General features: G+C 49.6%; 6 protein-coding genes across 11 annotated transcripts; 4 read left to right on the forward strand and 2 right to left on the reverse strand.

The window, feature by feature from the left end:
* Positions 1-21,900: 21,900 nt before the first annotated feature.
* On the forward strand, positions 21,901-43,813 carry LOC122391651 (troponin T, skeletal muscle-like). 4 transcript variants are annotated; one of them, XM_043385773.1, is made up of 13 exons: positions 21,937-22,342; positions 22,986-23,329; positions 28,343-28,477; positions 28,812-29,032; positions 32,851-33,033; positions 33,276-33,380; positions 35,073-35,267; positions 35,723-35,956; positions 36,138-36,303; positions 36,671-36,850; positions 37,037-37,170; positions 38,024-38,145; positions 41,569-43,813. In XM_043385773.1, the coding sequence occupies exons 1-13, from the start codon at positions 22,260-22,262 to the stop codon at positions 41,588-41,590; spliced, it is 2,124 nt and encodes a 707-aa protein (XP_043241708.1). In that variant the 5' UTR covers positions 21,937-22,259; the 3' UTR covers positions 41,591-43,813. The 4 variants fall into 4 exon arrangements, with proteins under 4 accessions (XP_043241706.1, XP_043241707.1, XP_043241708.1 ...); XM_043385771.1 differs by lacking the exon at positions 41,569-43,813 and having other exon boundaries at positions 21,901-22,342; positions 38,024-39,183; XM_043385772.1 differs by lacking the exon at positions 41,569-43,813 and having other exon boundaries at positions 21,935-22,342; positions 28,812-29,023; positions 38,024-39,183.
* A 9,256-nt stretch (positions 43,814-53,069) lies between these two features.
* Positions 53,070-76,551, forward strand: LOC122391647 (synaptic vesicular amine transporter-like). The gene is made up of 12 exons (XM_043385765.1): positions 53,070-53,188; positions 59,858-60,004; positions 60,274-60,498; positions 60,848-61,022; positions 66,175-66,233; positions 72,192-72,275; positions 72,748-72,930; positions 73,214-73,315; positions 73,704-73,930; positions 74,258-74,441; positions 74,986-75,122; positions 75,703-76,551. Exons 2-12 carry the CDS (start codon positions 59,887-59,889, stop codon positions 75,760-75,762), a joined length of 1,554 nt encoding a protein of 517 aa, XP_043241700.1. The 5' UTR covers positions 53,070-53,188; positions 59,858-59,886; the 3' UTR covers positions 75,763-76,551.
* Positions 76,552-76,733: 182 nt separating this feature from the next.
* Positions 76,734-86,832, reverse strand: LOC122391649 (dCTP pyrophosphatase 1-like). The gene is made up of 4 exons (XM_043385767.1): positions 86,790-86,832; positions 81,259-81,376; positions 78,628-78,738; positions 76,734-77,750 (listed from the first exon to the last, which is right to left on the reverse strand). Exons 2-4 carry the CDS (start codon positions 81,366-81,368, stop codon positions 77,480-77,482), a joined length of 492 nt encoding a protein of 163 aa, XP_043241702.1. The 5' UTR covers positions 81,369-81,376; positions 86,790-86,832; the 3' UTR covers positions 76,734-77,479.
* Positions 85,240-95,409, reverse strand: LOC122391648 (probable E3 ubiquitin-protein ligase DTX2). Its single transcript, XM_043385766.1, has 9 exons — positions 95,254-95,409; positions 92,402-92,647; positions 91,955-92,103; positions 90,898-91,081; positions 89,895-90,293; positions 89,117-89,310; positions 88,472-88,611; positions 87,972-88,080; positions 85,240-87,060 (listed from the first exon to the last, which is right to left on the reverse strand). Exons 2-9 carry the CDS (start codon positions 92,607-92,609, stop codon positions 86,854-86,856), a joined length of 1,590 nt encoding a protein of 529 aa, XP_043241701.1. The 5' UTR covers positions 92,610-92,647; positions 95,254-95,409; the 3' UTR covers positions 85,240-86,853.
* A 541-nt stretch (positions 95,410-95,950) lies between these two features.
* LOC122391650 lies at positions 95,951-100,567 on the forward strand. Of its 2 annotated transcripts, XM_043385768.1 has the most exons (8): positions 95,955-96,043; positions 96,426-96,864; positions 97,705-97,778; positions 98,032-98,221; positions 98,742-98,872; positions 99,134-99,352; positions 99,783-99,903; positions 100,109-100,567. In XM_043385768.1, exons 1-8 carry the CDS (start codon positions 96,008-96,010, stop codon positions 100,228-100,230), a joined length of 1,332 nt encoding a protein of 443 aa, XP_043241703.1. In that variant the 5' UTR covers positions 95,955-96,007; the 3' UTR covers positions 100,231-100,567. The 2 variants fall into 2 exon arrangements, with proteins under 2 accessions (XP_043241704.1, XP_043241703.1); XM_043385769.1 differs by lacking the exon at positions 99,783-99,903 and having other exon boundaries at positions 95,951-96,043.
* A 4,251-nt stretch (positions 100,568-104,818) lies between these two features.
* Positions 104,819-137,938, forward strand: LOC122391646 (tubulointerstitial nephritis antigen-like). 2 transcript variants are annotated; one of them, XM_043385764.1, is made up of 10 exons: positions 104,819-104,931; positions 107,399-107,518; positions 107,702-107,863; positions 108,123-108,281; positions 108,572-108,635; positions 108,829-109,030; positions 109,315-109,616; positions 124,674-124,858; positions 125,227-125,375; positions 136,643-137,938. In XM_043385764.1, exons 3-10 carry the CDS (start codon positions 107,713-107,715, stop codon positions 137,621-137,623), a joined length of 2,193 nt encoding a protein of 730 aa, XP_043241699.1. In that variant the 5' UTR covers positions 104,819-104,931; positions 107,399-107,518; positions 107,702-107,712; the 3' UTR covers positions 137,624-137,938. The 2 variants fall into 2 exon arrangements, with proteins under 2 accessions (XP_043241699.1, XP_043241698.1); XM_043385763.1 differs by having other exon boundaries at positions 104,848-104,931; positions 107,399-107,430.
* The last annotated feature ends 4,039 nt before the right edge of the window (positions 137,939-141,977 follow it).

Raw genomic sequence — 141,977 nt, forward strand, 5'->3', positions numbered from 1 at the left:
TTCATTTTCATTAGGTAGGTCAATTTGCCTCATTTGACGTTGCAGTTCATATTCAAACAATGTGGAAATAAATAAGTTGCTCAACTGGCAATTCAGTGAAAAGCTGAGGAAAAAAACTAGAGGCGACTTTTTATCGTTCGTCTCACCGGGCAATCTGTCCCAGTCGTCAGGCCAGTCTCCGGTCCGCCGCCTTCCCCGTGACTGTTCCGTCGCTCTGGCCGTCGTCCAACAGAGGCGCCTGAATCAATCCGCCGCGGTCACTGCAGGTGCTGCAGCGGCGGTGCGGGGGCACAGGGGCACCTGTGACAGAGGGAACGGAGCTCGCACCAGGTGGCTGTTAGCGTTCGATACTAGTCCAGATACTAGTCTTACGATAATTAATAATAACAAGAAAATAGTTCGCATGACAGGGACATTTAAAACCTAAAAAAATGCACGCATGTTGTTGACAGTTATCTAATATATAGTTTTTATCATGCATCTACTTTGTTGACGAATGACGGCGGTAGGTCTCATTGTCCGTAAAAGTAACAAAGCTGAAAGAAAACTGAAAGCGGCAATTCCAGTGCCAAACAAATTGCGCTGCACTGTGCATAACGATCGTGATGAAATGGCTGTGACTCATCCTGAGGAGGCAATCCAATAAAAGTCACGAAAAGTCACGAAGCCACAAGAAGTCAACACCCTTCCTCGTGCTACTCGAAGCTTCAGGTCTCTGGTTCCACGATAGGGGGCCTTTTTAGTGGTTTTGGAACACCTACATCCCGCAAAGTTTCCAAATGATGCTTATAATGTAACCAGGCCCTCGGCTGTTGGTTCACTTGCATTACTTAACCGAAACTGTAAACACCCTATGAAATGAAATGACGGTGATCAGTTGTTACCCGGTGCTCCATTTCCTCGGAATTATTCGGACGAGGCTCGTCGCCGCCCGTCACAGGGTCCGTCGCCGGCCAAGTGCGCGTCACTTCCTGTAGCGTCTGTCACGTCATGTGACGTCCGTGACGCGAGCTCAGGCAGCTGGCGCGGCTGACGCGACCCGTCGGCCGCGGCGCCGCGGTGTCACGGCGCTGACTGGCGGCGTCCCACTCGGCGGCCGCAGTCCAGCGGACCACAGCGCCGTGGCTGCAGCCGCTATCCGCAGCGCATCTGTCCTCTCCAGCCCACCTGACCGTCCGACAGCCGGACTCGGGAGGGTGCACTCGCTCACCGGCCGCAGCCGCGGCCGCGGGCCGCCCACACGCTGCAACACTGCCCTGGCGGTCATGCGGGGCCGCGACGGCTCGGTCCGGTACTTCCCGAGTATGGCCCGAGAAGCCAGCATATGCAGTCTCGGCAAGTCCGCATATGTTGGCTCTGACACTCTGAGAGGCCGGCCACCTTGGCTCCGGGGTGATCACGGCTCGATATACCAATCGCCTGAACAGGAACTATGGCACGGCCTGCATTGCTCAAGCGCCCCGCTTTCATGGTTGACTGCTTATGATGAAATGAATGACGCTACTCATGCAACTCTCTTAAAGGAAAAGGGCCACCTTCGTGAAATATGAAGATATCGTTGTTTTTCATTTTGACATTATTATTTTTCATTTTCTTTTTAAAACTGGTGCCAGAAGTGCACAATTCGCGAAAAAGTATTTAAAACTATTTAACATATTGGTACTATGTTGATACTCTCTACGGCACCTACTGTATGATGGCATAGCGATGACGTCACACTCAAGCCAATCAGCGTTCAGAAGACAGACTCGTCGGATTGTGTCAGATAAGCTGATTGGTTAGAGCTGAGCTGGTTGGAGCTGATTGGTAAAAAACCAAAGCCTCGCCGCGGGTGGCTGTATTGTCGGATAAGAACGCATTCCTGGGATAAGGACGCATTCCTGGCGTATTTTCTTTTAAAATTGCCGATAACTACGAATGGAGGCCGAAATCGGCCGTAAGGAGGTAGACAATTAGGTTTTCGGACACGGGCTACAAGATGGCTATCTCAGTTTCAATCCCCATGTTAAAGGTGGCCCTTTTCCTTTAACCCTCGCATGCGTAGGGGGCGGGGTCGGATGGACCCCCCAATGGTTTTTCGCGAATAACTCGCGTAAAAGCGGCCGATCGCGACGAAACTTTCAGTACCCAGTCGCATTGATCAATTTTACACCTACCCTGAAAATTTCATGACCCTAACCCCAATGACCTTTGACCTGTGACCTCTTTTCCGAGACCATGTTTGGCCGGAATCGCGATTCCGCGTATGTCGGCTCGCATTAGCCGCGCGTTTGCAAGCTTTTCGTGGTTTCAAACGTTCAAACATGTGAGTTGATGTTGCTTCTATGCATTAGGGTGGGTGTCAAGGTCACCTGAAGGTCAGGTCAGGTCATTGACCTTTGGTGACCTCGGGTGACCTCAGTTCACTTTTTCGAGCTGTATAGTCGGTCAAATATGTATCTTTCCCGGCCGCCAAGTGGCGCTACGGTCTGGATTCGATAGTTGGCTGAGCCCACACCCCAGCTGCCCTGGCGGCTCTGGCGGCCCTGTGACGTCACGCGCGGGGGGCGGAGCTACACAGCGGCCGGCTGGAGAGTGACCGCAGACCAGCACTGGACGGCCTCGCCGCCGGGTGCTCCGGCGGGTCTGGCCGGGAGAGGCGAGCAAGCGGATGCGTTAGGAATCTAACGAATGTGAGGGCAGCGCGATGGTCTAATGATGGCTGTGCTTTCATGCGCCGTGTAATAATACGATCGAATGCTTGGTGATATGATGATTAGCGCAAGAGAAATATTTAATCGAATTATGACCGGTTATTTTTTGATAAAGCAAAAACTTTTTTCATTTTTTTTTGGCATTAACGGGAAAGCGTTTAGCCATATCTACTGAAAATCTTAACCTGCGCCGGGCCGGGGGGGGGGGGGGCGATTTGCGCCCCCCCCCCCAGGTTTTTCGCAGATAGCCGAAAAACGGCGGCGTGCAGCGCCACCAAATTTTGCATACCTGTTTTTCCATCTATTGCGCATACTGTGTGCGAATTTTGACCTTATATGACTTAAGGTCAGGTCAACAGGTCGGTTTGAGTGACCTAACGTCACAAAAAGTTTGAACTTGCACCAAAGCTACAACTGTTGACCGATCGATATGAAACTTTCAGGAGTTAGTAAGGGTGACAATATCCACAAAATGTATGTCTCGGATTTTTTTTATCTATGACCTGAGGTCAGGTCAATCTCACAACCTCCCCATTATAAGTCAATGGGATAAATTTCAACTTCATCTGATTCTGAATGCCACCCGATCCACACAATATATTCAGGATCATGGTGTTGCAGGTCCCTGGTCCCGGCATCTCAAACCTAGAGCGACTACACTCAAGTTCAAGCTAACGGTCTCCACTCTCCAATTCAGATACCTATCGAAACCTTTCCGCGACCCGGTGCTGTGGCTCAATCAGTGGGCCAGCTGGCCGCAGACCATACCCGCAGGGCATGAACCTTTGACCATATTAGGTCAACACGCCGTGGCCCCAGCCCGCTCGCCAGGTCCGCGCTCATTGGCCGACGCGGCAACCGCACAACCTGTCCCCTCCCCTCCGTAGTACTCGCAGCGGCCGGCGGATTCAGCCAAGTTACCGACCTGCCCAGCGAGGGGAGGGCCGGCCGGGAAAGATACATATTTGACCGACTATACATGTTTCTAGGCTAGTTTTTGGAGCTAAATTCGAATTTAGCAACCATTTGAACATTTACGAAGTAGTTTTGGTGCCTTCGTAATATGTTACGAAGCTGTAAGAGGCGGTTGACACGTACTACGAATACCCGTCACGACACCTACTGGTTGACCTGACCTGACCTGACCCGACCTGGTCTAAATGCTTAAAGACATCATCTGTGATCAAAACTAACACGATATTCGTGATCAGCACCCCGAAAAACCCCTTAGCAGTCACACTTTACGACTTTCTAACAGGTCCCGATTTTCCCGACTTTGGGTCATTATTTTTTGGAGCCTCCTATGACGTCATTTTGAAGCAATAATTTAGCATCTTAAAAGTCAGCAGATGTTGCTCGCGAATATAAAATGACGATAATTCATCTGAATTCGAATTTAGCCACCATTTGAGCATTTACAAAGTAGTTTTGGTGACTTCGTAACATGTTACGAAGCTGTAAGAGGCGGTTGACACGTACTACGAATACCCGTCACGACACCTACTGGTTGACCTGACCTGACCTGACCCTACCTGGTCTAAATGCTTAAAGACATCATCTGTGATCAAAACTAACACGATATTCGTGATCAGCACCCCGAAAAATCCCTTAGCAGTCACACTTTACGACTTTCTAACAGGTCCCGATTTTCCCGACTTTGGGTCATTGACCTGACCTGGAAGGTCAACCAATGACCTAGGACCTTAAAATTGGGTATCATCGGCTTCCTCTCGTCACGGGCAACACGCTCGTTTTTCCGCGAAGCTCTAGCTCGATCAGGGGCCAAACGGCAAGGGGGGTCCAACCGAGCCCCCCCCCCCTTAACATTTGAAACTGGCAAACGCCGCACACATGCGAGGGTTAAAGTGACCGTCCCACCTTAACATTAGATTTGAGTTGAGATAGCCAAACTGGGGTCCCTAGCTCAAAATCACTGGTTTCGGCACTCGCTCAAGTCGCAACGTCGAGAAATGTCTTTAGATCGCAAATATTTAATTTCAAAGTTGCAGCCACGGACGTATAAATAAACTGGACCCACAACCACCTCCATTCAGGTGAAGCCGATAAGGCGCCATTTTACGTTGCCAAAAACCCGTGCTCTGAAAGGTCATCGAGCCAATACAATTGGAATTGCGTCTAAACGGATGATCGGATCGAGATGCTGGTGGTACCGTTCGACGGGTAATGCTTTGAGGCAGGTGATGATGCATGTCACAGGTCATTCGGTGTCACGTGGCGCGTGCCACGTGCCGACAAAGTCAGGAAGGGCAAAAACCTTTAAGCGACGCTCCAAATTAAACGGTGGGCGGCACAGGTGCCAAATTCACAGGTCACATGTCCCGGTGTTTGACCATCAACATATGGTATGCTCGGCAGCAGGGGGTGCGGAATGCACGCGCCAGGGGCGAAAAACATGTTTTGAGGAGGCATCCTCCGATTCCGGAAAACCTTGACCTAGGCACACCCAATTTGGCACACTGCCACGACTGGACGAGCGCTTTAAGGCGCTGTGCAAATAGGCGTGCTGGGGTACACGGTGCACGTGCTGTGCACGTGCAAACCTTTTGATGTTGCACTCTGTGTCACATATACGGGCAGAGCGGGTAGCGCTAGCAAGCTCAAAGTGCCAAATTTACACAGGCCACCCAGCATGTATTCCCGCATAGTTATTGAGCATATCCATCTCCTGGTGGACCCCGAAGGTGCGCTCTGCACGTGCAAAAATTATCCACGCCGGGCGGTGGGGATGCTTGGACACCCCATGTAGGTTTATGTAAATATCTCGAAAACGGCGTTGTGGAGCGCCGCCGTTTTTAGCACACCCTTTCATGCATATTTTTCACACATGCTGCATAACTTTCAGACCCAGGTCACTCAAGGCTAGGTCACCAGGTTACGTCCAAGTGGCCTTACCTTAGGAAAAGTTATAATGCCCTTCATAGCTACACAGACTGAACAATCGGGCTAAAACGTTGGCAGCGATTACTAAGAGCACCATATATACGTAAAGTACCTCTACCTCGGTAGTTCACTGTCACTGACCTAGGGTTCCGTTGATTCTGCGACCTTTCTATTATAGGTAAGTCAATGGGAGACAATTGAACTGCGCTTCATTTACCAACATAAAAATGAAAAAAATGACAAAAAATTAATTTTAGGTAGCGCAAAAGGCAAAAGCTCTTGCAGTCTTAACACAAAAAGTACAATTATAAAACAGTATCAGCGCCTGTAGTGATACTGTACCGCAACAACCATTATTTTCATCTTTCACCCATAGATTTATTTCCCATAGGTTTATTTATACGTCCGTGGTTGCAGCACCTGGATTCAGAGGGGCTAATGCATTTGAATCCCCCTCTGAATGTGTGACGTCAGCGCCGTTCTAGCGATTTCAAAATCTTACACTAAAACCTATATAAAGCTGTGGTGATCCTGTTTCGCGCGCAACATCTGCCGCACTATACTAAATTATTGCTTCAAAGTTCAAAATGACGTCATAGGAACGGCGAAGGCTCAAAAAAATAAACAAAAGTAAAAGTCTAATATCACAAAAACTGGTGAAAAAATTTTCGGTGAAATTTGGTAGATATTTATTTTTGCTCTTTCTGAGACATAGTATGTACATCACTTTCATACCAATTTATTAACTTTTTGAAGGTGAGAGGGCCCTTTTAACTGCATATCGTGTTTGTCATTTTAACGGGCAGTGTCTTATAAAATGTGCTAATATTTTCAAATGTGCTGAAGCGATTCCAGTCGTGGTACGAACGTGCTAGACAGGCTGAAGAAGGCTGCCAACGGAAGGTGTCCGCGGGTGATGACGTAATGGTGACGTCACGCACGCTTGGCTGTCGGAAGCCCTGTGCTCGGCCTTGGGAATCCAGGACTGAAATTGAGATCAAAGGGTCTGACGTCACACGGGACACCGATCCTGGCCCCAAGGCAGCCGCGGAGAAGGAGCGCTGTCTTACACGGTGATCGGACAGCTTACTCGTCCTCCGACGGCGAGTTCAGACGAGACGCTGACGGCTGAGGCCCTTCAGTGCCTGTTTGAAGCTGCCGTGCCTAGTAACCGCCCCGCAACAGAAGCTGGAACACCTGTGGGGTACCCGGATCATCCGTGGGCGCCTATGAAATCAGCGGCTGGCATTCGCGTGCTTATCATAGTTACCTGGTGGGGTGGGTAAACACATAAACCGGAAGCGACGATGGTAGTAATGCACGTTTGAAGTAACCGATTTTAGCGCACTGTTTGACTGATTGAGTCCGCGTGAGCGTCTTTCGGTTTAAGGGATAGATTTGAAACTATTTGCAGGATGCAGAATCAGTCCTGAATACGATTTAATGGAAATATTTAGTTGTAAGGGATCAGAGGTCCACACAAGCTATAGGTACTTGTATGCAAGGATGAGATGCTTTAACCCGCGCCCCGTAGGGCTATCGGTGGACCCTATAACCACCCGTAGGGGAGGGGGGGGGGCGCTTCGCCCCTCCCCCAAGATCTCGGCAATTTACCGGTCGATTTTCAACATTCAAAGGGCGTTCGATAGCTCCACCGGGGAACTACCTTGTGACCAAATTTCATTGACCTAGGTTAAACCGATGACGTCACAGGTCAGGTCAAAGGTCGGATTTTCACCGTTCACAGACATTTCAAGAAATGTGTTTAAGGGGGCACCGTCCAGAAGATCTATCAGAAAACGGTGCCGTTTTCGGGGTCTCCCGGAGGCCCATTTCTGTCCCTCGCCTCGAGTGGGGCTATTTTCATCCCGAAGTCCGCGGGGGCACCATCTCGAGTTCTCCGGAGGCACCATCCCGAGGTCTCCCGTGGCACAATTCCAATCCCCAAGGTCGGAGGGGGCACCAACTCGAGGGTCCAGAGGCACCATCCCCGAGGTCTCCCGTGGCACCATCGGCGAGGTCTGGGGCACCATCCCGAGGTCTGAGCCCTGAGGGCAGAGGGGGCACCATACCGAAGTCTCCAGGGGAACCATCCCGAAGTCTGTCTCAGGGGGGAGGGGGCACCATTCCGAGGTCTTCGGGGGCATCATTTCAAGTTTCCAGGAGCACCATTCCGAAAATCGAAATCCGAGGTCTGAAGCAGCACTCTCCCCGGGTCTGAGGGGAACCATCCCGAAAAGTAAGTGGCCGAAATTCGTGGATTTTTTAGGGGGCACCAAATGCCAGGGGCACCACAACATCGTATGCCCCCCCCCCTTGACGAAATCCTTGATCCGTCACTGCTGAGGTCACGAATGGTAGCAAACAGTTTTTCGCGAATAACTTTTGATAGAGGCATGCTAGAGCGATGAAAACGCATTCAGATGTGGTCAGCTCGACGACACGGATCGACTGATATGCAGCATTCCGGTCAGGTCACGAAGTTGACCTGTGTTCAAATTTTCATCTTGACCTTTCAAGGTCAACTTATAGTTCATTTGATGCGTCTTCACGAGAGGAACACGATGCCGGTAAAAGTAGCTCGTGCAAGGCTTGAGTCAAAAGTTATTGCAGAAAAACTGTTTCCGAAAAAAATTGGCTCTTTTGGCAGTTTTTGCCCCCTGCAGTCAAAACTGTTGACGTTAGGTCAAATATGAGGAATTGCTCAGAAAGGGCGCTAAAATGACTATCGAATGCGCTTTTCCGCGGCGCTGTAGCTCTATTGGTTCCCGAGTTACGCGTTGGCTTCTTGGAAATTGTCGACATTCTACCTGCAAATCAGCGAAATTTTGCCTTCAATGACCTCTGGTGACCTGACCTTTGGCCTGACAAAAAAAAAACACCAGAGTGATTTCGTCATTATTTTTTGCGCTCTTTCGGACGCCGCCTTCTGCGTATCGCTACGTGACCCAGGAGCCGAGTTAGAAGGGGGTGTTCAAGCACCCCCAGTAGGGCGTGGAAATCCAGGACCCCCAGCGGGGCGCGAGGTAATTAACAGTTGCTTAACCCGCGCCCTGATGAGGGGGTTGCATTTTGCCTATACCCCTCTTGTGGTTTTTCTTGAATATCGAAAAACGGCAGCACACAGCGCCGCTAAATTTTCAGTACCTTTTGAGACATCAATTTGAAACCCTCAAATCAAAATTTCAAATCATAAGTCATCTTAGGTCAGGAGTTATTGAGGTCAAGCTGAGGTCATATTCGAGCAGAAATGAGCAAAAAACATGAAGTTTTAAAACGCTGCCAAAAGCTACATTTAAAGTAATGTCAAAGTTCTTTATATGGTCGTTTAGAAAAAACACAGCGGTACATAACTTGCCTATCTCATATTTTCAAAATTTTGTGATTTTGACGCCCCCCCCCCCAAATGATTTTCTTGATGAAATAGCAAAAAAAAAGAGTCCAAAAGCTTTTCGAATTTTGAAAAACATGATAGATATGATAGTCCCTACCCTCTTCTATCTAGGGGAGAGCGGGGCCAGTTGAAACACGGGGTCAGATGAAACGTGGCTTTATTTTCAACAGTATGCAACATATGGCGTTGCCGACACCACTGCGCATCCGCGCTCGACCACTTCCTTTGTCAACGGCGTTTGGTCGGCAAACGGACGGTAATTTTGATTTGACACTTGTTTTTGTGTTTTTGAGGGGCGTTTGGGAGAAATCGTTTTTATGAATATTTTGTGATATCTCATATACCTTTGATTGCTGAAAGAAGAACTCCTGGCTCCGGAATAACACCTTATTTGGCCCTTCATTCAGCATGATGCCGTCCCTCCAGCTCGTTTGACATGTGCTTTACGGCGCGTGCGAGATGGCGGGAGCGGATGGGGTCAATTGAAACGCTTCTCTGAGGGTCAGTTGAAACAGGGCCACAGGCCGTTTCAATCGACCCCGGTGACCTTTGCAATGGTTATTGTTCAGGGGCTGTAAACATTAAAGGAAATAGTCCACCTTTGAAATGAGCTTTTAAACTGAAATAGTAGTTTAATAGAGCTCAATTTTTTGCCCCTTTTTCCCCAGCCTTTTGCTTGAAAGCACACTATAGCCTGAGATATTTCTCATTTTTCTCATCCGCCCATTTTACCATAGTCTATGTACTTTATGTCACCTATTATGAGGAACTTTGCACTTTTAGCTTTCCAACGACCTATTGAATGTAGCATTTGGAAAAGTAAACCGGACAAAATATCTCCTTAAGAAAGTGGCCTTAAAGAGGAAAACATCCCATTGTTAAGGATAGGTGCAACTGACCCCATGGGCTGGTTCAATTGACCCTCGCATCGGGGTCATTTGAAACGGGCGTAGAGCTGTTTTATAAGCATGCGTTTGGCAGCAAAATATGTTTGAAACATAATTTTACATATCTGAAAATAAAGCCAAAAGAGCATATTTTTTCATGGCATTGTGCATTTTTCGATATGACAACTAGATCTCGCTGTGCATGTCAATATATAAAAAGTGGCTCAACTGGCCCCGCTCTCCCCTACACCCTAAATTTTAGATCGATACCTCACTTTTTTGGTCAAGTTATAGCGGAAAAAAGTTCACAATTGATGAAGTCAAATTTTCTAACTCAATTTTTTTTTTAGCAATTCCAGACCACTTAGCGCAAAACAAAGAACACCATTGGACTCCTCGTTATGAGCTGCATCGAATCGATACCAACTTTATGCAAGAATATCAAGTTTGCAATGTGACCTTATTTGACCTGACCTTGACCTGACCTTCACCAGAAAATAACCTAAACTGGCCCCAAAGGCTGCCTGACCTACAAAATTGCATTTGTCATATAAAAAATGGATCATAAAACATGCATCACATGATATTTTCATATTTTGACCCTCAGTGACCTGACCTCTGTGACCTGACCTCTGTGACCTGACCTGGTATCAGTGATCTCAAATAGCAAAATACCTGTTTAATGGACAATTTCCCATCGGTCATTTTTAATGGCATGCATTTTACTCAATTTTACAACGCATTTCTTGAAATGCCTGTAAACGGTGAAAATTCTACATTTGACCTGACCTGCGACGTCATCGGTTTGACCGAGCTCAATGACATTGGGTCACAAGGTAGTTCCCCGTTGGGGCTATCCAACGCCGTTTGCTGTTTGTCGCTATGTTGCGTGGTTCTCGAGATCTTGGGTGTGGGGGGGGGGCAAATGCCCCATCGGGTGCGTTGCTCGGCAGACTCCATTAGGGCGCGGGACTCCATTAGGCTTTGCCTCAATTTTTCATTTAAATTATCACACTTTTTTATTAACCCGCGCCCTGCTGGGGGGGTGTTTGAACACCCTCCCTTGTGGTTTTTCGCGAATATCTCAAAAACGGCGGCGCGGAGCGCCGCCGTTTTTGGTACACCTTATCATACATCAATTCTACATATGTTGTGAAAATTTCAGCCCAAGGTCATTCAAGGTCAGGTCACCAGGTCACTTGAAGTGACCTCACCTCATAAAAAGTTTCAATGTCTGTCATAGCTACACCGAGTGACCGATCGCTTTGAAACTTTCAGCGATAGCTAAGAGCAATAGCATATACAAAATGTATATCTCAGAATTTTGATATCGATGACCTAAGGTCAGGTCAATTTTGCGACCTCCCCATTATAAGTCAATGGGAGAAAATTGAAATGCGCCTCTTTTGGACGAAAGACATTATAAACACTCCCAAACACTGAATTACAAGTGGTTTAGACACACTGAACATGAAAATGGTGTCCGTGACCCCTGTTTATGCCCTGAGGTCATCTTAGGTCACGAATGGTATCTAACAGTTTTTCGCAAATAACTTTTGATAGAGGCATGCTAGAGCGATGAAAACGCCTTAGATGTGTTCAGCTCGACGATACGGATCGACTGATATGCAAGATGACCCTTTCCGGTCAGGTCATGACCTTGACCTGAGGTCAAATTTTCAAGTTGACCTTTCAAGGTCAAGTTATAGTTCATTCGATGCGTCTTGACGAGAGGAACACGATGCCGGTAAAAGTAAGCTCGTACAAGGCTTGGGTCAAAAGTTATTGCAGAAAAACTGTTTCCGAAAAAATCGGCTATTTTTGCAGTTTTTGCCCCCTGCAGGCAAAACCGTTGACGTTAGGTCAAATCTGAGAAAATTATTCAGAAAGGGCGTTAATAGGGCTATCGAATGCGCTTTTCCGCGGCGCTGTAGCTCTATTGGTTCCCGAGTTATGCGTTGGCTTCTTGGAAATTTTCGACATTCGACCCGGAAATCGGCGAAATTTTGCCTTCAATGACCTCTGGTGACCTGACCTTTGACCTGACCAAAAAATTGACCGAAGTAATTTCCTCATTATTTTTTACGCTCTTTCGAACGCCGCCTTCCGCGTATCGCTACGTGGCCCAGGAGCCGAGTTAGAAGGGGGGGTGTTCAAACACCCCCCCCCCCAGCAGGGCGTGGAAATCCAGGACCCCCAGCCGGGCGCGGGTTAATAATGTTAACCCGCGCATGACTTAGGTATTTTCCACAACGCGGCTGACTGGGGGGGGGAGGGGGGCTCTTCAGAGCCACCCAGCCACCCCTCTTATCTCCGAAACTACTGGGCCGATTGTCAAAAATTCAAACGGCGCACACTGGGCCGGGGGTCCGGAAAAGTGCTAGAAATTATTTGTGATTGAGTTGTTGATCTCAGTGACAAGCAAACATGCTAAAAACGAAGTGGGGCTGCTTAACCCTCGCCGGACCTATTGTCGGACCCCCATCCCCTCGGCCGGCCGAGGGGGGGGGGAGGGTTGGTACGACCCCTTTTTGCCGTTTCGCCCCTAATGGAGCTAGAGCCTCGCGAAAAAAACAAGCGTGTGCGCCGTTTCAAGGCGGAACGATTGATACAAAACGTGAGTCGTCTTGTATCAATCGTTCCCGCTTTAATGCTAATTAAAGCGGGAAACGTTCTACAGTGATTTGATAATCTGTAGATAAAAAACGAAGTGAGAATCCTGAATTAAAAATAAGTTTTTTTGCCCTACATTTGTAAATTTTGAGAGGGCCTGAGAAGAGATTTCGCTGTTGATTTTTGGATAGAGGTCACGTGGTGCTAAGGGCATCTGACCTCTCTGCCGGAACAAACGTTAGCGTATAGCTGGAATTTGGCAACTATAATCATGGTCGACCTACAAACGTACAGAGCAAGAATTGGCTTGTTCAGCCTTAGATCAACTTGTGAAAAATCAAGTAAAGATCAAAAACCATCTCAAGTCCAACTGGCGATCGGCCTCGCTCTGATCACCACTCTGCTGATAATAGGAGGCATTGAACCAAATCCCGGGCCGATGTCCGGCTCAATGTACGAAGAGCAGGCATGTGAGCCGGGACCATCCTTTGCTGATGTCTCATTGGCTGACATAATGGAGGCGATCCGAATGACGCAGATGAAATTGGACAAGGTAGCGAGGGACGTATCTCAGCTCGCTAGCACTGTTCATGAGTTAGTGAGTAACGATCACCAAATGAGAGACGTTGGCCACAGAGGAGCAGCAGTCCACGATCACACGAAAACATCGGCGAATACCCAAAAGACGGAAACCAAAAGACGGATAAATGAGCGTGGGAAAATCGTGATTGGAGGAATCAACGGCGAATCGGCGAATACCCAAAAGACGGAAACCGAAAGACGGATAAATGATGAGCGTGGGAAAATCGTGATTGGAGGAATCAACGTCACCCGACTTCGTGATGCAGCGAAAAAGGGAGATGGTAGCTGTCCTGATGTTTTTGTTCGAACCAGTGCCCAAAACATTTGGAACGTTTTACCAGCTGCTGTGAAAAGGGTCAGCCAAAGCAAAATAGACGTGGTTTTGCACTCAGGTGCAGATCTTGTGTTAAATCACGCACCGGAATATGTTTTGGAATGTCTTTCAAGACAGATTAGTCTAGTCAAGCAGATTCATAAGACAAACAAGGTTTTTGTGTGCTCTGTCGAAGAAAGATTGGATGCTGGTTACTACGCTTTTGAGTCGGCAAGATCCGTGAATAGTGCATTAAGACAGCTGTGTGAAACCTACGGAGCAAGATTTATTGACCTACGACCAGGCTTAGCGGCGTGTAGGTTTCAGGGGATCAACAAATCTGGCATCTGTTACACCTTTGAAGCCAGTGAGCTTCTTTCTGGCGTTATCACGAAGGCAACACAGGATTTTTTAGAGTAGAAAAATATGGTGAGTTGCAAAGGAAGTCCATAAGGCAATACACGCTAAAAATTTTGAGTCAAAACGTACGCAGCATCAAGAACAAGATGGGGGTGTTACGGGCATGCGCGGCCGAGCTGCAGACGTTCCATGTGATAACATGGACAGAAACCTGGCTGAATGAGCAGGTAGAATCCTCCGAATTGTCTTCCTCTCTGCCTGATCACCTGTGGTTTCGACGAGACAGGTTAACTCACGCTGGTGGAGTCTTATGTGCAGCTGCGGTGTCACTTCATCCGGAACGAAGAGAAGATCTTGAGCCCGCGAACGTCGAAATGCTGATCGTAGAGCTTAAGGCCGTCCACACCTTGGTGTCGGTGGTCTACTGTCCCCCAAGTGATCATTGCTCGATTCCAGGGACATTTCAGATATGTCAGAGCATTTGTGCGAAGTACCCTGACAAAACTTTCATCATCACTGGGGACTTCAATGTGCCTGAAGTGAAGTGGGTTCCAGTCGAGGGAGAATGTTACACGACTCCGACACCCGAGAAATCATCTCAGCGGGCCTTCGAGCTACTGGAAGGCTATGAAACAGCTGGACTTGTCCAACATGTTCGTGAGCCTACACGAGGTAACAACTATTTAGATCTCGTACTGTCAAACGGGGCGTATGTAGATACGAGTGTTAACGAAGGATTGTTTCCATCAGATCATGCAGAGGTTAGGAGCACCATTTTAGTCCAAAAGGCAGGAAAAAGATTCATGAATCGACAATCAGTTTATGATTATAAGCGTGCCGATTTCCATGGCTTAAGAACGTCACTTTCCCTATATGATTGGGCAAACATTGACAACTTGCCGGTCGATGAGGCTGTTGCAGTCTTCTACTCCACATTTGGGGCATGTCTGCAGGAGCATATTCCAACAATAACCCTGAAACGTCAATACCCCCCATGGTTTGATTCTGATGTCCGCAAACTACTGTTGAAAAAGGAGAGGGCTTTTCATGCAATGAAAAGAGTTAGGAGCCAGGGTAACATAAACGAGTTCAGGGATTGCCGTAGAATTTTTAAAAAGAAGGCATGTGAGAAATATTTGGAATATCTCCAGAAAATAACTGGGGATTATTTCAGTAGTAATCCAAAGCGCTTTTGGTCATTTTTGAAATGCGTTAAGAGTTATAAAGGTCGCCTTCCATCTCTGCAGGACAAAACCGGCGAAGTATCGGATGATGTTAAGCGTGCCGAGTTATTTAATAGAGCATTTGCAGATAAGTTCTCGAATCCGTATGTGGAACATTTACCACCGGCACACGATTTTGATTTGCCTGCAATGACAGACTTTGAAGTTTCCTCTTCCTCCATCGGTTTGATTTTGGACAACTTGAATGTGCATAAGGCCTCCGGGCCGGATAATATAAGTGCGCGTATCATAAGAGAATGTGCTAATCAACTGGTTGTTCCTATCACTATAATTTGTAGGCTCTCTTTAAAACAGGGCCTTTACCCAGCTAGATGGAAGGAAGCTAATATTATTCCTGTTTTTAAGAGTGGAAACAAGAGAAACCCTACAAATTATAGGGCGGTATCAGTGACCCCTTTGTTTGGTAAAGTGCTTGAAATAGTCGTTCGAGACCAGTTATTTGCTCACGTGAAACCTGCTCTTTCTGAGAACCAGCACGGGTTTTTACCTGGGCGATCTTGCGAAACGAATTTGGCTTGTATGCTAAGCACTGCCTGGGATTCTATTGCGAATGGCAGACAAACTGACGTGATATACACAGATTTTCAATCCGCATTCCAAAGCGTTAACCACCAGCTTCTCATTCATAAGCTTAATAAATCCTATTGTATCAACGGGCTGGCTCTGAGCTGGTTTAGATCCTTTCTGTCGGATAGAAAACAAAGAGTCGTTGTGAACGGTAAGTGCTCCTCGTGGCAGGACGTTCTCTCTGGTACACCGGAAGGTAGTGTAATTTCGCCATTGCTTTTCGCTCTTTTCGTTAACGATTATCCATTGTGTGTTCAAACAAAATGCTTAACCCGCGCACCGACGGGGGTCTGCGCCAACTTAGTACCGACGGGGGGGGGGCGGATGACCGCCCCCCCCCCTGAGATCTCGAGAACGAAGCAAGATAGCGACAAGCGGTAAACGGCATCGGATACGCACGGACAAGGTCTACAATTTTTACTAAGGTCATTTTCAGGTCAGGTCAAAGATGACGTCACAGGGGTCGAAAAAGTCAAAATGGCGGCGCTAGATATGGAGAGGGTTTTTCTCGAATAACTTTCGAAGTAGTCAAGATAGGAACAAACTAAGGGCAGCATCGTGATCCCCTCGTCAATCCGCATCTAATGATATATATGTTGACCTCGAAAGGTCAAGGTCAAAGGTTGACCTCAGGTCACGTGACCTCGAGGTCATCATGTATATCATTCGATGCGTCTTGACGAGCTGAACACAATGAGACCATCCGCGCGGCTGTATCTTGTTCCTGTAAGGAGTTATTGGCAAAAAACCTTTGGTGACCTTTGATGACGTCACATGACCTTACAGCTGCCCAACAGCAAAACAGACCTCAAGGTAGTGAAGGTTGATCGTATGTGAAGTCATGTATGGTATATGGGGCCATTCCGACCCGTTTTAGTGGTAAAAACAGGGAGTTGATTTTTCCCCTATTGACTTATAATGGGGAGGTCGCGAAATTGACCTGACCTTAGGTCACCGACATCAAAATTCCGAGATATACAAATTGTAGCTACTAATGACCTAATAACATCCTGCGACTTTCAAAGGCCTCCGACATCTACTGTAGCTCTGGCACGGTGACAAAGTTGCAAAAAAGTGACTTGAGGTTGGGTCATTCAAAGTGACCTGGTGACCTGACCTTAAAAGTTAGGAGGTTCAAACTTGCACACCATGTGTAAAATTGATGAGAGAATAGTCATACCAAATTTCGCGGCGCTACGCGCCGCGGTTTTCCCGCTATCCGCGAAAAACCTCAGGGGGGGCGGATATCCGCCCCCCCCCGTCGGTGCGCGGGTTAATGTTTGCGGATGACATCAAGGTGTACTCAGAGATTTCAGATTTGACAGATACTGCACGGCTACAAGGGGATATTAGGAGACTTTATAGTTGGTCGAAAACTTGGAAATTGAAATTGAATCCCTCCAAGTGCAAGCAGTTCTGTATTACCTTAAAAAGTGACCCCCTTACTTGTCAATACATGATTGGTGACACTCGCCTGGAAATCGTGCACACAATTAGGGACTTGGGGGTGGTTTTAGACAGACGACTCACGTTTTGTAATCATGTTGACTTTATTGTGTCTAGGGCAAACAAAATGAACGGCATTCTTATGAGGGCGATGCAGTCTGAATCAAAAATTGGCATAGTAAACTGGAAGTCAATTTTGACCGCCTTCTATGGAAATGTTCGTGCGATATTAGAATATTGTTGTGTCATATGGGGTGGTGCGGCAAAATCGCACTTAGATAGAGTAGAAAAGATACAGTATCACTTTCTCAGATGGCTATACTTTTATGTAAATCGAAGCGCGATACCATCCGATATTGATTATTCTCGTTTGCTCCAAATGTTTAACGTAACTGAATTAGAGAAAAGACGCCATCAATACGATATCATGTTTGTGGAAAAACTGTACAAAGGTGTCCTCGACTCACATGTACTATTGGCACGGTTTCCGCTGTATGCTGCTCCAAGAATTACAAGGAGGATTGAAGGAGCTCGTGGTGTCATGAATGTACCATTTGCGCGGGTCGACACTATGAAAGGTTCGCTTTTTGTTAGGGCACCCACTATCATAAATGAATTTATGTTCGAGATAACAGATTTGGATTTGTTTCACGACTCAATGCGGGATGTTCGGGCTAAAGTAAGACGACATATACAAAACATGTGAGTCCTGGTGTGAACCGCGTGACTGTATTTATTGTGTTATGCATGTACTGTATGGACTGTGTGATAGATATGGTTGGTATATCGAGGGATTGTATGTGTAAGAGACGAAAGACTAAAGGCAATGTTTACACTGCTCCGAACGTATAACTGCTATGGACTGTTACTGGGCGTCAATTCGCCTGTTGTTCCATGACATCGAATAAAATAAATAAATACCCGATTTTAAGGTCCCAGGTCAACCGGTAACCTCTGAGGTGAAGTCAAAAAGCCCAAGGTAGGGTTTGGTTTTTGGCAAATAATTTCGCAAAAAAATGGCCGCAGAGCAGCGATTTTGGCACCATCGTGTTCGCCTGGCTCAGGCGCGTCGAATGGTATACTTTTTGTTCGGGTGAGGTCAACTTAAGGTATTGACCTCGAGTCAAGGTCAGTTCAGAGCCCATCAGGCCACGAACTTAATCGGAGGAGGTCGTATCGCATATCATTCGATTCGGGAGGTCTTCCCGAGTCCATTGGTGGCTTTCCCGAGTCGCTGGCTCAATTTGATCATGAGTTATTGACGAGAAACTCCTATGACCGGTGTTACGTCATAAATGGCGTCACGGAAGGTCAAAAATGCAAAAGTAAAGCATCGGATCTCGCAAGGAGTGCACGAAATCACGATTCCGTGTGCTTGAGATAGTTTGAAATCATTCCATGCGCAAAAACAACAGTTTCCTTATTTCCCCATTCATTTTTAATGGTGAGGTCACGTGACCTCGAAGAGTCACAGGCATTAGCAAAAATTGCGAGTAGGGCATGACAGAAAGATGATTGGTGGTTTGTATGGCATGGCCATTTTTAACGGCTCGAAATAACATTTCTCAAAAAGTCTAACTTAAGAGCAAGTTGTTGTTGATTATCACTGACTTGTGTTTAGGGGTTAATAATGACTGAATTTTTGAGTTTGGCCCAGAAATGTTGACAGCATTGTGTGCGTTGATCAATTCTGAGCTCAGGGACATATATTTCATTTAGATTATAAGCGTTTGTTTTTCACAACTTCCAGCGTTTTAAAGAGCGCCGGGCCTTCAGTAGAGCGGCGAGGTGACAATTGCCCCTACATCATATGGTTTACTGGCGCATATCTCGAAAAGTAGCAGGGAAAAGCAGCAAAGCACCTATATGGAACAAAAGATGAGTAATCAGAGGCTAGTATGAAATGTTCATTTTTAGCCGCTCGAAATAACGTTTTTATAAAAGTCTAATTAAAAAATTGGATATGATTTTAAATTACGTCTTGCAGCTGCTTGCAAACAGCTAGCTTATCTTGCAGAAAAGCGATGCAATATGTCAGAATGATGTTGGCACAGTGAACAACAGTGCCCTGAGCTAGTGTGACAGGAAATTTCGTTCAAAACGACGATTGGTCAACTAATAAATTACCACTAAAGTTCATCATTAAAATCGGTAAATGTGGTGGCCTATAGAGAGTCTAAATTGTCTTGTGTTTGGTGACAACTGACGACCTCAATTTTGACCTTAGGGCAAAACTAGCATCGGAATCGTATTCTTCGATCAATTTGGGATTAAATGATACCTATTTGGTTCATATTGCGGACAGTCAGTTTGGGGGAATTTCTAGCGCTTTTTCAGGCTGCCGGCCTACAGTGCGGCGCCTGGTAGCCCTGGTAAAATTGTTCAGTTAAACCAAATTTTATTGACCTCGAGGTCACCGATGACGTTGCAGACAGGTCAGGTCAAAGGAAGAATTGATGTGAAAATGATCAATAACAGGCCAAAAATTGTATTGGTTCTTTAGTTTACCAAAGAGAAACAAAAGAGACAAGCTTTCGACAACACTAAGGTCAAATTAAGGTCAAATTTTGAAAATGAAATTAAAAAGTAACGATTAAAAAGTAAGAATTATCAGGATTTTGACTTATTCACAATTCAGGCTCTGACCGCGAACACGTACGATCAGGCTCATTTTTTGTTTGCGCACTCGTTGCTATGTGCCGAAGATCCTTTGAGGGTAATGAACTTCAGCTTCGAATGTTCAGGTCCCTGGTTCAGGTCAAGGCCAGGTCATGCTAGGTCACGGAAATTTCATATCATTTATCGGTCACGTGATACATGTTTTATGGTAAATTTCACTCATAGATTTCGAAATAAGTATCGTCTAAGTCATTTCAGGTCATTTACAGCTGAATTTGGCTGAGGTCGGGTCATTAAGGTCAAATTTTGAAAATGAAATTTTCACCAAAAAAAGGTCTCTATCAGATGCAGCTTCAGCTCAAGAGCACGACGGTGCTATTTATATTACTGTGCGCTATCAAAAACGTACTGAAAAATGGATTCCAAACACCTAAAATTGTGAACTATAATGCGTACCTATAACTCTACCAATTTTAAGGATATTGGGCTGAAACAGTCCAGGGTAGATCACCTGTTGGTGTACTATCACATATATTCCGTTTTTTTTAACTCAAAAAGTTTAAAATCATTTTTTATAATTGTATCCGTATATTTTTTCAAACTTTTCAGCATTTGGAACATCCGAGATTGCAATTTGATTGCCACGTGTATTCTCAGTCCTTTCATGCAAATAATCGGATCTAGCTAAAAAAAGAGCTGTTGAGAGCGGATACCGTAGTTCAATGTTTTGCATCAAAATTGGCCGACATGACATCACTCTGGCGTCATTTCCGGCCAACCTATGGTAGCTAGAAAGTTGCTGCTTGCACTCTATGTGTTAAATTGATGCCGCTGAAGGTACTGCAGGTTTCGTGTTGATAGGCGCATACACCAAACGGTTTAGAAAATATTGCGGAAAAACGGGAGGGGGCTCTGTAGAGCCAAGATTACTTTGAGCCCCCCCCCCCCCCCCCACCCCAGTCGTGCGCGGATTAACGTAATTGTAGTGCTACTCTTTATCTGCAACTTTCAATAACGCTCTTATCAGCCATAAATAATGCCCATAATAATGCATCTAGTAGTCAAGGTTGATCCCCTACCAGCCGCTCGCAAGTCACCCATAACTTACCCATAAGCAATGTCACCTTGGCCTGGCGCTTTCGTGAAAAATCACTCGGACCTATCCTAAATGTCAGCTCAGCGCGCTGACCCGTGTCGCGATCTTCATCGACAAGTCGCCATCGATCTCTCCTGCCCTGAGACCTGGGACTCGTCAGCACCAGCTCTCTGGTCTAAACCCTGACCTGAGGGTGCCTGAGGCATCACCTGACAGGTCATTTGGCGGGGCTCAGCAGCCTCCATCCCCTTCCCGACGCTATGGTGGTTCGGAGCCTCTAATTCTTCGCCTGGCACCTATTGCCAGCTTGTGCAACCAATAATTCCTACAGAAGCGTTCCCTGTCCGCGGTGGTGAACACCAATAATTCCTAGAGAAGCGTTCCCTGTTCGCGGTAGTGAAAAGGTTTTTTGTTAGTAGGTCTTGTGGTGGCCTTCCCCTCCTGTGGATTCTGTCCTTGTGTTGCTCCTCAGTTTATTTTTCCGTATCTTGTCTGTTATCCCCTCCTTTATCTCCTCCGGGCGCAGGCATTTAGGCAGAGCTGCCTAAATCTAATGCGGCAACTTAGGGTAGCCATCAACAATGCTTTTAATTGTCAGCCGTCCAGAGGTGGTGTCCGCGGATACAAACCCCTTCTCGATGTCTCGGTACTCTGTCTATGTAATTGTATATCCTTCATCTGGCAGCGCGGCCGACGCGGCCCCACAGCCGGAAGCGAGCGGCGCTGACCGGCGGGGGTGACGGTCGCGTCGCGATGTCGGCGGTGCGTTCGGAGCGCGGAGCCGTCCACCGAAATAGCGCGGCGGCCGGTCAGCCGGTCTCCTCCTCCCGCCCCCGCCCCGCCCCCGCCCCGCCCCGTCTCCGTCGCTGTCGATGCGCCGTCAGTGTCGCATCACGGGCCGTCCGGTGTTGCCGCGACAAGGTGCCGGCGGAAAGCGGCGTCGCGAGCCGCTCGTTGTGAACCTTTCTGATACTCTCTCAATCAATCACGAACTAAAACCGAGTTGTCTGTGTCTGGCACCGCTTCGTGTGGTGCTGTTTGACTGGTGACCCGAGCCGGGCCTCTTGCGGTGGGCCGGCGCGCCGGACTGTCGCGCTGGTGTGACCCTTGGCCACGGCGTCGGACGCTGATTTAGCGGCGGCCCGCTGACCTGGCCACCGTCGACCTGTTGGACCGACCCCAGCTCGGCGTCGGTCGGCGCCGGCGGTGGCGCGGCGCCCGCTCAGTTGTTGTTGTGTCAGTGCCGCGTCGGTCAGTGGCTCTGCTCCGCATCCCCGCACGTCCGACGCTGATTCACACAGCCCCGTCAGTCGATCACGCTGAGCCGCCCTTGAATGAGCTCTCGGAGAGGCCCGCGGTGAATCGAAAGTGAGCCTCAAGGGATGCCCAGAGAGTGACCGGAGGTGCTCTGTTTGACCGTGACACCGAAGAGGCCGGCTGCCGAGGGAGGACACCTGTGGGGTGTCGCCGGCGGTGTCGGCGGCCGGAGGTGGCCGTCAGGCGGCTCGTTTGCGGTTTGGCGGCGGCCACGGGCGCCCGCCGCCATGCCGCGCGTCTGGGAGCTGCTCTCCTACCTGCGGGGGGAGGGCGACCAGCCCAGTCAGCCCGACTCCAAGCTGCGACAGATGTGAGTGGGGTCAGCTCGGCGAGCCGTCCAGCGGCGCCCAGAGATGACAGGTTAACGGTCCGGTAACTTTGATGTTGCGATGCATGACGTTAATCGCTAGTTTTGGTTGATTATTAGCCGGGCGCGCTGGCAATCGTCTGACACGTTTCGCCCTTGGCTACTTGCTACGGCTCGGTTCTCTAAATAACTGCCTGATATCCTCCCAAGGCTGAATGATCATGTGAGCAGTGACGTCTGTCCCCTCCCCTGCCCGAATTCAGCCCTCAGCCTCAGCCGTCTTCCAAATGACCTCTTCGGCTCGTTTTTTATCAGTGACCACTCTTATGACACCGATGTGTTTTTCGATTGAAATTGTGGACAAACTGATGTGGAGTGAGAGACGATGGACGTGGTGCAGGTAATGGCCATAGATCCCCTATATTTGTTAATCGTGAAATACGCGATTTTTCAGATTTATTCGTGATAAATCTGCATGCCTATAGCCTCGGTATATGATATACCTAACAATCCTCTTCGCAGGGTACATTACATACTTTTTGTCGGACATTTTCCTAAATATAGCATGCATCCGGTCTCCAGCGCTGGTGCCCTCCACACAGCCGACCTCCGCGGCCATCTGAACGATCCACCACCTCCTCGGCAGGCGCGAGGCGTCCCTGCCGGTGGACCCAGCCAGCCGGCGCGAGCTCGATGACCTGGTGGCCACGGTGGGCGTGCAGAAGAAGGAGATCGCCCAGCTGACTGATGAACTGGCCGGGTACCGGGCGCGCGAGCAGGAGGCCGCCGCCCGCCTCACCTCCCAGCTGGCCGAGTGTGACCGGCTCAGGGCGGAGCTGACACAGGCCAGAGCCGACCTCCAGCAGCGAGATCAGCAGCTACAGGAGCGGGACCAGCAGCTGTTGGAGCGGGACCATCAGCTGCAGGAGCGGGACCAACAGCTGCAGCTCAGTAGCCAGCAGCTGCGCGTGCGGCAGGCCAAGGTCGAAGGTGAGTGTAGCTGGGACCGGGGCGAGGTGGCTGGGTCTGTGGCTGGGACCAGGGCGAGATGGCTGGGTCTGTGGCTGGGACCAGGGCGAGGTGGCTGGGTCTGTGACTGGGACCAGGGCGAGGTGGCTGGGTCTGTGACTGGGACGCAGGGCGAGGTGGCTGGATCTGTGGCTGGGACCAGGGCGAGGTGGCTGGGTCTGTGGCTGGGACTAGGGCGATGTGGCTGGCTGGGTTAGGTCGGTGGAGGCTGTACGAGTAAAGGTGTGCGAGTGGGATGTGTAAGCGGGTGCGGGAAGAGAAAGAGACACGAGTACGCAATGTTAGTTAAGTCATGGAGGATGAAGATCGGCTGAATGACGGCTTGTCGTGGTATTTTAGAAGGTAATTAAGGATCGATATCGGGGGCGGTAACTCGCATGCTGCCACTTCATTCCAAGATTCGCTCAAGAGTGACCGGTTTTAACTTTGAAGTTAAGTGGCGTGCTTCATCAGCTGTCAGAGCAATGCGGCCTGATACTTTTCATTTGTCATATGCCACTTCATGCTCAATTAAGAGTCGGTTTTTGGGTAGTTTAGGGGGTTCGGCTAGCCAGGCGCGAATGTCGTTGGCCCGAGCCCATTTCCGCACTCCGTTTAAATGACCTGTCGGGCCGCTAAGCCAACAGAATTCAACATCCACGAAGTGCTTGGCACCTAACACCCCCCGGCGTGACTTTGGCTCTTCGCAGACAACACATATGACTAAGCATGACTAATGGTTACGACTCTGAGCTGGCCAAATTCCTACATGGACCATGGAGGGCATCAATGATGCCAAAAAAGTTGCAGGATGTGTTCATCAGCCTCGTTGTTTTGTGATTTGTTTCCCATGGCCTTCGTTGAATGGCTCATCTTTTCAAACAATACGTATCTTCTCGTCATGCTTGAAAACGTACTTTGGACTGGTTTTGTATAGTTGTGGTCCTCTATTTTATTTATCAGGCATTACAATGGTCTGCCATCGCGTCGGTGCTGTATCATACATTATAACTATGTAGGTACTAGGTACCTACACATTATTATAATTTAGAAAAGTAAGCCTGTTACAGCACATAACGTGGAAAGAGTTCAGCATTTTGTTGCTAAAAAATTCACATGCACCAGGATTGAAAAGATTCTGAACACCTCAAACGACTCATTCAGACCATCCTACTTGATTTCAGTTGTTTGATTTCAGTTTCCCTGACACGTATATTTAGCCCTAGCCTGGGAAAATCCTCGGTATATTTTGGTGCGTTGATGTCAACAAATAGCCTTCTCGTGGCCGAGGCGGGGTCCAAGAGCAATATTTGACGGCAGCGTCACAGGCGTGGGAGGCTTGACGCCGGCCGAAAGACGCAGAACCGGCCACTAGACACGACCGAGGGTCTACTTTTAGCCCGGTGACAGAGGCTGGATATGCACTCGTTGGACAAAATGAGTGACAGGGTAAAGGCTGCATAAATAGAACTAGTTTTACATGTAGGAAACTGCTACGACTTTATTTGACCCTGTTTGCTTTTATTGCTTCTAGAAATAAGAGCCAAAAGGTGCGCACTGCACAACCCCGGTTACTATGGTGCAAAGGTACTGGTTACTACGGTTGTTGTTGTGCATTAATATTTTTTTGATCATGAGAATCCCATCCGAATATTGATCATACTACCGTGACCACAACAAATAGCAAAAAAAAAAAAATAGTGATAAAGTAGGCGTCCCACCCGCCCGACCGCGTTGACGGTAACTCCACCAGACAATCGACGTTTTGAATGGCAACTTAGAAAGGGGAATCCGTCTCCGGGCTGTTCGTTTGAGTAGCTGAGCAGTTGGGCCGTCCATCTCACCAGGTCCACTGCCGTCCCCACGGAACGGGAGTGGCGGCTGCAGTCCACCAGCCAGTGGCCGTCTAAGGCAGCCCACCAGCCAGTGGCCGTCTTGGCCCAGCGTCCCTTTATGTTCTCATCCCATGACTCTAAAATAGTCTCAATAAGCCCAGAGGACCTCAACCACCAAAGCGAAAAAATTGTCCGTCAACCTATAAAGGCACGGCACTTCTCCACCTGAATGGCTTGAGACATGCGCCGCCGCACTGAGTGTGATTGGCTCTGTCAGGTTTAGCGCGCCGGTGTCAGGGACTCAGGACCATGTCTGAACGGCGCCGAGGGCGCTGTGCCAGCGGGGCAGACAATCTGACCAAGTGTTTATGGTGGGTGACGGCGCACACGCGGCCGGTGGGCGGCGGCCCTCTTAGCTGCCGGGGGTGGGGCCAGTCAGTGGCCTGCTCCCGAGCCGGGGCGGGGCTTCTCTGTGATGTGGGGACAGGCCCGGAGCACACCAGGTAGGTGGTGAAAAATGACCGGCAAAAAAATAATGGAGTATTATTGGTGCCTTTTCCGATACGCCTTGTGACAAATGAAAACACTTAAGGATGATAGGAGGCATGTGATGCTTCACTTTAGGTCAACCTTAAACTTATTTCAGGTCTGGTAAAATAAAAATGTTGCTGTTCGTATGCTCGGTCACAATGGAGAACGATAGTGTTTCTATTTGTTGTTTATAGACGGCATTGATGCTTTGTTGTGCCCATTGGCATGGAGTCCGTCAATTGCTAGTTAACAAAGGCATATGTAGGCAACGTGGAGGTCAATGTCCTCGACCCGAGATGACTTCAGCTGCTGTTTTAGTTTTACAACTTTTAAGGCCAGTTTTAAGCTAATTTCGAATTAGGCAGTAGCACCCATTTGAACGATTGAGAACTGGTTTTGTTTTCTAGATGTAGCATGTCACGAAGCTGTCAGTGGTCGTCCACACGGGCCTCCTAAAAATTTCCGGCGGGACGCTTGCTAGTTGACCTGACCTGACCCGACCTATCACAAATGCATGATTAAATCATCTTGGATCAAATTCTAACACAAAAATCGAAATCTGGACCCCAGCAATCCCCATAACACCTCGCCTGAAAAAGTTCATAGCAGGCCCCGATGTTCCCAACATTCGGGCCATTGACCTGACTTGGAAGGTCGACCTATGAAGGGTATTTGAATTGAGTGCCAGTGGCCTCCATTCGTTACGAGCAACACACGTTTTTTCGTGAATCTCTAGCCTGAGCAGGTTTTGAACGGCTTTAGGGAGGGTCTTACGGACCTCACTCCCCCCTCCCGACGATGTAAGAAGGCCAATACGGCGAGGGATATAAACGAAAGATATCCATATTTTTCTCGCAAGAGCGCTCCAAAGAATAAGTGGTGAGGGATACTTAATTAAAATGAATCATTTTGTTTTCAATAAAGCTTACCCATGCCTGCCTTTAGTACTGAATCCTTAACGTTTCGTTCAGTCGCTGTTTTGCACCACGATTGTTTCAAGGCTCTTGCCTTGCGAGTTAAAACCGCCAGTCGTGTTTATGGAAATCCTAAATAAACAGGCCCCAAACTCTGTGAGTGGCATGAGATATTGCCACAGACTACATGTAGACATGGCGAACGGGATAAAATAGCGGTGGGTGAGAAATAGGTATTCATAACCAGGCGGTGACTATTTCACGGTAATGACAGTGGTAATGTGTGCGTTTAATTTTTACTACATATATCGCTTCTACACCAATTCGAATGCAGCATATCAATTGCAAACACTGCTTACCAAAAGCTCATATTTGTTTTACACAATCATAAATGTATGCCAAAGATTCATTGGTACCGAGCTTCTACTTGTGTGTTTCGGGTCAAAACTAGGTCAGATTAGGTCACAAATGGTAACAGAAATTTTTAAGATTGTATAGGTCAGGTGACACATGTTTTATGGTCCATTTTGGTCAAACAATTTGAAATATGAAATTGACCTGAAACTGTGAATCTGTTCCGTCTGAAGCCGTTTTGAACTATTCATAGCAATGTCAAGGTCATGGTGCAGGACATAAAGGTGACATTTTGAAGTTGATTTTTTTTTCTAACGGTGACTTGTATCTTTATAGCACGATGGTGTTCATCTATATTATGTTCATCTCGGAGCATTGATATCTGTGACCTAAGGTCAGGCTAATTTTGCAAGCTTTCCATAAGCCAATGGGAGTAAATTGAAAGGCGTCTATGGACGAACGTCGTTCTTAAAACTTTCAAGCATCAGTTTACACTTCACAGGTAAGCATAACACACTGGACCGGCAAATTGCACCCGTGGCCCCTCCTTCTACCTCTGAGGTCATCTCACGTCATGAAGAGTCTCAAGCAGTTTTTTTACAGTAACTTTTGAAAGAGACATGCTAGAGCTCTGAAGGCTCCAAAGATGTGCTCAGGGCGACGATGCGGATCGACTGGTATGCATCTTGACCTTTTCCGGTCAAGTCATAACCTTGACCTGAATTCGAATGTTCAAAATGATTTTTCAAGGTCACATAATAGTGGATTCGGCGTGGCTTAACCAGAGGAACACGATCCTTGCAAGAGCGAAGTTATGACTTTCAAGAGTCAAAAGTTAATGCAGGAAAAAAAACATGTTTTTCGTAAAACGGCAATTTTAAAAGTATTTGTCCACCAGAGGCTCAACCGATGCTCTGAGGTGAAACCTGAAAACAAAGTCGAGCGTTTAAAGAGCTATTGGATGCGCTTTTCTGCGGCGCTGTAGCTTTATTCGATGCCGAGTTATGCACCGACTTGTCGAAAATTGTTGAACTAGGCAAAATGTGATCTTTGATGATCTCTGGTGAGTGGTGACATGACCTTTGATCTGGCCTAAAAATGTCAAGTCATTATTTTTTTACGTTTCTTCGTATGCCGCTAAACGCGTGCTGTTACGTGACGAAGGAGCCGAGTTAGACGGGGGAAGGGGACGTGAAAACGCACCTCCCCTCCCCACCACTGCATGAAAAACTCAAACCAACAGTACCTACGGCCGGATACCTAACCAAACATTATCTAATTGATCTTATGTACCCGCCATTCCCGAACCTTTTCTCATATTGCCGACCATATGTAACTGACCAGTCTTGGACTGTCCCCAGACGCCCAGCTGGAGCTGAACCAGAAGACTGCCGAGCTGTCTCGGACAGCCCAGCAGCTGGCGAAGCTCGAGGGCACGGCTGAGGAGGCCAGGGGCGAGGTCGCCCGGCTCCGTCACCAGACGGCCGACCAGAACAGTGAGTCCCGCCGGCCGAGCGGCCCGTGTCGCCGCGCCGCGTGCAATGGGTGAACAGCGGGGCCAGGTGATACCTCGCGCTTCCTGCTCCTCTCCTCCAGCCGCCCCGGGCTACGGCAGCAGTGGGAGACCACCCCAACTCTGGTGCCGCAGCTGGGGACGACAGTACGACAGGAATCAAACCCGGAACCTCCCGAGCCCGGGATAATGTTTTACCGCAGAGCAGTAGGTGCCATTCCGTAAATTCATGCAACTTTCGTCTTGCTTCTGTGATAACCCGTCCCTACTCGCCACGTGAAAAGATGCATCACTCAGTGTCGACTGCTGCTTCACAGAGCAAATAGTACACCTCGAAACTCAGCTCAGGACTGCGAGGCTGGCCGTGGCGGCAGCGGCGGCCGCCCCACCCCCGCCCCCGCCGCCGCCGCCCCCGCCCACCATTGACCCTGCGGAGGTGGAGGCTCTCAGGACGGAGCTCGCAACAGTCCGCGAGAGCCTGCGCGTCTCCGAGACGCAGCGTATGCAGGAGATCCGCATGATTCAGGAGGTGAGAAAGGTAGGAGCGATCGCCCGGTGCTGTCCTCTGCCGTGGTCCCCGGTGACTAACCTCTCCGGGACGCCCCGCGGCGTCCGGCCCGGCCCGGACCGTCCGGCGCGGTCCGGCACAGACGGTCTCCGGACTTGGACACCGATTTGGCAGGCGGCTCGCCATTGAGGACCGGCGCTGCTCCGCGCTGGCCGACCGCCAGGTCAGCCCAGCCGCCGGTGTTAGCCGAGACCGCCCCGATCGACACTGTTTGGCTTAGCTAGTGAAATCCGACGATTTTGTTGACCTTACACCCGTGTCGCATGCGATAATATTAGTGAATGCCAGTAGACGATATATTTTATGAAACTGTTCAGTGAACCGCACGAACCCGGCTATGCTCCCCTGTAGCTAGTTACCTGTAGTTGTTTAAATATCGTGTGTACTTGTAGCTACTTCTACTTTACTCTAATCAATGTTTGAAACAGAAACTTGTGTATATCGCTTATGCTTCTTGCACCCAAAAAAATATTTATAGCTATCAAAAACATGTGTTAAAAAGACCGCGACCGCGTCAATGATCACAGTATGAATACTACTTTGGAGATGATTACGCTCATTTATTTGCCACGAAACAGTCGGATGCCTAGAAATTGGCAAGAAAATTGAAATAAATTGCTTAAGAATCAATTATACCGGGTGGCCCAGAAAAAAACGTTCCCAATTTTAAATCAATATTCCTCAGAAAGTGATAAAGATACAACATTGAAACTTCCAATAGTCAATGCGGCATATATTTTCAGCAAATGGTATGATTTTTATGTTATTCGGTCAATTACTTTTTGAACGGTTCGTGTTTCTAGCATGCCATGTAAAAATCACTTTTTTGCTCAGATGTTTACTAAAAATGTGAGTGAAAGGGCCACTTCCATCTCGGCACTACGGCCTGCAGCCATGAATGCTACTGGCAACTAGCCTCATTGATGGTTCAGGCCCCAGGGTGACACATTCCCTCTAGCTTTTTTTCCTTATTCGGTCGATTTACTATTTGATCTTCTTGAAGGGAGGGCGATCAGCAGTAGCCCATGCACCGTGCCGCTCCTTCTCCTCGAAACAGGACTTGTGTTGAAACGAATGACATCCATTAACGCAATGTTGGCTTAGCATTTGAATATTTGGCACATAAGTGCACTGAAAACAAATCGACACAGTGAGGGCATGTTCTGTACTGGTAACACATCAGTCATGTGTTAATCGCACCCAAAACACAATAAGGCTGTGTATTTTCACGCTTGGCGGGACCTTCGACACGTTTGATAACACATAAAACAGAATAATGACACAATTTTCTCGTCCCAAGCACGCTGGACGAATGTAATGCATCAGTGTATCGAAATCATGTGTTGTCGGATATGGTAGACGTGTACCCTTACACAAATACACCGTGCCATCCACCAGTGAGCGACCTCTGAACCTTAACTTCAGATGGGGATAATAGAGGGCGTTTTTCGAGCACCGACTTTTATGCTGGGTTTTTGTAAAAATTTGCCAAAGTGTTTTGAGAAAGGTCAAAATGCAAAATACAGCCGAGGGAGTCGATACATGATAAATTGTCTAGAGCAATATTCGCTGATTACATCAAGTGCAAGCTGAAGCATAGCTAATTAACGTCTGCTTGGAGGAAGAAACTCCTCGGTCTACATAGGATATATTTGAAAAATCGGTGGCCGTAACCTTATCCCGGCTGTCTGGACAACTGTATTATACAGTAGTCCCCCAATTTGGGGCATCGTCGCTTGGTGCTCAGATTGAGCCGTCCACGTGGGGCGTTCCCCCTTCGGCTCTGGAGTGGCCGACCGGGCGCAACTCCAGCTCGTGTATAGGTCGGCGGCCTCGTATGGGTCGGCCGGCCACATGCTCAGCTCTGACCGCGCCCGCCCTGAACATATGGGTCGGCCGGCCGGGTGCTCAGCCCTGACCGCACCCGAGCGCCCGATTCCACTCGGGGCCCGGCTTTGGCAGTCAGCCTGTCCAGCCAAAGCCAAAGTCCCTTCAACTGCGCCCCGGTAACAAACTACATAATCACCACGTGTATCCTTCTTTCACTTGCGATTTCTGTTAAATTTAGTAACACATTTACCTTGTATTCTGCAAATGTATTCACACAAGCCTTATGTGTTGAAGACACAATGATATTGTGTTTTAGGACACAACACGACTGGGTTAACACATTTGTAAATTGACACGTCTGCGACGGGTCAAAAAATGCATGATGCAGGGTACACAAGAAAGCTTAGTTAACACGCTCTGCCTGTGCGTTTTTAGTCGTTTTTTGTGTCATTTTGTTTTCAGTGTGGGACAAAAATATTTAAAATAACAGGACATGTGCTGGTATCATTCACGTGCTCCATTTTTCTATTTTTTCTAACATGGTACGTCTAAGCCAATCATTACTACCGTTCAACAATGGCAAAAAAAGCAAAAACGTCTTACTTAATTCAACATAAGATTGCTGGCTTGAAAATGAGGGTACAGTGTTATAATTTGGCATACCAATGCGCAAAGAAGTGACGCAAACTTGATGAAAATTTTGGCTCGTTATTTGCACTCGAATTTGAGATATAGGCCTCCAAAGTTCGGAACGTTTTTTTTTTGGGCCACCCGGTATATTTCGGTTAACTTTTTCTTTAGATGAGGTTAACTGTTAGAAGAGTAGCTGGGTTTATTTCATGTAAGACGATTTTCTCGCAGGTATAGGTATGTGTACGTATATTAAAAGCTTGCGAAGAAGGGAAAACATACCTTACATTAGAGTGATAGCTCCTTTGTGAAAGTAGGTAATTTAACCCTTGCCGGCCGAGGGGGGGTGCCGCCCCCTCCCATAGGTTTTTTCGCAATAGCTCCGAACACGCTGGCGATAAAAAGTTGAAAAGTTGACATACCTGACCTTTGATTCAAGCCGGATCTTTTGATACCAACCGAATTTTCAGGTCAGGCCAGGTCACTGACCTATGACGTCATAAGTGAACCCCTGCACGGTCTTCAGATTGCACAACTTCGTAACGCCCTCAGTGCCAGAGGAGCTTTCGCAGGGAGATGAAACTTACAGAAATATCCATCACAGAGTATCACAGAGTATCCATCAGAGGTCTCACAATTTATAAATCTCAGATTTTTCCTAAAGGTCACATGAGGTCAGGTCGGTACTCAGTGGCGTGACCTCACCAGTATAAGTCAATGGGAAAAAAGAAAACTGCTACTTTGGCGCTGAGAACGATCTCAAACCATCTCAACCACATGGAATCGTGATTTCATGCACTCCTTACAGGTTTCGATGCATCACTTTTGCATTGTTGATTTTGCTTGACGTCACTTATGACGTCGCTAGGGCGACGCTCTAGCTCCATCAGGGGCGAAACGGCGAGGGGAGTCGTACTCGCCCCCCCCCCCCCTCGGCCGTCACACCGCACTAGTAGAACACCAGGATGTCCGGCGAGGGGTAATAGATGTAGATTGACGCATGTAATGTAAATCATGGACGTAGTTATGTGCGTATAGATCAAGCCAAACAAATATAGAACAGTATGACGTAGTCAAAAATAACCCAAACCTTGTCGTCTCCCGCCGTTACAGCTCAACATATGTAGCTCTTCTGTCTCCAGCTGTGCTGACCCCAGAGCCTGTGTCGCAGGCACTGGACGAGGCGATGGAGTGTGTTCAATGCAGCCCCTCTGCCACCAGCTGCAGTAACGCCGGAGCGCGCGTGTTGCAGGCGCTGGACGAGGCGATGGAGTGTGTTCAATCCAGCTCCTCTGCACCTTGCAATAACCCTAGAACGCCTGTTGCAGGCGCTGGACGAGGCGCTGAAGGAGAACGCCGACCTGGAGGCCAGCTACCGGCGCGAGGTGGAGCAGCTGAAAACGGTGACGGCAGAGCGCGAGACCCAGCTGATGGAGGACGCCGAGGCGCGCCTGCGCGAGATGCAGCGCGACTGGAAACGGCGGCTCGAGGAGCGCGAAAAGGCCGCCGAGGTAGGAGGATTATTGGACTACAAGAGTCATTGATTTCCTCATTCGCACTTCGGGAGGATTTATAGATTGGAAGGCTATAGAGGCTGATTGTTTTATTAAATGGGAAAGTTGTCTTCTAAATGTTTTGACAATAATATGACGTTATGATGTTCAGTGTGTACCCAACGGCTAACCTAACTATGAAATAAAGCTATTGGAAATATTCTGGTAACGTAGACTTAAGAATACCGCCTTGTCTTCAGGAACGGGCGAAGATTGCTCGTCAATCCATAGAGGACGAGCTAGAGTCGCTTCGAAGTCAAAGGCGGGACATTGACATGGTTGGCGGCGAGCAAAAGGTCACTGAGGTAAGTGAAAAATGTTTTACCCTAGTCCGAATCATGAGAATATACCACCTTATAAAACATTCGTTTTTTTCCTTATCTTACCCCGTCCTGTTATTGTTTCTTCTTCTGCTTCTTTCTCTTGTTCTTCTTCTTGTTCTTCTTGCTCTGCTTATTTTGTTGTTGTTGTTGTTCTTCTTTTTCTCCTCCTCCTCCTCCTTCTTCTTCTTCTTCTTCTTCTTCTTATCTGCCTCCCTCATTTCTCTCTCTCTCTTTCTCTCTCTCTCCCTCCCTCTCTCTCTCTCTCTCTCTCTCTCTCTCTCTCTCTCTCTCTCTCTCTCTCTCTCTCTCTCTCTCTCTCTTTCTCTCTTTCTCCATTTCTCTCTTGTCGTGCATGTCTTGCAGGAACACTTCCTTGAGTTGAACTTATGATTAGACCTCACGTCTTACATAGATTTGTTAAATCGAGTTCGATAGAAACTGCTGTTATGGTCAGTAATAATGCTCGCCACATATGCAGTGTCCCCTACAGTTAGTTGTTATCGTGAAGCCCTATAACCTTCGTGCAGGCCTCGAGGTATCCGTTTCAGCTATGTCGCAATATCCGTTTCTAAAACACATGTTTACCTATATACCAATCACCCCGTTCGCAAGAAACCGGATCGTCGGCCCTGGCAGAGTGCCCTGGGCCTTCCTGTCCACTGACCTTCAGGCGGCGGCCGACCCGAAATGTTCCAATGACGTCAGATGACGTATTAGCCCCCCCCCCCGCCGCACCAGTCGGAGGTGCATGGTCGCGTCGCCGTGCCAACAGCCCCCCCCCCCCCGGTCCCGTCGGGCGGGGGTGGTTTGGTTTGGCCGGGAAAAACTGCCGTGCTGACTGCTGGTGGGTCGGACGGAGCGGAGAGAGATGTGGTAAATCAGAACTCTTAGGTCTAGGGCAGGGCTGAACTGGATACCCAGTCCCAGTCCACACTCCAAAAAGTTACACAACTACGGTCCGGCCTGATACCCACGTGTATGTCCTGGACACCTACCCTTCTCATTCCTCAGCGCACAGCGCGCTTCGCATATGCTCCAACAGCCCAGCAAGAGTTCAGTGACCAGAATATTGAAAACACTGACCCGATAATTAATTAACCACCGACACGTTCGAGAAATCAAGCACCTCAATTTCACACCATCTGTGTATCAATTTCACGTTCCGTTGACCTGAGCACAAAGTGTGCGAGAATCATCAGTCACTCTTAGCGGCTGAGTAATATTTGAGCCCTGCCGTCGCGGTTCGGGGAGAGGTGCCAAAACCAGCACCGGGCGCGTGGGACGCTGTATCCACGGGCGGTTCCGGTGACAGGTGGGGTCATAGGGGAGAGAGAGTGGGACGAAAGAACTGCAAAGAACGTTCGCACTTCACACTCTCACACACACTGCTATTACTACTTTCGCCGCTTGTCATCAGATTTCTTTAACGAGGGGTTCGCGCGCTAGGTGACGACATCGTTCACACTGCACAGCATCCACCCACTGACAGCGCGCCTGCTGCCTCAGTCGCTGGTCGCTGGGTGTCGCTGATGTGCCCCACTGTGCGCCAGGTGGAGCTGCTGCCTCCGTCGCTGGTCGCTGGGTGTCGCTGATGTGCCCCACTGTGCGCCAGGTCGAGCTGCTGCCTCCGCCTTTGGTCGCTGGGTGTCGCTGATGTGCCCCACTGTGCGCCAGGTGGAGCTGCTGCGCTCCTTCGAGGCAGAGGTGGTCCAGCTGAGGGGCCTCTCGCACGAGCTGATGAGGGAGCTGCGCGCCGGCAACCGCCAGGTGGAGGTGGCCAAAATGGCCGAGACCATGGCCGCTGACGAGAACCGGCGACTGAACGAGCTCGTCAGAAAACAAAACGGAACCATCAGCAGCATACAGAAGGTGGGAGAGGCTTATTACACCAGCAGCAGAATACAACTAAGGTTGAAATAAGCTTATTGCACCATCAGGCTTTCGTTGCTATACAGACGGCAGGAGCTGCTAATACGATAATCATTGATCCGTGCTTTATACCCTCACCTTTGATTGTCCTTTTCTCCTGAGAGGGGCGGCCCTAACATTCAGAACAGCACATCCTTTCAGAGTAAGTGTTTGATCGGCTGGGTGGCACCTGTCCAACCGTGGCACCCTCTCCCAATGGGCATATTCGCTGCTACGCACCAGGTAGTCAAATCAGCCCAAAGTCGCTCTCATCCTCTCATCCTACCGTCATAAAATGGCCTCAGATAGAAAAATAACGATAAGTGTCAAGTACAAACAGTGTCAAGTGCACAAATCAAAACAAACAACCCACCGAACCATACAACTCACCCATCCCTGCGCGCGTGCGTGCCCAGGAGCTGCAGCGGGTCCAGGAGCAGACGGACTCCCGGGAGGAGAGTCGCGCCACTCTCTCCGCCCAGTGGGAGGACCGGCTGCGACAGGAGCGCAGCGCCCTCAAGGCCGAGCTGGACGCCCTGCACTCGGAGGAAAAACACCTAGCTGTGGAGTCGGTCAGAGTTCAGCTGGAGCAGCAGCTCCAGACCGCCAAACAGGACCAGGAGCAGACCGTCAGGAAACTGGAGCAGGAGGTAGGGGAGGCCGGAGCAGGGGAAGGGCGGCTGGAACGAGAGGATGTGTGCGTTTCATTCAAATGATTTTATGTGTAACCGTTTCACATTTTTACGGCCATTGGTGATGGGCGAGCTATTTATGATTTTCACTTTTGAGTTTGTTGTTTTATTCAAACAGCTGAAGTTTTTTCATTTTTAGCTGGCTGCCGCAAGAGACGAAGTTATACAAAAGGATGAAAGTCATTATTTTGAAATCAAGCGAATACAGAAGCAAGCTAAGAATGACCTATCTGTTCTTCAAGAAAAGCTGCAGCATGCGTTCGAGAGCTCGAAACCAGAACCAATTGTACAACAAAATGCAAAAGGTAAGTAGAGCATGAGCAAAGGAAGCCACTGCCCATTTGACCAATTCCGAGGACACAGCAAAATTTATAGTCGAATGTTTCCCTTTGTCTATCATATCCAAGCCCGGCACGATCCGCTCACTGACTTCATCTCTTCTATACTGGAATCATTGTCCTGATCGTCCATCTCCGTCGAGAGCAAACAGCGAGCGCTGAAGCGGCTTGAACCGGGCTGTGTCGGTTGACTTACAGTGATTGGTGATTGCTTATTCAAGCCTGATTCAAGCTACTTAATTGCAGGTCTCTTTCTAATGTTTCCTAGCTATAATGTTTCCTATATATAGCTTATAGGACATACAATAACTGAACGAAATCCTCCATCCTGCAGATCCCTCGCCCGTGGTGAACGGTCGAAGAAGTGAGACCGACGAGGATGAAGACGAAGAAGAGGAAGAAGAGGAGGATGAGGAAGAAGGTGATGAAGAGGCGGAGGAAGAGGACTTCTTTGACGTGGAGGACTCCGAGGCGGCCGGGGAGGAGATTCGAAGGCAGCATCGGAGAGATCTGGGTACGATGCATTCTCTATTGAAACTCAATTTTGTTGTCAGAAGATTCTACTGCGTGTTACATCCTAAGTGATGTTTAAGTATTGTTGCAGTTTACGATACGTTATCCTGCGTAAATTTATCCCAAGATATTTGCTCACGACCCTGTCGGCTGGGAGCTGGCTCTGACGCGCCCCCTGTTCTCTCAGAGGTGCTGCTGCGCACCAGTCAGGACCAGAGGGCGGACCTGCAGCGGATGCTGGAGCGGTACGAGGCCCGCACGGCCTGCACCCAGGAGGAGCTGCGGATGCTGCACGCGGAACGCTCGGGGCCACACTCTGAGGTAAGCGTACATACTCGGTCTGTCCGTCTGTCCGTCTGTCCGTCTGTCCGTCTGTCTGTCTGTCCGTCTGTCCGTCTGTCCGTCTGTCCGTCTGTCCGTCTGTCCGTCTGTGCGTCCGTCTGTCCGTCCGTCTGTCCGTCCGTCTGTCCGTCCGTCTGTCCGTCTGTACGGCTGTCTGTCTGTGCAACTGTCCGTCCGTCCGTCTGTCCGTCTGTCCGTCTGTCCGTCTGTCCGTCTGTCCATCTGTACGGCTGTCTGTCTGTGCAACTGTCCGTCCGTCTGTCCGTCTGTCCGTCTGTCCGTCTGTCCGTCTGTCCGTCTGTCCGTCTGTCCGTCTGTCTGTCCGTCTGACCGTTCGTCCGTCCGTCCGTCCGTCCGTCCGTCCGTCCGTCCGTCTGTCCGTCTGTCCGTCTGTCCGTCTGTCCGTCTGTCCGTCTGTCCGTCTGTCCGTCCGTCCGTCTGTCTCTCTCTGTCTGTCTGTCCGTCCGTCCGTCCGTCCGTCCGTCTGTTCGTGTGTCTGTTCAAAGTGGTCCAGTGAGTCTGACCTCCGCCCTGACCTCACAGGCGGGCCCCGCGCGGCGGCCGGCGCCCGGTGCGGCGCGGTGGTCTCTGACCTCTGACCTCCGCCCTGACCTCACAGGCGGGCCCTGCGCGGCGGCCGGTGCCCGGTGGTCTCTGACCTCTGACCTGTGTTCTGACCCTACAGGCGGGCCCCGCGCGGCGGCCGGTGCCCGGGGCGGCGCGGTGGTGTCTGACCTCTGTTCTGACCTCACAGGCGGGCCCCGCGCGGCGGCCGGTGCCCGGTGCGGCGCGGTGCAGTGTCTGACCTCTGACCTGTGTTCTGACCCTGCAGGCGGGCCCCGCGCGGCGGCCGGTGCCCGGCGCAGCGCGACTGGCCGCCGTGCTTACGGCGCTGCAGGAGTGCGGCGACCACCTGGTGCGGCTGATCGCTGCACGGGATGAACAGAGGCTGAGGTCAGTCCGGGTGCTCGTGCCGGCCCGCCTCAGACAACTGAACGGCAGGGGCGCGCCCTAGCCGGGCCGGCCGCCGGCCACTGCCGCACACTGGCACACACAGGCACACAGTGGTGTGTCACACTCATTCTGGCGTCACTGTCACATCCAGGGTGTGCACAATGGCCCATTTCGGTGACTTGCTATGTGATTCACGTATGTTTGGACAGAGATCGGCTCATTTAGCGTAATTTTAGAACAATCGATTGCCACCAAAGGATGGCAGAGGGGAGTTTGTGAAGGTGTGATGTTTCAATCACACCCATCCAGCTCATGTGATCAGTTAATAAGTTACGTAACTCACTAAGTCTTGCTTTAAGCCTCCTAGTGTCAATGCATGGACAACTGGCAAATGTGGATTTGCCCCTCCCGCACACACATCAATGCACAGGCATCATTGACGACACCTCTGGGCTACACTACACCTTTGGGAAACGGGTCAGCTCGTTTTACAATCCACACCCGTGCCGCTGCCTGCGCGCCTGTCTGTCTCGTGCTGTCCCGTCGCTTTCGGTGTCGTGGTGGTGCCTGTTGATGGAGGAATGGCGGGCTACCGATAACCTCCTCCGATTCGCTGCACTGTTAGCGTTCAGCTGTCGGAATACGATGTGGAGAGGTGACAACAAACGATTGGAACTCCAGTTGCGATAAATAGGTAGGGAAATCAAATAATCGCCGAGTAGATTACCCATATACATAGACAGACAGCTACTAGACGGTTTATGTATGTGTTAATGACCGCTGTCTTAAGTTGATAAGCTGCGAGGTGACATTGTGTTCTTAGTATTAGCTTATCCTGGCGCAGTTGAGTGAGAAATGGAGGTATGCGCGATGCCAGAATTGGTCTCAGAGAGATGTCGGTATGTGCAGCTTTTGATGTAGCAGGCGCGCATGCGGGTGTATGGACGCTACTTGTTCTTCAAGGACTTGGCTATGATAATATTAGGTACATGATTTAATTATAGAAGTGATGAAAACTAAATAAATAATGTATGACGACGCCACAGAGTACTGTAGTCTGTAGCATATAATAAGTGAATAGCAAGCGTAATAACGCCACGACATCGGCAAATGTGACGTTTCTGTCAGTGTCATTTTGTTTAGATTGTTGTATGGTAATTAGCTAATGTCCCTTTAACTCAAACAGCAGCCTGCATTTGATATTTGTCCTGCCTATTTCCTAAATAGTTAGATAAACGGATGCATTATGGATTAATTAAAAACTTCTTAGATGCCTGCAATGCCAAACTGAAATTCATTTAAATTGACCATTTTCGTATATTTTATCTTGTGTAATGACTTAAAATCTTCACAACTTCGCTGCTTTTCTAGCGTTTTCCTCTCTTTTATTTTTGCTTTAACGTCGCTTCCAGGAAAAGTGATTTTTTTTCTAGCCTCGCTTGCGCTGAAATGTTAAAAACAGGTTGACAATAAGCTGTCCAAATTACTATACATATAAACATAAATGCATGTCGTACACCACTGATTAAGCATGTTTAGATACACCAACCAGATCATAATTGTCCTTTTTGCTGCTGTCGAACCTTTTTAAGGGCCTTAACTTGTCCTGAATTCCCTTCATTTGTAGCAATCTATTTAACGGAGTTTTTAACTCGCAGGTTTGATGCAAGCACCCACATGATTTTTAAGTAATCATCCTATTTATTTTTTCACCACCGCTCCCTCATTACCTATGTAACTACAGAGATCAAAAGTCAAAGGAGTTATCAGGCTAACCCCGCGCTTAATTTATTCAATTCCACCATATACCTACTAACAAGGAATCCTTTCAACCATAGCACACTAGTCACACTACTTGAATCCTGAAGCCCCGATTCCCGAGCTCTCAGTGGGTTCTCTCTTCTGCTCTGCGCTGTGGCCGCTCGCCACGGAGGAGGGGCGGCGTCCGGACTTCACCCAGACAGGCCTCGTCAGTGCATGGCAGGCGGCTAAAGCGCATGAGCGGCACCCGCCGCGAACGGCAGCCTATGGTCCGGTCTACGGAATAAAGCGCACCAGCAAGCCTTGTAAGCTGCCTTGGTTTGTGTCTGTCCCTGCATGTCGTAGTGCGTAGAGCATTAAAATGTGACACAAGGTGGCAAACAAGACACGCCACTTCAACCCTCTTCATAGATGCTCCTCGTTTTCTTAGATATAGTGCTACTTTGTATAGATTTGATACCTTCGTGTTTTCATCGACTGCATTTGCTGTTGGCTTTTAAAATGCCAACAAATGCTAGGAAGTTGGTAATAGGAATCCAATCTACCAGAAGACAGGGGCGTTTATGTTTAAATGCCCAGGGATGCTTATGAGCGTTCATAGAGATCATGGATTTGCACTTCACTTGGGTAACCTTAACCACAAAATATTAATACGTTTTGGAGAGCTGAAGGGAGCGATACTGTAGCGGTTATTCAGTTGACGGAAAGTATGTCAGGTCGCTTGCATTTCGGTGACAATTATTGGGCATGTATCAACTACAAATAGCAAGTGAAGACGACGTTCCACGGAAGATCTCAGTTGCACATCCGATCATACCGAATTTAACGTTGTGATGCTCTTTAGTGTAGGTATGTACTTGATCCTCGCCAGGCATGTTTGAAAGGACATTTTGAGTCCTTCAGTGATAATCACGAACGCGCAGCAATAGCACGCTCCATGTACATATACTCAGTCGGCCATATCCAGTTCAGCTGTAAATATTGGCACGGCGTCGAGTGCCTATCACACTAAGACATACAGTGATACTGTTGATGTGCTGCTAAGTGGTGTGGCTTTTATGCTTCTTATTTTTGCGAGTTTTTATCGCAACTTTTTTACATATACAGATGTGCATACTTGTGTACCCGTATGCATACAGAATTATTAATGCTTGTCGAATTGCGTTCACTCACTGCTTGTCTTCTGCAGCGTTTAATGCGTGCTTTTGCTCTCATTTAACAGCTCTCATTTGTAAAAGTCGGCATGAAATGAATGCGCTTCCGGCTTCGCTGTAAATCGCTGCTGTGTCTATTTGCGTTAGCACGCAGCTGTCTTGACACTTTTCAACTCATCTTACCGATATTACTTGTCATGCCTTTCTATAGCCATAATTTCTCTGATGTAATGTTTTAAAATGTACGGCGCTTGTATTACGCTGTTTAGTGTTTGAATTGTTTCCACTTTTTTTAAATGTAACGTTTTATTACATGATTTAGACTCCCTCCCGCATTTACACGGTAGAAGCGATTTTATCAGCGTACGTATAAATTGGCACGCTCAATGTTTCTTGACCTGTGCACCTCAGCAATGAACTCACAGCTCTACACAGTTGTATCTTATTGTCAGTTGTATGTAAAACCACTTCATGTTCTTACCTTGACCGGGCGGATTCGATCCCCCAGGCAGCGGCATCTCCTCAGCTGAAGGCGATTAGACCCCAGTCCACACTGCAAGTCTCGCCAGTCGAGGTGGCCCGTTGGGCTGACCTGTCACCGTGTTGGCCCTCGGGACCTCGCGGACATTGGTGCCCCTCGGGACCTTCCCTCGGCTCACGGTCTCCGTGACAGCCGCTCCCCGGCCCCGCCCCGACAGCGGGGTGACACGGCTCACGGAGGAGCGGCTCAGAAAGGCCGGCGCATTGTGAGCCCGGCGTACTCACAACGACCACGGCGCTGTGAACACTATGGGTCTGTTCCAGTCGCACTTCCTAACACCCCAAACTCCTCCAAGACTGCTTCCCTGTTCCTGTGGCAGCTCTAGCCCCTACAAAGCCAAGGATGGCCCTGCTCCAACCTCCTCTATATTGCTCTTGGAGGAGTTTAGAGGTGTTAGGAAGTGCGACTGGAACAGACCCTATGTCACGCGATGGTGGGATGTATACTTCGGTGACCATATGACTAAAAAATGGAGCTATTTAGTGCAGATGTTATTATGTAAGGTACGAGCAAGAGTAACGCATGGAAGTTATCGTAAGTGTTGTAGGAACGTTGAGACAGCAAAGTTGATGTAAGGGTAGCTGGCGCGATGGCTGTCATTGAAGGAAATGGTAAAGGCTGTCGGTTTCGAGTGTTGCAATAATGTGTAACAATTTTACGCAGCAGTTTGGCAGCTTCCAGTGGGGACTTGTCCCAGCTTTTTCTCTCAGGGTAACAAGAAAAGAAAGGGAGACGATGGTGTGAGGTCCGGCGGCGATATTTCGATATCGAAATGCGCAGTTTCTTATGTGAACATCATGGAAAGGTTCCCTGAGGTTCACGCCGTAATATGACGATCGTGTTTCTCAGCTCGATCCTTTATCTTCCTTACCTCAATCCAGAGCCACAAATTGTAGCCGTTCCTTGGTTGATCATTCGAAGTGCTATTTTCTTCTTTGAAAGTATCAGTTGTAGCAACAAAATTGCATCGCCTTGTGCTGGAACCGGAAAGAAAATGGGATGCCTCCAGGCTCCAATGCTTTGCAAAAAGGTAAAAGTTATTCTTGTTTGAAGCTTAGCTATGAGTAATCAGCAAGAGGCAGTTAGCTACATTAGAAAAAAATCATACCAGCTACGTTTGAAAGCCATCAGAAGCACTCCAGTTGGTCACGTCACCTCTGGCCAGATTAAGCTCAATATTGACCGGTGCGGGTACTCTTTTCTTTGTCAAAGGACGTCACCCGGTCCCGATTACGGGAGCTGGGTGCGCCAGAACGGCAGACGGCGCCGCCCGGCCCATTAACATTCAGTCGGCGGGCTCACTTCAGTGCGGCGCCGCCTGGTATGTGATATGAGGCCATCCGGTGCTATCGCGCGGCCCAATCACTCTTACCCCCTCCCCCCCGACCTCCCAGACCCCTCCTCATCCCCCTCCCCCAACCCCACACAGAGGCACACCGAACTGAGCTGTAGAATGACGACGTGGATATGAATATAAAACAGTGCGGGTATGGAGTCGGTCCGTAGAATCAATTTATGGTAGAGACAGGCTGTGTCGATGGTTGAAATGAACGAACAAGCCGTATGCTCTGTGCAATGCACAGATTTGAGCTGGAATAGTTGATTTAATTACCCTGCCCTATCTAGTCTGTGTCGCTTTCAGCATTATGCATCCCACACTATCGTGTGGTATAGCAGCACAGAAGCGAGTTGTTGTCTGTATTCGTCACTTTTTACCGTTTTGTACATTGTGGCTTTTGTATCAAACCTTGTAGTTATACCAGTGTGGCAGGTAGCCAGTTGTGTCAAAACGTAACTGTGTCTTTCAGTCGAGGTGTGCTAAAAAAAAATCTAGGAAGATGTGATTGGAAAGGATGATTACGAGTTTGCTATACCAATACGTGAATCCTCTTTCAACACGGCTTTTGTCGTTACAACGAGAGTGCCAGAGCACCGCGGCGAGAGGCGTTAATGACGTCGGCCAGTAGCTATCATGGCCCCACAGTCCCTCTCCGGTAATGTGAATGAAGTGCGCATTCACTTGTGTGATATGTCGCACCAAAACATGTCTTCAAGCATCTCTTCCGCACCTGTTCACGTATGTCTACAACATCTTACATCTATACTCTACAGTATTCTACACATATACAATACATCAAGCTGACAAATTGTTAAGTTTATATATGATATAGCAGTGTCATAGGTGTTGCAACATGATTTTATGAATTAGCGACTCGAGATTAGACGAACGTGCTGAAGTCTGAACACGAGAAAGTGGGAAGGAGAGAGTGAAGCGTATTTCGATGTACAGGCCCACCTGATGCTCAGAAAGTGCTGAACTCGGTCAGTTCGCCTGCTGGCGTTGGACATCGAGTCGAGCCGTCCAAACGCGGAAACTGAAACAGACGCATAGTTCGTCGGACTTCCATCCGCCCGTCAGCCCGCCGCGGCCGGAGGCCTGTCTGGGTATACTGTGCCGCGGTACACCAGAGTGCAGCGGCGCAGTATACCTCCCAGTCGCGAGCCGCGTCGCTGAAGCTGAATGCTCGGCCGAATACCGTATGCCCAGTGTCGAGTCAAACCCGTCCGGTCGTCCACCAGCCATTGTGGTTTGGCCGTAACGTTTGAGCCTCTTTGTGCGGCCGATACTGAGGTTAAGGAGGAGAAGAGGGTTTCCGTGCGTCCATCAGTATTCCCTGTCTTTTGATGGGCGGAAGTGCTACTCCCCTGAGACGGTAGGGCTAACCGGAAGTCACGTGGCTCCAGCCAGGCGCCCGACGTTTGAGTTGTTCGATGTATCCCCTATTACCCTTCCGACGCCGAGTCTCGGCCGTTTCTTTCAATGGCGCCGGCCATGGCCACAATACCTCCTCGCCTGCTTCCGACTGCCGTCAGCACGTACAGAAGTGGTACTTACCTACTTTTAAAAGTCACGGTAAGTGAACCGTGACGACGGCACAAACCCGGAGATGGAGAGTCGGTAGCTGTCCGGCAGCTGTCCGCTGGTGGCACAGCACTGGACAGAAACGGGTGCTCCATGAGCATTGTGCACCGATCTGGGCTGCCGGATGGAACCCGGTCGTCAATGCGGTCACCACGGAAAATGTCCTTCAGCCCGAGCTGTTGGTGTTCACAGTTCACAAACAGACAAACTAAGCTAAATTACGGATACCAGATTGCCTAGCCTGGCCTGATTCTAAGGTGTGTTTTCAGGGCACCCTTCGTTAACTGCCAATTTGTTTCAGCTGTTTGTCCCTGAGGTGATTCGTAAGGCGGGCGTCCTATTTCCCGTTCACAGCCGGCGCGAGGGGCGTGGCAAGAGTGGCCGCACTAACCAGGCAGCTCTGACTGCAGTGGGTGGTATTGGAAGCCTCAGACAGTGCGGAAGATACTCGGGCCTCGACTTCACCACGTCTGTACTCATTTCCAGTGAATATCAATATCTCCGGCGTAATCCGTAGAAGTAGAAGCTCACCCGTTCTAGGAGAGCGGCAACTTCGCTGTAAAATTGCTGAAGCACCGCAGCGCCGTTCGTCAGAGCGGCTTTATATTGAGTGAGCAACCATGGAGAGAATCTGGTGGCGACTGATGCTCGTTGGGTGCAGTCTACTGGAGGTGTCCGACTGTCGGGTGTTCAAGGTTTGGCAGGTGAGTGTCCTGTGATCTGTATAGTGTAAGATCAATTGATTGAAATTTGTTTTTAAAGACGCGCTTGTGGAAAACTGCCGCAAAGTTTAAGATTAAGTCGATGCCTAGTGAGCAATTGATAGCACAGGCTAAGGGGCAAATAAGAAAGCACTTAACCCTCGCCGGCACAGGCCATTTTGCGTCCTTCGACGGCACTAGGTACGACCCCCCCCCCTCGCGTTTGGCCCCTGATCGAGCTAGAGCTTCGCAGAAAAAACGAGCGTGTTGCCCGTCACGAGAGGAAGCCGATGATACCCAATTTTAAGGTCCTAGGTCATCGGGTGACCTTCCAGGTCAGGTCAATGACCCGAAAACCGGGAAAATCGGGACCTGTTAGAAAGTCGTAAAGTGTGGCTGTTATGTGGTTTTCCGGGGTGCTGATCACGAATATCGTGTTAGTGTTTGGATCAGAGATGATGTCTTGAAGCATTTAGACCAGGTCGGGTCAGGTCAGGTCAGGTCAACCGGTAGAGGTTGTGACGGGTATTCGTAATACGTGTCAACCGCCTCTGACAACTTCGTAACATGTTACAAAGGCACCAAAACTACTTCGTAAATGTTCAAATGGTTGCTAAATTCGAATTCAGCTCCAAAAACTAGCCTAGAAACATGTAAAACTCGAAAAAAGTGAACCGAGGTCACCCGAGGTTCAGGTCACCAAAGGTCAATGACCTGACCTGACCTCCAGGTGACCTTGACACCCACCCTTATGTATGGAAGCAACATCAAATCACATGTTTGAACGTTTGAAACCACGAAAAGCTTGCAAACGCGCGGCTAATGCGAGCCGACATACGCCGAATCGCGATTCGGCCAAACATGGTCTCGGAAAAGAGGTCACAGGTCAAAGGTCATTTGGGTCAGGGTCATGAAATTTTCGGGATAGGTGTAAAATTGATCAATGCAAGGGTACTGAAAGTTTCGTCGCGATCGGCCGCTTTTTACGCGAGTTATTCGCGAAAAACCTTAGGGGGGGTGCATCAACCCCCCCCCCCCTGTGCCGGCGAGGGTTAACATCTGACACATGCCCACGCACAGTGGAACGCCTTTCTAGAAAACCTGTCGAATGTCGAGGATTACTTCGATACTGCTTTAGAGATGTCATGATCAGTACCTAATGCCGTTATATAGCATGCTAATAACCCTAGAACGCCTAGGGGGGGGTATCAACCCCCCCTGAGGTTTTTTCGAAGTGCACGCTAAACGGCTTGTCGTAGCGGGCTGAAATTTTCAATACCCTCTGGGGCAACCTTTGCGCATCTTTTGCCGAAAAAAATTGATCGGGTCATGTCAGGTCACAGAGTTATGACGTCATAAGAGGTACAGCGTCCGGCCGACAGTTACCAAACGTGTGCGCCGAACCCCTAGGTTTTCTGCCGGTGATACCCACATTGTTTGATGGATCATGATGAAACTTCCCATGCATGTTGGGGCAAGCATTGGCTATCGTGTGGTGCAAAAAAATTGACCGGGTCAGTTCAGGTCACGGAGCTATGACGTCACAAGAGGAACAGCGTCCGGTACTATTTTTGAAAAGCGCCCGAACCACTATTTTGCTAATTCTTGTCACCTCAATGGGAATATGCAGCAATATTAGCTTCTATACGGAGCAAATGGACCTCCCAAATCCAAAAATACAATCAGATTTCAAAAAATTAAATTTTGATTTTTCGAATTTCTGCCGCCGACTGTGACCTTAACGACTTCCGGCGCTCCCAACGCGCCATTTTTAGAGCTAGGGAAACGAAATACATACCGAACGATAGAGAATTGATCAAGGAACACGATAGTGAAGGTTTCAAGTCGATATCTCCCACCGTTTTGCCGCAATCGCCGCGGAAAGTTGAAAAAGTTTGATTTTTCGGAAAATTTGACCTTTGACCGGTCATAAGTAGGTCAAATGTTGACCTAGGACCAAAAAATATACCACCAATCGCGAGATCTCGTTGAGAGCAATCCGTTGGTTTTTTCCGCTAAGCTCTACGACCTTCCGTTTCGAAACGCCAGGGGGGGTCGTAACACCCCCCCCCCCCCCTGGTCGTTCGTGTTATGAAAAATGGCCTGGTCGTGCGAGGGATAATGTTGCGCTCAGGCAATTCTAGAGAGGTATAGATTCGCAAGCTCTTAACAAAATTAAGTTTTCTGATCTTTCCGTCAAAGTTCAAGCATCTATGTACCAAGATAAGGATTGGCGCTTCTAAGCACATACCATCCTGACGCCACCACATTACAAACACTTACGGGTGAGTGCGGCCCCCTTCCCCGCTCCATAGCCGTTGCTGACATTTCGGCATTGGCCACTTTTCTGTCTGGGGTCGCAACTTTTCAAGTGTGTAGAAAAACATGTAGCCATCTCTCTGCTGGCTTTCACCGAGTGCATCCGATTCGCGGATTCGACTAACTCGGTGGTCATCGTAGCGGAACCAGCATTCGCGTTCAGCGCTGTAAACGGTGGCCACGAAGTGGCCCGCGTGAGTATCGCCGCCATAGTGGCTTACCACGCCTACTAGCTGGTACGCGTGGTCACCGGCCAGGTTCGCCGGGCACGGCGACAGGTTATCCCCCGCGTGGGGCTCTGGCAGCTGTGCCTGTTCAGAGGCCTCTGTCACTTCTGTTTGCCGTATTTTAAACTCCTGCGGTTCACAGTTTTTGTCTTCGTTAGTCTGTGGCGGCTTCCACTCGGATTCGGCGAGGTCTAGCTTGGATGGCGGTATTGACATCTCTGCTGCAGCCACCTCTGACGAGGGAGGAACCGATGTCGTGATTCGCAGTGGTGCTGTGGCCCCGACTGGATCCAGCGGAGTGGCAGCTCGAACTGGAGGTGACGGTCCAGAGGCGAGCGGTAGTCCTGAGTGGTCCGGCTCAGACTCCTCGGCGTCGCTGAGCGTGCCCATTGTTGGGCGCCGATGTAGGGAATCGGTGACCTCACCTGCGACGTACTTATTTAAGGACAAAATCTTAGGAATACCAACACTGGCACGGATCTTCTTGGGCCTATCTCCAAGAAAGGCGCAGCGATTCAGCTGCAGGATCAGAGTCCTGGGTAGCTGACTGATCTTCAAGGTGACGCAGGATTCATCGTGGCCGCAGTGCTGGCAGAGCATGGTGCGTCGTTCGGGGCACATGCTGAGATGTAGCGCTTCCTGCAGTGTCGGTATGTCGGTGCTCTGGCGGCGTGGCACGTTGACAAACCAGCAGATGTTATTCAGGTGCTTCATCACCGTCTGACCACATTTGATGCACGTCTTACTCTCCAGGATCTGATGTTGAAAATGTTCTCGAACCGGGTTATCCGTCAGGTGGCACGCATCTATCTCGTCGCTCATGGTGCCCAAAAGGCGCAGCAAAAACTCGCCGGCGTCCTGCATTTCTGTGCCACCGTACACCGGGTCCATGTCGGCAAACACTTCGTGCAGCTGTTTGAGGTGGGTAGCGACTGACTCAGTGAGCGCCTTTTGTCGGAGCACCATAAGTTTGGCAACAGCGCTCGTAGTGTCACATTGGCCACTTTCCCACTGACAAGGACCGGAGATCAGCGACATCATCTCACTCAGAAATGGATGCAGGCCCAACAGTGACTGCAGCGCAGCGTTCTGGTAACATGTGTTGCCATGGTTGGGTAGACCAATGTATAACGGGTCACTGCTTTTCCAGTCCGCCTCTTGCTGTCGAGTAGCCGAGAGCGATTGTGCCTCACGGCTGGCGGTCCGTGCCACCCCGTCATAACGCTGCTGTGCCTGCACCTTACTGCTTTCAACAGACTTGGGATGTGATGGTGGCTGATTCGTTTTCTGGCTATCAGCGCAGCTGGAGTCTCTGGCGTCACTCGAATCCGTTGATGTTTTGCTCCCCGGGACCAGCCTCCCCGGGACCAGCTATTATTTTTCAAATAAAGACTGTTCTTCTTACCACGATAAATACGAAGGTTATTCAACAACACAAACATAATTATTCAGGTTTTCAGGCACACAGGGCATTTGAGCATAGGGCGCAAGTGACGAAATTGCGTTTCCTTTTAGCATAATCGCACTCTTCAAACGATTCAAAATTATGACGAATGTTCGATCAATATTTGCTTGAGGCAGTACTATATAGTTATCTATATCAATTAGTTCCGTTCGAACAGCCGAACAGGACGTATTTTCTGAAACAGACGCATAGTCTGTCGGACTTCCATCCGTCCGTCCACCCGCTCACCGAAGCTGGAGGTCTGTCTGGGTATACTGTGCCGCGGTGCACACCACCGCGGCCGGAGGTCGGTATGGGTGTACTGTGCCGCGGTACACCAGAGTGCAGCGGCAGAGTATACCTCCGGCAGGAAATAAACTCTGAGACTCGAAAAATAGCTCAGTGAAGCCCACACCAAAGACTTTTGACTTTTTCACTTCCCATCTGGCCGGTGACTTTTTATCGGGATTCTTAAACACTATAGAATATATTGGAATGTAAAGCTGTCCGTTTTATGTATGAAATGTTTTCTGCCAGTTCGTTATGCACACCGTCTGGACGGCTCTGTTTCAGGACGCGGTGGTGACCTCGGGTGACGTCGGTCCACCGCTGCCGGTCACCTCTGCTCTGCAGTGTGCCGCTCTCTGCGCCCACCCGGCCCGCTGCTCCGCCGCGCTGCTGACCCCGCCCCCGCTGACCCCGGCTGAGACGCCGGCGGGGTCAGCCGGGGTCACAGGCTCGCCGCCAGACCGCCACTGCCGGCTGGTCGGCGATGGACAGTTCACGGTCACCGTCCGCGGGCCCGGCTCCGACCCCGAGTGGCTGCTGCTACCGGTGCTCTGAGCCAAGGACTGCGACAACGACCTGCTGCCGCTGTAAATGTTCCTGCTATTGGTGCTGTTCTTATTGCTGCTGCTGCTGCTGCTGCTGCTGCTGCTGCTGCTGCTGCTACTGCTGCTGCTACTACTGCTGCTGTTGGTGGCCAGAGCAGCCTGGCCCGAAGCTCATGTTGCTTTCGGTGCTCTGAAGGCACAGCCCATGCAGGGTGGCGCAAGAGATTATTGAAGATGTGCAGGTTTTAGCTGTTATGTTTGTCCATGCAGGGACCGGGCACCCTGAGCAGTAAAAAGGGGTTTAAAGGTAGGGTTAGTGTCATCACGTCACCGTGTCACTCTATGTCACCTTCGGTTGATTAAATGACGTCAGCTTCACATAGCGATCTCCGCATGTCTTACTTTTGCCTCCCGCCGATAGCAGGGCCCGTGGCGCCGGCGCGTGATGCGCCGCGCCGGCCAATTTGCCGAGGGCACACTCGAGGGCTCGAGTGGCGCGCCGCTGCTGATGGCGGGCGATAAAGGCGCGCCGCCCGGACGGAAAATGGCGCGCCTCTTGACACCGCGCGGCGCGAGACATTCCCGCAACGGTGAGCGAGAAGAAAATAGATAGGAAAGACGCGAAGGAGAATGACGAGGAGTGAGTGAGTTAGTAGAGGAAAATGAGAAGAATTGGCACAGCGATAGACATCACGCGGGACCCAAAACGTTGGATTTTAATATGCATATTTCATTACTTAACTTGAGCATTCATTCTGCTCTTTCCGTTTTACTGCTGCTTTGTTTTATAAAATGAAGTCGTATGAAATGGAACCAAACTGCCTTCAAATACCTACCAGCTCCTCAGCGTGTCTGAGAGGGAACCATAGGCGACAGGTAAGCATATAATGTCTCGCAGCTGGGACGTTCCGGGTGCAGTTTAACCCGCGCCCTGCTGGGGGGGGGGGTGTTTGAACACCCCCCCTGTGGTTTTTCGCGAATATCTCAAAAACGGCGGCGCGGAGCGCCGCCGTTTTTGGTACACCTTATCATACATCAATTCTACACATGTTGTGAAAATTTCAGACCAAGGTCATTCAAGGTCAGGTCACCAGGTCACTCGAAGTGACCTCACCTCATAAAAAGTTTCAATGTCTGTCATAGCTACACCGAGTGACCGATCGCTTTGAAACTTTCAGCGATTGCTAAGAGCATTAGCATGTACAAAATGTATATCTCAGAATTTTGATATCGATGACCTAAGGTCAGGTCAATTTTGCGACCTCACCATTATAAGTCAATGGGAGAAAATTGAAATGCGCCTGTTTTGGACGAAAGACATTATAAACACTCCCAAACACTGAATTACAAGTGGTTTAGACACACTGAACATGAAAATGGTGTCTGTGACCCCTGTTTATGCCCTGAGGTCATCTTAGGTCACGAATGGTATCTAACAGTTTTTCGCAAATAACTTTTGATAGAGGCATGCTAGAGCGATGAAAACGCCTTAGATGTGTTCAGCTCGACGATACAGATCGACTGATATGCAACATGACCCTTTCCGGTCAGGTCATGACCTTGACCTGAGGTCAAATTTTCAAGTTGACCTTTCAAGGTCAAATTATAGTTCGTTCGATGGGTCTTGACGAGAGGAACACGATGCCGGTAAAAGTAAGCTCGTACAATGCTTGGGTCAAAAGTTATTGCAGAAAAACTGTTTCCGAAAAAATCGGCTATTTTTGCAGTTTTTGCCCCCTGCAGGCAAAACCGTTGACGTTAGGTCAAATCTTAGAAAATTACTCAGAAAGGGCGTTAATAGGGCTATCGAATGCGCTTTTCCGCGGCGCTGTAGCTCTATTGGTTCCCGAGTTATGCGTTGGCTTCTTGGAAATTTTCGACATTCGACCTGGAAATCGGCGAAAATTTGCCTTCAATGACCTCTGGTGACCTGACCTTTGACCTGACCAAAAAATTGACCGAAGTGATTTCCTCATTATTTTTGACGCTCTTTCGAACGCCGCCTTCCGCGTATCGCTACGTGGCCCAGGAGCCGAGTTAGAAGGGGGGGTGTTCAAACACCCCCCCCAGCAGGGCGTGGAAATCCAGGACCCCCAGCCGGGCGCGGGTTAATCTGATGAACAGTTTGGGAGATATTCTCGTCCAGCTCATAGCGAATCCGGCTAATGTGATTCAATCAATTTTCTGGTTCATGCAGATGGCGGCAAAGACTGATTGGCTGCCAGCAGTCCAGTGATGCACATGCTCACTTCTCGGCCGCAATTTACCTCGTTATTGCTCAATAAAGGGTGATATAGCCTCTGTGTATCATCGTAATAACGATCCAGTCCTTCCGGAGCTCCGTACACGGTCAAATGCCTTCGATATAGATGGCATTGCAGGGTACATTATTGCAATATCAGTTCACCACTACTCTGTAAGAATGCTGGTTATTGCTTAATTGTTTTTTGAATGACCTCCTTACAAAATTATACTTTTCATTCATATATTTTTGTACACAAAAAATACATGAATGAATGGTATTATTTTGTAAGGAGTTCATTCAAAAACAATTAAGCAATTTAAATGCCTTACATTCAGCAAGCACTAAATGAATTAAGAAACGCTGGTTATTCACACATATTCTGTCCTAATTTTATGATGAATTTTATTTATGTTATTTAATGAATTTAATAAAAGGAATTGTAATGCACATTCAAATGAGTCTTAAGCGTGAACAAAACTTAGAAGTAGTTTGACTTATAATCAAAGTGATCCAAGCGACAATTCATAGTGCTAGCTCGCTAAATTTTCTCCATCGATTTACCATTTTAGGGAGAGAACAATTTGACCACTTCCGCACTGAATCTGAGGTCGATCATATACCCGACGATCATTCTACACATGATCTGTTCGTCTGCCCCCGGGGTATCTTTCCGCTGGTCCACCAATGGGAGGGGGCGCGGCACCCGCTGCCTCTCCTGCGGGCGGGCGGGCGCTCCTCCCGGCCGCCCCAGACGATATAAGGCGGTGCGGCCGGCGGCAGTCCGCGCAGGCCGAAGGGCCCGGCGGCGGGCGGCGGCTGCGGGCAGGCTCTCCGGAGGAGACGGTATGGAGTGCCAGAGAACGCCACCTCGACCCATCTGACGCCACCGGCACTGGTGAGTGGCCGACCACCTGTTGGAGGGTGTGTACTGTGTAACACATCGGCCTGTATTATTGTTCGTGATATTTTCGTATTCATTCTCGTTGCCAAGGCCGCGTTTTTGCGAAATGATTATTAACTATCGGTTAAGCGATCATGCATGATACAGTTTGTTTGAAGACTCAGTTTATTTGTGTATGGCAGAAAAATCTTCCATTCTTTGGACAGCAGGAAAGCTTCGAAAATGGCAGAAATGTGTATTTATTAGCCCAAGAGCCGCTGGGGGGGGGGGCATAAAGTTGCCCCCCTTACGTTTTTTGCGGGATATCTCCGAAACCTGATAAGCTACGAACTTGAAACTTAGCATAGCTTTAAATCAAAAGTACCTTGGCCATATTTGAGGACAGATTGGTGGTAGCTCTTACGATGATGTCACAGTGACGTCATAAAGTTTTGTAGTCTTCCAATATGGGGCGTTTCTGAAGTCGCTGAACATGAAACGCAACTATAAGTGAACTAGACATCACCTGCTGTCATCCTTATACATCTAAATACACTTTCAACTAGTTCCTGACCAATAGTCGGTCCTTTATATTCGGTACCATGTATCGAATATATCGTAAAAAAGTAAGGGTCGCAAACCTATGATTTGACTTCTGACGTCACTGTGACGTCATTTTAAATGGGATCGAAACCAAATTTGGATACAACTTCGCCTAGGTATTCAAGATTATGTGTGCAAAGTTTCGCTTCTCCATCTCTTCGCGTTGCGACATCGTCGCAGAAGTAATGGAGGGAGGGGTAACTATGTGACTCTCCAGCGGCCGGAGGGTGGCGCGGAGGCCCAGCGGCCGCCGGTTCATGCTACCACCCACAAATTGATCCTGTATAACAATCGATATAATAATCAATTGATTAAACTCAAGATACAATTAAGACAATTAGACTACACCTAACCGTGATTTATCTGATTATAAGCCAATGATCCCTCATGATTTTCACTATGTGCAGGCACCGCGGCATCAAGTAAGCTATTTTAATGTTACTGCTATTTTTACTTTAATGGTGGATTAGAATAACAAACTAACGCATCCTTTTATGAGAATATAGCCCAGCCCAGGGGCGGATCCAAGGGGGGGGGGTCACATGGGTCATGGCCCCCCCCCCTTGAGGCCCGGGGGCCCAAAGACCTGCCAGGGGCACCACCGGCCTATCAGGGGTATCACAGTCCTGACAGGGGCACCACAGGACCGCCAGGGGCACCAAAGGCCTAGCAGGGACACCACGGGCCTGGTGCCCCTGGGCCCTGACAGGATTGTAACGCCCCTGACAAGCCTGAAGTGTCCCCGGCAGGCACGTGGTGCCCCTGACAGGCCTGAGGCGCCCCTGCAAGGCCGGTGGTGCCCCTGGCAGGCCTGTGGTGTCCATGGCAGGCCTGTGGTGCCCTTGCTAGGCCTCTGGTGCCCCTGACAGGCTTGTAATGCCCCTGGAAGGACTGTGGTGCCCCTGGGCCCTGACAAGCCTGAGGTGCCCCTGACAGGCCAGTGGTGCCCTTGCTAGGCCTGTGGTGCCCCTGACAGGCCTCTGGTGCCCCTGACAGGCTTGCGGTGCCCTTGGAAGGACTGTGGTGTCCCTGGGCCCTGACAAGCCTGAGGTGCCCCTGACAGGCCCGTGGTGCCCTTGTTAGGCCTGTGGTGCCCCTGGCAGGCCTCTGGTACCCTTGCTAGGCCGCTGGTGCCCCTGGCAGACCTCTGGTGCCCTTGCTAGGCCGCTGGTACCCCTACGCCCGGAGAGGACTGGTGCCCCTGAAAAGTCTGAAGTGCCCCTCGGCAGGCCCGCGGTGCCCCTGACAGGCCCAAGGTGCCCCTGCGAGGCCGTTGGTGCCCCTAGCAGACCTCTGGTGCCCCTGGCAGGTCTGTGGTGCCCCTGGCAGGTCTGTGGCGCCCCTGGCAGACCTGTGTTGACTGGTGCCCCTGCTAGGTCGCTGGTGCCCCTCACAGACCTGTGGTGCCCCTGGGCCTTGATAAGCCGGAGATGCCTGGCTATGACAGGCTCGTGGTGCCCCTGATAGACCAGTGGTGCCCTTGCTAGGCCTGCAGTGCCCCTGGCAGGCCTCTGGTGCCCCTGCTACCCCTGCGCCCGGAGAGGACTATGGTGCCCCTGAAAAGCCTGAAGTGCCTCTCGACAGGCCCGTGGTGCCCCTGGGCCTTGACAGGCCCAAGTTACCCCTGCGAGGTCGGTGGTGCTCCTGGCAGACCTCTGGTGCCCCTGGCAGGTCTGTGGTGCCCCTGGCAGGCCTGTGTTGACTGGTGCCCCTGCTAGGCCGCTGGTGCCCCTCACAGGCCTGCGGTGCCCCTGGAAGGACTGTGGTGCCCCTGCCCCTAGGGGTGCTCATGGGCCCAACAGGCCCGTTGTGCCCCAGACAGGCCTGTCGTGTATACTTGCTAGACCTGCGGTGCCCCTGCTTCCTGGCAGGCCTGTGGTGCCCCTGGCGGGCCTGTGGCGCCCCTACAAGACCGTAGGTGCCCCTGGCAGGTTTGTGGTGTCCCTGGAAGGACTTTGGTGCCCCTGACAAGCCTGAAGTGTCAAGGACAGACCCTTTAGACGCCAGGGTCAAGTTCGTCGGACTGACAACGATTTGCTTACCTGATAACGTTCCTGGTAAGTACTCATTACTCAGCGTCCACAACATATATACACATAGCACATTCATATATACTTGCTTACAATTGGTAAATGTGGTTGTGGCTAAGAGTTAAGATACTGACAAAAAAAAAGAAAAAGAAAAAAACTGAAAATGGGGGCACCACCAAAATGAAGTGGACGAAATCCGTTGAGTTTTTAATTTTGGGTATAGGTAGGGGCACCACTTCGATTCATGACCCTCCCCTTGGAGTTTTCCTGGATCCGCCCCTGGCCCAGCCTCTTGACTGCTGACATACTCGTATAACCGCCTTTTGCGGCAATAACGGCCTCGAATCAAAGGCATATACCTCACAGATTCGTATGATGTCGATCAGCTTCTAGGCTCCCAGCCCCTGAAATGCAGAGGTCTGAGCAGCTCCTGGCTAGAATGAGAAGTGGCCTGTACCTGAATCAGAAAGCCTCATCCTGGAACGCATGCCACACGCTATAATCGAATCAGATGAGTCGGGCATATGAGGTGACCGCATTTTATTTGTCAAAAGTGCTCTGGTCAACTAGCTCTTCTTTCCGCATCACTTAGATAGTAATCTGGACGTGTGCCTCTTCCTCTCAGAAGATACAGTGCGCAGCGGGCAGATCGGCTGATACTGAGCATGACGCGCGCGTCCAGAACCGACCTACTGATGACGAAGCTTCGGAGATCCACCCATGGATTTTTCTTGTCCCTGGCATCGATGAGGATATGGGGTATTTTTGTCCGTCGCATCGGATCTATTGGATCGGATTGGGATTATCGCCTTATTCATTGCATTACATAACCTCGGCCAATGCTCTGACTTACAATGGAAAAGAAGTTCTAGATATATCTCAACACCAGTCTAAAACAAATTTATAGATAGTGGCAGCTTCGCGACAACTCTTCTATCGATTTTATGTTCAAATAATAATCAGGATGACATAGGACTGACCGGTCGCTATGGCAGTGAGAAAAATTTGGGCCCCGTACATATAGGAGTACATCCTTCAGGCTAATCTGCGGCCTGACCTGACTAACCTGCGGACTGACCTGACCACGTCTCCGGGTCGAGTCCTGTGGGACCCCCAGACTGATCCGGGCCGATGGAGGCGTATTGATCGCGGTCCGCGGGGAGACCGGCCGCACGGGCTCAGATCTGTTTTTGTCACGCACACTCCTCCCCTGCGGAGACGAGAGGATGCCCCCGGGATGGACCGAACGTGACCAAAGGAGTCCCGGAGCGCCGGTCATCGGGAGCTCAGGCGCGCCGTGAGAACGACATGGGTGCAGAGGAGTATGGCATACCTTACTATATGCGGGTAGTGAAGTAATCTTGATATGCGGTGTAAGCGAACTTTTCTTGTATTTGAACGTAGGTAAAAAAATGGTAGGTATCCCGTATCCAGCTCTGTGCCGTTAAAAAAGCAATGGAGTCACGTCACCTATGTGATAAGGGGTAATTGGTGTGACGTGTGAAGTTGTCAAGAAGCAGGCTGGCTTGCAAATGGTGAGGCTCAGCAAAATGCAGGGTTGCAGCTCTAAAAGCTCGTTGCTAAAAAGCACTTTCAAATGTTGATTGCCAATTCCAGTGTTTTTTCCCAACTATCGATTCACTGGATCGCATCACCAGAATACCGGAATCTAAACACATTGCCACCAAAACTGACGCTAAGGCCCCGATCGTTACGCCCCCCTCGAGTCACTAGCCTGGAGGACGTTCGTGGGTAGATTTGGCGGACGGACGTTGGCGTACGCTGGCGGACGTACATCGATGGACGTTGGCGGACAGCGGCAGACGTTGGCGGACGGACGTCGGCCGCCGTGTCCGGACCGTCCGGCCCAGGTGCTCGCTCCTGCTATCTGCCGGAGGCGCCCCGATAAATCTACCCGGCGGCGGCACTCAGACTTTGTAATGACGCCGGTATCTTCGCCGCCGCCGCCGCGCCGTTTCTCGCCGCCATTGGAATTGTAGATGACGCCGGCCGGCCGCCCGCTCTTCTTGTGCAGCCTGTTGCGTAACTGACGGAAGGGCGGACACCACTGACCACACCCAGGCCTAACAGCACAGGAGTCGCTGGGTGAAGTACTGTGATATCGGGCACGGCAGCACGGCCAGAGTTTGTCGGTCTTCGACCGGTGTCAGCTGGTGACTCTGAGAAAGGTGTATGGAATGCTATGATGTAATGACTAATGAATGCAGTACATACTCATAGCGGTCCTGTTGGTGGTGGCATGAGGCAGTGCCGAGTACGCAAAGGCCCGGCGGTCTCAAACATTTTATTGGGACGCATGGTATCATCTGGCAAGTTTCATGACAAAATGTAGGCATGTGTCACTATGTATACATGCAGAGAAAAGACAAACTTGGGAGATGGCCAAAGGTTCCCCTCAAGGATTGCCCTATAGCGGCCAAAGCTTATTTATCACAAATGTTTTCGACGCCCAAACACAAACGTCGCAAGCCACGACAGAATCCCGCAAACACAATGTATTTTTCCGTCATATGTCACTCCGACACCACACTCGGGCACGGCTCGTATCCTCCACAGAGACGGGCGAGCACGTCTCGCCCTGCAGAGCTAACACCGGGTGTGGACAGAGGCACACGAGCCGAGTCGTCCCCACCGCCGACCAAACAAACGCCGCTCGTCACCTAACTTGTGCCGGCGCGGCGCGCACACCTGATTAGATTTCCCACAAACAGCGGCGGCCGAAAGCCGAGCCGGCGCGCGTGACTCCGCCGAGCGGCCGTCGGCCCGGGCGGCACGTCGACCTGTTGACGCCGACTCCTCCAGCCGCCGCCCCCGCCCCCGCCCGGCCGCCGCTCGCCGTCGAGAGGAGCGGTGGATCGTTATCTATGTCGTTACGCCGGCCCCGGTCCGGGTCGGCCGAGATCCGCCGTCTCAGATCGATGTTCAATTCGGCCCGTCAGCGAGCGACAGATTTTACCGGCCCACTCGGGGGCTGGGGGGGGGGGGTCGGGGCAGGGCAGGGCTGGGGCCGACAGCCGCCACAAATGTACCGGACGCTGTGTGCTTTAAGTTCCGCCGGCACAGCGCTGCAATGCTGGCCGAGACGTGACATGAACAGACAGGCTTGGGTAGCTACTAGCCGTTTTCACGACGGGCTAGCTGGCGAATGCACCTAATTTGACCAAATATGTACCCAATCTCTTTTACGGCAAATATCTTTAATTTATGAATTCATTTAAGTGTTTTAGTCGATGATAACGTCTGATAGTATGACAAAGAAGGCATAATAAGCGATTAGTGCAGCCCTAGCTAATAGCAACGAAGAAACACACTGAACCTAATTTGACCAAATCTGCACCAAATGTGTACCAGGTGGCCGTCGTAAAAACGACTACCTTAACTAGTTAGTCTTGTCAGTTCAGTCGGAACAGGAAGTGACTACCTATCCTGAACCGGATCCAGTTGGAGCAGCCGGAAGTCCAGCGGTCCAAACTATGCAGCTCCTGTCAGTACCCGGCGCTGGTAGTAGTTAGTCCAGCGGTCCAAGCTACGATTACCTATCGGGGACCGGTCCCCGCCGGAGCAGTGGGCGCTGGCGGCAGTCGGGCGAGAGGTCCGAGCTGTACGGTCTCCGTCAGCAGCGTACGCTGGCCGCAGTCGGCCGAGAGGTCGTTATCGTTGTCCTGGGAGCCGTGGTTCCGACCGAGCGCTGATTTATGTGGAGAGACCGGTCGGCGCGGAGGGCGCGGTGCGAGTCCGTACGTGACTGGTGGGTCGTCTCCTTCGGGGACAGAGGAATGCGCAGTCGTGTATGACGACGCGGTAGATAGTTAAAAGCTTCCGATCTGTCTGATTTATGCTTCACAATTACGTATATGATAGTTCTAAAACACATCACCATGACAAGAGAAAACGGCCGATGTTTCACCAACAGAATGTGCCTGGCTGTTTGGCGTGTTCTCCTACCCAGCTGATGACGCAGATGACTGTCGTTCGGACACTGTCGCTCTGACACTGTCGCTCTGAGACCGTTTCTGCGCGCGTGCTGCAGGTGACGCGGCGTGCGGACGCCGGCTAACGATGGGCGTACTGGACGAGCAGAGCGGCTTCCTGCAGCGATGTCGGGAGTCGCGCAAACTGGTGCTCATCATCGTGGCCATCGCGCTGCTGCTAGACAACATGCTGCTCACCACCGTCGGTAAGAGCCGCTGCTGCTCACCGGGGCAGCTGCTGCTCAGTGCTCACCACCGTCGGTGAGTGAGTGCAGAGTGGTAGGCCAGACCTGCTTTTTAGACAGAGCAGCAGCTCAAACTCAGCTCAGTGGAATAATCAGGCAGTTATAATTAGTGTTTACTGTTTATCATCCCGCATACTTTTTGCCTGTTCAGTGTTTCCTCAAGAGTCCAGTTTATCTGAGCGTTCTCTTACCGGATTTTGTTTGCCGCCCCGTCCCGTTCTGTGCGACAGTCCCCATCATGCCCGAGTTTCTGTACGTGCTGCACCACCGGAACGACGGCCTGACGACCACGACCGTCGAGCCGCCGCTGCCACCGACCACCACTGAGGGCCCAGTGACGTCACGCGCCGGACCGGTGACGTCAGCGGCGCTGGTGGTGGGCTGCAACTGCACCCGCAGCCAGCTCGGCCTGCCGCCAGACGATCCCGGCGGAACGCCCAACGACTGGCCGCAAGGTACTCATACCTGCAGTACACTGGCTTAGCGAGGCATGAATTGAGTTTCTGGGGCGAAATTGTTACTTCTTTATCTGTCTAGAATCTGTACTAGCTTGTATTCATTTGTAGAATACGATTGATAAATTCCTGCACAATTTCTTAGTCATAATGAGTTGACCGAATCCATCAGGATATAAATCCCAAACTACCCCAGGGTTGACCGGCTCGCGGGTCCTTACTGCCCTCGGGTGTCCCTCTCAAATAAGCCACCGTCCCGCTCCCGAGCTCTGATTGTCATGTCCCTCTCAGATGAGCCCCCGTTCCCTCCAGCGCCCTGGCTCATGATTGCCTCGTTGCCCGCTCTCAGATGAGCCGTCGAGCAGCTGGCCGCCGTCCACCTCCCCGGCCACTACCACCCTCAGCGCCGAGGAGCTCAAACACAGAGAGCTGGTCGAGGAGAACGTCGAGGTGGGCGTCATGTTCGCCTCCAAGGCGGCCGTCCAGCTCATCACTAACCCGTTCGTGGGTCCGCTGACCAACAGGTGAGCAGGGCAGACCAACAGGTGAGCAGACCAACAGGTGAGCAGAGCAGGGCAGACCAACAGGTGAGCAGAGCAGACCAACCGGTGAGCAGACCAACAGGTGAGCAGAGCAGACCAACAGGTGAGCAGACCAACAGGTGAGCAGAGCAGGGCAGACCAACAGGTGAGCAGAGCAGACCAACCGGTGATCAGACCAACAGGTGACAGAGCAGACCAACCGGTGAGCAGACCAACAGGTGAGCAGAGCAGACCAACAGGTGAGCAGAGCAGGGCAGACCAACAGGTGACAGAGCAGACCAACCGGTGAGCAGACCAACAGGTGAGCAGAGCAGACCAACAGGTGAGCAGAGCAGGGCAGACCAACAGGTGAGCAGAGCAGACCAACAGGTGAGCAGAGCAGAGGCCTCTTGCACCAAAATCCTCTTGCGCCAATGCTTGGATTATTTTGCATCGCACACCCAGTCCAAGTCTCAAATGTAACAATTTACGTGCAAAATTGAGCAAGCACATGTAGGATTATGTATGCGCTATTGCAAACAAATTTACCATCATTAGATTAGCTTATTCTGAAACCGGTTTTTCAATTTTACCTAGCTAGGTAGTTTGGTGCAAGAGGCCTCAGGGCAGACCAACAGGTGACAGGGCAGACCAACAGACAGAGCAGACCAACAGGTGACAGGACAGCCCAACCGGTGAGCTGAGGTGGACTCCTCTTGTGTCAAAGAGGGGTTGGAGGAAGCCTTACCGCGGTGTGGGACAGTAGCGGCAGTGGTAGACTCGCGGCAGAAGTTAGAGACGGCTCAAATCATGAAATAATTTGCACAAACTATATACAGCCCTCTGTCCGTCTTTTTTCCTCCGAGTTAGGAGTTCTGACATTTTTCGATTTTTCGGTAGGGAGTACAAACAAAACTTTTCGCCTTCCCTCCCTTACCGCTGAAACGCTCCAGCATTAACCCTATTAGTGGCAGGCTCCTGGCTACCCCCTATTAGTGGCAGGGGGGGGGGCTGTTTACGACCCCCCCTTGATATCTCGAGATCTAACGGGCCGATTTTCAAAATTCAAACGGCATTCGATTTCGCTCAACGCGATCTACATTTCTAAAACATAAAAATTAAAAAATGTCAATAGGGGGGGGGGGGTACAGGGGGGTAAAAACGGGCAAATTGCAGATACAATTTACAATTGGCCGTGACTGTTTATCACGGCCAGGTTTCTGAACCAATCTTAACGCAACTTTTGCCAATCGATAGAGAATGAACCAGGAATTCACATGGATCCTAAAAATATGCATTTTCAAAAATCATAGGCGGATACAGATCATTGAGATTGGGGGTACACAAAAAGTATAGTAAATAAGGTTTTTGTTGGTACTGTTTCTAAAAAGGGTGGTAATGGTCTTGTTATGTTACAATTTTCTTATGAGAGAACGACTACAATTGTATTGGTCATGCATAGGCGGTGTCAGGGCACCTATGTTGGGAGGTAAAACATAACCCCCCTTTTTGGACGCCTGGATCCGCCTATTATAGCAAAAACGTGTCAAAAGAGGATGCACAATAACTTTGTATATGTTATCACATGATACCTTTCATTCACTGTTCGTAAAACTGGTGCAGCATCGTGATCTTCGCCCAAATGACTCGCTTCACGAATAGGACCCCCAATTCCCAGTGCTCTGGAGCCGCCCCTGGTAAAGTTATGAACTTGAAATTTTCAGGGAATGTGCCCAATTTAGTTTTAGGAAAAGTCATAAAATTTCAGCATCGTAGCTTCAGCGGTTTCGGAGATATTCCCGAAAAACCTGAGGGGTGGATAAAAACAACCCCCCTGCCACTAATAGGGTTAACGTCCAGACTGCTGATCTTTAGCCATCCTCGTCACTCCCATTTGTCGTTCAGTGCCCATTAGTTGCCGCGGCCTGCGACTGATCATAGGGGACTGTTTATTCCCACCCTCCCGTGGCTCGGCCATTGTTTTGCCGCGGTGCCTCCATGCTCCGGTTGTCACGCGTCGGACGCGTGAGTCGCCCTTTCCTGGTAGTTGTCATGACCTGTCTGGCGGTCGTCCGGTCATGCCCAGTCGCCGTGGCGCGTCCTCGGGACCGTCTTCTGCGCCTCATCGGTGCACACACGCGCCAGCATCGATTCTCGCTGGATGATTGGACCGACGGCCGATAGGCCTGGACGGACGGCGACCGACCCCATGTCACTGCGTTAGCGGGTCCGATGTGACTCTGTTCTAGGGATCATAGGGCGAGATGTAGAGTCGAAGGAGAATGCACGTCATCTTAGCATTGCAGCAATTGAGATAAGTTCAGAATGCAAATTTATCTGTTCGTAAGTGCGCTTGATTCGAAAAGATGCGTTGTTTATTTATCAAAAACACTTCTCCCCGCCATTGCAGTAGTTGCGGAACTTCTTGTAGTCGCATAATGCTCAAGCAGCGCCGCTGTTACAAATGCTACTGAGAAACGTTTAGCGGTGTCGTGCGCACGCGCCGAGACGGCCCGGCGCCCCTCCTTAGCAGCTCGACAGCGCTCACGGCGACAGTCGCCCGGGGCGAACAAAGCCGACACTTAACTCCGCGGCGGCCCTTTGTCGACGGCCGGCAAAGGCTCAATCAGAGGCGGCGACCACTTCTAGTGGGTGCTGGTCCAGACGCAGCGGCCGCCGACTGGCGATACTAATGTGGGACAGAGTGGCCGGCGGTGGGATGGGAACTGATTTTCGACGGCAGCTTGTGAGTCTCATTTCCAACAAGGCAGATAGATATAATCGGCAATGTGATGTCAAATACTCAAGATGGATGGCTATAATTGTTCGTCGCTAAGTTACTTTGCGAATGGAGAGGGACAAGAATATGATAGCAATCGTTCCCGAGCTTTAAAACACGCTAGCAGTACAAATCGCACAAATATCTCATACCTATTTGAGCTGGAGTCCCAAGAACAATAAAAATTAATGCAGCGCGCGCGCCCTGCGGACACCCAGCCCACTTGGTGGGGTTAATAGGCACCAGTTCCGGGCTCCAGTGGCCCCGCTATCTCGTCATCATCCGATGCGCCCGGCTTCCGGCGCCGTTATTGGGCGCTGCGCTGTTTATTTTCGTCGCTCTCAAGCCGTTCACCCAGCGAGCGGCGCGCTAACGACATTCCCGGCGCTCCGGCGACGTGCGGCGGCGCGCCGTCGGTCGCGGCGCGGGCCGCCTCTAATGGAGATCGCTCGTCACCGCGCCGCCGCCGCCGCCGTCCGAATGCACAAGCGGGCGGGCCTTTGAGCCCGGCGGCCGGTCGCGGTGCGGTATTGATGCGGCTGACCGGGCCGGCATGCAGAGTGGGTTCGTCCCCGCCACCGGTACCCACCGCCCGGCTGCGGCCGACAGCGCAATATCAGCCGCTGGGGCCGGCTCGTACCGAGTCTGACAGGGCCCGGCGTCCCGTACCGGGGATCCGGAGATAAACCCCCACTGGAGCGACACGGTCTTGATGCATCGTGCATGACAGCCCAATGTGAATAGTAAGCCATAGGCGGTTGGGATGAAGTTTTAGATACCTCACATCCTTTTGTCATGCCGCATGCTTGCATTGTCTAATGTCAAGACTTCATTTTCATGACGTCAAGTTTAAACTTCTTCGGACGACATCCGTTCCCACGTTCCGCGCTTCTTCCCAACGCGGAGCAGGAATAACTGATTGCTTATCCATCAGTGATGTTATGCGGAGGCTTCAGAAGTGGGCTCGCCTTTGGAGGCAGTTACGTAACCGGTGCTGACTGGCCACAGTACCTTACCTATCACTCAAGTTTATCACTTCTTTTTATATATTTGAGGCAGACTACTCAAGCACGACAAAATTGGGCATAAAATGTGGTTTCTGGCTTACTGAAGGCCAAGTATTATTATCACATTCCCGTAAGGTTTATCGCTCGAAGGCGCTGGAGACTCGCTAAAATGCATACTTGGCTAAAAGCCCGTGCGGACCAATAACTCGTCCAAACCACCGAAGCACTAACGGCATTGCTGTGAGTCAAGGTCACACTAAAACATAAACACGCCTGAGGTAGCGGAGGCACTCCCTTTTTCAAGGAATTGTCGAGAGAAAGCTGCGAAGATTTAGTAATCAATGGATATTTGATAACTTTTTACGGCGATTGTATAGATAATGTGTAACTATATAAATGACGATTCCCAGCAACTCGATCTCGCGTCCGACCCCTGCGTCTGACCCGTGGTTCTGTGACCCCTCCTTCCCTCGTGGACCGGAGGATCGCCGCCGTCAGAGACCCGTCCGCGGCCAACGAGTCCACTTAGCTAGTCCGCGGCCCTGATCAATGTCCGAGCAGTGACCCGAGAGATCGGCACGGACCGCAAAAACGGCAGCCATTGTGGACAGCTCGGTAAATCAGCGATGCAGGCATGTCGCGAGGTCGCCAGGGTGGGACGCGACCCGGCCTAATTATGGTGATTTATGCGGCGATCTGCACTAATGAGAGAAACGGCTGATGAATTGCCGATTCTGATTGTGCTTAACGAAGTCAGTGTACGGGGTGCATGACATATTCTCTGGTCGGAGGCAGCTGGAGGAGATTTAATCGATCACATTTGTACTAAATCACAGGTCTCATTTTGAGTTCCTTAAGCTGGAATAAAACCGAGAAAGAGGAGCAATATGAAGCACACAATGGGGTTGGATGCATTCTTTTAATGGCCACATGAAAAATAGATGGATCTGGTTTTCCAGAGCAGTGTACTACATAAGCGAATATTGATAGGTACTGCCGAAGGGGTAGACGGTCAAGGTATCAGCGCCCGCATCACCGTTTGTTTACCAAGGTCCCCCACGCTCGCAGCGCCACTGCGCCTTGTTTTGACGCGTTCGTATCCACTAGAAACATAATATTCTGCACCGTTCTCATCTAGGTACTGTTCGATAAACCGTATGTTCATGTGGAATCGTGGATGAATATTGAAGATGAATATTGCAGAAAATGTGACGGTTTGGTGATTTTCCAGGACAATCAGAGCTTCATGTTTACCAACTGAGTCATATCAGCGAGTACGTCATAGTCGAGCCGCACTAGCGCCTTAGTGATCCTTTCGTGAGTATTGTCGAAATCGAAGGAGAACTGACTCGGGCGAATCCTGTTGCAGGATCGGCTACAGTATCCCGATGTTCGCAGGCTTCGTCATCATGTTTCTCTCCACAATAAGTAAGTAGGTACCTACATTGACATAAACGTATTTGGTTTATCTTACCATAGAGATCTTATATACATAGAGATGACACGCCTATGTTAAAGCACTTGATTTCGTGGCGATTCAGTGGGTCTTTTTAAGCAAGGTTTTCTGGGGTGCCATGGCCCGTGACTTGCATTTTACAAGGATTCGGTCAAGCAGATTGTGTTCACATCCGTTTATTTTTAAGTACAGTTTTTCCTTTTTGTCTAGCTGTGACGCTTTCGAGCGTTATTATTGAAATGATATTAGGCATGTTTTAACCTTATGCTCGTATCAGGTACATGTATGTATCATCTATCTGCATGTATCATTAACCCTCGCCGTCCGACGGGGGGGGGGCGGGTGCCGCCTCCCTATAGGTTTTTTTTTCACGATAGCTCCGAACACGCAGGCGATAGACAGCTGAAGCTTGGCATAGCTGACCTTTGATCCAAGTCGCATCTTGTGACACCAACCGCATTTTCAGGTCAGGTCAGGTCACTGACCTGTGACGTCATATGTGAACCTCTGCATAGTCCTCAGATGTCGCAACTTCGCAACGCCGTCAGTGCCAGAGGAACTTTCACAGGGAGGTGAAACTTACAGGATTTAGTGTCATCCAGAGGTCTCACAACTTGTACATATATCTCGGATTTTCCCTAAAAATCACATGAGGTCAGGTCGGCCACGTGACCTCACCATTAGGTATAAGTCAATGGGGAAAAATGAAAACTGCTATGTTAGCGCCGAGAACTATCTCTGTCTCCAGCACATGGAATCGTGATTTCTTTCACGCCTTGCAAGGTCCGATGCTTCACTTTTGCATTGTTGACATTGCGTGGCGTCATTTATGGTCACTTGGGTCATTGATTAAAGAGAGCGCGGTTTTGAGGCTCATGATTACATATATAACTGCAATGAAAACCGTAAGACGGTTTGACAAAAGTCAGTTTGTCAGTTTGCCCAGCATGTCTTATTTTCTTGGCCCTATTTTTAATATAATTATTAGCATGAGGCTTACGGTTTTCATTGCAGTTATATACTTGGGTCATTAGAGTTTGTCATCAATAACTCCCCATCAAATTGAGTTAGCGAGTCGGGAAAGCCACCAATAAACTCAGGAAGACCTGCCGATTCGAGTAATATGTAACATGACCTCTGTCAACCAGCTTCGTGATCTGGGGGAGCTGACCTGCCCTTGACCCGAGGTCAACACCTCAAGTTGACCTCACCCGAACAAAAAGTATACCATTCGACGCGCCTTAGCAAGGCGAACACCAACACGATGATGCCAAAATCGCGGCTCTCCGACCGTTTTTTTTTTTTTTTGCGAAGTTATGAAAAACTGAACCCTGGCCCTTGGTCACTTGACCTGACCTCAAGAGACCTTAAAATCGGGTACCAGTACCTGCGTCTTGTAACGGCGCACACGCTTGTTTTTTCCGCGACGCTCTAGCTTCATCAGGGGCGAAACGGCGAGGGAAATCGTACCAACTCCCCCCCCCCCCCCCCCCCCGGCCGGCACGTATGTAGTTATTGTACGAGGGGGTATCGAAAAGTTATGATCATCACCATGAATTACATGAGATAGAAATTTGATTTTTTTACATGATGTTCATTACTCCTTTACAAGTCACCACACACGACCGCAAACTTATTGCATCGTTTCTTGAGCTGCCTCAGGCGGTCATTGTGGGACCCTCGCACTGTCCCGTAAATCACTGCTCCACCTGATCAATGACGTCATTTCTGTCCTTAAGTCACCGGCCATACTGTGGATTCTTCATCTGCCGTAACAATCAAGAGTCAGTTAATACCCGGGCAGGTGAATTTCTTAGATGCGGTAGGATTTAATGTCCACTTCATGTTGTTTCTTCGATCGCAGCTCAGGACGACTGGGCGGGGGCGCTGTCAGTGCGGATAAAACATCTTTCTTGGGATTTTTTTTCGGCGATTCTGCTTGAGGCCATCTCACAACGTCTTCAAAAGTGTGCAGTAGTGCTTGCTTATCATTATCCGACCATCATCAAGACAGTCGGTAATGACTATCCTACGCCAGATCCAGATCACTGATAGCATTGACCTTCCATATCGGCTTCTGCATCTTCGCCTTTTAAGAAGGACAGATGTGCCGTGCTTAAACTTCTTGATCATCTTTTTATCTCCGGATCATACACATAGATCCAGCATTCGTCACAAGTCATCAAATGATCGAAGGTGTCTTCAATTTCCTAAAAAAGGCCTAGTTTTCAGTTCGAAAGGCCAAGACGCGTTTTTCTCTTGAACAAAGTAGACACACGAACTTCTAAGCGGGCTGACTCCTTTATCGTCTGTAGTTCTTCGCTGATAATATTTTCAGGCGCTGCCAGCATTGAGACTTTTCTGTTGCACAATCATCTGAAAGGTCACACGACGATCTGTAAGGATGAGGTCCTCCACTTCCTTCACAGTCACCACCTTGTCAGTCACTGGTAGTCACTCACTTTTTGACTCCCCTGCAAGGGCCATGCAACCAAGTTGAAAATTATTTCTTCATTTTCGGTAAGTGCATGAGATGGGCTTTCCTCGCCATAAACTAATTGCACGTTCTTGATGTATTTTCTCAGTGTGATACCGTTTCAAATGGATTAGTTGGATGACGGTTCGGTCCTCAATGGGCCCAATACTCATCTTTTTTACTTCTAAGTCTCTCCTACATAAGATAAAACCACTTCTCAGGATTTTCTTTGCGGGAACATTGTTCTTAAGAACCAAATATAATACCAACCAAAAATCATCAAAATCGGTCTATATCTTCTATGTGATGATCAGAACTTTTCGATACCCCCTCGTAGAAAACCAATAGGTCCGGCCTGCGAGGGTTGATGTGTCATTGAATGGGAACATGCAACATATGTATATTTGAGCTTGCACCGTGCTCAGAAAGGTTCAGAACAGCCGTTTTCACGACGGTTGACCGAAAGCGCCAAACTTGACCAAATCTCAAGGAACCTACCCTGAAAATTCCATGAACCTGACCCAAATGACCTTAGACCTGTAACTTTTTTTTTTGGGGGGGGGGACCATGTCAGCGGGGCCATAAAACATGCATCGCACAACCCTAGTAAATAGTAAAGTTGGTTCATGTGCTGACCCTTGGTGACCTGACCTGTGACCTGACATGGTATTATCAGTGACCTCTAATAGCAACATATATACTAGGCAACGTACGCCCTATTTTTAACGTACGCGAAACATTTTATCATTGACCTGACCTGTGACGTCATCGGTGACCCCGAGGTCAATGAAATTGGAGTTCCATCGACAAATTTGACAGGGCTATCGAACATCGTTTGAATGTTACGGATCCGTCCAGTAGTTTCGGAGATACGGGAGGGGGGCAAAAAATGCCCCCCCCCCCCCACCGCGCGGAAGGTGGCCGGGAGGTCCACCGCCTGCCGGGTTGATGAGAGCCTGAGTGAGAGAGAATCATAGAATGCTTTTAGGCGAGCTTTTAAGGAATTCAATAAAAACACAAAATGAAATCATGCTACAAATTTCATTGCTTACCTAGGAATGAAATCAGCCAGGAAAGATCAGCAATATTTTTAACCAGTAAAACGCCTTTTGGGGCGACCAACGGAGCGAGCGAGAGGGTGGGCCTTGGACAAGCGAATTTGCAAGGGACACCTCCAACTAACTTGTGCACTGCACCCTACTAACCGGTCCCTAGCGATGTGCCAAATTTGAGCGCAATCGGCCTAGCCGTTCTCGAGAATTGGAAGCGGCACCCTGCACGTGCACACGTGCAAAATAGGTCACAACTGACTTTTGCACGGCACCCTACTAACTGGTCCCTAACCATGTACCAAATTTCAGCACAATCGGTTCAGCCGTTCTCGAGATCTGGAATCGACCCCTGCACGTGCGCACGTGCAGCAGCACCCCAACTGTGGCACATGGATATGCATTGCCTAGTGGGTGCCTACCTACATACCAACTTTCAGCGCAATCGGCCAAGTAGTTACCAAGATATTGCAACAATTGCAAAACTGACACCTCTTCGTTTTGCACGTGGCACGTGCATAAGCGGTCACCCACATGCATCGAGAATAGTCCAATACTTGGTAGAAGGAATGAAGCTACCCTAGAAAAATCATCGAATGTAAATCGGTCAAGTGGTTGCTGAGATATAAGCCTCGCAAAAGCGTAACCACAGCCGGCCGGCCGCTCATACTAAGAAATTTCCGTTAATCTACGAAAGACTACGCTTGCTTCGCTCGCTACGTATTAATTTCTTCAGACTAACAATGCCTCAGCCATATTGGCACGCTACTGGCTGAAAATAAGTTGCTTAAAAAGACCCACTGAATCGCCACGATTTTAAGTGCATGTCATCTCTATGTATATAAGATCTCTATGTATCTTACAGCATGTTGTCAAAATAAACCATACCCATTTATCAGGCTCAGCATCGATTCATATCGAACTGTCTTATCTGGGCAGTTCATAGTTCGTTACATATTTAATTAAAAATTCCTGACACAAATGAGGCAAAATTTGTTTTTACCTCGAACATATATTTAACCCTCGCCCGTAAACGGCGATCTGCCACCTTCGCCCATGCAGGGGGGGGGGTTGGTGCGACCCCCCCTTGGCGTTTGAAAACGGAGCGTCGTAGAGCTTAGCGGAAAAGATCAACGGATTGCTCTCGCCGAGATCTCGCGATTGGTGGTATATTTTTTGGTCCTAGGTCAACATTTGACCTACTTTTGACCGGTCATAGGTCAAATTTTCGGAAAAATAAACTTTTTTTCAAATTTCCGCGGCGATTGCGGCAAAACGGTGGGAGGTATCGACTTGAAACCTTCACTATCGTGTTCCTTGATCAATTCTCTATCGTTTGGTATGTATGTCGTTTCCCTAGCTCTAAAAATGGCGCGTTGGGAGCGCCGGAAGTCGGCAAGGTCACAGTCGGCGGCAGAAATTCGAAAAATCAAAATTTAAATTTTTGAAATCTGATTGTATTTTTGGATTTGGGAGGTCCATTTGCTCCCTATAGAAGCTAATATTGCTGCATATTCCCATTGAGGTGACAAGAATTAGCAAAATAGTGGTTCGGGCGCTTTTCTAAAATAGTACGGGGACCCGCAGTTGCTTCTGTACACGAACCCCAACTCTAGCCGTCTGTCCTGTCCAGTAACAACTGATGATAATGATATCGACTGCTGGTCCCTGTACAAGAGCAGCTGAGGTTTCCTGTGAGTGCCCTCTGACAGTTTATCGTTGTTTCCTGTGAGGGTGCTGGGACAATTTACTCAGGGTCGCTGTACAGTAGCAACTGCGGGTCCCCGTACCGGACGCTGTTCCTCTTGTGACGTCATAGCTCCGTGACCTGACCTGACCCGGTCAAGTTTCTTATACCACATGATAGCCAATACTTGCCCCAACATGCATGGGAAGTTTCATCACGATCCATCAACCGATGTCCGTACCACCGGCAGGAAACCTCGGGCGTTGGCACTCAGTTTGTGAAAATCCGGCCGGAGGCTGTTCCCTTTGTGACGTCATAACTCCGTGACCTGACATGACCCGGTCAAATTTTTTTTATCAAAAGATGCGCAAGGTTTGCCCCATAAGGTACCCAAAATTTGGCGGCGCTGCGCGCCGCCGTTTTTGCACTATTTACGAAAAGCCTCAGGGGGGGGTTGCACCAACCCCCCCCCCTACATGGGCGAGGGTTAATTTAAAAACTAGAAGGCAATTCACTATCTACCAATATCTCGGAAGGCTTCGCATCGACACGGCCCGATCATCCTCATTCGACCGTCATGTAAGCTTGCGCGGCGCGGCTCGCGACTGGGAGGTATACTGTGCCGCTGTGCTACGGTGTTCCGCGGCACAGTATACCCACACAGGCCTCCGGCCGCCGCGGGCTGACTGAAGCACGGGTAACTATGCGTCTGTTTCAGTATTCGCGTTTGGACGGACCTACCCGATACTGTTCATCGCTCGGGCTCTACAGGGAGTTGGATCGTCGTGCTCCAGTATTTCAGGTCAGTCGAGGATTAGGCTACAGCCTCCTAGGCCCTCCTAACATCCAGCATGGTTCAGCAAACGGAGTTCTCTCAGATAAAAGGATGCCATCCCGAGGGAAGAATGTGGCTCCTCGCAGTCATCTAGCTTTGGTATCCCATTATCTTTATAACTATTAATGGTAATCGATAGCTGGTTGACAGAAAACACTGCACAAGTGGGCTCCCGTCTTCCGAATCACCCACATATCGTGGACCGTGGTGGCCTATGAACATACATATGCACATACACCGGCCGCGCGCTCACTAGCGGCGGAACACCTTCAATTAAGGGGGGGGGGGCACTGCCGACTTTTGGTCCCATTCTTTCCATGCAACGCCCATAGGGCTAATGTTAAAATGCCAAAATCAAATGGGGCACGGTGCCCCGGTGCCCTCCCCGTTCCGCCGCCTATGCGCGCGCTGACGCCTCCGTCCCTCCCGCTGCGGACAGGTATGGGAATGCTGGCCGAACGCTACCCGGACGACCAGGAGCGTGGCAACGCCATGGGCATCGCGCTCGGCGGCCTGGCCATGGGCGTGCTGATCGGGCCGCCGTTCGGCAGCTTCATGCTGCAGTTTGTCGGCAAGACGGCACCGTTCATCGTGCTGGCCGTGCTGGCGCTCGGGGACGGATGTGAGTGACGCATTTAACGCAAATTAATTACAGGATCTATCATATTTACATAAAATATAATATTGTAAAAATATAATATAATATGCATTATATTAGGGTAGCCTATAAGCCACATATGTATTTCATATTCCTTCACTTACCTATATATGTCATTTCCAGGTGTTGTATAATACATCGTAGTCAAGTTTCTCGGAGTCAGTACTTATTACCGCGCCGAGTTGCCCTTGTCGCGTGAATGGGAGACCCCATCGTCTCTAACTCGTGTTTCCGCGTCTCGTTTCAGTGCTGCAGCTGCTGATCTTGCAGCCAGGCGTCCGAAAACGGCCTGAGGAGGCGCCCTCCCTGAAGCAGCTAATCCAGGACCCGTACATCATCATATGTGCCGGTGCGTAGAAAATGCGCAGGTTGAGAATGTTCTTTTATCCCATGGTGAAGCCTGCAGGAAGTTTAGGTGAAAAGTGGTGAGGGTTTTTTAGGTACCCAACTTTGAAATTTTTACGGAAATATTGTCGAATTAAATTAAAACTAGATTGGAGGGTTTTTTCTGCGGTATTCTGCCAGTCCGGCTTTGATTATTGTTTACCTACTTCGGTGTTAATCTCTTGACACCTATCACACCAAGCCCAAGTTGGAATCCTACAAGGATGTATGATGGATGATGGAATCCTACAAGGATGTATGATGGATGATTGAGTCCTACAAGGCAGCTTGCTCAAATGCTCAAGCACACTAGACCTTGTATAACTCTTCACTGACCTCTGTTTCCCGAGCAGGCGCCATCACCATCGCCAACACGGGCATCGCGATGCTGGAGCCGTCGCTGCCCATCTACATGATGGACACGATGAAGGCAGACAAGTGGCAGCTGGGCGCCATCTTCCTGCCGGCGTCCATCTCGTACCTGATCGGCACGAACCTGTTCGGACCGCTCGGACACCGCGTCGGCCGCTGGCTGGCCTCGCTGGTCGGCCTCGTCATCATTGCCGTCTGCCTCATGTGTGTAAGTGTATCAGGTACCTCGAGAGATCAGCCTATCCTTTGGCTACAAATAATAACTGATTTAAGACCGATTGCCACAGAACCACAAACATGTGATTCCCGCGTCTTCACCGATCCACGGTGCCTAACATCTGGTCCTCCCGAACATGCCGAGAGCACAGTTTGTGACCTCCCTGTACCAGAGCCCCGCGTGCAACAGCTGACCCTCTTGCAGCAAGTTCCTAAGTCTCTAGCATGCAACCCTCCTTCCATACGCAGATTTTGGCCAGCACAGCTGACCATCCTGCATCATGTCTCAGAATCTAACATCTGACCGTTTCACCGGCAGATTCCGCTGGCTGTCAGCATCAACCACCTGATCGCGCCCAACGCCGGTCTGGGGTTCGCCATCGGCATGGTGGACTCGAGCATGATGCCGCAGCTGGGCTACCTGGTCGACATCCGGCACGCGGCGGTCTACGGCAGCGTCTACAGCATCGGCGACGTCGCCTTCTGCCTCGGCTTCGCAGTCGGTCAGTCGCCGAGGAGGGGAGAGGGGAGGAGCAGCGTGAGGAGAGGGGAGGACGGCTGGGAGGAATTATGTCGGTCAGTCGTCTGGAAGACTTAGCGGCAATAGACAAGGAGAATAGAATTAATAGTTTAGAAAGCTAAAAAATTGAACTGAAAATCGTTTAAATCCGGGTTAAAATAATCTGTTGAATGAGTCAATGGAAAGCTAGGTACGGACTCGTTCATCATTGCCATTTTTACATCCCTGGTTGCCATATTTCGAGAGAACATACATTGCTACAAATTATGTAGAGCTTCAATGACAAAGTCATGGTCGCTACAAAATGTCCCGTCGACAAACAGCACAAATGGCGTCGCTGTTAAGAAAATTCTGACACAAGTCAAACAGTACGTATTCCTCCAATTTAGTAAACCCCCTGGGTGCGGGACCGTTGGCGTCTGACCCAGTTGTCGCCTGTTTATTATGTTCAATGTACTCCAATTTAACCCGGTGTGCGCCCCAATTAACCCGGTGTGCGCCCCAATTAACCCAGTGTGCGTCCCCAGGGCCGGCCCTGAGCGGCACACTGGTCAAATCGATCGGATTCAGCTGGATGTTGTACGGCATAGCGTTCATCACGCTGCTCTACGCGCCACTACTCATCTACGTGCGCAACCCTCCGTCTAGACAACCCGAGAAGGAGGTAAGTGCTGGCCAGACAACCCGAGAAGGAGGTATGATCAAGTCAGATAACCCGAGAAGGAGGTAAGTACCGGTCAGACAAACGGTTAACGAGATTTGACTCGCCCCCGACAGCCCGGCAGGAATCGTCTGACGTCTCAATTTCCCCTCTCCAGTCAGCCGGGTTTCGTGGGCCAGCTGATAGCCCTGTCTAAAGATATGTGTCGTCACGGACAGACAGGGCATCCCGGCCCATTAGCGTGAGAACGTGATGCCTCTCTGATCTCTCCCATTGTGACTGAGGAGCACGACACTTTATAATCAAAGGGAAGACATAAGCCACCTGCAATTACTTCCACTACCTCGAGCTTCGTCTTCTGATTATTATCAACGCAGATAACTTTCGAAAGCAAAGTCGCGATTGGATTTCCTAGCAAGGCGTAGACGATAACTCGAATACACATTCCGGTATGTTGGTCGTATTCTTCATATTTTTGGCCTTTAGAGACAAAAACAACGTGCTCGTTCGACGTTCGCTGTCCAATGTCCATCTCAGGTCGTGTTTTACGTTCCCCACTGACGCACATCGTTTCTTTCCGCAGTCTCTCTACGACAAGGCGTCGGTACGCTACGTCAGCTACCAGAACGAAGAGGACGAATGATATCCGTGAGCTGCGGGGGTGGGCGTGCCCCGCAGCTCGCCAGCGCCGGCCGGCGGCGCCCTCTGAGCCCGGCTGGCCGCCGGCGCGCCGCGAATGGCTGCGCGGCGCGCCGGCGCGCCGCCCGCCACGCCGCGGTCCCGGCCGGCCCGGGCCGCGCTCCACCGAACCGAACAGGCTGGTTGCCTGGGGACCAATCGATGTTGTGTTCGCTGTTGCGCGTGTCGCGCCCTAGCCTTAAGGGTCCACGCGGCGCGGCGGTGGCCCGGTCGGCAGTACGGGATCGCGCTCCGGGCCCGCTGGTAACTGCCGACGGACGGGCGCCTCTCACCGCAGCTGAATGACACCCCGGGGACACATCAACCCTGGCACCCATCTCAGAGCACAGCACCGCAATATCCCACACAGATGAACGGCACATTCCCTTTTAGCACGCACCACCATACGCACCAACGGATATTCACCATTTCTTTGCAGATCACACTTTGTCCTATCACTTCTAAAACTGACCTGGTATTGAAAACATTAAATTTCAAACCGTTACCTTTCCCTCATGGTCGCCCCTCCCGCTCTTTGCACGATAACTGAGCCACAGTACCTACTCCATCCTAGTTGATGGAGCTGCCGAGGAGCGGCGCCACAGTCCCGGTACCGATGGCGCCCCGTCTGCCCCGCCGCCACCGCCGCGCCGCGTCATGGATGGTCTGAGGGTCCAAATATGTGCCGCAAGATTGTTCATTGTTACTTGTCTACAAAAACCACTAAAAACCAATAAAATGCTGAAAAACCGTGTTAGTTTGTCGTGTTGTTTTGGGCCTGGCGACTACTATGGATACCTCGACGGGCGGTAAGCACCGGTACCCTTTACTTCGAGTAGACGTCTACTTTACCAGTCGGTGTAAAAAAAATCGACAGGACTTAAAATGAATTAGTAAACAGCATCTGAAAGCGCATTGGTCTCGGTAAACACCATCTTACTGCACATGTATATTTTGGAGCAGCTTAGTTCCCTGAGAACAGGAATAAGTATGAAATGCAATTATCAAAAGCGCGAGTAGTGGATAACTCCGGCGACATTTACAACAATGTCTGGATATATCGTTCCATGACAACAGGACATGGAACATCCGAAAAGGGTGGGCTCAAAAGCTCCCCTCCTCACCCGACGCGTAAGAAGCACAAATATGAGACAGTTCAGAATGAACGGCAGCATTCCCATAATATCATTGGTACGCAGCCTCGCCGCATACGGTTCCAAATCTAGTGCCTCTCAGGTCGGGTCTCTTGGCCAATGATCAGCCCAGAGCCGGTGACAGTACGGACTCGTTAATTTTCTACGAGCCAGTCATGACGACCGCTTTAAGCCAAGGACCTTATGCGATAGATCGCAATGACGCATCTTGGTCTTATTCACTTTCACGCGGGGTCTTGTTGGCCAACATCACCAGAAACGAGACAAAGCATCATCAGAGCTCTCCAATCAAAACGTCGACATCCAATATCAAGTATTGTAGGAACGAACACGCACTCAGACCCCCAAATCACGGAACAATGGAATCTGGCCGGCCTCCGAAGCCGCCACGAACTTTCAACTTCATCCGCCATCATCACGCCGGGGCAGTTCTAGCTGTTCTGCCCCGACCACCCCTTTCACCGCTCCCTACCAATGAGTTCCCGCGTCCCCCACCTGCGGTCACGGCGTCTAGGCGTCCAGCCGTCGTTAGCTGCTCTCCTCACCGTCTGGAGTCTCCCGTTCCCGGGTGTACTCGTCGTACTGATCGTACTTCCGGCTGTCGCCGCGCACCCGCTCGGCTGGGTACTTGGCGGCGTTGTGCGTCATCTTGCGCGCGGCCGCGGCCGGCAGGTCCACGCCGCAGACGTTCGACAGGCGCACCAGGTAGAGTAGCACGTCCGAGAGCTCGTGTTCGAGCCGCGTGCGGTCGGCGGTCGACCAGCCGGGCAGGCCGGCGGGGACCTCGCCGCGCCACTGACTGCGGACGGACCGAGCGGAGGGTTACTGGGTGGGGACCGACCGGGAGAACAGCTGGGGTACCCCGACCGGGGAACAGCTGGGGTACACCGGCCGGGACATCAGCTGCGGTACCGAGCGGAGGGTTACTGGGTGGGACCGACCGGGAGAACAGCTGGGGTACCGAGCGGAGGGGTTACTGGGTGGGGGCCGACCGGGAGAACAGCTGGGGTACCGAGCGGAGGGGTTACAGGGTGGGGGCCGACCGGGAGAACAGCTGGGGTACCGAGCGGAGGGGTTACTGGGTGGGACCGACCGGAAGAACAGCTGGGGTACCGAGCGGAGGGGTTACTGGGTGGGGGCCGACCGGGAGAACAGCTGGGGTACCGAGCGGAGGGGTTACTGGGTGGGACCGACCGGAAGAACAGCTCGGGTACCGAGCGGAGGGGTTACTGGGTGGGGGCCGACCGGGAGAACAGCTGGGGTACCGAGCGGAGGGGTTACTGGGTGGGACCGACCGGAAGAACAGCTGGGGTACACCTAGCTAGAGGGCACAATAGGTAAATAGCAAATCAAATGCCCGAGATACAAGAGTAGAGTCAATGCGCATTACTAATGATTTGACGGGCGTTGCTACATGAAAAATAATGTGAATTTATTTTTTTTTATGGCATATTAACTATTTTCGATAATGAGTGCAGCAGCACGATGAACATCATACGAATACGCGCCAAATAATATTCCGTTAAGCTTATCCAAGGCAATGATGATGAGATAAATGCTGCACTAAGGAAGACTGAAGAAAAATAGAATAATATAGAAACCGCCAAGTAACAACTGATATTTCTAGGAGGCTGGCCCAACGGTCCAAGATCTTTACATAGGCGCTGGTGACTCACAATATTTCCGAGAGCTCGCCCACCTCGCCGACCAGTGCCAGCAGGACGTTACGTGGCGTGTGGTACTGGTTCCAGTCCCGCTCCGAGGCAAACTCCTGCATCTGCGACCGTCTGACACACAGACATACAAAAACAGTCAGTCAACATTACAAGAGAGGCACAAAGTACATACTACATTGTGGTAAGTGTCGTGAAGGCATTTGACTGTTTAAATGGTGATAGGGATGAGAATATAGTGAAGCAAATGTATAACTATAACAAAAGAGCAGCAGGGATGACAAGATAAGCCAATGAAAAATTACTGAATGGCATTAGAAAAAGAAGTGGGTAATGCGCACCGTCAAATGACCATAGGTACTGGTTTCTGGTAGGTCCTATGATATCATGTGCAAACAAAATATGCTGTTTGAAACAGCATATTCTTTTCAAATTCAGATATTCTTCAAAATTATGTTTTGTATGTAATATGTATGTCTGTATGTAGTAGGGTACCATCATGGACAAGACAATCCACACGGGGCGTGGCGATTACAGTCCAGAGTCTGAGTCGGGTACGAACAAAAACATGCGAGGGCAAGAAACACAGGCATACAGATTCAATCGCCGGACATTCGCCCTCTCTATATATACATACGGACGATTCAAGACAGCACACCGCACACGGATGTCACATCCCCTTCGCCCTGACACGGGTCATCGTCGGGCGGTCGCCATCGCCGGACAGACTGCAGCCTTGGCCGCACGGGCGAATGGGGCGGGGCGCTGTTCGATGACGCCAGGAGGCAGACTGTTAAGCAGCGTCGCGGCCCGGTAGCCGAACCGTCGCTTGCCTGTCTCGAGCCGCGAGCGTGGGGGGTGGAAAAGATGGTCCTGTCGAGTGGATCTCTCTCGCGCGTCACTGTTATTAGTGAATATGGCCGCTAGTTCGTCGGGCTCGCCGTTCTTTACTTTTCTTTTTAGCAGTTATGAGGGTTTGAATATCGGCCATAGCTTTCGAAGATATCCATCCAAGCGAGTCACAGAGGCCAGACAGGTGGTCGAATTTACGGCGGCTGAAGATGACCCGTGCTGCGAAGTTCATAATTTTTTGAAGCCGGTCGAAGTTTTTCAGGGAGCCATTTCCGTAGACAGCGAGGCAGTACTGGACGCGCGAGATGACAAACTTGTTACGATACGATCGTTTTGAGGATGCCGTCAGGGAGACAGTGTCGTGCGTGGTAGAGGCCGTTCAGTACGCCCATGCAGCGACGGCTCAGCTCGGCTACGTGTGCTTCCCAGGTGAGTGCGCCGTCGAATACAACGCCCAGGTTTCCAGCCTGCGCACACGGCTGGAGCTCAGCGTCACGGAATGAAATTTTGAAGCGAGGCAGGTTACGTAGGTTTTGTCGGCTACCGAATACCATGAGTTGAGCTTTAGATTTTAGAAGCGTTGACTTTCAGGGCATGTGCGCAGAAACCTGCGTTAACCCTATTAGTGGCAGGGGGGGGGGGTTGTTTTTATCCACCCCTCAGGTTTTTCGGGAATAGCTCCGAAACCGCTGAAGCTACGATGCTGAAATTTTCTGACTTTTCCTAAAACTAAATTGGGCACATTCCCTGAAAATTTCAAGTTCATAACTTTACCAGGGGCGGCTCCAGAGCACTGGGAATTGGGGGGTCCTATTCGTGAAGCGAGTCATTTGGGCGAAGATCACGATGCTGCACCAGTTTTACGAACAGTGAATGAAAGGTATATGTGATAACATATACAAAGTTATTGTGCATCCTCTTTTCACACGTTTTTGCTATAATAGGCGGATCCAGGCGTCCAAAAAGGAGGGTTATTTTTTACCTCCCAACATAGGTGCCCTGACACCGCCTATGCATGACCAATACAATTTTAGTCGTTCTCTCATAAGAAAATTGTAACATAACAAGACCATTGCCACCCTTTTTAGAAACAGTACCAACAAAAACCTTATTTACTATATTTTTTGTGTACCCCCAATCTCAATGATCTGTATCCGCCTATGATTTTTGAAAATGCATATTTTTAGGATCCATGTGAATTCCTGGTTCATTCTCTATCGATCGGCAAAAGTTGTGTTAAGATTGGTTCAGAAACCTGGCCGTGATAAACAGTCTAAAATGTATCTGCAATTTGCCCGTTTTTACCCCCCTCTACCCCCTATTGACATTTTTTAATTTTATTTTTTTTAGAAATGTAGATCTCGTTGAGCGAAATCGAATGCCGTTTGAATTTTGAAAATCAGCCCGTCAGATCTCGAGATATCAAGGGGGGTCGTAAACAGCCCCCCCCCCCTGCCACTAATAGGGGTAGCCAGGAGCCTGCCACTAATAGGGTTAAGTGACGCTAGGGATGCCTCCATGCGCGAGATGAGACTCCTGATGTCGTTGCGTGGGCCGCTCACCAATATCTGGGTGTCGTCTGCGCACTGATGTCTGATAGTATCTGATGTTCCATCAGATACCACTTCACAGCCTATAGCTTGGAAGAGGTTCCAACTTCCATACATATCATCTGTAAATGATCTCTAACAAATGGGATAACACAATCCTGAACAGTTCATTGTTACAGAGCTGTTTGTAGCAGCCATCCTTTAACGTGCAGCATAGGACGAATCTACTCACATTTCTTCCAGCGATGGTTTCTCAGAAAACTGCACCAGTGGAATGCCATTCTGTGGTGGCGCATCATTTGGAGTCGGTACCTCAGACTGGTTTTGCTCTGCAGAAGCCATGACAAAGCCTGTAACATGTCAAATATAAGCATATCAGCATTGTCACATTAGCCTGTTCCAGTGGGTAGCATTGTGAGGACTTTTATCTCGAGGACTTTTGAGAGGATTGTGAATTGTGGTTTATTCGGGTCGAATCTTTCAAATTTTATTTACAAAACTTTGTCAGCGAGTCGAAATCGTGTTCGGGGTATCGGTCGTGAAATTAAGGTAAATTTAGGTCAATTTTGCGAACGATACCCCCGAACCCGATTACGACTCGATAACAAAGTTTTATAAATACACTTCGACGTGCTCAGCTCCTACTAGAACGATTTCTTGTGACCAGGTCCTCATTCACTTATTACAGATGAAACCTATGTTTTAGGGCTTTGGATGAAACCCAGATAGCCTACCTGAAAGAAAAAATAAAATACTGATTTTCCCGCGCTTGCAACCACACCAATCGCATCTCAATCGTTAGCCATTAGGGCCATTAGCCCATTAGCCCATTAGCGCACAATAGGCTGAAGGGTCGACAAATAATGCGCAGCTGTGACAATTCAATGCAGTAAGCTGCTACTAAATCAAAATTATTGTGTAGGCACGTTTGAAGAACATGTGGTGCGCCTTTTCTTTACTTGTTGCATTATTTTGCTTCCTTTCTATTATTTGTAAAACAAATTCATCAAATCAGAAAGAAACTCCAATGACCATTGATCAACAAAGATCACAGACATGCACGGATCAGAGATCCCAGTGACGCACGGTATATAAGGAACTCAGTGACGGATCCATGCTATCCAAATCCATGCTCTCAGTGGATCACAAAAGCAAAAGACACCTTAGGATATTAGCTCTCATTAGATCCCCGACGATAAATTAACCCTCGCCCGTATCGGTGTTTTACCAGCCGCGAACGTATAATGGGGGTCCAACGTCCGTTGGACCCCCATTGCCGTTTTGCCCCTGATCGAGCTCGAGCTTCGCGGGGAAAAAGCGTTTTGCTCGTGACGAGAGCAAGCCGATGATGCTAAAGTTTAACCCTATTCCTGGCGGGGGGGCCTCAGGAGCCCCCCCCCCCTGAGGTTTTTTGGTTATTTCTCCCAAACGCTTTGAGCTCGGAAGCTCAAATTTTCTGACTTTTCCTAAAAGGCTTTTACGCAACATTTCTGAAAATTTTGAGTTGATCTGACCTCAGGTCAGGTCACCAGAGGCGGTTTGGTGACCCTACCTCAGAAAAGTTTGCAATCACGCCAGAGCTAGAGTTTTTGACCGATCAATTTCTTCTCTTCAGGCTTTAGTTAGGGTACCAGTATGTGCAATTTGTATATCTCAGAATTTTCATATCTGTGACCTGAGGTCAGGCCAGACTCGTGACCTTTACATTGCAAACCTATGGGAAAATATTGAAACGCCTCCTGCTTCGTGTAAACGAGTCAAAACCACCCAATTCTTTCAGTATTATGGAAGATTATCTCATCGGTGATGATCCTGGTGCCGCTAATTGACAGGGGCACCGGCAAAGGTCATCTGAGGTCATGTGACGTCATAAATCGTTTTTCTGTCAATAAATCACGACATGATGGTGCTAAAGACTTGTAAGTGGTACCAAACTGCTCGCCTGGTCAAGACGCGTCGTTTGGTATGCAGCATGACCATACCCCACAACCTCATTGATGAATGACCTGACCTTGACCTCAGGTCAAATTTCAAATTGACCTGTGAAGGTCATCACATACTTATTTCGCATCGCCTCGGCGAGAGCAACAAAAAATGTATTGGTTTTATGTCCCTATGTTTCTTAGTTTAAAAGTTTAAAAATAGGTAACTAATTCCAAAACATTTTATCGTTGATGACCTCTGGTGACCTCAATATTGACCTGACCTGAAAATGTTTTATGTAAAAGTTGTAGATCTTTAAACGACCTATCAAACGCCGTTCGCCGTTTGTCGCTGCGATGTGTAGTTTTTGAGATCTGAAGGGGGGGGCCGAATCGCCCCCCCCCGCCAGTTTCTTGTCCCGGCGGAGCCTGCCAGGAATAGGGTTAAGGTCCTATCCCCTAGGTCATTGGTTGACCTTTCAGGTCAGGTCATTGACCTACCTAAAAGCCGGTAAAATCGGGACCTGTTAGAATATCGTGAAGTATGGCTGCTATGGGGTTTTCGGGGTGCTGATCACAAATATCATGGTAGTTTTGATCACAGATGATGTCCTCATGCATTTAGGTCAGGTTGGATCAGGTCAGGTCACGTCAGCCGGGTATTCGTGCTGACCTATGATCCCGATGGATCTCGATAAATTAGTTAGATCTATGATCCTTCCGGGAACCGGGTCAAAGATCAAGAACGGTGGGATCACATCCCAGATCCATTTTCTCGGATCCGTACACATGTCTGCAACTAATACAAGTTTGGCACAAAGGAATCTACTGGACTATTAATTGGTCAGTGCCGTCCACCGAAATGAGGCATGCGCCCTGCTGAGTGCCTATTCCACATCAAGCTTATTACGCCTTGTAACGATAACGTAGCAGACAGCTTATGACATAACTACATGACTAATTTCTCCACCCTCACGCAGACAAACCAATTTCAGCGAAGTCGTGCGCAGTTTTGTGGTATCATGAATCATCTTTACAACATGGTGTTACCAAAAACGGCAAGTACCAGCCAATCAGAAAGGTCCATACAGCAAAAAATATACACGACTGTTAACCCTCGCCCCGTTGGGGGGGGGCCATTTTGGCCCCCCCCCCTGTGGTTTTTCCTGAATAGCAAGAAAACGGCGGCGCGCAGCGCCGCCAAATTTTCAGTACCTTCCCGGGCATCAATTTGACACCTTCACACCAAATTTCAAGTCTTAGGTCACCTTAGGTCAGGAGTTATTGAGGTCAAACTGAGGTCATGTTCGAGCAAAAATGAGCAAAAAACATGCAATCTTGAAACGCTCACCAAATCTACAGTTATCAAGCAATTTCAAAGTTCTTTATATGGTCTAGTAGACAAAAAGCGGCGCTACAAAACTGCTATCTCGGATTTTCAAAATTTTTGGTTTTTGACCAAAAAAAAATCAAAAAATTGATTTTTTTAGAAAAACTTTGAAAAAATCCAAAAATTTTCCGAGTTTCGAAAAAACCGGAATATATGTGATAGTCCCAGCGCTCTTCTATATACATACCAAATTTCAGATCGATATCTCGTATTTTGGCCAAGTTATAGCGAAACAACTGTTCAAAAATGATGACGTCAAATTTTTGAACTCAATTTTTAGCGATTCTAGACCACGTACGGCAAAACAAAGACCACCATTGAACTCCCCGTGACGAGCTGCATCGATTCGATACCCATTTTATGCAAAAATATTGACTTTGAAATTTGACCTAATTTGACCTGACCTTGACCTGACCTTGACCTGACCTTGACCAAAACGTGATCTAAGCTGGCCCCAAAGGCTGCCTGACCCATATAATCGCATTTGTCATGTAAAATGGACCATAAAACATGTATCACACGACACTTTCATATTGTGACCCCCCCGTGACCTGACCTCTGTGACCTGACCTGGTATCAGTGACCTCAAATAGCAAAATATGTGTTTGAAGAACATTTCCCCATCGATGATTTTCAATGAAATGCATTTTACTCGATTTTACAACGCATTTCTTGAAGTGCCTGTAAACGGTGAAAATTGGACCTTTGACCTGACCTGTGACGTCATCGGTTTGACCTAGGTCAATAAAATTGGGTCACAAGGTAGTTCCCCGTTGGGGCTATCCAACGCCGTTTACCGCTTGTCGCTATGTTGCGTGGTTCTCGAGATCTTAGGGGGGGGCCAAAATGGCCCCCCCCCCCAACCGGGCGCGTTGCTCGGCAGAGCCCAACGGGGCGCGGGTTAACAGTAGGCATTTATATTACACACGGCGACAGCAAACGATGATGCTCGATTGAAATGTCACATATACACGAAACTGATGAATCTTACGGTTGGCCAAGAGGCCCAACGACAAGCAGCACATATTGTCATAGAGTTTGTACATTTTATCTTAGAAATATAGGCACGCTAAGATAAAACATTTTATCAAGGTAAGTAACATTATCCTCCAGCTGCTCACGGTCACCGCACGACCTTGAGCTGTGCTACGTAAGTCACATGGTGGCCAATACAAGCCCGTGTGAGCCATCGACACGTAACAGGTCAGAGGACAGGTCACCAGTGCTGGTATGGTAATGGTATGTAACACATCCAGCAACTGCTGTCTGACCCGGACAGCCAGAAGTGACAACACGGTAATCATGACCAGATATCAACCGAATGGTCACTTTGGAAGACGCTGGCTTTGAAAACACGCTCTCACCCGCCACTTTCACGTGTTGGCTGAGAAACAATTTCTCTCCTTGGCACTTGTGCTATATGAGAAAACATGCATATTTATTGTTCATGCCATCAAAGCGTCAGCTCGACAGACAAGCGAGCGCTAGTTGCTACGTTTGTACCATCATTGAACGTGTTAGCAATGCTACAGCTATCAAATTTATTGACGATGACGTACCACGAAAATCATACTGCTGCATATTGTGCTTTCAAAGTCCGATGCAGCTGTATCGTTCAACCGCTTACTCTAATAACGTGAAAGCACAATGATTGTCAGGCACTTGCTAACAGTCGGTTTTACCACATTTCAATATAAATACGCTCTGCTTGCCATGGTTTTAAAAGCTGCTACTAAGAGTCGCTCCTACTCATCATTGCCTATAAATCTCGTGGGCGAATGCGACATTACAATCATATACCACACTGCAAACGACGGTTGCTCATTTCTTTGATCGAGTTCAGAGCGAGGAAAGGCGATCGTTGCTCTCAGCGTGTCAGCCGTCTCGGATGACTGCCGACTCATGTTAAGGACACCTGCCGATTTCAGTCCGTATGGTAGAGCTTATGGCACTGGGCTGGGCATCAGCAGACTGTTTGAGCCCTGCTAAATAAATACGCTTTTCAGATCCTTTGTCAATTGTCGCACATTGTAAAGGCCAACTGTTCAGATGCAGGGAAAACGAAAGCTCAATTACAGCGTCTGAGCTCAGATATAGCATATACGCAACAACGCACCAGCATCTGAAATTCAATATTTTCATGGCTAAATATCAAGCTGGTGGCACTGAAAATATGAAAAAGCCTGACAGCTTATGGTTTCAGAAGAAAATATCAACTGGCAGTCCTAAAGAGACGCATGGGATTTCATAATAAAAAGATATAGCAGCTGCGTATAAGGGTGAAAAAATGCTAGTTTGCGGCATCACAAATTACAAAAATATTGGATCATGGCACCCCAGTGATAAAATGCCCGCCTACGACACATACAACTCACTACCATTGCAGATCACTAACAATTCAACACACATATCAGCAACATCGAACACATCCAAACACAACACTGCTCTCACCGCGTAAACCCTGTGTTCCGGCGCTGTTCCGTCCCCCAGTGACGTCACCATGCCCCCAGTGACGTCACTCGACGCCCTGTCTGCGCAGCTCGTCTGTGACGCGCTCCAGGTAGCCGGGATCCGGGTAGCCGTGGCCGCCGCTGTTGCCGTGCAGCTCGGTCTTGTGGTGGATGCCGTTCCAGGTGACGCAGTCCTCCTCTCCGGTGGTGTGGGACGGACCGACAGTGAAGATCAGCCGCCGGCGCCACGCTTCCTCCAGCAGCCGCAGCACCTGTCAGTGCAGCGGGGAGGGTCAGCCGCAGCACCTGACAGTGCAGCGGGGAGGGTTAGACACAGAACTGACAGTGCAGCGGGGAGGATCAGACACAGAACTGACAGTGCAACGGGGAGGGAGGGGGGTCAGCCGCAGCACCTGACAGTGCAGCGGGGAGGGTTAGACACAGAACTGACAGTGCAACGGGGAGGGTTAGACACAGAACTGACAGTGCAGTGGGGAGGGTTAGACACAGAACTGACAGTACAGCGGGGAGGGTTAGGCACAGAACTGACAGTGCAGCGGGGAGGGTTAGACACAGAACTGACAGTGCAACGGGGAGGGTTAGACACGGAACTGACAGTGCAGTGGGGAGGGTTAGACACAGAACTGACAGTGCAGCGGGGAGGGAGCTGGGTCAGTCGCGGGACTTGACAGTACAGCGGGGAGGGTTAGACGCAGAACTGACAGTGCGACGGGGAGGGAGCTGGGTCAGTCGCGGCCGCGGGACTTGACAGTTCTCAGACGCACCTGACAGTGCAGCGGGGAGGGTCAGTAATTAGTATCGATAAATCATAGCAGATGAGAGTCAGCACCAGCTGACAGGCACCGGAAAGTAGTCACAGTCACAATTGAGCATAAAAACTATGATACACAAAATAACAGAGCTTTCCTTTGAGAAAATGACGTAGAAAATGACATACCTACGACGATATTGTGTGACAATTTGTATCTGACAGCTGTTGATATGAGTCATTTTTTTTTTTCAAATATGAAATAACAGTTTGTTACTGAAATAGGTAGGTAGTTATGCTAATGATATTTGCGTTCTGCATTTTTTTCACCGAAGTATTCAGCACACGAAACAGAGCATGAAAACGGGTCAGTGTACGTTTCAGTGACAGTGTCAGTGTCCCCTCGTCACTGACCTTGCGCCCCTGCGGGTTGCTGGGCAGGTAGCAGATGCGCGGGAATCCCCGCACCTTGTACGGCCGGCCCGGGTGCGGGTGCTCCGGACCCTGGATTCCGGGGGAGATCCTGACGGGCGGCACAGCTCGCGGTCAGAGAGAAGTGATACAGACGGTAGGGCACCGATGACACTTGGCAGGCAGCACAGCTGGGGGCCCTGGCCGTAGACAACAGACACTGGTGCATCACAGGGACCCGGGGTGACATGGCGCCACCCAGGTTCCAAACGTAAAGCACAGCAACTAACAGGCATTTGACAGCTTATGAATAACGAACATATGCCATTAATAGCAGTGTCTAATACTAGGAGGCATGACACCCATTTGAAGCTGAGCGATATCGTAATAAAACCATAGCAACCATACAACCATAGCAAACCACCACCAGGCAATTAACACCGCCGTGCTGACCACCCGGAGCGCACACAGCTGCCGCACGGACTGATATTCTATACACTCACATGTAGGAGATTTCTATGGTGTCGCAGTCATGTCCCGGCAGAGGGATCGGCAGCCGGCGCGTCGACATCCGACCCGGCGGCTGTTTGCCGATCTTCCGGCCGTAGATGGCCTGGCAGGCGGGACACTGCAGGTACTGCACCTGAAGGGGAGGCAGGAGGGTGCGATTAGCAGTGGGCGATGTGGACACTGCGCTCCAAGGATAGTCCAGAAAAGGCCACAAAGAGAAACGGTCTCTGACCACACTCCCAGTCGTCACAAAACTTCTTCATTCGATTGGAAAGCGATACCTTCCCCCAAAATTTGAGTCTGAGCAAATATGAGCATCACGAATATCTTCATCAGCAGTGTGACACCGCGAGGGTTGTGTTTGCTTCCCCTCTTCTAATCTGGTCGTCTATACTGCCCGCGGGCTGTACTTCATTCACCTGAGCAAGCCACAGTCATCCTATTACCACACTTCTCTCCTCTCTTGTTCTACAACCTCCCTCCTCCCCCTCCATATACAATACATACACACAAAGTTATTCGACCTAGGCACGCTTTGGACACTGGCCATACGGTCTGTGTCCATCTGACATTCTCACACAGCCTACGTCGCCGAAAATCCCCCCCCCCCCCCTGACGCTCCCCCCTCGGCCGCTCACCTGGTTGGTGGTCTCGACCATGGCCCTCAGACAGTCGAGGTGGATGGCGTGCCCGCAGCCGTTGAGCTGGATGACCAGGTCGTCACCGTAGGCCGACCGCTCTGCCAGCTGGTAGCGGCAGATGCAGCACAGGCAGCCGGCGGCCGGCAGCACCACCGACGTGTACATCAGCAGCAGCTGCTCCAGCGTCACCTCTGAACCAGCGACGGGAAAATGTCAGAGGGCTGGGCGGACGAACGGACGGACGGACGGACGTCAGAGGGGTGGACGTAACAGACGCCAGACGGGGACGGACCGGGCCAGACGGATGTGCGTCAATCGCTGAGCGGCGAGTGGCCTCGTGCCATAATAACAGTTAATTCCTAACTACTGGGTTGTCATTATCCGGACGGAAACATGGCAAGCCCATTTTTTTTTTTTACAAATCTAACTAAAATTGGGATAGGTATTAAATGTCTAATAACAAAAACGGAAGAGAGCGATAATCTTCACAGCGCAAAAAAAAACACGGTTTTACACTGTCAGTTCCCACTACCCGCCGTCCTCCCGGTAGCTGGTGTCCATCAGACAGAGACTGTCAGTTCCCACTACCCACCGCCCCCCCCCCCCAGTTCCCACTACCCACCGTCCCCCAGTTCCCACTACCCACCGTCCCCCAGTTCCCACTACCCACCGTCCTCCCGGTTCCCACTACCCACCGTCCTCCCGGTAGCTGGTGTCTATCAGACAGAGGATGTCAGTTCCTACAACCCACCGTCCCCCAGTTCCCACTACCCACCGTCCTCCCGGTAGCTGGTATCCATCAGACAGAGGCTGCGCCCGGAGCTGTGCGAACTCTGGCTGATGTAGGTGGAGATGGTGGCCACGCTGAGCCGTCGGCCGTCGGGGGGTCGGGCCGGCGGCCGGCCCGCGGCGGCCGGCAGTCGCGTGCTGCCGCCGCCGGCCAGCCGCGCCGACACGGCAGACGCCCGGCTCACGGCCGTGGCCGCCGAGTCGGCACTCTCCCGGCGACTCGGCTGCCGACTCGCCGCAGGACTCGAGTCCGGGTCGAGCGAGTCGGCGATCCGACTCGACAGCCGAGTCAGCTGCTTCATCAGCTTTTTGGTGCCGCTGCTGTCCTTGCGCTTCTTGTCCTTCTCCTTCTTTTTGGAGGTGGCAGGTGGCCGTCGGATCTCCTCTGCGAGGTGCCGCGGGAAAAATGAACCAAAACGAACGGAATTAAACAAATAGAAATGATCAAACATACAAATCATAAAAACAACTTTGAAATGCTGAATGGGACGCAAAAAGAGCATGTGAAATCATCTAAAAAGTAAAACGATTTACAGACCATCCTGACGATTTAAATAGGATATAGGTACTGAGTTATACTAGAACCGGAGTCATACTGAAACAAGAGAAAAAAAAAAACATTAATAAGCCAATAACAAGAGTGCTAGCTTAAAGGCGAGCTCCATGCATCGGTAGCCTGCCGTGCTCCACTTCTCGACCCCTGTAGACTGGGATAACGCTCCTTAACGCTCGCTGACCACCACTCGGCGGCAAACAGCCTTGTTTCATCCGCATCAGTCAGTAACTCGTCTCGAAGCAGCAATGCTCTGGCATCGTCGCCCCTTCATCCGACTGTCGGCACCTGTCAGCTCCAGTGCCTCACTGCTGATTGGTCTCCCTCCATCACCACACACCTCCGCGGCACACAGACCGGTAGGTACCCTCCAGCAGTAACACCGAGTCCAGTAGGCCGGCCGCCACTGCGCGCCCCGCCAGTCTCCACAGCTCACCTATGGCCGGCGGCTGGAACACAAACTCGTCGGCCGGAACCTTGGTGAGCGGGTAGGCCGCCTGCTGCGCGCGCCGGATCTGGCGCACGAAGCCGCTCGTCTTCTTCACCTGGGTCAGGTTGCAGAAGTTGATGATGTAGGGCAGGTGGGCGAACACGTTACTGACGTCCACCGTCTGCTCGCCCTGTGAAGGAAGTGGCGACCGAGGTCAGGGACATTGTAACTCCCATCAAAAGCTAAGGCAGGAAAAACGTTTTAGGCATATATTCCCCTTTCGTGGTATCTTTTTAGGAGCATAAGCAATTGTCGGTATCAAAGTTATCACCGTTAAAAGTAGCGAAACCGGTATATAGGTACCCAAAGATCAAGTTAAATGCCTACAAAAAAAAATATACAGGCCACGCCCATACACTTGTCTCTGACCCGTCTTCTCCACCTCACCAGAGGCCATTCCTCTTCTTACCGTGCACCCACCAGCTACCAGACTACTTCTTTTCCAATTGAAGGAAGAAAGGTGTAGACGTACCCCTTTGCCGCACACTCACCAGCGACCAGACGGCCACTAGTCTACAGTCCACACCAGCTCTCCCGTCATACTGTGCCCACTGTCTGGAGGTCACTGGAGACTCACCAGTGACCAAGACAGCCACTACAGTCTACACGTCCATCTCTCCCGTCATACTGTGTCCACTGTCTGGTTAAGGAGACTCACCAGCGACCAGACGGCCACTACAGTCTACACGTCCATCTCTCCCGTCAGACAGTGTCCACTGTCTGGTTAAGGAGACTCACCAGCGACCAGACCGTTATACTACAGTCCAAAGTCTACACCATCTCTCCCATCCCTCCCATACAGTGTCCACTGTAGTTATGGCCACTCACCAGCGACCAGACGGCCACTACAGTCTAGTCTACACCAGCTCTCCCGTCCCTCCCCGACTGTGTCCACTGTAAATATGCAGACTCACCAGCGACCAGACGGCCTCGACCAGGCACTGGACGTCCATCCCTCCCGTCCCTCCCCGACTGTGTCCACTGTCTGGTTAAGGAGACTCACCAGCGACCAGACGGCCTCGACCAGGCACTGGACGTCCATGTCGTAGCTGTGCCACTCGCCGGGCGTGTCGCCGGACCACTGCCACACGGCGCCACGGCCGGCCGGAGAGCTGGGCAGGTAGAACTGCCGGCGCACCACCAGCTCGCGGTCTGCGGAGCGGACGCGGAGCGGTGCTCGGTGAGATCAGAGATGGAGGGCCAGGCATAACGCTCAACTCGGTCAGACGGCACAGGGCTCGGCGTTCAACACCGTCAAACATGTGCTGAACGCTATAGGGCAATTGCAAAATTGAATGATGCTGAATAAATGCATAACTACAATACCGAAAAGAAAAGAGTGATAGTAACATCACGTTTTAGATATATATTCGAGCAAATACCGATTTAAGTATGGTGACAACAGTCCCGCGCTCAGTCACCCTACGTCCCACGTCCTGCCGTCACGCACCAGACGAGTCGCAGAGCTGGCGCAGCGTGGTGATGTTGACGCTAAAGTTGGACAGCAGCGGCTCGGCGTCACCCAGGAACACCGACTTGAGTCCCTTTGAGAAGGCGCGCTCGAGCAGCTGCACCACCTGCGGGCTGTAGGGCCGCCACCGGCGGTGGCTGTTCTCCCACTCCCACACGACCACCACCTGCTGCATGGCCGACGCCATCGCCGCCGACGCACCGACGCCCGCGCCGCGCGCGCGCTCTGCCAGAGAGAAACGGAGGGCTGGGTCACCAGAGGTCAGACTGGGTCAACAGGGGTCAGACTGGGTCAACAGGGGCTAGACTGGGTCATCGAGGCCAGAGGTTCAACTTCAGAGTCAGTCAGAATCAGAGAGCAGAGTCGGGAGTCATGGCAACGAGCCAGGAGTAACAATCAGAGTTCTGCAAGGTTTGTTGACTGGAACTCCATTTTGACATTGTCCTGAACAGGGATGCGGAGCCGTGGAAATTTCCGGCGGCTTCGACTCCGGCTCCGGCTCCGGAGAAAAAATCGGAACCGGCTCCGGAGTCCGGCTCCGGGTGAAATGTCATGGCGGCTCCGGCTCCGGTTCCGAGCAAAATGGTCCGGCTCCGGTGGCTCCGGCTCCAGTACTCAGTGCATCCCCTATGCAATCAAATACGGGTGGAATAAAAAAGATGGTGGGATTGGTACACGTTGCTTCTGTATTTTTCTCTTTTTTTATAAATTTAGCTCGAATGTTTGCATGGACGGATTGACAGAGCCGGAGCCTACGCTAAGCAGAGCTTGTTGCGTAGACCCCGACCCCTACCGTCCGATCGGCAATTTCGGGTAACGGGAGAATTTAGATGCCAAAGTTTAACGTGCCCTTCAAAGCCGGACACGGCCTGTCCCACTCAACTGACTTCAACTGGCTGCGGCTGCTCCCACCAACCGCAGACCATCCCCGTCAGGAGTCTCAAATATCGAGCGCCGGAGCGTCTCGAACCCGGGCTCTCACTACCGGGAGTCCGATGCTCTACCAACTGAGCTACGGGACAGGCAAACTGAGCTACGGGATTTGCATAACAAGGCTATTTTGAAAACCACATGTAGTGTCGGCAAGATGTTCGACTTTACACCGCTATTACTAGAAAAGTTGTGAACCGATTTTCTTATTTCTTGCACGAGAAGATCCGCAATTCAATTGTGGACAGGTAGCCGAAAAAACCACATTAATGTTATGTCTGCGGCGCGAGTTATTGGCGAAAAACAGAAGGGGTGGGCGAAATCCGCCCCCCCCCCCTTCCACTGGGCGTGTTAATGTGAACTCATTTAATGCAGTAACACAGATTCTCAATATCCCAACCAGCGAATATAACTTTTAGTGATCATCTCATAAGTAAAAGAGAAAATTCACTGGCATGTGAACTAATTAAATTTTACATACCTAATGGAACTGTTGGTAAGAAAATGTTCTTTTCAATAGAAAAATATCAATCTTGCGTAACATAATGAGAGGCACTTAGGTTGATATATTTATAGGAATAAGCTTTTATTAGTTAAAGGTAATAAAAAATACTGATTCTAAATGACCTTTCCATGGAAAGTATCTCACATGTTATTATCAGACTACCAGAATAGCAATAGCCAATAAAAATAATAGCCAAACTCACTAGCAATAGCCAATATCCTATCTGCCAATTTTCTATATATACCTATGATCTAAATATATGCCTGGCTTAGCCTGTCAACCTACTGGTCATTTAGCATCGCCATGGCATAGTTTGTCTCATGTTAGGTATATACAAAACATTCAGTCAGCTTGTTGGTCTCTAATGAGCTTTCCATGATGCAAGCAATGCAAAATGTACTTCCATGAAAAAATAACATTACCTATGTTGCTACTTTAAAAATCACTATGACAAAAAAAGTTCTAAGTAGCCTCTATTATCCTGAGGTAATGTGGTTTAAACTTTTAAGTAGTATGGCATGAATTCATTTATGGCAGCAGGTTTAAACCATGGTCCATCTATGGGTGCACACTACACACTTTGAAAGGCAAGATTGAGGGTCCTTACTATACCCAAGTTGGCAGTTGGTGTCCCATTGATTTAAATAGATAAAATCCCAACATTCTTAGAATTGGTGTGTAGGATACTAAAGCTTTACAAATCAAAAGTCTTTCTTTAATTCTTAAAGTAAAAAGGTTGCTGGTTACTTTTAAGTATAATAGCTACAACTGTTTTTTTAAATTTCAAAATGCTATTCAATTTACTTGACCTTAGTTATGCCATTCTTTGAACCAAACACACAGTTCATCTGCTACACACACAGTCTTATGATCTGCACCCTACTGCAGCAGCTTTTGACTCTGCAGATCAGATGAAAATGTGCAGCTTATGTCTCAGAGGGTATAACAGATTACAGAATCAAAAAAAATGAGGGCTGCACTGCACAGACCCCTGCAGCCCTCAGACAAAGTGAAATTGAACTGGAACTTATTTTTTATTCCTGTTAATGGAAAGCTAGCCCATGAAAGCTGCAGTGTATATATTCCAAGACCACTGAATAATCATTAAGGGTGCATCTACACCAGAATTACTTCACATGCCAGCGCAGCTCTGCGATTGCACAATTTTGACGTATCTTGATCTTAATTAGATTAATAAAAGAAGTTGAAGTAGACCTTTTCCTCGACATAAAAAAATGTAAAAAACTAATAATATATTTTAAAAACGGGTACCTTTCGGCCTTGCTTTCGGCTACTGCCCACTGGCCTTTATCAAACTTATCTTGATTTTATCTGAGTCAGAGTCTCACCAAAAAGAAACTACAACCGTCAGACTCAGTACATATGAAATACACACCTGAAGAGAAACAATATGTTGACGATTTATTGAACGATTGGATAAGATAACTCAAAATACTGTCATTTTAATTAAAAAATAACACAAAATGCCTTTCGACCATAGCTTTCGACAAAATACACATCCCACACACTCTTTTCAACACAGAGAAAACTCTCGTCGATAGTGGCGCAGCAGGGACGAAAGCCAAATAGAAGCCAGCACGAAATTTTATTGTGCAGAGCATTTTGTTATTTTTTAAACTAAGGAAACTTACTGAGATTACGATAACTTAATCAGGCATGTTAAAACGCAGAAAAAAGTTCAATCGTTTTGAGCAAGAAACAAATTGCGAAAAATGATAAAGTTTTAAGCATCTATTGCAAATGCTTTGCCGGCTTAGAAAAAGTAGCGATGCTTGAAAAGAAGTTGCTGCTAATTGCCATTACCTTCGATTATGCAATTATGAGCTCTAAAAGTGCGCAGCAAGCATGCATGGAAAATAATGAAAAATATTTGTGACGTGTTACAAAAGGGCAAAAACTTCTCATACCGAAAAAATGACCCCTCTCTGCGTAGATTTGCATGCGTTGGCTTGTTTATGATAAACGGCCGCACCTCAGTCACGAGCTGAATGCTGATTGGACAAGACACGCTCCAGACCCTCAGGCACCATCACGTGACCTCAGGTCATCAAGGTTTGATGTCAGACGTTCGGACTCCACTCGGTGTTTTGAGTTTGGCGCGGGTAGAGTGTGGCACTCTGCAGATCGGAATGGTTCAGCCGGTTGAAAACGATCCTGCAGCACAGGTGAGAGAGGCGTTCAGGGATGTTCGGTTGTTGAATATTTTATAAAGGAATAGGACTGACGCGCCGTAAAGTAAGAAAGTGTCTGTTCCGGAAAACTGACGCGACTGCATAGGTAGAACACATCTGCAAGCATTATGTTATGAGGCGGTGACTCAGGAGCGTGAAAGCGCCCAGCCTACGTCAGTGTCACTATGCGCTACGAGCAGAGCACCACCCGAGCTCGGGTAGAACGTGAATAATTCCACATTTAACATTAGCTTGAAATTTTGACATTTATCTTTTTCGGACCACGTAGCGACCAATGATATCTGGATAAGCAGCATCGATCTTCTTTAGAAATACGGTATCACTTGATCGCTGATGTGCGCCTCCCTCCTTGCAGCCCGCTCCACTGCCGAACGGTGAAGTAGCGCCGGAGGCTCCGGATGCGCCGGCCGCTGCACCGGCACCGGCTGCCGCCCCGGCGCCGGCTGCCGTTCCCGTCGTGGTCGCCCCTGCCGCCCCCGCCCCCGCCCCCGCCCACGCCGCCGCCGACGACGGTCCGCCGCCGCTGGTGGCAGCCCGCCTGCGCCGTCCGCCGGCCGGCCTGCCCGGTCCGAGGCGGCGGCCCGTGCTGCCGGCCGCCCAGCTGCTCGGCACCGAGTCCCGCACGTGCGAGCTGCTGTCCGGCCTACCGGCGGTGGAGCACGCGTGCCGGCGCGGCCAGCGCCAGCACCAGCGTCTCCTGCAGACCAACTGGGTCTACAGCATGGTGTTCGTCTACTCGGCGTTCGTTTACAGGGCGGCCATGATGTCCCGGCGGTTCGGCGGCGCCTTCATCGGTGAGTGGACTATTGGAAACTATTGGGTTATCTTGTTCTCCTTATTTTCTTGCCGACATTTTTCTTTGGATTTTAGTCCGTGCTTCGTTAGGAATAAATGACTTCTTTATTAGACTGAAGAAATACCGTGCTCCCGTTTGTTTTTAGCCGCTTGCCAATCTGGAACTGGTGTGCGGTATGCGTATTTGGCCTTCCCTCAGCAGAAAGACAACTATTTGAGCGAAAATAGTCGCCATCGGCAGGGCAGAAACGTGCAATAAGACTACAAACAGACATGTGCATGGATCCGAGTGATGGATCTATGATCCCAGTGGATCTCGAAGCAAAGTACAGGTTGGGATCTATGATCCCACCGGATCCGGCGTGAAAAATACATCTTGGATCAATGATCTCATATGATCTGACGATAAATTACGAACATGGATCTATGATCTGAGTGGATCCCACCATGCACCACATTTGAAACCATTTTTTAAAGGGTTTCTATGCCAATAAGTGACACAAAACTATGGATTATGACGTGCGATCAAATAAAATCACTAAAACAGAACGTTTGTGAGTTGAAACAAGTGCTTTTTTGGGATATATGTGTTGACAAAAAATAAATGAGGATCTATGATCTCACTGGATCTCAAGCAAAAAATGAGACTCGGATCTGTGATCCCTACGGATCTCTCGATAGATTACAGAGCTGGATCTATGATCCCGTCGGATCAGAGATCAGGATCCGTGGGATCAGATCCCAGATCCATTTTCTCGGATCCATGGAGATGTCTGACTACCTACAAATGCCAGCTGGATGACTAATAACCATTCGTTTCCACTCCTTTTCTGTTTCAGGGACAACGATAGATTCGTCGATGTTCAACCTTCTCTCCTACATAGTGTTCCGATATCCGTTTCTAAGGGCTCGGGTGCGTACCGTACTATTTTATTATGCGTGGTTCTGTTATCTGCATACCATTTCGTTGAAATCAAGCCTGCTGCAGATATTTTTTAATTTTAATGATTCAAAGGAATGGCTACATGTGAACGCTTAACGGTCGGTGGGGAGCGATGGCGTGTGGCTGCTCCTGTTTTCGATTGTTGACCGTTTAAAAATTCGACGCTCAATCACCATATTCACGTGCCACCTCTGACGTCGCGGTTCCTCTCCCCGTTCTGCAGCCGGAGCAGATGCGCACGACGACCAAGAACTACCTGCACGACAACCGTCGCCGGGGTGTGCTGGCCACGCTGTCGGTCACCGTGATCACGGTCACCCTGCGGCCGGTGTCGTTCGCCTTCCAGCTGCACTCTCTGTTCCTGCGCGCCTGGAGCTGGGTCATCGAGAGGATCTCCGAGCTGCTAAACGACGGTGGGCAGCGACTTTGGGGAGGGGGTTACGGTGTGCAGCTGTGCAGCTGCCAAATTTGAACGTATTCTAGAAACTGGGGCAACTGATATCCCTTTCTTCGCTCATTTACACAAGTCTCATTTTTAACCGTTGGGGGCTCTTATTTTCAAGTAAGCTTCAGTTCAATGCGTGACTTAAAATGGTGAAATGAAATAGAGTGGCATCGAGTCGCTCAGTGTGTCGTGGAGGATTTTAGAAGGAGCAGAGCGAATCGACGTTTGTTTTGCTATTGGCAACTAGGCGACTGTACTAGCTCAGACCAACTGCATGGCCTATTGCTGCCGGCCCTACTGCTGCCGGCCCTACTGCTGCCGGCCCTACTGCTGCCGATCCTACTGCTGCCGATCCTACTGCTGCCGATCCTACTGCTGCCGATCCTACTGCTGCCGATCCTACTGCTGCCGATCCTACTGCTGCCGATCCTACTGCTGCCGATCCTACTGCTGCCGATCTATACTGATGCCGGTCCGTCTGCCCGCAGACCGTCCGCTGTGGGAGGTGGAGCTGGCCGAGGTGGCCACCCTGTTCGTGGGACGATCGGTGGCCCTCTTCTGGCGGCTGCCGTTCAACCTGTTCTACTACTGGGTGGCCGTTCCGCTGCTCATACACCCGGTAAGAGTGACGCCGACCCATCACTGGATGATAACAAGTTTAAACGGAAAATGGTGCTAAGCAATTAATCGGCGCTTCTATGCATGGAGATGTGGACCTTTATTGGATAATTTTATTTTGCGGTGACATGGCGTGATGCTAGAGCAGAGCTGCTATTCATGTGCGTGCATTCTCGTGATTTGCAGTTTGCGTCCTCCGTTCAGGTCGTACCCCTCCCCAATGAGCGCCGTCTCACGGCCCTGTGTCACCGCCTCCCCACAGGGTCAGCTGTTCCGGTGGATCCACGAGTCGCTGCAGGACATCCTGGTGCCAGACCTGCCCGGCGGCGACGGGGTGGAGATCTACGAGCTGCCAGAGCCAGAGGACGCCGACGAGCCCGACACACCCGGAGACGGACCCGCCGACGGAGAGGCGCCCGCCGAGGGCCAGGGCGCCCTGCACCCGGCGCCGGCGCCCGCCGAGGGCGCCGACCCCGCGCAGGTGGGTACCGGCCGGGGGGGGGGGGGAGTGACTGCCCCATAGTGTCTGGATGGGCCGATAAAGCGGGAATGTTGCTAACTATGCATCGCATACCTTACTGTACGAGACGTGGCGGGAAATCGGGCTCGACCGTTTTTTACGGTGTAAAGCGTCCGATTAAACAAAAATGACTGCAGTCAATCTTCAGTGACGGCTGTCTGCTACCCACAATCATGACGCTTCTTCGATTCACGATAATGGTGCATTCCAGAAGAGACCACTATCAAACCTTGTACGATATCGCTCCCAAATAGGCTATTGGAGCAGCACCTGATTGGCAGCACTCCGGCATAGAGGGCCTTTCCGCTTTTAAATCGTTCACCGCTCTGTAGGAATTGGTAACTCTGCATCGGTGACTGTTTTGATGGGCGTTCTCGGCTCTGGTTTCCAGCCGGCTGGAGATCAGAGCGATCCCGAACTGTCACCAGACGTGAGCAAATTCCACCTCGACTCCTTCCGAAGTCTGGACTCGCCCACCGTCCGAGAGCTCATTTCTAAATTTTCCGAAACCAGTGAGTGGAACTTTTTCCCTAATAGCACTAGGATTTGTTGACAGGGATGCGTACCTTCGTTTTCAGCCATCTAATACTACCAGAAATTTCGGAGGTTACTTTTATTCACATCTGCAATAATTTGAAGAGCCGTACCAGCGACAGTACAATTTCTGAGCGAACAGGTTGGAGCGGCGAACTAATGTGTTTTCTGTTCCTTTTTTAGGGGGTGCACCATCAGATGGCGAGGGCCGCCTAGCAGACGACCCTGCCGTTACGCCGCTGTCTGATGCCAAGGGTCGGGGACGTCGGGCTGTGGAACTTCAGAGGCTGGAGCCGGCGGCGTAACACTATAGTGAGCGGGTTAACCGAGTGAGCCGCCGTTTTAAAACCACCGCCCGTGGCTGGAACAGTAGCCTGCGAGTGTCAGCGATAGCGAGCGGTTGTGTCTAACGACCAAATTAGTTATACTCCATGCTGTGGATGAATCTCTCAAGGACAGTATGTGGCTACAAGAGCTGTGTGGGCTTGGCGCATGTGATACGGTGAAGTGGTCGATCGTTTTAAGAACTAGGTAATGCATGTTCCAGCGGAATGTATTTGGTTTTGTATAATTTATCATTGTTTACGTTGCAGGTACCGTCGTCGGTTATTTGGCTTTGGTATCAAATAAAACACAATTTTAGTTGCTTTGTTTAATTTGGTTTACCACCCTCACCCACGCAAGACTCGTCAGTTATCTGCATGGGGGTTGATATGGCAAGTCGACGATTCGATCAGTCGCCCTCCCTGATGGAGCATCGCGAGAGAAACGGCGTGTTCGCTGTCAATAGCGGTAGTGAGTGGAAGCCAATTTTTAAGATCCCTGGTCATCAGAAACACACTTGGGTCAGGTCGACAATCTGGATTATTTGTGATAAATATATTCGTCGAGAATGGTGCAACGAAATTTGCTCGTGCGTTTACGTTCCTCATCTCCAGGCGCATTAGATGACGTTATTTGGCAAATGTCGACTTGTTCGCGTCGCATTCGCATCGCATGTGTGTTCGCATCGAGTAACGTTCAGGCCAAGAAAATAGTCTTACTATAGGAAAGTCAACTGGCATAGCATTTAATGCAGTAACTCTTTTTGATTAAAACCTTTCCCCACTCACTGACTCGTCTTGACAAATGTTGACGAAAACTCTGGCTGTCGAGCTCACCAATAAAGTGTTTCATGAAGTTCTATAAAGAGTTCCACATCTTCATGAAAGGGAAAGATTCAGCTATATATATAACTGTGTGACAGTTTGATTACTGCTGAATGTGGGTTGGATTCGTACAATGTTTGAAAATAATCACACCTATGTCGCGTTTCGCATGTCACTATGTCACTATGTCACATAATAGCGTTTTGTCATTTTCTACCTGACTAATAAAATACCTAACTAAAATCAGGTTCTGCCGACATTTATTGCGCCTGTCAAAACGTTTAAAGCCGGGGCACTGCCCACCTATACCCTGAGAAATATGTTCGTTGCTACCGCTTGTGGTCCATCGAGCGTGACCCATAAAATATGTCAACAAGCCATCATGTCTGGCTACAAGACAAGAGCACTGCATGCACGGTCACGAAAACGGTTACGTGGATCCGACGCAACTAATCACAGCGAGCTGACTGGAGGATGTGGAAGGAGGGTACCTATAGGGCCCTGTCGTGGGGGGGGGGAGGGATGGAACGATGGGGCGTGGGAGGGAGCGAAGAGGAGAGGTGTGTGAACGAAAAGAAGGGATATGGGAGGGAACCAGAATATTGGTCCTTCCATGGAGGGATGTGTGGGGGAGGGTTCCATGACAACTGAACCAGTAGACAACTGAACCAGTGACAACTGAACCAGTGACAACTGAACCAGTGACAACTGAACCAGTGACAGCTGAACCAGTGACAACTGAACCAGGACAACTGAACCAGTGACAACTGAACCAGTGACAGCTGAACCAGGGACAACTGAACCAGTGACAACTGAACCTGGGACAACTGAACCTGGGACAACTGAACCAGGGACAACTGAACCAGTGGACAACTGAACCAGTAGACAACTGAACCAGTAGACAACTGAACCAGTAGACATCTGAACCAGTGACAACTGAACCAGTGACAACTGAACCAGTGACAACTGAACCAGTGACAACTGAACCAGTGCACAACTGAACCAGTGGACAACTGAGCCAGTGACAACTGAACCAGTGGACAACTGAACCAGTGGACAGCTGAACCAGTAGACAACTGAACCAGTGACAACTGAACCAGTGACAACTGAACCAGTGACAACTGAACCAGTGACAACTGAACCAGTGACAACTGAACCAGTGACAACTGAACCAGTGACAACTGAACCAGTATGACAGCTGAACCAGTATGACAGCTGAACCAGTGACAACTGAACCAGAGACATCTGAACCATTGACAATTGAGCCAGTCACAACTGAACCAGTAGCCCAGCCAGCAATTTTACTCCGGGCCCAAGCAGGCTGAAGTGAGGCTTGCCCGAGATTTTTAGTTGGGCGAAAGTCGGCTAGAGCTTGGGCTAAAGCCAGCTAGCGTTTGGGCAGTCGGCGTATCGTACCAGTATAACGCCTTTTGGGGCGACTAACGGAGCGAGCGAGAGGGTGAGCCTTGCACTTGCGAAATTTCGAGGGGGTACCTCCAGCTGACTTGTGCACGGCACCCTACTAACCGGTCTCTAACGATGTGCCAAATTTGAGCACAATCGGCCCAGCCGTTCTCAAGTTCTGGAAACGGCACCCTGCACGTGCGCACGTGCAAAATGGCTGGGTCCCAACTTGACTTTTGCACGGCACCCTACTAACCGGTCCCTAACCATGTGCCAAATTTGAGCGCCATTGGTCCAGCCGTTCTCGAGATCTGGAATCGACCCCTGCACGTGCGCACGTGCAGCAGCACCCCAACTCTGGCACATGCCATGGCATTGCCTAGTGGGTGCCTACCTACATGTCAACTTTCAGCGCAATCGGCCAAGTAGTTACCGAGATATTGCAACAATTACAAAAGTGATATCTCTTCGTTTTGCACGTGGCACGTGCATAAGGGGTCGCCCACATGCATCGGGAATAGTCCAATATTTGATAGAAGGAATGAAGCTACCCTACAAAAATTACCGCATGTAAATCGGTCAAGTGGTTGCTGAGATATAAGCGTCGCAGAATCGTGACCACGGCCGGCCGGCCGGCCGGCCGCTCATACTCAGAAATTTCCGTTATTCTACGTAAGACTCCGCTCGCTTCGCTCGCTCCGTAATGACTCAAAAACGCCGACTAAAGCCAATGCTCTGCCGAAGGTATGCGCGCTCGGCGAGCTCAGGACAGCCGTAGTTACGCCCTAGCTGTGCGACGTTTGGCGCAAGCCCGATGTAAGCCCGATTGTTTTGTTTTGTTGGGTTAGGCCCTTTCGGTCGACAAGACCATTGCAGAGCCGGAAGGATGATAGGAATTAGGGGGAGACAGTGGTCTGGGCAGGCACCCTAGTGAGTCGCCGGGGTTGAGCCCGTCCAGAGGACAGGCCAACCAGCCCCAAGGCACTCACTGCACCCGGCTACGGGGTGCGCTCCCTCGGGAGCAGCGGTGCCACTCCAAGGGAGCAGCCCGCATGAGATAAAGTTGCCTGTCCAGCCCGGAAGGGGATTGCGGCGTGGAGGAGAAGGATTTCAGTATCCTGAGGATAGAAGCACGGAACGGTGTAAGCCCGAGCAGTCAATCCATTTATATACCGGAGATTCCTCTGGGCCCAAGCGGGCTGAACTCTGCCAAGCCCACGTTACATGCCCTGTCTGTCCCGAGTTACGCCATCAAAGTGAATATTATTTATACGTTGCTAACTATTCGGGCGTCCCAGATGGGCGTAACGGTCAGTTCGCGACCACCAGGCTCTGTCAGCCCTGTCAGCCATCGTACGGCTCTCGGACGGACACTGACACAGATCAATTGGCAGACCGGCAGATTGGTACAGTCCGTCCGTCCAGCCACGCGCTACCTTATACCGATACAGCGCAGTACGACATTATAATTTTTTTCTGGTTCAGCTGTCCACTGGCTCAGTTGTCCACTGGTTCAGTTGTCCACTGGTTCAGTTGTTCGCTGGTTCAGTCGTCACTAGTTCAGTTGTCCACTGGTTCAGTTGTCACTGGTTCAGTTGTCCACTGGTTCAATTGTCACTGGTTCAGTTGTCCACTGGTTCAGTTGTTCGCTGGTTCAGTCATCACTGGTTCAGTTGTCTACTGGTTCAGTTGTCTACTGGTTCAGTTGTCCACTGGTTCAGTTGTCCACTGGTTCAGTTGTCCACTGGTTCAGTTGCCCACTGGTTCAGTTGTCACTGGTTCAGTTGTCACTGGTTCAGTTGTCTACTGGTTCAGTTGTCCACTGGTTCAGTTGTCCACTGGTTCAGTTGTCACTGGCTCAGTTGTCACTGGCTCAGTTGTCACTGGTTCAGTTGTCACTGGTTCAGTTATCACTGGTTCAGTTGTCTACTGGTTCAGTTGTCCACTGGTTCAGTTGTCATACTGGTTCAGTTGTCACTGGTTCAGTTATCACTGGTTCAGTTGTCGCTGGTTCAGTTGTCACTGGTTCAGTTGTCCCTGGTTCAGTTTTACTGGTTCAGTTGTCCCTGGTTCAGTTGTCACTGGTTCAGTTGTCTGCCTACCGTGGGGGAGCGGGCCCCGTCATGGAGCGTTTAGTGAGGAGACCCTCACACGGAGGGCTTTCGGTCCCTTTTATAGAAGGGTTTGGGAGGGGACGGACGTGGCGGCTCCATGCTGCCGTGGGACCCTGCGGGCGGGGGGGGGGGGGGGGCGCAGGAGAGTGCCACGGAATGCTGATGACATGGCAGCGTCAGCGCCTGTACACTCCGAACCCGACCTGGCTCGCGGGGCGGGCGGGGACGACACCTGACCGGCCGGCCGGCGGACGCCAGTTCCACAGAGACACGACTGTGGAGCGGTGCATCGAACTGGGCCGCTGCGAACGCCATACACAGCTCGGCTCCATGGATACAGGTGGGAGAACTTTACTCATTGGATTGGTGAGAGGATAGTGACTAAGAACGTTATGTTGTCGGCGTTGCATTCGTACGTATCGCATTGTCAGTGATGCAATACAATGCGATGTGAGAAGCTAATGTGTACAGAGCTGAACGTATCTGCCATCAGTGAGTGATGTTACAAAGGTCGTTGAAATAATGAAGGTGCATTGGCAACGGTCAGGTCAAAGTTCGGCCGTAAGAAGGGTTTACTAAGCGACGGAGCTTCTGAATTCCACCTTTTTTAGTTACAGGCTGGTAGATTGTGGCTTAGGTACTGAATCAAATGAGAGCATTGCAAAAAGACATTCGATAGCGGCACATTTCTATGACGCCGAGTCATTTTTTGTTCGGCCCGATTCAAAGCTCTTTCGAAAGACGTCCTCGAAATGGAGTGTGATACTCAAAAGCGAAACAGCCGGATAGACGGTTAACCCGCGCCCCAGTGGCGGTCTCAGCCAACTTCGCCCTAGTGGGGGGGGGGGGGGGCATATGTTACCACCCACCTCAACTCAAAAACTAAGAGGGATAGAAAGACGCGGTAAAAAGCAGTCGATAGCTCTCAATGCGTACGTTTGAAAGTATATCGGTCATTTTTCATCTTAGAGCAATATTGGGGTCATCAGAGGTCATCAAAGGTCAAAATTTGCCAATGGTCATTATATTTTTCAGAAAACATGCCGTTATCTCAGGAACTATGGTAGCTAGAAAAACGCATGGAACAGCAATCGATAGCTTTTAAACTCTTCTTTTGATAAGGTCGTTATCAAAATTGACCTCAGGTCAACGGTTTAGCCTCCAGAGGGCTAAAACTCCAAAAATAGCTGTTTTTACGAAAAGTGTTTTTCGACAATAACTTTCGACTACAAAAAGCCACGACATTTCTATTGCCAGAATCGTTTTCCTCTCGCCGAAACGCGTGAATTAACTATAATTTGACCTTGAAAGGTCAACTTGAAAATTTGACCTCAGGTCAAGGTCATGACCTGACCGGAAAAGGTCATGTTGCATATCAGTCGATGCGTCTCGGCAAGACAAACACAATGAGACCATCACCAGCGTTCTATCTCTTTCCAATCTCGAGTTATTGGCAAAAAACTGTTTGTAGCCTCAAATGACCTCGGATGACCTTTCTAGAGGCTATCAGCAAAAATGACACCTTGGTCATCACGGGTGGTCCAAATCATTGTGATTCTGAAATATTTGGACTGTTCCTATGCGTACACACGGATCTAGAGGCATTTTCATTTTTCTCCATTGACTTGTAATGAAAAGGTCACGCCACTGACCTGACCTTAGGTCACGGATATAAAAATCCGAGATATACAAATTGTAGGCGCCTATAACATCATGCAATCCACCAAGTTTAAAACCTTTCCGACAAACACTGCAGGCTGGACATGATTGCAAACTTTTTAGGCTTGGTCAGTTAACTTGACCTGGTGACCTGACCTGACATGACCTGGGGTCAAAAATGTCACACATTGTCCAAAATTGATGTACCAAAAGCTACCCTAAGCGGCGCGGCGCTACGCGCCGCGGTTTTTATTTACACGCAAAAAACGCGACAGGGTGGTAACATATGCCCCCCCCCCCCCCACTGGGGCGAAGGTTAATGCGGAAAGGGGCTTTCTTGATTTAGGCGTTTGATTAAATGCATGCTGTATCGATTTCCTTTTATTACAATTAATCGATTTATTTCATCAAGATGAAACGAACAAAACTTGAATTGCCCATGAGCGAGTAGCCAACTTAAAAAGTATACCTCAGGTCAAGCCGAAAGTAGGCCCTGTATCACAGATAGATATAAAAGTACGGGATGAACATTCCATACATACCCTAAGTATTCACTGTCAGTTCTTCAGATCGGTAAGGCGGTGTAGGTATATGCAAGATGATTTACTTTTTCTTTGGAGTTTATTCGCTGAATATGCCGTGTTATCGTAACGGGAACACACCTGACACCTCTTCATTTTGCATTTGGTATATGCCATATGGTACTAGCCAGTGGGGGGAATTATGCATCGATATATGTTTGGTAGAAGGGATTTAACTACCCTACAAAAATGACCGCAAGTCAATCGCCCCAGTGCATGGTGCAGTGGTTGCTGAGGTATACGAGTAGACCTGTCAAAAGCACTCCTCAGCAGAATAACTTGAACACTTTTGACTTATCACGTGTCACGTGCCACGACGGTCACCCAGATGCATCAAAAGTAGTCATTACGGGCGGGGTAGAAGGAATGGGGCTACCTATGTATCAAAGAAGACCGCAAGTCAATCAGCCCAGAAGCTGCTGAAATATACTCGAAGGCTCCTCAAAAGCGCTGCAGACCGGGCCGGGCCGCTCATGCTGAAATTTTCCCGTTATACCTATTGAAATTACTTCGCTTCGCTCGCTCACTCGCAATGATAACTTCCCATTGATTTGTTTTGCATTACAGATAAATTGGAAAGGCTTTGCCGATGATAGAAGGTAAGGCCATCAGCGCATGTGCTCCGACCGCCTGGACACCGGAAGCGCAAGCTGAAGCCCGAGTCCAGGAGCACGACATAAACGAGTCGTAAGTGTGCGGGCCGATGACGCCAAGTAAAATAAATCTCAACACGAGTTTCGTCTCGTAGGTTCGACACACCAAATGTACATAAATGTGCATGTAACGCCTCTTCCCGATTCGCTCCAGTTGCGACATTGCAGGCCAATGTCACGCTGCCGCCGCTTACCATTGACATGGGCTCTGTTTCAGACGACAGAAACATGACCCCAGCCGGCCGCCGGTCGCGTGGTCGGCACAGTGGCTCTCTGCTGACAATGGCACTGGCACTGTGTGCCGGCGCCGTCATAGGGCAGCTGAGACCCGACTACTCAGATCTGCCCGGAAAATACTGCGAAAAACGCCGTGAGAATTGTAAGTCAACACTCAAATGATGGTGGTAGCCTCCCCCCCCCCCTCCGATGAATTTAGCGTCGCAAGGACAAAATTATCTCAATGGCACTTCCTCATCTCACGTGTTTGTCGTTTTTCAGTTTGATATCAGACCGTACTTACTGGTCGCGGGGAAAGCCCGTCATGTGTGGACCCGGACGCACCCTCTACGACACCTGAATCGGAGCACCTGGGACCGCTCTCAGACCTCTCTGACCGATTCCCTCCCCGCCCGCCCCAGCGCGGTGCTGCGCTAACCGGACGGACGAGTGTGGCGTGGCCATCCTGGGCACGGTCTGCTACTGCGACGAGTTCTGTGACCGCGGGCTGAGCGGCGACTGCTGTCCCGACTACTTCGCGCTGTGCCAGAACGCTCCCCCGCCGCCACCCGCGACCAGAGGTGGGTGGCTCAGCTGCAACCCTCCCATCCTCCTGTTCTCGCGATTGAAGAAAAGTGCTTTCTTGTTTTCCGTCTCGATGTGCAACCCATTCAAATAAAACAATCGTCTTTCATGATTCATGATTGACAGACAGACAGACGGCCCAATCATTTCTCTACGCAGTCCTTTTTCCTCTATTTTGGCTTTGTCGAGGTCCCATTATTTTAGTGCAGCAGTGATAAAAATAATTTGTTTTACTTTTCATTACAACCTACCGTTGTGTTAATGCTGTTGTGTTATGTCCCTTCAGATTGCTTATATAAGGGACAGACCATACCGTATGGAGCAACTGTGATGGATAACTGCAACCCATGGTAAGCAAAAATATATAAATAAATAACCTTTTAAATCAATAAATAAACGTCACAGAACAAATCAATAAATTCAAGGGCATTGTATCGAAAGCATCTTTCGCATATGAACGAAATCTCTGTAATCGTTGCGGAAATTTCAACTGACTGACTACTGTCAGACCGTGTTGACCCTGCCTGCCCCGCTGTGCGGCAGCGCGTGCGGCGGCAGCGCGGCGGCGCCCACAGTGCAGTGCGGCTCGGAGACGTGCCTGGTGGAGCCGCGTCTGCTGCTCCAGCTGGAGGGCGAGGCGGAGCAGCTCGGCTGGACGGCCGCCAACCACAGCCAGTTCTGGGGCCGCACGCTGCGCAGCGGCCTGCTGCAGCTGACCGGCACCGTACCGCCGGACAAACAGACGGTTAGTGGTCGGCGATCCGTGTCACAGCCAGAGCGCCGTCCGAGACCGCGATAGGAGCGTGCGCTGCTGCTTTAGAGATTTGAGTCTACTGGCTTCTGAGCTCTGGTGGACTAATGCATTATTCTAGCGGAAGACGTTGAAGGTTTACATGGAAATTAACATTTACTTTAAAAACAAATATCCGCTATATTTTGTTTCGAGTCGCGTCGCTAATATTTCGCTTCTTTTGTTATTTATCAGTTTATCCTCACCATCGCGCCCTCACGCTCGTTGTGTGTCGTCAGGTGGCGCTGACCCACCCGATCGTCAAGGTGCTGCACGCGGTGCGCCTGCCGGCCGCGTTCGACGCGCGTCGCCGACCGGGCTGGGCGCCGCTGGTGGGCGGTGTGGCCGACCAGGGCTGGTGCGGCGGCTCGTGGGCCGTCTCCACGGCCGACGTCGCCTCCGACCGGCTCTCCATCCAGAGGGGGGAGCGCGTGGCGCTGAGTCCCCAGCAGCTGCTGAACTGCGTGACCGACACGGAGGGGGGCGGCGGGTGCCGCGGCGGCCGGCCCGACAGAGCCTGGAACCACCTGCGGCACCACGGGTAAGTAGCGTGCTGACTCTCCAGCACCTACCTTGCTGGAATTACCTGCAACACCACGGGTGTGTGGTGTGCTCTCACGTGCTCTCCAGCTGCTGGTGTCACTCGGTATAAGTCAGAGGTCCTGACTCACATTGGGCGCCGAGCATTAAAAATCGGTAACAAGAAATGGAAAGAATGGTTGATATTTGATACACAAGTTTGCATGAATTTATTGAACAAAAAGAAGGGAAGGACACCGGTAAACCATCTTTTGGTAATTTTGGAACAGCGATTTGCTTACGATTATGGGAGCGCTGGCGCAGAAGTCCCAGGCGTCTGCCGCGGGTGGAGAATGTTTGAAAAAGTTACCCCGGCCGGCGACCGAAAGTCAGAAAGACGATGATGCTCAAATATTTGTCAACGGTTATCAACAAACCCCTAGGATGTCTGCCGTTTGTACGTTTTTAGGGAAAACTGCTGCACGCAGGTGCGGAAGATTTCGTAATTGAAACAACAATTTTGCAACACGCCTTAAAATTTCGGACGCATGTCACCTAGTGCTAGGTCAGGTCATCAGGTCAAATTTGCTGAATGATCGTGCTAATGCCCTTTGCAAAGCTTATTCCGTGGAAGTTGCAAACTTCCCACACAAAACAAAATGTCAAATTTGACCGTTTTGACCCTCTTATTGATTTGAGCTCGCACCTGAAATTACCTACCTACTTCTGTTTGATGAAACATGTCGGGCTCTGCGATGAAAAAAAAAACTTAAAAACATAGAAGCTCCAAAATGAAAATAATAAAGTAAATTTTCAATAACATTTCAAGGTAGATAAGAATAATGAGAGACGCTTTTATAGATGGCAGTTTTTTCGTATGGAGACAGCTTTTATGATTTACAAAAGTGGAAAAAGTTACCCCGACCGCGCCGGGGTCGGCTGAAAGTTACCCCGGCCACGGCCGGGGTGGCCGGGGCAGGTTCTCCACCCATGGGACGGCCGGCTCATGATTTGTATTGCAGCACAGTCTACCGTCCCAGGCGTCTGATGACCGGCTTATGTCTATCGCGATACAGCCACACAGTCGATGCACGTCCTACGTCCCACGATGCAGTCTATAGTCGCAGGCGTCTGACGTGTATTGCGGTACAGCCTACAATCCCAGGCGTCAGTCGTCTGACGCCGGCTTATGTGTTCTACGGCACAGTCTATAGTTACAGGCGTCTGACGTCGGCATATCTATGACGTGTATTGCGGCACAGTCTGTAGTCCCAGTTGTCTGTCGCCGGCTTATGACGTGTATTGCGGTAGTGCGGTACGGCCTATAGTCTCAGTCGTCTGACGCCGACGCTTGTATTGAAGTGCAGTATAAAGTCGCAAGCGTCTGACGTGTATTGCGATGCAGCCTACAATCCCAGGGGCCAGGCGTCTGACGCCGGTTTGTGTGTCCTGCGGTACATTCTATAGTTACAGGCGTCTGACGCTGGCTTGGCTCATGACGTGTGTTGTAGTACCTAACAGGGGTCTGACGCCGACATATGTGTCCTGCGGCACAGTCTATAGTTACAGGCGTCTGACGTCGGCCATGGCGTGTATTGCGGTACAGTCTATAGTTACAGGCGTCTGACGCCGGCTCATGACGTGTGTCGTAGTACACTCGGGGGCAGATTGATGTTCTACAACTCTTTATCCACCGGGTTCCTATGGCTCAGCATTGGCAGCAGCCGCCTGGTACCGGTAGACTGTGCCGCTTCGCTTACTTGTCAAGCGGCACAGCCTACCCACCCGTATGACACCGGTCTGGGTCGGTGGCTGGAAGGCGTTGTGGGCCGCCTGTGACGTCAGCGCAGCGGTGAGGGCCGAGCCCAGAGGCATGGCTCGGGTCGGCGCGGCGCGGCGGCTGGCGAGGGCTGGGGAGTGAGGTGGGGTGGGGGCACGGACCATCGCACGGCTGAGCGAGTGTAGTTAACTTTCGCATCTCAAGGCGCCAATTATTCTAACTAACAATTGTGCTAAAGCAGTTGTTATAAAATGTCCTATCCCCAAGACAGCGCCTATCATCATACTTGCCATGCACATTACGACACACTTAAACGTGGCATTGGGACAGCCGGTAGAATTTATATCACACGTGCATCGAGTTGCGGAGCTACATTGTTTTTAACAGATAAGTATTAAGGCCTTGATTGAGCTCATTGGTGTCTATTATTTCGCACAGCAATCGTCCAGAGACGTGGGAACTGGGGTTTTTGGATAGCGCGGCGTCCCAACTTTAAGCAACTCTTACTGTTCCTCTAATGTGTGGTCGCAGACACCAATAGCAAACCGTTCCATCTAGGAACAAATAAGTCGCGCACCTGGCCTCGAACCGGGTTCCTCCAACCGGTCACCCTACCACGCTAGCGTGTATTCACTGAGCTTCCGAAACCAGCGACCACCCGCCGTGGTCAAACGCGATCAAATGTCACAATACTGTCATTGGCGGTCAGCGGGTTAATGCCATTTTGTTTTGTGCAGACGAGGGCCATTCGCGGTAGCTCAGTGGATGAACGCTCGTGTCGTGAATTGGCCGGTGAGAGAACCCCCTGAGTGGCCGGCTTTTTGGCTCCTAGTTGGAACGGTTTGGTATTGGGGGCTGCGACCACATATTAGAGCAACAGTAATAATCGCTTTAAATTGGGGCGTTGGCTGCGGCACTACTCATAACCCCCAGTTCCCACGTCTCTGGACGATTGCCGTGCGAAACAATAGACACCAATCTGCTCAATCAAGGCCTTAACCCGCGCCCTGGTGGGGTCTGTTTATAACGCGACCTGGTGGGGGGGGGGGGCTATTTTTTGCCCCCCCCTCGTATCTCCGAAACTACTGGACGGATCCGAAAAATTCAAACGGCGTTCGAAAGGCCTGTCAAATTTGTCGAAGGAAACCAAATTTCATTGACCTCGGGGTCACCGATGACGTCACAGGTCAGGTCAAAGATGAAATGTTTCACCGTTCACGGGTCTTCTAGGGAATGCAATATAACACCGAGGAAAACGCATTTTGTCGAGAATCAGCGGTAGGGCGTCAGTTGCCTAGTAGATATGTTGCTATTAGAGGTCACTGGCAATACCAGGTCAGGTCACAGGTCAGGTCACCAAGGGTCACAGGTCAGGTCACATGAGCCCAAGTTTACTAAGGTTGTGTGATACATGTTTTATGGCCAATTTTTCATTTCCAACTCAATGGTGTTGGTTATACGACTATCAGGTACGGCTTAGGTCACTTTCTGGTGAAGTTCAGGTCAAGGTCAGGTCAAGGTCAGGCCAAAAAAGGTCAAATTTCAAAGTTGATAGTTTTGCATTAACTGGGTATTGATTCGATGCAGCTCGTCACGGGGAGTCTAATGGTGGTCTTTGTTTTGCGCTACGGGGTCTAAAATTGCTAAAAATTGAGTTGGAAAATTTGACGTCATCAATTTTGAACAGTTTTTTCGCTATAACTTCGCCAAAAAAAGAGGTATCAATCTCAAATTTGGTATGTGGATGGAAGGCGGTAAGGACTATCACATATATTCCGGTTTTTGCGAAATTCAAAAAACTTTTTGGATTTTTCGATTCTTATATCCAAAAAATCTATTTTTTGATTTTTGGGGGTCCAAATCCAAAAATTTCAAAAATCCGAGATAGCAGTTTTGTAGCCCTGTCCAATCTACAGCTTTTATGTCTTTATCATTTTTCTGTATTTGCAAAGCTATGGGCCTGACAGCTCTTCCCGCGAAACCCTTTTTTGGGTCGAAAACGGCAGAACATGACGTCACTCTGACGTCATTTCCGGCCAACCTATCATAGCCTTTGGAAAAATTTTTGGTCATAATGTGTAAAATTGATGTCCGGGAGGGTACTGAAAGTTTGGTGACGATCGGCGCAGCGGTTCTGGAGATATATCGAAAAGTCTGGAGGGGGGGCAAAAAATAGCCCCCCCCCCACCAGGGCGCGGGTTAATACTAATTACGGAGCGAGCGAAGCGAGCGGAGTCTCATACTGAATTAAGGGAAAATCCTGAGTATGAGCGGCCGGCCGGCCGGCCGGCCGGCCGGCCGTGGGGACGCTCTTCAAAAGATAATATCTTAGGAACGGGACATCCGATTGACAAGCGGTCTTCTTTACTGAATGTCACTTGGACGTAAAAGTTCTGTGGTGTGATGGCCATCATGCGTTCTTGCCAACCACCGCACGTGGCGCGTGGTAAAGTTGGACATTTTTTAAGAACCCCCAAAATTGCAACCTCAATAACGGCACAACGGTTGGGCCGATTGAATTGAAACCGTCGGTACACAGTTAGGTCTCCATCAGATAATTCATCTGCATGTGTTAAGGTTGGGGTGCTACAGCACGTGCGCACATTTTTCCATTCCATTCCAGAATGTTTATTGCGCATCGACAACCTATAAGTAAAACGATCGGAAAATGAACATGAATAACAGAGATAAAGCAAAATAATATACAGGCATCGGTAAAATCCTTTTTGAAAGGATTGCATTCCCAATCCACATTCCTAGTGCCGAAGTGGATTGCATTCCTACCCGCAATCCCCTTTTTTCACTTGGATTGTGATCAAATCCGCAATCCTTTTTTGCAATCCTGTTGTATTAGGTATTATGTGCACTAGTGGATCTGGGGGAGGGAGGGGGACATAGGGCCGTGCCTCCATCCCCAAATCACCCATTTCTAGTACCTAGTCTTGCGAGTAATTCCTATCTAAGGCACAGGTATTTTATGGGAAATATTTTTTGCCTCAAACACCCCAACATTTAAACCTCTACCCAACCAGTGTTTTATATTTTTAAAACGCCCTCAAATACGTAATTTTGCCCTTCCTATGTAGTTCATCAGCGTATATTATTTTGAGCGTTTAAATTAAAAGCGTTTAAATTATTTCAAGTTTCGATGTAAAGCCCTTGATAGCAAAATACATTAAGCCGATGAAGCCGATCTCATAATTTTCAATCGCAACAAACCATTTCAAAGCACTAATCAAACACAATCCGGATTGGATTGCAAAAATTGGAAGTATAATGCAATCCAATCCGCAATCAAATCCTGTTTTTTGGAATGGATTTCAAATCCAGGTGCAATCCACCAAAAAGGAATGCAATCAGGATTTTGCAATCCTGCAATCACAATCCTACCGATGCCTGATAATATAAGAGTGGTGCAAAAGCACATTGTGCTTGACTCTAGGCACCACCTCTTGTAACATAATCAGATAGACATCATAAACATAAAACAACATGAACATAGCCTTCAGATCAACGTCGAATATACATAACATAAACATACAACGTAATGAAGGTAACGTAGCGCAATGAAACAAAACTACCACTGCCGCCGCCACGACAGGCCACCGACCCAACCCGCGCTGACATCACTCAGCCCACCGGGGACGCCGCCCACAAAACTGAATGAGGTAGGTAAATTAATAGGTAAATCTGTGCGAACGAAGCCAGAAATTTTGGAAATGCTGAGCCACCGCACGACAGTCCCCGCCGCCAAGATCGTCGCCATGCAAAAGAACACGTAATAACCGTGTAGTTGACATTTGACCAAAATTTTCGCCAAAAATTTGCAACATGTCCCGGTAAAGTTCCTCTCTCTGCAAATTATAGTTGGGACACGCGAGAATGAAATGATGAATATTTTCTGTTTCAAAGCCACAAGCACATTCAGGTGTATCGTGCCTTTGTATTTGAAATAAATGTGAATTTAGTTGTGACATTTGCATTCGTAGCCTAGAATGGAAAATATTGCCCATTTTAGTGCCAATTTTGTAAAAGGGAGAAGGCCCAGGCACCCCCAGTCGCCTCATGTCCGTGAAGTTGGCGACGTCGCCAGCGACTTTTCCAGCGACGAGCATCGATTTTAGCCAAGACTTCGTCCAAGGTCAATTGGACCATGAAGATCACGAAAATCGAACCCATTCACCCATAAACCTTGACCTTCAAGGTCAAATTCAAGGTCAAAGGACGGGGAACTGAAAAAGTGCCACTAAATATTGTCCGATTTTCAAAATTTTGGCACCAAAATGTAGCGCGTGCAAAGTTCTAGCCGCACATCGAAAACTATTTTCATCAACGTCAAACTTCAAGGTCAAATTCAAGGTCAAAGGACGGGGAACTGAAAAAGTGCCACTAAATATTGTCCGATTTTCAAAATTTTGGCACCAAAATGTAGCGCGTGCAAAGTTCTAGCCGCACATCGAAAACCATTTTCATCAAGGTCAAACTTCAAGGTCAAATTCAAGGTCAAAGGACGGGGAACTGAAAAAGTGCCACTAAATATTGTCCGATCTTCAAAATTTTGGCACCAAAATGTAGCGCGTGCAAAGTTCTAGCCGCACATCGAAAACCATTTTCATCAACGTCAAACTTCAAGGTCAAATTCAAGGTCAAAGGACGGGGAACTGAAAAAGTGCCACTAAATATTGTCCGATTTTCAAAATTTTGGCACCAAAATCTAGCGCGTGCAAAGTTCTAGCCGCACATCGAAAACCATTTTCATCAAGGTCAAACTTCAAGGTCAAATTCAAGGTCAAAGGACGGGGAACTGAAAAAGTGCCACTAAATATTGTCCGATCTTCAAAATTTTGGCACCAAAATGTAGCGCGTGCAAAGTTCTAGCCGCACATCGAAAACCATTTTCATCAAGGTCAAACTTCAAGGTAAAATTCAAGGTCAAATGACGGGGAACTGAAAAGGTGCCATTAAATATTGTCCGATCTTCAAAATTTTGGCACCAAAATGTAGCACGTGCAAAGTTCTAGCCGCACATCGAAAACCATTTTCATCAAGGTCAAAATTCAAGGTCAAATTCAAGGTCAAAAGACGGGGAACTTTAAAAATGCTACGTCACCAGCGACTTTTCCAGCGACGAGCACCGATTTTAGCCAAAACCTCGTCCAAGGTCAATTGGACCATGAGGATCACGAAAATTGAACCCATTCACCCCTAAACCTTGACTTTCAAGGTCAAATTTAAGGTCAAAGGACGGGGAACTGAAAAAGTGCCACTAAATATTGTCAGATTTTCAAAATTTTGGCACCAAAATGTAGCGCGTGCAAAGTTCTAGCCGCACATCGAAAACCATTTTCATCAAGGTCAAACTTCAAGGTCAAATTCGAGGTCAAAGGACGGGGAACTGAAAACGTGCCACTAAATATTGTCCGATCTTCAAAATTTTGGCACCAAAATGTAGAGCGTGCAAAGTTCTAGCCGCACATCGAAAACCATTTTCATCAAGGTCAAACTTCAAGGTCAAATTCAAGGTCAAAGAACGGGGAACTGAAAAAGTGCCACTAAATATTGTCCGATTTTCAAAATTTTGACACCAAAATGTAGCGCGTGCAAAGTTCTAGCCGCACATCGAATACCATTTTCATCAAGGTCAAACTTCAAGGTAAAAATCAAGAACTTTGCAGAACTTTTGCACCCGCTACATTTTGGTGCCAAAATTTTGAAGATCGGACAATATTTAGTGGCACTTTTTCAGTTCCCCGTCCTTTGAACTTGAATTTGACCTTGAAGGTCAAGGTTTAGGGGTGAATGGGTTCGATTTTCGTGATCCTCATGGTGCAATTGACCTTGGACGAGGTTTTGGCTAAAATCGGTGCTCGTCGCTGGAAAAGTCGCTGGCGACGTAGCATTTTTAAAGTTCCCCGTCCTATGACCTTGAATTTGACCTTGAAGTTTGACCTTGATGAAAATGGTTTTCGATGTGCGGCTTGAACTTTGCACGCGCTACATTTTGGTGCCAAAATTTTGAAGATCGGACAATAATTAGTGGCATTTTTCAGTTCCCCGTCCTTTGACCTTGAATTTGACCTTGAAGTTTGACCTTGATGAAAATGGTTTTCGATGTGCGGCTAGAACTTTGCACGCGCTACATTTTGTTGCCAAAATTTTGAAAATCGGACAATATTTAGTAGCACTTTTTCAGTTCCCCATCCTTTGACCTTGAATTTGACCTTGAAGTTTGACCTTGATGAAAATGGTTTTCGATGTGCGGCTAGAACTTTGCACGCGCTACATTTTGGTGCCAAAATTTTGAAGATCGGACATTATTTAGTAGCACTTTTTCAGTTCCCCGTCCTTTGACCTTGAATTTGACCTTGAAGTTTGACCTTGATGAAAATGTTTTTCGATGTGCGGCTAGAACTTTACTTGCGCTACGTTTTGGTGCCAAAATTTTGAAAATCGGACAATATTTAGTGGCACTTTTTCAGTTCCCCGTCCTTTGACCTTGAATTTGACCTTGAAGTTTGACCTTGATGAAAATGGTTTTCGATGTGCGGCTAGAACTTTGCACGCGCTACATTTTGGTGCCAAAATTTTGAAAATCGGACAATATTTAGTGGCACTTTTTCAGTTCCCCATCCTTTGACCTTGAATTTGACCTTGAAGTTTGACCTTGATGAAAATTGTTTTCGATGTGCGGCTAGAACTTTGCACGCGCTACATTTTGGTGCCAAAATTTTGAAGATCGGACAATATTTAGTGGCACTTTTTTCAGTTCCCTGTCCTTTGACCTTGAATTTGACCTTGAAGGTCAAGGTTTAGGGGTGAATGGGTTCGATTTTCGTGATCCTCATGGTCCAATTGACCTTGGACGAGGTTTTGGCTAAAATCGGTGCTCGTCGCTGGAAAAGTCGCTGGCGACGTAGCATTTTTAAAGTTCCCCGTCCTTTGACCTTGAATTTGACCTTGAAGTTTGTCCTTGATGAAAATGGTTTCGATGTGCGGCTAGAACTTTGCACGCGCTACATTTTGGTGCCAAAATTTTGAAAATCGGACAATATTTAGTGGCACTTTTTCAGTTCCCCATCCTTTGACCTTGAATTTGACCTTGAAGTTTGACCTTGATGAAAATGGTTTTCGATGTGCAGCTAGAACTTTGCACGCGCTACATTTTGGTGCCAAAATTTTAAAGATCGGACAATATTTAGTAGCACTTTTTCAGTTCCCCGTCCTTTGACCTTGAATTTGACCTTGAAGTTTGACCTTGATGAAAATGGTTTTCGATGTGCGGCTAGAACTTTGCACGCGCTACATTTTGGTGCCAAAATTTTGAAAATCGGACAATATTTAGTGGCACTTTTTCAGTTCCCCGTCCTTTGACCTTGAATTTGACCTTGAAGTTTGACCTTGATGAAAATGGTTTTCGATATGCGGCTAGAACTTTGCACGCGCTACATTTTGGTGCCGAAATTTTGAAGATCGGACAATATTTAGTGGCACTTTTTCAGTTCCCCGTCCTTTGACCTTGAATTTACCTTGAAGTTTGACCTTGATGTAAATGGTTTTCGATGTGCGGCTAGAACTTTGCACGCGCTACATTTTGGTGCCAAAATTTTGAAGATCGGACAATATTTAGTGGCACTTTTTCAGTTCCCCGTCCTTTGACCTTGAATTTGACCTTGAAGTTTGACCTTGATGAAAATGGTTTTCGATGTGCGGCTAGAACTTTGCACGCGCTACATTTTGGTGCCAAAATTTTGAAGATCAGACATTATTTAGTGGCACTTTTTCAGTTCCCCGTCCTTTGACCTTGAATTTGACCTTGAAGGTCAAGGTTTAGGGGTGAATGGGTTCGATTTTCGTGATCCTCATGGTCCAATTGACCTTGGTCGAAGTTTTGGCTAAAATCGGTGCTCGTCGCTGGAAAAGTCGCTGGCGACGTCGCCAACTTCACGGACATAGTCGCCTTGAGATCTCTCGTTGAAAGGAACGAGGAGGAAGGGATCGGATGGATTCGGGAAGCTGGTTCCAGGATTTGCCTGTTGAGGGGAAAAAGGACTTCTGGAAGGATGTGGTTCGGTTGGGAGGCATGGTGTGTGTGTTGGAGTTGCGTAGTGTTCTGCCGGTGTTTTCTGCACGTGTTTCTGGCATGATCATCGTGATATAATTTGGCGTTTGGTGTCTTGGATTAGTGAATGTATGATATAAAGTGAGTTTGTGTATTTGTCGTCTTACAGTCAGTTTGTCCCAGCCCAAGTCTTGTAGAAGTTTTTCGGTTGACGTCCTGAACATAGCCCCCGTCACGAGTCTCCCTGCTCTGTTTTGTAGCGTGTCAAGTCGGGCAGCGTCTTGTATTGTTATGTGTCCGTCATATATTGTGTCACAGTAGTCAAAGTAAGGTCTTATATACGTCTTGTAAATTTGGTCGAGAATGGGCCTTGGTATGTAACGTGCAATGGAGTATAGTGGACTGAGTGATTTGTATACCTTGTTGCATATTGCATTGACGTGTTGGTGGAAGCGTAGGTCCTTAGAAAGTGTCAAGCCAAGGTGAGTATGAGTTTCATGAATGGGTACGTTTGCACCCTCGAAAGTGAGCTTTGGTGGTGTGTACTGGTGTCTGTGTGAAAATGTTTGTTGGATGGTCTTCGTAGCGTTGAATGTAATTGCCCATTCTCGACCATATTTGTGGATTTCGTTGAGGTCTTGTTGTAGTGATAGCTGTACGGCGTCAATGTCTGCTGTCGTGTGCGAGGCGTAGATAGATGTGTCGTCAGCGAAAAAGAGAATGTCATTCTTTATTCGTCTTGAAAGTCCGTCGAGATACATAAGTGCCAGCAAAGGCCCGAGTACGGATCCCTGCGGGCAGCCCGCATTTATAGTTTTAGTGACCGAGAATGTGCTGTTGATCCGTACTCGGTGTGTCCTGTCACAAAGATATGATTTTAACCAGTCGAAAAGTGAGTCAGTAATTCCGAAGTCGTGCTTACACTTGTACAACAGTCCGTCATGCCAGATCTTGTCAAAGTATTTAGAAATGTCGAGGTAGATAGCAGTAAAGTCTCGTCCCATGTCCAGTGATTTGTACAAGTTGTGAGTCAGGTATAAAAGCTGTTGTTCTGTACTGTGGCTACGCCGGTACCCACTCTGCTTGTCGGTCAAAAGTGAATGATTCAGTAAATGGGAATATATACCCTTGAAGACAATTTTTTCGAAGACTTTAGATAACGATGAAAGTATACTGATGGGACGGTAACAAGTGTAGTCAGAAGGTGATCCCTTGTTTTTGAAGATTGGTTTTATGTTTGCTTCTTTAAATTTCGATGGATAAATTCCCTGACTTAGTGACATGTTAAAAAGTTTGGACAATGGTTCTGCGATGATGAGAGCGGTTAACTTGATAAGTTTTACTGGAATTTCATCGGGGCCCGTTGATTTGTTAGGATCGAGTGAATTTAGTATTTGGAGAACCTCTCTCTCGGATGTCATCAGTTCACCCAGAGTGGGCACCGGCGATCTGTCTGAGTCATGATTTAGTGGATGTCTGTGTGTGCCGGTTAAAGGGACCCTCCCACCTTAACATTAGTTTTGAGTTGAGATAGCCAAGTTTGCGGCCAGGCTCAGAAACCACCATTTATCCTGGTCGCAACCCCCGCAGCTTTATGGTGTTCAAGAAATTTCTTCCCTTTACTTGCAGGGTGGGACCAGCGTGGTCCCTATCTCTTAACCATTACGGGAATCTGATGACGTCATCAGGCTTTCGAACGTCCGTTAAATGTTTGACTAAAACGTTTTGTAGCACGCGGTGGTATATGCTGCTTTGCGCGCAACAAATGCCGCACTTTCAAATAAAGTCGCTAGGAACAGCGGAGATCCCAAAAAGTAAACAAAAGTAAAAGTCTAATATCTTGAAAACCGGTGAATATTTTTCGATGAAATTTGGTAGCTATTCGTTTTTGCTCTTTCTGAACCGAGCGACATCACTTTCATGCCAATTCATTAACTTTTTTGAAGGTGGGAGGGTCCCTTTAAATCGACCGTCGCTTGACTGGCGAAATGATTGTTTAATAGCGTCGCTTTTTCGAAGTCGTCAGTCAATATGTCTCCGTTATGTCCCTCTAGCGGTGGAATAGTGTAGTCGCGTGTTCGTCCTGTCATTGTGCGTAGTGTTTGGTGGTACTTGCGTGGGTCGTGCTTAAGTGTCAAAAGTTTCTCCACTTGGTGTTGGATGTAACTTGGTGTGGTGTTGGACGTGCAGGGGGCGCTCCCAGATCTCGAGAACGGCTGGGCCGATTGCGCTCAAATTTGGTACACGGTTGGGGACCAGTTAGTAGGGTGCCGTGCAAAAGTCAGTTTGGACCCCGCTTGCACGTGCGCACGTGCAGTGTGCCGCTTCCAGATCTCGAGAACGGCTAGGCCGATTGCGCTGAAATTTGGCACATCGCTAAAGACCGGTTAGTAGGGTGCAGTGCACAAGTTAGTTGGAGGTACCCCCTCGCAATTTCGCACGTGCAAGGCCCATCCTCTCGCTCGCTCCGTTGGTCGCCCAAAAGGCGTTTTACTGGTATGTTATACAAAATATAGCTCCGCACCTCGATGCACGAGTGACATAAGTTCTATCGGCTGTCCCATTGCCACGCTTAAGTGTGTCGTAATGTGCATTGCAAGTATGATGATAGGCGCCATGTCTTGGGGATAGGACATTTTAACAACTGCTTTAGCACATTTGTTAGGTAGAATAATTGGCGCCTTGAGACGCGAAAGCTAACTACACTCGTTCAGCCGCGCGATGTCCGTGCTCCCACCCCACCTCACTCCCCAGCCCTCGCCAGCCGCCGCGCCGCGCCGACCCGAGCCATGCCTCCGGGCTCGGCCCTCACCGCTGCGCTGACGTCACAGGCGGCCCACATCGCCTTCCAGCCACCGACCCAGACCGGTTTCATACGGGTGGGTAGGCTGTGCCGCTTGACAAGTAAGTGAGGCGACACAGTCTACCGGTACCAGGCGGCTGCTGCCAATGCTGAGCCATAGGAACCCGGTGGATAAAGAGTTGTAGAACATCAATCTACCCCCGAGTGTACCTAACAGGGGTCTGACGCTGACATATGTGTCCTGCGGCACAGGGGTGTTGCAGATAAATTGGGACTAAGTTCATGACCTTACAAAAAATTTGCTATGAGGAGGAACATCATGGAAATTTGACACAATATAATTTCAACAATTGTTTTTCATTTGATATTGAAATTTTAATCCTAACATATCGCGCAATCATGGAGCAGCGTCGGAGGGAAACGATTGGTGAGTTAGTTCGCGCCGGACAGAGCGCGAAGGACATAATATAAGTTTAACTGGGTACCCAAAGTCTACCGTGTACCGAACTATCGCGACTGTAGGAGCTGGAGGGGATGTCGCTCGACGTTCTCACACACCTCGCAGTGACCGAAAACGGACACCAACATTCCTGAGCGGCTTAAAACGCTCGATACAGGCCAAACCGAGGACCTCGATGAACAAGCTTGCGCGTGCCCGTCACGTGAGCAAGAGCACCATCAGCAGAGCCGTGAGAGAGGACCTCGGGTTAATGAAGTCGTTTACCAGAAAACGACGAAGCCTCCTGACCGAACCAGCAAGAGCGATACGAAGGGAGAGGGCACCGAAGGTTCTCAATCTCCTCAAGCACCTCGGGAGTGACGTCAGAGTATTTGTCGATGAGAAAAAGTTCATCGTAGAAGAGGTCGCCAACCGCAGGAACTCGCGGGCTATCGCCATACAGCCCTGATGAAGTGGCTCCCGTGATGAAAGGCAAAAATCCGGCATCAGTAATGGTGGTCGGGGCCGTCGCAAGTGATGGCCGCATAATGCCGCCCCATTTCATACCTGCTGGTGTGATGATCGACACTGACGCGTATTTGACCATCCTGAAGGAGTCTCTCATCCCCTGGATGATAAAATACTATGACTTGAGCAAAGTCATGCTGGTGCAAGACTCCGCCCCAGCACATGCTTCCCAGAGGGTGCAAGATTTCCTGAGCCAGAGGATCCCCTATATGTACCCAAGGACATATGGCCCTCCAACTCGCCTGACTTGAATCCATGCGACTTTTGGATGTGGGGCGTGGTAAAACAAAAGTCCAGCTCGACCACTCCTGCCAACGTTTCTGACCTGAAGAAGGCCATCAGGAAGGCAGTCAGCACCATTGACCAGGACGAGGCCCGGCGCGCGTGCTCCGCTTTCCGGCGCCGTCTCGAGAGGGTGCGGGACGCCGACGGCGGTCACATCGAGTGACAAGGCTGTTCGTACATGACACAATACAGGTGCGAAGTTTCAACTTTCTGTGTTTTTATTCACCGTATTAATAGCATGTTGAAATTAGGTCTGAAAATTCCCAATTTACCTGCAACACCCTGACTAGACTATGTATAGTTACAGGCGTCTGACACCGGCCACGGCGTGTATTGCGGTACAGTCTATAGTTACAGGCGTCTGACACCGGCCACGGCGTGTATTGCGGTACCTATAGTTACAGGCGTCTGACGTCGGCCTATGACGTGTATTGCGGTACAGTCTATAGTTACAGGCGGCTGACGTCGGCCTAGGACGTGTATTGCGTCACTGTCTATAGTTACATACAGGCGTCTGACGCTGGCCCTGGTATTGCGGTGCAGTATGTTGTCGCAGGCGTTTGACGCTGGCCCTGGTATTGCGGTACGGTATGTAGTGGCAGGCGTCTGACGCCGACATGTCTGCAGTCACAGGCTGCTTACGTTGGTCCGTATAAGTACTGCGGCCCAGTCTATAGTCGCAGGTCCTATGTCCTGCGGTCTAGTCGTTAGTCCTTAGAGTCTTTTGTCGACATTTGTACTGAACAGCCTATAGCCGCAGGTATTATGTCCTGCAACAGGTATAAGACAGGATCTAAAGTAGGAGTATGACGGCTTGTCATGCATTGCGGTACAGTCTAAAGCCGCAGGAGTCTGTCGCCGGGTTCTCTACAAATCTACAGCTATGCTGGGTCTATATACAATCGCAGCCTGCAGGTCCTATGATATGCGGTACAGTCTGTAATCACAGGCATCGGGTCGTCTCTGAAGCTGAGTGTGTAACTATCAATGCCGATGCACTCCAGCATGTCCGCTGGAGTGATGTTTCGTTTTTGGGCGTACGGCTACCCCATTGTACTGGCTCTGTCATAAATGTTTTATCGCCTTTCAGTGTAACCCTGCCACTCGACATCCCGCCGCGGCGCGATCTGACTCTCCGCGACTGCTGACTGGTCGGGTCCGGTGGTTCTCCGCCCCTGCCGGCAGGGTACGGTCCACCCTGTGTGTCCCGTACCGATCGGGGCAAACCGGTCGGCGCGGGCGCTGCGACCGCCGAGCGAGCTCCAACCGCACCGTGTGCGCGCGGCGCTACTGGATGCAGCCCTCCTACCGCATCGCCAGCAGGGAGCGGGACATCCGACACGAGATCCTCACCAGCGGCCCCGTCCAGGGTCAGTAACTGCCTGAGCCGACCGGGGTAGACCGGGGCACGGCGGGCCATTTAGTGTGCCAGCTCGCTTTACACTGGTCATCGTTGGCTTAATGTGAATAAATGGGGGCTGGGAACTCATCGTGTTACCGTGGGGCATCTAGCAGCAAATGCGCTTTGATCGATATGATTTTAAATGTTGAATACGATAACACAACGATAGATAACTGATTGTGAGCTCGGATAATTGGTCGCATCAGTCGTCAGCTGACCATTAGGCCAGCGTAACATTTATCGCAGTCTTATTTGTACAATGTATAGGATTGTGTATTTCTCTGCCCGTATTTGTCCGATGGTACCGACCCGCCGTTTGGGTTTCTCCTCCCTCAGCGCTGCTGCGAGTGGAGCCGGACTTTTTCCTGTACCGGTCGGGCGTGTACCGCGCCTCGCGACTGGGCGAGGCTCGAGCAGCCTACCACTCAGTGCGGCTGATCGGCTGGGGCGAGCAGGTCACTGCCGGACGAGTGACGCCCTACTGGGTGAGCGGGCCAGGGAAAACAACTCGGAGAAAAACAACCTTTATATTTTTTGTCCCATGCCTCATGAATTTTCACCATGTGGAATATAGCGGAACCCCTTCATTATTTTTCCCGTATCATGTTACTTTTAACATGTGTGCCTTATCATCAACGCAACTGCTTTCATTGTAGCTTGCATTGCATGCAATGTAAATATGTACCAGCTCAGTACACCATCGCAAAACATAGCTTTATGTGAAAGCTACACCACTCAAAATTAGAACAATCCTTCCTAAAATAACCATGCTGAGCACTGGCGGATCCAGGCTTGCGTTTTTGGGGGGGCCAACTCATGCAGGAGCCAAACCTAGGGTACCCCCAAATCCTGTTTTCTCATCGGATTTAGGCCACTTATTTTTCGTCACAGCCCTGACACTATGAATTTTTTTTAACTAAAAAGAAAAATATATAAATGGTAGCCCACCCGACCCATGCCTTTATATTACTTTGTAAACACTTACCATTGTTTTTATCGACCAGTTAAAGGGACCCTCCCACCTTAACATTAGATTTGAGCTGAGATAGCCAAAATGGGGTCCCTGGCTCACAATTACCGGTTTCGGCACGCACTCACAACATCGAGAAATGCCTTATAATATATGCAATATATAAATTCAAAATTGCAATATATAAATATATGCAATTTTGAAATATTGAATTTCAAAATTGCAGCATTTTGATTCAGAGGGGCTAATGCTTTTGGATACCCCTCTGAATGTGTGACGTCAGCGGAGATCTAATGATTTTTTAATATTTTACTAAAACGTTTGGTAGCATGCGGTGGTATAGGCTGCTTTGCGCGCAACAAATGCCGCACTTTCAAATAAAGTCGCTAGGAACAGCAGCGGATATCCCAAAAAGTAAACAAAAATAAAAGTCTAATCTCTTGAAAACCGGTGAATATTTTTCGATAAAATTTGGTAGATATTCGTTTTCGCCCTTTCTGAACCTAGCGACATCACTTTCATGCCAATTCATTAGCTTTTTTGAAGGTGGGAGGGTCTCTTTAACCCGCTTCGAGTCAGTGCTTGGGTCCCTTTGCGGGCCGGGAGGTGGTAAAACAGCCCTGTCTAACTCGGCTCCTGGGCCACGCCCTGATATATGCATAAGCCATAACGCCTTTACAAATCAATATATTATGCATCAGTGGCAGATCCAAGGGGGGCCACATGGGTCATGACCCCCTTGGTGCCCGGGGGCACCACAGGCCTGTCAGGGGCACCACCGGCCTAGTAGGGGCACCACCAGCCCGCCAGGGGCACCACAGGCCTATGTTTCATTATCGTTTGGGGGAGGGGGAAAACGGGCCACTTTAGGCCTCTGGGAAGGGGGCATGGCCCTAAATGCCCCCTCCCTGGATCCGCCAGTGTAAGAAGAGACCATTGGAGCTGCAGTTGGGTACCTCAGACATCAGGGTACGTCCTCAGATGTATGTATAGGACTCGCATGGAGACCTCTTATGCTATAGTGTACTGAAAGGACCCAAAGGAGCCTGTCTATATGGGCCCCCGGAGATAGACGTGGGCCCTCAGGAGCCCGCCAGAGCCCCAATGAGGGATAAGTGAGGGATACCAAGTGCCTGCAATTGCATATTGCATAAGCCATAACGCCTTTACAAATCAATATATTATGCATCAGTGGCAGATCCAAGGGGGGCCACATGGGTCATGACCCCCTTGGTGCCCGGGGGCACCACAGGCCTGTCAGGGGCACCACCGGCCTAGTAGGGGCACCACCAGCCCGCCAGGGGCACCACAGGCCTAGCAAGGGCACCACGGGCCTGTGAGGGGCCCCACAGGCTTGTCAGGGGCACCCCAGGTCTGTCAGGGACACCAGAGACCTGCTAGGGGCGCCGCCGGCCTCGCAGGGGCACCATGGGCCTGTCAGGGACACCAGAGGCCTAGCAGGGGTACCACAGGCCTTACAGGGGCACCACCGGCCTTGCAGGGGCACCTTGGGCCTGTCAGGGGCACCACAGTCCTGTCAGGGCCCAGGGGCACCAGCGGCCTAGCAGGGGCACCACAGGCCTGCCAGGGGCACCACCGGTCTAGCAGGGGCACCATGGGCCTGTCAGGGGCCCCACCGGCCTCGCAGGGGGCACCACCGGCCTCGCAGGCATCACGGCATCACGCAGGGGCACTTTGGGCCTGTCGGGGGCATCACGGGCCTGTTGGGGGCACTTTAGGCTTGTCAGGGGCACCACAGTCCTGTCAGGTCCCAGGGGCATCAGCAGCCTAGCAGGGGCACCCTACTATGCATTTCAGACCCCATGAGACCCTGCTTTTCGGCGATAATTTCTTCAATTTTTGTCCAATTAGCTTGAAATTTTGGCAGACGATATTTCAGCTCAAGCGCCAATTTTTGTCAATATGGTCTCTTAACAAAATATCAAAATTTAGAGCACTTGTCGTTGGCTCGTAATGTTAATCAGTTTTTGCGCCCGGATAGAGGCTCGCTCGCTACCGCACCTGATTGGATAGGAGCGATGGCCAATCACGTTGCGCCGGGCCCAACTAAACTCCGCCCACTCACTGGCCGTGACCGCGATGCGTCTATGCCGCTTCAGTCGGTGTCAGCACCGCGGAGAGGTCGGACTTCGGAGCGGGACCACATACTGGAGACAAGTGAAGCTGGCGGGACGAAAGCCAAAAAATTATCCGTTTGAGGGCATTTGGTATCCTCTTTACCTTATTTTGGTATTTAAACGTCGAACCAGCTAAGAATATTCAGAATGATCAGAATCAAGGTAGGATCTATTGGAACGGAACCGGCCGTAGAAGGAAAGATGGATAGACTCTTGGACTCTGAACATTTATTTAAGCCGGAGTTGCACCTATCTCATCGTCAGGTTGGGTCAGGTCACTACCCAATTACCTATAAGATCATGTGTAAGCCTCTGCTTGGCCCAAAAATATTTATATATTTGGCAGTGCCAATAAATGTTTCTGAGGAAGGCGCAGAAAGCAACAAAGTAGGATGAAGAGTCTCGGGCACGGCCGATTGCCTGGGGCATCGCTCCAGCGAAACGACCGTATTCGTGATTCGTGAAGCGGTGCGGGGCGCCGGGTGGGGCAGAAGCGTAATGCGTCGTATGGTAGAAATGGCCTTTATCGCGGTGTCATGTGTGTGTTATATTGTTAAAACGTGCACAAAAAGAAATAGCAATGTGGCAGGCGGACGTTGGGCACTACACGAGAACGATCATCAATAAACTCGTATCTTTTTACGAGCGAAGCGAGTCTTTTCAATATAGGTAACGGAAAAATCTCAGTATGAGCGTAACGCTTTTGAGAGTCTTATATCTCAGCAACCGCTGGACCGATTAGCCTGCGGGCTTTTTTGTTGGGTAGCCCCATCCCTTCTACCCCGTAATTGACTACTTTTGATACATCTCAGTGGCCGTCGTGGCGCGTGCCACGTGAAATGTCAAGGGTGTTCAAGCTGTTTTGCAAAAGTAGTGATTTTGAGAGGCCCATATCTCAGCAGCCGCTTGGGCGATTGTCTTGCGGTAATTTTTGTAGGGTAGCTGCATTTCTTCTTCCAACGGTCGGACACTCTTGATCTATGTGAGTGACCCCCACTGCACGTGCAAAATACAACAATAAGAGGTGTCAAATTTGTTCCCATTTTAATAACTCGGTAATTACTGGGGCGATTTCGCTGAAACTTGGCATACAGGTAGGCACCCACCAGGCAATGCATTCCCATGTGTTGCGGTTAAGGTGCTACTGCACGTGCGCACGTGCAGGGGCGCTCCCAGATCTCGAGAACGGCTGGGCCGATTGCGCTCAAATTTGGTACACGGTTAGGGACCAGTTAGTAGGGTGCCGTGCAAAAGTCAGTTTGGACCCCGTTTGCACGTGCGCACGTGCAGAATGCCGCTTCCAGATCTCAGGAACGGCTGGGCCGATTGCGTTCAAATTTGGTACACCGTTAGCGACCGGTTAGAAGGGTGCTTTGCGCAAGCCCGTTGGAAGTACCCTCTCGCCCTTCCGCACGTGCAGGGCTCACCATCTCGCTCGCTCGTTCTTCGCCCAAAAGGCGTTTTACTGGTTTGTAAAACTTAAGACTAGGTATGTCCTCAATGGTGAGGAAACTATTTCTAGGCTTTTACTTTTCATGTTTGCATTTCAACACACAAGCTCTGGGGGCAAAGTTAGTCTGGCGACCTCCTCAACCTAAGTCGATGATCAAATGGATTAGTCCTGAAGGTGTTCAATGCTTAGTTGCACCGGGATGATATAAATCGATCACGCCGGCATACATTCCTAATCAAATTTCATATATCAAACACATAAATTGCATCATGTTAATGGTGATTCTGTTTTGCAATTTTGACGTAGTCTGACGCGATTCATAATCTTACGCAATCATTTGAAATCAACAGCGTCTTCTATGCGCGTTTTTTCACAAGCCCCGAATCTTGTGTGGAAATATATTGTTTTGTGGCTGGACAAGGTGTGCGTACATTTGTGATAGATATAATAAGTCGAGGGCTTCAGCTGGTGCGTTACTTATGCGCGCTATTTAGCTCATTCGATGAAATTACGGCTGCAACGACAACTGCACGGCAGCTACGGTCCATGCGAGCTGCCCCGGTGCGACAGCTACTGGCCCGCCCGCTCCATGCAGCCGACTGACCGGCCAAGGTCACTACTCCGTCCGCCGGGAGGGCGGAGCTTAATGGTCACGTGTTTGTGACGTCACACCTACGCACGGATAGCCTCTACTCCACTGACGGATTTACGGAGCCGATTTTAACATTACGAGGCAACGACAAGTACCCTAAAATTTGATATTTTGTTAAGAGACCATATTGGCGAAAATTGGCGCTTGAGCTGAAATGTGCATTGTGAAAATTTGAAGCGAATTGGACAAGTAGTAAATAAATTATCGCCGAAAATTAGGGTCTCATGGGGTCTGAAAAGCATAGTAGGCCAGAGGTACGTGTTTACCAGAGGTGCCTGTCAGGGGCACCTCAGGCTCCCGTGCCCCCCCCCCCCCCCCAGAGGTACAGCCCACCGCTAAAGTAATGTAGGGTTTTACCAAACTCAACGGTTGGCTTTGACTGGCGATTGTTTAATGCGAAGTGATTGAAAAGAAGATGTCAATAGCTAAAGTTGCAGCTGCAAGGGTGACGATACATATAAGCTACATTCAAAGTTTCATTGTAGTCTGGCTAATCGTTCCTAAGCTTCAGAAGCAGAACTTACCCATGACTGAAACCCCACATTACTTCTGCTGTGGACTGTACCACAGGCCTGCCAGGGTCCAGGGGCACCACAGGCCTAGCAAGGGCACCACGGGCCTGTCAGGGGCACCTCAGGCTCCCGTGCCCCCCCCCCCCCCCTCCCCCCCCCCCCAGATCCGCCAGTGATGCCACACCACGCGAAACACCGCCAACTACCAGCTGCCGCGCCATAAACACGTGCCAACAACATTTCATTTCATTTCATTTATTCACCATATCAGCCACGGGACATGCCCATTTACGGCCAAAGTCACAGCACAATAAAAATACATGAACCATACGCAGTCTTCATAAAAAATTTTCCCTATTGCTAAAGTAGGTACAAGATAAAATAAGGAATAAATTTAAAAATAAACAAATGCGAGCACTAAGCATGCTAAAATCGTTTCAAGCGCTATGAGAAACAGCACTCTTAACATACCTTAAAATACAAGACCTAACGCGAGATAAAGAATCATGAAATATGTCGACCTCATCACATCGCTGCAAAAACTCATTCATCACCCTGGGAAGCCTACAAAACATGCCCATTTTCACCGTTTCTACTCTTCCGTTGGGCACCGCAAGAAAAGTACGCAGCCGGGTGATGCGGGGCGGGACGGCCAAGCCGAAGTGCGACCGCAAGAAGCTGGAGTCGATATTATTTTTCAAGATGCGTGTCGAGAACATTAAGTCATGTTGAGTTCGCCTTACATTCAGTGGACAGAGAGAAAAGTGAGAAAGCAGGCGGCTATAGTCGAGAGTTTGTGGCGCGCCAGAAACGTGGGTCGACCTCGACAACCAGATAACAAATTTGTGTTGTACACGCTCTATTCGTTCTGTATGGGACTTCGCCGCCCCACCCCACACCACGCTACAATACTCCAGTATGGACCTCACATTAGCACAATATGCAGCGATCAAAGCCGTTCGGTTAAATTTGACCTGTCGTCCAGACTGAAAAGATCGTATCATCACACCGAGTGCCCTATTGGCTTTGGAGACAATGCTATCGACATGCAACTGAAACGTGAGCTTACTATCAATGATGACGCCAAGATCTCTGATGAATTCTACATGTTCTAGAGCCCTGTCATGGATACAATACACACTCTTCATGGGCGCACGCCGCAGAGAGATGGTAAATGATCGACATTTATCAGCGTTTAATTGCAGGCGCCACGTCGCCGACCAGTGTTCCAGTCGCTTGAGGTCAGCACGCAGGCTATCAACATCACTGGCAGAACCTACACAGTGGAATAGCTTGACATCATCAGCGTAGAGCAAACAATTTGTGGATATGTGCAGCGGTAAATCATTTACAAACAGGGCAAACAGCAGTGGAGAGAGCTGACTACCTTCAGGAGTACCGGACGTCACACGTATCCAATCAGAGGCGCGACCATTCATCACTACTCGCTGGCGTCTATCTGACAAAAATGAACGGATCCAATCCAGTGCTCTATCTTTAAAATGGAAGCCATTTTCAAGTTTGTGAAGTAAAAGTCTATGATCTACGCTCTGAAACGCAGCAGAGTAGTCGGTATATATGCAATCGAGCTGCTTTTTGTTCTCTACGGCCTCCCATCCTGCATGCAGCAAAGTCGACAAGTTGCTGTCACATGACCGGTTTGGCATAAAACCATGCTGTTTCTCGGATAAAACCGGGCGAACGTGAGCTAAAATACACTCGGATGCAGCTCTCTCCAGAACCTTACCGAACAGGGGAAGGAGCGATATTGATCGATAATTAGAGGCCAGTCTCTGGGAGCCTTTTTTGTGAACCGGGACTATATTGGCCTCCTTCCACCTGCTCGGGAAGACTCCGGTGTTGACAGATTGCTCACACAGTATTTGAAGTGGCACAGCCAGCTCAGCCGCACATTCCTTAACGATGCGAGCACTAATTGAGTCGGGACCGCATGCCTTGTTCGGTGGAATGGACACTAAAATACGATGCACGGTGCCAGTTGGAATCCTGAGCTGCACTATCGCTGGTAAATCGTAACTGGGTGAGACCGGTAAGCATCCGACATATGGTTTGCTAAACTTGGCCGCGAACGAGAGATTCAAAACTCTAGCACGCTCTACATCTCCAGTCACAATTCTGTCACCGTCTACAAGAACGGAGGGTGATTTTCTGCTACCTTTGACACATTTAACAAATGACCAAAACCGTTTGGGATTTTCTCGAAAACTGTTAACAAGTTTCCTTAAGTAAGATGAAAACTTGTCGTTTGCCAGTGCTTTAAACACGCGCCGTTTGTCACGAAAGTCATTCTCTGTTTCTTGACAAGGATTCCGCCGTTTCCTGCGGAACGATGCTTCCTTCTCACGCAGCGCCTCCCGCAGCTCCCTGTCACACCACGGCGGCCGACGACGGCTGAGGGTGACGGTGGGGATATAATCCCTGATGGCCGCCTCTAAGAGCTCATAGAAACTATCTACATTGGTGTTTATACAGTCGCTATCCAGCGTGGCGGACCACGGTATCAGTTGCAGGCTTCTCCTCAGACCGGCCCAGTCCGCTTGCTTGTAGTTAAGAGCTGTTGTACGGGTGGCCAAAGGAGTTGCAGGGTATGTTGCTGCGACCCTGCATGTTACCTCTTTGTGGTCGGAGGAGAAGACCCCGTCCCACGGGTGGAGAATGTTTGAAAAAGTTACCCCGGCCGGCGACCGAAAGTCAGAAAGACGATGATGCTCAAATATTTGTCAACGTTTATCAATAAACCCCTATTCTGTGGCATAGAATAATGGATGTCTGCCGTTTGTACGGTTTTAGGGAAAACTGCTGCACGCGGGTGCGGAAGATTTCGTAATTGTAACAACAATTTTGCAACACGCCTTAAAATTTCGGACGCATCACGCATGTCACCTAGTGCTAGGTCAGGTCATCAAGCCAAATTTGCTGGATGATCGTGCTAAAAATGCCATCATGCCCTTTGCAAAGCTTATTCCGTGGAAGTTGCAACCTTCCTACACAAAACAAAATGTCAAATTTGACCGTTTTGACGCTCTTATTGATTTGAGCTCGCACCTGAAATATTATTCGCGACCGAGCCTTAAACGAGTAATCGAATGTTTTGTTTGCAGTGTTAAAGCTCCGTTATGTTCACATGAACTGTGAGAAAAGTTGTCGGAGAACGCTAAAATCAGAGAAATTTGGCTTTTGATGATCTATGGTGATTTTATTATTGAGCTTGCCTAAAACATGACCAGATTTCTCTGATCACGTTTGTCGCTCTTTCAAACGGCGTTCCGCTTCTCGCCTCGTAGCCCAGTAGCCGAGTTAGAACTTAGAAGGAACGTGAAAAGCCCACCTCTCGACTCAACGTGTTACGATAAGGCACCACCCTGGCGCGGGTTAAGTTGGGGGAGCCTTGAGCCCCAGCAGCTCGTCCTTTTATCTCACTGATATTACCCTCGTCCTGTCTTGTGATGTTATTACAGTGCCATCCTACGATAACAGCCCTTAAATATGATTTACTTCTGTTTGATGAAACATGTCGGGCTCCGCGATGAAAAGACTTAAAAACATAGAAGCTCCAAAGTGAAAATAAAGTACCTAAATTTTCAAGAACTTTTCAAGGTAGATAAAAATCATGAGAGAAGCTTTTACAGATGGCAGTTTTTTTCGTATGGAGACAGCTTTTAGGATTCACAAAAGTGGAAAAAGTTACCCCAGCCGCGCCGGGGTCGGCTGAAAGTTACCCCGGCCACGGCCGGGGTGGCCGGGACAGGTTCTCCACCCATGCCCCGTCCTGCACTGACGCCTCAACCTGCAGGTCTGCCGAGGAGAGCACCAGGTCCAGCACATTCTGTCCCCTGGTCGGCTGATGAACGTGCTGTTGCAGGAGCGACAGCTGGCATGTTTCCAGGAACTCCGCCGCACGCCTACATGGCCGCAACAGGACGGGACTGGTCCCTCCGACCGCTCTCAGCCACCTGATGTTGGGAGTATTGAAGTCGCCCGTTATTAGGAAGGCGAAGGAGGGGTTGGACTGCGTGATGGCTTGAACAAGCGCCATGGTACGAGAGAAGGCAGCTCGATCTGATGGAGGACAGTAACACACAAGGAGAAGGATCCGTGGATTGCTCTTGATTTCCACCACCAGTGTCTCAGAGCCATCGTCTTCTAGGTCCTCGCGTCTGAACGGACGCAACCTCGACACAATCGCACACGCGACTCCTCCACCATGCGATCCCCGATCCCGTCGAAACCAGGTGTGGTCAGGCATGGCGTGCTCCAGCTCCGATGTGTCCACCGAGGCGTCCAGCCAGATCTCCGTCAGGGCCAGGATGCTGAAGGCACCGAGCGCAGGGGCAGCCGCACGCAACACACCGAGCTTGCCGCGGATGCTTCGGACGTTCTGACACTGCATTGTTATGCTGATGTGCCTTCCCGGCGGTGGGCCGGCGCAGACACCAGCACCCGCTCCGTCGCGTGCTGCATCAGGTCCCGGGTTCAGCTCGATGTCACCAGACAACACTAGACGTGTCACATTGAAAGAGGAGTCAGCATTGGGATAATAGCTGACTCGACTCTTAAAATAGTGGGGACGTCGAGCGTGTACTTCTGCAAGTCGTATCCTCGGGAGGTGAAGTGGAGCGACATCTATCTTCTCCGACGAGGCGGCCAGCAGCAGCAGCATCAGTAACGCCACGGCCTTCCAGCGCATCCCTGAAAAGTACCAGTTTCTCTGTTCTCCACAGCGCGGCGCCACCATCTCGGCGCCCGGCCACCGGCGACAGCTGATGCCTGAGGTCAACGGCCGCCCCGATTGGCGTGACGACATGACCCACCGCTTGACCAATCAGAGCAATAGTACGGGGGAGTATGACGTCATACTTTCCGAAGACAGGCCAGCGGGACGGTGATAGCGGCGATCTTGCGCGGTGACACCCTCAACCGCGACACCGGTTACGGCCTATACCGGGCGCGTACAGTCAAAACGGTAAATTCCAAAGATGCAACAGAAGCTGAGGTAGGTCACCTCAGTTACACACACTAGAATTAATCCCAGAACGGGAGAAAACAACAATAGTATCGGGAGCGCTCACTAGGCGACCTCACCCGGTGGAGGGCACACCACTCAATGTCTTTTTTTAAGGTCGACTCCGCTCGCGCAACTTTTGACTGACCCTCACTGCTACTATATTGCTTCCATATTATGCTGTGGAAAGCTTTACTTCACCAAGTGGCTAAAAACCTCCACCAAGGTATATTTTCTTAGCAATTTTTCTGGCGTTTTTGGGGGGGGCCAAACAGGCCACTTTAGGCCTTTGGGGGGGGGCCATGGCCCCCGTGCCCCCCCCCTGGATCCGCCAGTGATGCTGAGATGATCTGAAAGCTCATAATCTGCCTCCGTTTCTGGTATGCTGGGACTCCCCGCTGTTTTCCACAAACACATCCGACACCGACTCTAAACCGTGTCCCAAGCGGGACCCGACTGAAAGACACCAGACCAGTGTGACATCCGGGGCCGCGACCCGTCCGGGTTCCAGTGGCCGCGGCCCAGACGGTCGATCGGCGCATACCTCAGACGAGACAGCTGACACAACACCTCGGACGCTTGACAGGGGTCACCTGGGGCGCTGCTGATACAGTTCCGGTCCTGTGCCCGCATATAAAACTGTGAAAGGGACGTGTGTGCTTTGATACAATGATCCTAATGCACATAGAATATATGGGAACTGTCTATATTCCTACATCTCATGCCTAATGCATGAGATGTATGACCATAAAATATATTTTTGTTTTGATGGGTGGCTTATCCTTTGATCGGAAGAATAGTCTAGTTATCTCCTCTTTTTTGGTAAGTTGAGGGCAATAAATAATTGACAGTGCAGGGCTCTTTGTCCTAATCATTTTTGTGTAGGTAATGACTGTGGAGCGCCCGATGTGTTCTGAGCTGCAGCTCGTTCCCCTCCCCTGGTTCGGCTGGAGGTCAACTCCTGAGTTTGTAATGTGTTCTGATCCGTTTCACTCCTGTTTCAGTTGGCGGCCAACTCGTGGGGCAACGCGTGGGGCGAGCGCGGTCTGTTCCGCATCCGGCGGGGCACCAACGAGGCCGCCATAGAGTCGTTCGTGGTCGCCTCACTGGCGCGGACCGAGCGACAGGCGGCCGCCGACGTCCGGCAGCTGGCCGTCGAGAGGCGCAAGAGCGACCGCGGACCAGCGACCTCGCCCAGCTCACTCCGAGAGCGACTGGACGGCGCCGAGGACCGAGCGGTGGACGTCAGCAAGAAGGGTATATCTGATGATGTGGAAGCGTCCGGTGACATTCTAATGGACTTTGATGGTGTGACAAGTGCTGCAACAGACCTGCCTGCTACATCAGACGGTGAAACAACAGAGCATCCGGCAGCGTCCGAACTCATAACATCGGATAGCGTGACGACGCTGGGGTCGGAACTTCTTTCGGAAGAACATCTTGTGGAAGCTGAGGGAGATAAGGCGAACGATCTCTTAAAATCAGCAGATCAGAAAGAACACTTGGAAGAGCAGGCGGGTAGCCCCATGCCAGTTGACAAAGAGAAAATCGACGTTCCACAGATGCCTGAACCGAAGCGTGAACTCAAGGAAACTAATATTGCAAAGGGAACGGACCTTGAGCAGACGACTCCCGCTGTGACTGATATGCCTGTAACAATCGTAGAAAAATTGAGCGACCATGTAGCGACCGTGGCTTCAGCCGCTCCGAAATCGGTGTCGGAAGATCCCGTCACGACTCTGACCGAGCCACCGGTGACGGATATCTCGCCGTTCGGCAGCTCCCCTGCTACCGTCGGCGCGAGGACCGGCAGACCCGGGCCGGCGCTGGTGGGAAAAAGAGGGGAGGATCCGAGGACACCTGCCGCCAAACCCCACACTGAAGGCCCGGTCACGCAGAGTGGGGCTGACCGGAAGGTGGGGACAACCTCCAAACCGGGCGGCTTTCTCAGTAAATTTTGGGACTGGACGACTGGCCAGGGATAGACCTCCTTCAGCTCGCTGAAATAAAGTAGAGGACAACGGTGCGACGTGTTTAAAAATATATCACTACAATACATTCCTACTTCGGAATAACCTGCATGAAGTGCTACCGAGGCTTTCTTCAGATAGTCTCTATGTATGTGTTTTGTGATGCTTGTGTTGCTTCTCACTGCCCCGTGTATGTTCATGCTCCTGCACTGCCGCTGCCGTTTATCTGAGGGCGTGCCTTTGACGGGGGAAAGTGACAGAGATTCTAACGAGTAACGTTCTACTGCAAAGCCGTCTACTTCTGCTCGGAAATATATGTTGTAAAAATGATTTATAGGTAGTTAATGACATGGCTTAGACATTTCCTTCAGTGACGCGGGAATCGGGGGAGGGGGTGCAGGGAGAAGTAAAGTAGGACCTAATCTTGGCTGCAGGCACGGTTCGTCGAAAAGTCATTTCATCCACAAAAGAAACGAAATACATTAGGATGGGAAAATGGCATGTGCGGGCGAGGGTTAGACCATGAGAAGGGCGCAGGCTGTCAAAAGGGCGCCATTCTCCCACAATCGCGACAGGTGATTAAAAATGCTATATATGATCCACGGGCGCAGAGAGGTCAGACGGGCGCCATACAGTCGATGGATGCACGGTGGACAGAGACATGGGTGTCGATTTTCACCGAGTTGAGGGTTCCCGGGCGCAGCAAATCCGCCGCCGCCATCTTAGCGGTCAAGATTCCATTACTATACTCAGGTTAGTTCACTATAAGGAAATAAAGGCGCCGTGGTGACGTCATCCGAGGAAATCCTTCACGTGCAAATGAAGGGGTAATTTAAATTGCTGATTTTGGCTCGATATAGTCCTACTTTTTAGTTTCAGCCCCATTTATCGTATGATGAGGCGAACTCATTGTAACATTGGTACAACTTTTGATGACACATAATCCTTTTTTTCTCCAGCTCGCTCGAAAGATGATGAAATTTGCATGCATGCCTATGAGTGAAGGGAGATTCTACCGCCGTGGTGACGTCACGGTAAAGGGATTCTGGAGCTCGTGAACTCCGTGAACTCATGAACTGTTAGCGGTGACCTTGACCCTGTTAGCGGTCTGTTAGGGCTCCAAAGCCAAGCCGGCCGAGCCGGCGGGGAGTTTAGAGAGCTTGGGCACCCCCAACCCGGCGGAAATCGACACCTATGGAAAGAGACGTAAGTGTGTGCGACGGTCAGGAGGGCGCCGTTAGACCTCACTCTCTTGCATAGGCGGCGGAACGGGGAGGGCACCGCACCAGGGCACCGTGCCCCCTCTGATTTTGGCATTTTAACATTAGCCCTATGGGCGTTGCATGGAAAGAATTGGATCAAAAGTCGGCAGTGCCCCCCTTATGAAAGTGTTCCGCCGCTACCGCTCTCTTGGCCGCCGCCGCCGCCGCCGCCGGTCGACTCACGGACGGCCCAATAAAATCCGCTGTCGCTGTTTGAGCGTCTATATTTACTAAGGGATCACTGGCGCAGGAGGACGTTAGAGCATGCGAAGCATAGGCGGCGGAACTGGGGTGGCACCGGGGCACCGTGCCCCCATTTGATTTTGGCATTTTAACATTAGCCCTATGGGCGTTGCATGGAAAGAATGGGACCAAAAGTCGGCAGTGCCCCCCCCCCCCCTTAATTGAAGGTGTTCCGCCGCTACTGATGCGAAGGGCGCCGTGCTCTCGCCTCTCGAAAGGACGCTTGTAAAAGACTTGTGGGACGTGGGTGCACTTTCCTCATTGTGCAGGGGCATAATTTAGGATTGTGGGTGCATCTGTCCCACAAAGAGATATAAAATTACACTCCTGCCGATGGTCACTGCTGCATGGGGGTGGAGACATAGGTGAACATCGTTAATCAAAAAGTTAGTTTCGTTAATCGTTAATCCGTTAACTAAAAAGTTAGTTCTGTTAAAGAGACCCTCCCACCTTCAAAAAAGTTCATGAATTGGCATGAAAGTGATGTCGCTCGGTTCAGAAAGAGCAAAAACGAATATCTACCAAATTTCACCGAAAAATATTCACCGGTTTTCAAGATATTAGACATTTACTTTTGTTTACTTTTTTTTTTGGGATCTCCGCTGTTTCTAGCGACTTCATTTTGGAAGTGCGGCGTTTGCGGCAGATGTTGCGCGCAAAGCAGCATATACCACCGCGTGCTACAAAACGTTTTAGTCAAACATTTAAAAATCGTTAGATATCTGCGCTGACGTCACACATTCAGAGGGGTATTCCTATGCATTAGCCCCTCTGAATCAAAATGCTGCAATTTTGAAATTCAATATTTCCGATTTAAGGCATTTCTCGATGTTGTGAGTGCCGAAACCGGTAATTGTGAGCCAGGGTAGGGGAAAGTGGGGTAAGACGGTCAGGGTAGGTAAGACGGGCACCCCTTCTGCAGACCAAACCAATAGCGCTACGAGCAAGAAAAGTTAGGACCAGAATTGCCTTTCCCACTACACACCACCATTCAAGTCTGGTGAATTTGTGTTCAGTCGATAATCTTTTATTTTGATTTCTTTAAAACACTCATTTCATTGAAAACATCCATAATGTATTGTGCAAGCTTTTGTGTACAGCACTATAGAGTTAAAAACTCGCAATCACTTGTGGTACACTCATATGCCAACAGTGTTCATTTACGGCGGATTTGCTTTGTCTGCATCAAATTGTCCACAGCGAAAAATCGTGCTGAACTTCTGACATTGAGTTTGGGGTAAGACGGGCAACTATGAACCCAATGGGTCTGTAATGGTGAAAATATTTTTGTTGCTGTAGGAAAAAAGAAGCATTTCTAATAAGAATATGTTCGATTCCGATACTCACAGACATGTTAGCAATATTCCTTCGGCACAGTTTATTCTCGAATAATGAATGTGAAAAACGGTTCTACATGGCTTCTGAACTAGGGCCTATATAGGAGCATACGCCTTCTGCACGAATCTCGTATACTGCCATTTCCGAAGCACTTGAGACCAACGAGCGACTGTATAAATGCGGCTAATCTCGGGCATTTGTTGCGAGCTGCGCTGATCGGTGAAAGAAGCTGGCCGTCTTGCCCTACCCATGTGACCGTCTTACCCCATGGGGTGGGGTAAGACGGGTTTTTGCAAGGTTTTGCAAAAATAGCTGCAGTTTATTTGTTGAATCAGGTCTAAGTCTCATCTTCTGGCAAATGAAAGTAAAATGTCTGAAAAAGGTTTTCACCCAGTTTCCCGTTTCTATGATGTTTCTAACCGGCCGAAAAATGGCTCCAAAGTTAAGGTGCCCGTCTTACCCCACTTTCCCCTACCCATTTTGGCTATCTCAACTCAAATCTAATGTTAAGGTGGGAGGGTCCCTTTAAACGATAATCCGTTAATTCACAACAAAAGTAACGGAAGTTACTTAAGTCCGTTAATCCTTAACATTTTACACGGTCATAAACAATATGAAAATGCTTGTGCATTTTTCTGAGGACAACTCAACCAACCTACGCTAACGGCTAGGCGCCACTCACTTGTCGTAGCGCGGTTCTGCTCTCGAAGACCTGCCAACAATTGCGCCTGCTCGGTGACGGCATGGATAAGATATACCTATATAAGTATAATACATGGTGATGATATGTGTGATGCGAGTTGCGACCGATTTCAACCTGCGTTACCGACGATTCAGCGTTAGGCGGCACGGGCGGACATCGATAGCAGCGCCTCTATCGGTCACTAGGGAAAGCTGGGCTGTAGGCGACGAAATACCGGCTGAGTTGTCACACGTTGAATAGGTTTATAGACATCCGTCTTGTGAAAAAGTTGAACTTTTGCCTTCAATATTTCTACAGGCAATTTTAGAAGTGTCTTCACATAGATTACAACACCGTTAAGATTATTGTATTCACTTCAAGCCTTCCCTATTGTTCTTGATGATGCGGGAACTATTTCTAATTAGTGTTTCTATTTTAAAAAAGAACATATTGTGCAAACGATGAAAAAAACATAGATGGAAGATTTTAAATGCAATTTTCTCTAGCAATTTTATTTATTTATTTATTTATTTATTCATATCGCCGACGGGAGGACTCATTAAAAGACGAAGTCTCACTTTTAAAACGAATAAGTTACATGCATAGGTACAAAGACGACACACTCGGGTAGGTATACATATAATAAAAGACCAATAAATATACGGCCGGTAAAAAAAAATAGATATAAAAGATAGAAGGTAACTATAAATAAAAATAAGAATAAGAATACTCAATAGAGTGCGATAAGTGACAACAAGGATGACGACAAGATGCCAGTAAAATGCTAGTAAATGAAATGAATGAACCTGCCAGGCAGGCTCATCGAATACAGCAAAGCATTTCC

The sequence above is a fragment of the Amphibalanus amphitrite genome, unplaced genomic scaffold (genome assembly GCF_019059575.1).
Source record: "Amphibalanus amphitrite isolate SeventyFive unplaced genomic scaffold, NRLGWU_Aamphi_draft 000447F_arrow, whole genome shotgun sequence".
NCBI classification, from domain to species: Eukaryota; Metazoa; Arthropoda; class Thecostraca; order Balanomorpha; family Balanidae; genus Amphibalanus; species Amphibalanus amphitrite.

What these genes read in the sequence shown, in the direction of transcription:
- LOC122391651 (XM_043385771.1), top strand. Translation starts at nt 22,260, where the DNA reads ATGCCGCGCGTCTGGGAGCTGCTCTCCTACCTGCGGGGGGAGGGCGAC. An exon ending in GACTCCAAGCTGCGACAGAT is followed by an intron (nt 22,343 to 22,985) that starts GTGAGTGGGGTC and finishes CCTCCTCGGCAG; the next exon opens with GCGCGAGGCGTCCCTGCCGG. An exon ending in GCGGCAGGCCAAGGTCGAAG is followed by an intron (nt 23,330 to 28,342) that starts GTGAGTGTAGCT and finishes GACTGTCCCCAG; the next exon opens with ACGCCCAGCTGGAGCTGAAC.
- LOC122391647 (XM_043385765.1), top strand. Translation starts at nt 59,887, where the DNA reads ATGGGCGTACTGGACGAGCAGAGCGGCTTCCTGCAGCGATGTCGGGAG. An exon ending in CATGCTGCTCACCACCGTCG is followed by an intron (nt 60,005 to 60,273) that starts GTAAGAGCCGCT and finishes TCTGTGCGACAG; the next exon opens with TCCCCATCATGCCCGAGTTT. An exon ending in TTGCCGTCTGCCTCATGTGT is followed by an intron (nt 73,931 to 74,257) that starts GTAAGTGTATCA and finishes TTTCACCGGCAG; the next exon opens with ATTCCGCTGGCTGTCAGCAT.
- LOC122391649 (XM_043385767.1), bottom strand. Translation starts at nt 81,368, where the DNA reads ATGGCTTCTGCAGAGCAAAACCAGTCTGAGGTACCGACTCCAAATGAT. An exon ending in AAACCATCGCTGGAAGAAAT is followed by an intron (nt 78,739 to 81,258) that starts GTGAGTAGATTC and finishes TCTGTGTGTCAG; the next exon opens with ACGGTCGCAGATGCAGGAGT. An exon ending in GGCGAGCTCTCGGAAATATT is followed by an intron (nt 77,751 to 78,627) that starts GTGAGTCACCAG and finishes GTCCGTCCGCAG; the next exon opens with TCAGTGGCGCGGCGAGGTCC.
- LOC122391648 (XM_043385766.1), bottom strand. Translation starts at nt 92,609, where the DNA reads ATGGCGTCGGCCATGCAGCAGGTGGTGGTCGTGTGGGAGTGGGAGAAC. An exon ending in CCAGCTCTGCGACTCGTCTG is followed by an intron (nt 92,104 to 92,401) that starts GTGCGTGACGGC and finishes TCCGCTCCGCAG; the next exon opens with ACCGCGAGCTGGTGGTGCGC. An exon ending in TCGAGGCCGTCTGGTCGCTG is followed by an intron (nt 91,082 to 91,954) that starts GTGAGTCTCCTT and finishes CTTCCTTCACAG; the next exon opens with GGCGAGCAGACGGTGGACGT.
- LOC122391650 (XM_043385768.1), top strand. Translation starts at nt 96,008, where the DNA reads ATGGTTCAGCCGGTTGAAAACGATCCTGCAGCACAG. An exon ending in AAAACGATCCTGCAGCACAG is followed by an intron (nt 96,044 to 96,425) that starts GTGAGAGAGGCG and finishes CCCTCCTTGCAG; the next exon opens with CCCGCTCCACTGCCGAACGG. An exon ending in TTCTAAATTTTCCGAAACCA is followed by an intron (nt 99,904 to 100,108) that starts GTGAGTGGAACT and finishes TTCCTTTTTTAG; the next exon opens with GGGGTGCACCATCAGATGGC.
- LOC122391646 (XM_043385763.1), top strand. An exon ending in CGAAAAACGCCGTGAGAATT is followed by an intron (nt 107,864 to 108,122) that starts GTAAGTCAACAC and finishes CGCCCGCCCCAG; the next exon opens with CGCGGTGCTGCGCTAACCGG. An exon ending in ATGGATAACTGCAACCCATG is followed by an intron (nt 108,636 to 108,828) that starts GTAAGCAAAAAT and finishes GCTGTGCGGCAG; the next exon opens with CGCGTGCGGCGGCAGCGCGG.